Here is a 144,179-nt window from a genome sequence, read left to right on the forward strand (position 1 = left end):
TTGAGGCCCTCTCTGTCAACTATTTCAGGTTGTGCGAAAAAACGCAAAGAAAAAGATATGGATTGTGTGTCAGGTGTCACTTATAAGATACCTTTTTTGTGTTGCCTTTGTTATATCGGACAAAGTAAGCATTGTATAAATCAACGGTTCACGGAACATAAGCGCTGTATAAAGAACAGACCCGTACCCAGACGTTTAAAAATATTGCGCTATGGTTGGTGGAACTGACCGTCGACTGCACAAACGCTTCAGAGAACACTGCAGACTCGTCACACTAGAAAGAGCGAGCCAACTCAAACATGACCTCTCCAGTGTCTCCACACGCATATTTAATCACGCTCCTCCACGAATCGTTCTGAACGAAACGTATGAGTATGCGTCGTCAAATCAGGCTTCCATACATCCACCTCACGGAAAAAAAAAAAAAAAACAGATTAATTTTTAACCTAAAGACGGAATTTTTTTTTGGTTTAAACAAAAAACATTTTTTCGGCTATTAGGCATTCCCCTTTTCTTGCACTCTCTCTCCACTTTTTTTTTTCTTCAATAATTTGTTTGGTCACGCAGGGGCAATAAACTTCCCCCCCACCCGCATTCCTCAACTTGTTGACTTCAAACCTCTTGCACCTTACTTGACGACTTTTCCTCCTAAATCTGACTCCACAATGTCACATCCGTCACGTGTTACCTCTGCCTTTTGTATATATGGTATATACATATATATATTCTGATCTGTCATCTCCCCTTTTAGTGTACCTAAAGAAGACCGTTTGGTTGAAACGTCGTTCCCTTCCTTTCCTTTGGGCACTTCTTTCCCTTCATACCCCTAATAATACACTAACAGTGCCCAGCAGAACCCCCCACCTTAGGAAACATAACACATGACCTTCTGAACGCCATTTTGAGCCGTGCCCGAGAGGTTTTCCACCACCACAATTTGTCAGTCCTTGTCGGATTTTCATCAATGCTAGTACTGCTTTCCGATCTCTTCACCGCCTTTCCCATATATTCACCGCCTACACTGCGCAACTTTTCTTCAAAAAAATGCCTCCAGTAAAGCCTGCAACGCTGAAGGCCTTTGGGAAGCAGAGATGATACACAAAACTGAGGGGCCTACGCAGCAATGCGCTTTAGCCTTCGCCCGAGTTTTCGCACACTTCGGACCCACCTCGCATGATCAATGCGGTTCCTCCGACTTCTGAAGCTATTACCTCAAGATCGGAAAGCTCGAGTGTTCCAATGGCGGACAACGGGGGTAACCTTACCGCCTTCGAACAGAAGGCCGCACTGTTTCAACAGTGTGACGACGTAGCAGACGCATGCAGAAGTGGGCCATCCAACGCCCGCGATGAGCAACAACTGTTGAGTGGCTACAGTTTCGTAAATGTGACTGCCGTCGAAGCATTGATAGCTCCACTTCTGTGCACTATGTGCAACGAACAATCGCTGACTTTGAAGAAAACGGGGACCGGCACAAGCCTTCAATTTGTTGTCGCATGCGGTGGCTGTGGAGACATCGTAAGACCAACGGATTCACCCGTCTTCGGAAGTGGTCGCTAGACCGAACTGCCCGTGCACCTCGCTGTTGCAGGACAAAGTTGTGGAAACAACTTCACAAAACTGACCAATTTCTTCGGTCAGTTTCAAAGAAGTTGGGGCCTCCCAGTCCCAACTTCTTCATTGAAGAGGGGCCCTCCCAGGCCCCTCTACGCCTTCAGTCAAGAAGGCGTAGAGGGAAGAATGCTGCTGACGTGAAAAAGATGCAGGAAGCAGTAAAGGCCTGGTGCCATTACAACAGGCACCTGGCCTTGCTCGACGCTGGCAAGCCCTCAGTAGCTCAAGCCCACTGCCCAGCATTTAGCAGGGAGATTGCTAAGGAGCTGGTACCTCTCTACAACACACTGGCTGACGCAGACCTCCTTGCGCGTTGTTCAAGTATGCTAACGCAGAATGCCAACAAGTCTTTCAATGGGTTGGTGTGGAAAAGGTGCCCGAAGACAGTGTTTGCCTCTTTGAAGATGGTGGAAACTGCAGCTGCCCTGGCTGCTCTCGAATTTAATGCCAGCCCTCAGGGTATTGAGTGTGTGTTTGAAAAGCTCAGTATAGCCTGTGGCACAAACAACACCAAGAACATGGAGCAGGCCACAAAAGATTGTATCACGGGCATGTGCAAGATCACTTGACAGTGCAAAAGCGGCTAAGTAAGACAACTGGAAGCTGTTGCTGCTGAGCAATAGAATTGAAGAAGGGCCCATGTATGCTCCTGGGGGCTATTTTTGAGTGAATGTGCCTCCAAAATAAAATACAGCATTCTTTACACTTCAAGCTCATTTTTCCCCAGTTTCTATTTTTCATCAGACCGTCGCGTTAGGAAAACTATCGTTTTTCTATTACACAATAGAGAATTAATCTGAGGTGTTTTTTTTTAAATAAAATTTTGTGACGAACGAGCCTGGCAGGTTAGTTTTTCTACTTAGCATTCTTTTATGCTAAAAGAACAACATTTGTAAAAATGCGCAGAAATGAAAAAAAAAAAATTTGTTATCTTTTTATGGAGTTCTACTTATGAAAAACAATGAAATACAGCAAAATAATTATCGGGGTATGTGCTAAGAGTGTTCCTGACTATATTACACATAAAATAAAAAATTTTTATTTTATTTTAATACGATAGTTTTTCCAATCAAACACACTGACTTCCATATTGTAACATGTTTCTGAATTGACATAGGAAAATAAAATTTGGCAGAGATGGTACTGCCACTCGTATAAACTTCCACCGCAAATTTTATTGAAATAAAGCAAGCGGTTTCTGGGTACTGTCCCACCTTAACATGCAGCGCGGGCTAACGAGTCGAAGCAGGATTTACCTGCGAAGTCTGCAATACAACGAAAGCTGGACCTCCTCAATGTCACTGTAGAGGATGAAGAGACAGATTCCGGCACGCAGTTCGTGATCGTGGATTTGAAGGTGTTGAACATGTTCTTCGCGACCATGAATTGTGGGCAGTGCGGACTGGCTGCGCCTACGCTCGAGAAAGCCAAGGAGAAGTATGGGCTCGCTGTGAAGTTGGTGCTAGCGTGCCCGTCGTGCGACTTCTGCGAGAGGCATTTTTCGCCACCCAGAACTCAAGAGAAGGCATGAATAATGCCTTTTCAGCTCAACATGAAAGCTGCAAAGGGAATCCAGTTTATTGGAAAAGGGTCCACTGCACTCTCCCGACACCTGCGCAGCCTTAAACCTTTCTCACAGAGGCCTTCACCATAAGACTTTCCAGCACTACTTGCCGACAGTGATGCAAGTCTGTGAGCTGTCAGCAGCAGCTTGTGAAGCAGAAAGTGTTGAAGCTGTGAAGGCCCTCTAGGCAGACTTTCTCAACCTTCCCGATAGCACGGACGTCATGTATGATTGCACCTGGAAGAAGCGGGGTCCCACGTCTCACATTGGTGTGGGCTGCATTGTGAAGCTGTTCAGTGACCTGGTGATCAACCACATCGTCCTGTGCAACCTCTGCTTGGGATGTTCACTTGGCCCAAAGCCTGAAGAGGAAAACTACAGTGCGTGGTTTGCTGAGCATAAGCCAGACTGCAAAAAGAACATTGACTGCAAGTCTGGGCCAATGGAGCAGGAGGCAGCACTCATTATGTTCAGGACGTCATTCGAGAAGCACGGTCTGCGCTATACGACGGTCCTCTCGTCACGAAGACAGCAGGATGCATCATGCTCTGACAGATGAAGCTGTCTGCGGGTTCGTGGATACTGAAAAGGACTCCCTCAACCACGTCCAAAAGCGGATGGGATCAGCCTTGCAGACGCTTGTTGACAATAAGAAGGCTCAAGGCGAAGTGCTCGGAAGGAAGGGCAGGCTGACACAAGAAAGGATAAAGGAGATAAACTACTATGGCTATGCCCTTTGGAGCCACAACCACGACGTTCCTGCGATGCAGAAAGCTGGGCAAGCCACCCTTCACCATATGTCATCCACAGACGAGTCTCCCGACCACGGAGGCTGCCGGGAATGTATGTAAACGCACTCCACGAGCTAGCTTTATCCGTATAAAAAGGTTTGAAGTAAATAACTAAAATAATAATTCAACAAACACACAAGCAAAGTGGAATTTGTTTTAAACTTTTGCTTTAAACAAAACCGTACAAAAGACGAGGACAGAGTAAGAAAACATGTACAACGGACAAGCGCTCAGGAGGGTAATGTCTCAAACTAAGCTCAGTTTAGGACTTTACCCTCCTGCGTCTTTTTTTTTTCTAAATTAAAAGTTTCCCCATTTTCCTTACCGCACACAGCCTCAGGTTCTCAAATTATAAAATATTGCCTGTTCTTGGTAAGGTGAACCCATTTCTTCATACTTTTCCTGAAAATATTTCCAAATTTTGTTAAAGAAACCGTTTATGCGGATGCTTCGAAAGACCGTCGTGTCATCAGATTAACGCGGGAGTAAAAAAATAAAAAACCACCATTTAATTTAAACATTTTGGGACCCAACATTTTGTTGGGCAATTTGAGATGAAATAATTGCTCAGGATTTTGCAATAACTTTTTTTCTGCACACAAAAGTTCCTGTTGTGCAATCTGACGCTATGGACCCAGAACATGACGGAGCGCCACATGGGGAAAGCTATATTTGAAAAATACTTCGAGTGCCTTGAAGAGTTCAAGATGAAAGAGAAGAATGTACAGTCAGTAACAGACTCAGCCTCAAACATGCACGTAGCAGTAGCATCGAAGGGCAGTGAGCACCACCTGTGCATGGGGCACGCCCTTCACATTTTGGTGACGGTAGATGGATTCTGCAGAGACGCATGCGCCCACGAGCTTTTAGTGCAGTGACAGCAGTCCATTACAAAGCTCAACAACTGGAAATGATCATTGATCAGGAATGCAAAACATCAGATCTCTCTATGATTCCAGTAGGTGAAGCACTCAAGACCAACGAGGCCGACCCGATTGAAGTAACACAGACCGAAGACCACGAGTATTGCATGACCTCAACGCTGCGGCGTCCTCCAACAGTAAAGGGCGACGTCCCAACTCGCCGGCATGGTATATTGACCATGTTCAACAGCCTGCTGGAAAACCACAGAGCTCTTGGTAAGTTAGCTTCACACTTCACCGAGGCGATGCTGGTAGCGGCCTCAGTGGGACGAGGTGCAGGAGCTTGCAGATTTCCTTAAGGGCTTCCGCATCACTGTGGAAATCCTTTCTAAGAAAAAGACGTGACTGCCTTTGCTCCTCGTGCTTCCTAGTGAGGTAAAGGAGTGTCTCAATGTGAGCATTAAGGACAGCCCAATGCTGAGGTGCATGGAGGAAAGAATGCACAACAAATTTGAGCACTGTCCCCCAGTAAATGAGCACAGCGTAACTGCTGCCCTCCTGGACCCACGGTTCCAGACCTTGACCATGGTGGAGGCCTACCTTAAGAAGAACAGAATGACGAGTGTTGAGTTCTTGACAGGCCAAGCTGAAAGGCACGTCATGAGCAGGGGGCATTGAACCGGCGCGGCAATGGCAATTCCACTCGCCCGCTTGCTACTCTTTACACAGTTGTGTCCTTGTGCAAGGCTTACTGGATATGTTTTGCCGGTTCCCCTCAAACTCTTTACAACTGTGTTAAGCCGCATTTGATTGGGAGGCCCCGTGTGCATGGGCGTTTTTTGTTTCTGTCACAACGGCTTTCGTTTTTTGTTTTTCTTGATGGGCAACATGCGGTTAAGGACCAGCTTGATAATATAAAAACCAACCAAACGCAAAGCGTTGCTCTTGCAGATGTCAAGCAACGGCTCTACTTGTCGGGAACATAGGTTCCATGGCTTACAAACTTAGAATCAGCAGCTACCGCGCGTAAAAAAAGCTGCAACAACCTGCAGCGTATCACGCAGTCGCTCATGTCAAAATCGACAATCTTGAAAATCTTAGCAGGCAATGCAACCTCGTGGTTTATGATATAAAGGATGCGCACGCTGATGCGCAAGGCCCCCGGAGACATCCTAGCCGCTCCATACCGACCGGCACAGGTGATCGCCCTAGAGCATCGTCGCCAGGTGGCTACGGTCAGCTGCGCCCGGAGACAGAGCGAGGCGCCTTCAAGTCGCCAGCGCACCTTGGATTGCGATGACGACGTGACCTTCTCCGAAGGATCATCGGGTTGACCCACGCCAGTGTCATCTGGGCCGTCTTTGCCTTCCGGGCCCTCTCCTTCCTGCTTCGATCTGGCCTCGACGCGCGGCGCCTCGGCAGCCGTGGGACGCCCTCGACAAAGGAGGGGGCTTTGCGTCCTCTCCCAGCTTCGAGCTGCGATGGGATTATCCCCTCTACGCACGGAGGCCAAGACGCCTGCAATTAGGGATCTTTGCCCCGTCCAGACCGCGATGGCGCCGGTGACCAACGAGATGGACAGGCGACACCGTGACCAGGGTCGTCTGCCCTTCGGTGTGCGCGACGCGTGCGGAAGTGTGGGGGAGAGGGAAATGGCGTGCCTGGCCGTTAGGCACAATGAATTCTGGGGATTCCCTACTAGGGATCTGGGGAAAAGTGACATTATAAAAGTAGCAGCCAGTGGCTGCTGCTGTGTGTTCTCTTCCGTTTTGGACAGTGTTCTCAAGTGCTGTTGAGATGATGTAATCTGTCCATATGTATATATAAAGAGTTATATTATATAAGAGACACCCCTCCTGCTCCCTGGTCCTTCTCGAGTCCGGCCTCCACATGAGCTCTTGCCCTGGCTCGGCTCCCTGCCGTACTCCAAGTTCTCGGACCACCACACGTTCCCAACAACGCACATGAATCGTGGTCTGTCTGAAAAACTTGTTCAAGAAATATGTGAAACAATACTTGAAGTACAACCTACAATAATTGAGAGAGCGCACAGGATCGGAAAATTTCGGGCAGATAAAAACCGGCCTTTAATTGTGAACTCTGCGTCTTTCGAAGAAAAACAGACGATTCTGGGCAATGCAGAAAAATTAGAAGAATCTAGTATGTTTATCGGAAGACTTTTTGCGGTTGTACAAAGGAAAAAAAAATCTCTGTGGCAGTTTGTGAAGAATCACAACAATGAAGACACACATGCTAGCCTCAGGCATGATGCACTGTATCTCAGTGATGTTAAATAAGTTTTTGACGATGACGTCAACCAAGTAGTAAAGTTTAGATGACAGAGCTCTGGCTCACCCATTACTGTCTCCTTTACTGTGCTTAACTCCCGGAGCATCAAAAATCTTTACTGTGCTTAACTGCCGGAGCATTAAAAATAAGATTGAAGATTTCAATAGCTTAATACATACTGTTAAACCGACAGTTGTTATCTGTACAGAATCATGGCTAGACGAAGACATAGCAGATAGCGAGGTATTTCCCAATTACTTTGCACGTTACAGAAAAGACAGGAATAGCCAAGAAGAGGCTGTATTTATCTTGGTCGATCAAGGAATTCCTTCAAAAATAATTTTAGTTGATAACTTGTGCGAAGCAGTATGGTGCCAACTGAGATTTTGTAATGAAAAGACCTTGTCGTATGTTCCTTTTACTGTCCACCTGCCTCGTCGGCATGTAAGACCGTTTCTCCTTCTGCAGGCCTACGTGGGCTCTGCGCCTCTATTTTAATTTGTGGGGTTTTCCATTACTAATTACAACATTTTGTAAAACAAGTTAAAATTTTTTTTTTTTTTGGGGGGGGGGGGATTTGTAACTTGCTGCTGTTTAGGCCTGCTAGGCTTTGCAGCAGGTGCTGCTTTGTTTTTGTCTTGGAAACGCCAATTTTCAAGCACGCAGTTAGTGTGCCGGATTGAGCCCTGGCAGCTTCTTCGTTTTAGTCAATGCATTTTTTCCTCGTAAGTATGCGTTTCGCTAGATTGGGCCTTGACAGACGCCGTATTATCGTCCATATTTCTGAGTTTTTTTTTTCCATTTTTCGTCTGTGGTGTTGCGCCGTTTATCATGTACGGACGCATTGTGGCGGAACCGTAGAGTCTGTCAGAGTTAAGTCAGCCGGTTGGAAAGCTTTAACGCGAAATAAGTCGTACCAATCTCTTCGAGTTACCCCGTGGTCTACGACCGTTCCGGATGTCTGGTCCCTTGGCAGGACAGTCTCTTTGTTCTGTAACTGTGACCCACCCCAGCTCTTTCCTGCCTTTTCTTTTTCAAGACATTTGAACTCAACTTTTGCAGGCGTCCTAGTGTTCTATAGGGCCCCAAAAATAAACCTTCTGGACAGCAGGTATGGGCAAATGTATAACGTAGTGAGCCGTAAGAGATAGTGGCAACAGTTGGTGACTTGATTGCTAGTAATTCAAAGAGACACATTATGCTATCTTCTTCACACATCTGCTGTCGCGTTTTTATCAGGTTGACCGGTTTTCTTATAAGTACTGTATTTTCTTTTTAATTACTCATGTCGTCTACAGGTTGCGCCTCGCAAGATGTCTTTCTGTCCCTGTGCATTTTTCTATGTTGAAATACATTGTTTTACTGTCGGATAATTTACTGCGAAATCCTGCATCGTTGAATATGTTTTGGTGAAGCAGCTTTTTTTTATGTTATGTGCACAGGCATGAACTTGTATCTGCCATGGCATGGTGGTATGTATACCACATTCATGACTACAACGTTATGCTTGCTTTAAGGTATGGCGAGTTTTATATTTGTTTATGCTAGTAAGCTCTATTATATGTATGCGTAGTATTGGCGTTTTTTTTTCTTCTGCTTCTGTATGAGTCTGACCTACTATACTATGCATAAATAAGTGTATCAGTGTGTCCATGCGCTTTTTCCCTTTTTATTTTTACTGATATAAATATATCAATAAATGAAGAAGTAAAGAGAATGAACAAGGCACCGGAATATCTGATTTTGATGGACAAACTCTTCACAGCGGAGGCGATGTAGCTCTCCAGAAAAAAAGCGTGCCCCCTTCCACGCTTTTTTTGCATTTGGTTTTCTAAATTCGAATGACTCCTTTTTCTCTCCCCCTCGCTCTCTAATTTTCACCCCACCCCCCTCATCCATGCCACGCTGCCGCCGATCCAATGACCCCCGTGCCATTCACACGCCGCCACAGAAGGTGCAATGACTGGATGATGTCACTTCCAATAGTAAATAAGAGAACCACTTAAGGACCACTTTATGCCGTGGAAACCACTTAACGGTGTGGGAAATTACTTGAGGCTATTAATATCCCTATCTGCTGATCGTTATCTGTTCAATTTTGGTTACCTATATACTACTAAGCTACACCTTGAATTGGTTGCCACGCTGCATGGGAAGTACGAAATTCGCGGTAGCCCGCAGTTGTATTTCGAGGTCAGCTCCCACAGCATGATGTAATATAACCAAGTTGTAGTGTCAATCAGCTTTCAGCCGGTCCTCTCTCAGCCATAAAGCGTTCATACTAATGGCTTGCGGGCGACGTGATTCTGCAGAGCTGATAATGGTACAAGCTTGGTGACATAAAATTACTTGAGCAAAGGCAACTTTCGTGGCAGCTATAGCACCTGCACGGCTGACTAAATGAAGTCAGTGATCTGCTATATATACTCAAAGAATATTTAATTTCCCGAATTGTTTTCATGTTTTTTTGTTTTTTTTATTTCAAGAAACTACTGTACGCTTTTTTCGGTGAACTCACAGAGGTACAGTGCTAATCACACTTGTCTATAACGCGCGAGCGTGCGGCTTTCTCCGGAGAGCGCTAGACTGGTGGCATTCACGGAAACTAAGCTAGTCACGTGGCGCAGCATGGAACAGCCCGCTCGAGGGGTGTCCTGCCTACTCTATCAGCTGGCGGCGAACGCGGAAGGCTTCTCGCACACTTTTTACAAACATCATTGCTCGAACAATAAACAAACTGAAGCACGAAGGCGTATCTACGATGTCATCATCAAAAATTGAAAAAATTGGAATTGGAAAAAGAAAAGACCGCACCCGGAAAAAAGAACACTGTTAACATGCTCACAACAGCGCGCAAGCGATAAACGGTCAGATAAGCGGTCAGAAAAGAGCGTGAAGCGTGCTGCAAGCAGCCTTCCGCGTTCGCCGCCAGCAGATAGAGTGGGCAGGACACCCCTCGAGCGGGCTGTTCCATATTGCGCCACGTGACTAGCTTAGTTTCCGCGAATGCCACTAGTCTAGCGCTCCCCGGAGAAAGTTGCACGCTCAAGCGTTATAGACAAGTGTGATTAGCACTGTACAGTCATAAGATCTGTAAAGATCTGTAAGAGGGAACACCCAAGTGTGTGCCACTCTGTACAGGCAGAGAAGTCTAGCAAGTGCTGATAGCAGTTATCATGCATGCGGCTGCAATGCCCCCTTTGGTATTGTTATCAACACTCACTAGACAGCGCTGCTTGTACCGAGCGGCACGCGACTATGTGGTCATAACAGAAATGTTATGACTACATAGTGCATATGTCTCAAAGGTGCATCCATCTCACCATCCAGGTGCAGCTGCAACCACTGCGTCGTGATAGATAATGGCACAGAGGCAGAGTGCATATGCTGCCATGACATGGGTTTGGTACTGACCCGCGTTCAGCCAGCTGGATGCATCACAGAGCACCCAGAGTTCAGCATGCTGTGCCCGAGTAATCCAGTGCTCCGCCTGCTTTACTTCGAGCTCAGGGACATCCTTTGCATGAGGGCAACCACAGGTGAGAAGGGTGTTATGGTTTTCCTTTGACATTGAACTATTCAAGCAATTGCAGGAAAGGTGTGAACCTCAAATTTGAGGAGTGTGTTGTATTAGGTGTGTCTATGCACCTAATAAATCATTGATCATGGGTAATGCTGAAATGGAATTTGGTGCTGGTGCTAAGCTACATGCTATGGTAATGTCTCGCATTTACACCACTGCAAGAATGTTTGGAACTTGTTTTTCGGCCTATTCGTCTTCAGTGGCAAATGCTCTGTAACTGCATCTCAAAAAAAAATTATATGTTTTTTTTTTTTTTTTTAAATCTTAGCTTAAAGCTTAGATGTGAGAGCTTCACGATCGGCAGCGGCAGTCCCAGACACTGCAGGAGTCGAACAACCCAGTTGAAGTCTCACTAAAACCACAGTGAGGCCCCGACAGTGCCTTCTGCAGCCGTGGTGCAAGTGGTTGAGCATGAGGAAGCATACCTCCACAAAAATCAGTCGAGACTGATTATGTATGTACATACTAGGGATGTCGCGAACCACCCTAGGTTCGATTTCGAAAGGTTTCGATATTTGCGAAGCGAACTAAGGTTCGATTTCGAAAAATTTCGATATTTTCGTACCGACCGAGGCTCGATTTCGAAAAATTCGCAACTTTTGTCCACAGCGGAGCTTCGAAATCGAAAATTTCGAAGCTTTCACGGTTTCTAAAATTTCGAATTCGAATATTTCGAATATTTTTTTACTTCAGGTTCGATAAATTCGAAGATTTCGAAATTCTTTGTAAAAAAAATTCGAAAACTTCGAACGCTTCGAATTTTTATAGACATGAAGTTCGAACAATTCGAAGATTTCGAATTTCTTTTGGCTTAAAGTTCGAAAAGTTCGAAAGTTTCGATTCTCTTTTAACGCTACATTCAAAAAAAAAAAAAAAAAAACTTCGAAGATTTTGAATTTTTTTCTAATCCAAGTTTTCAAAGTTTGAAGTCCGATTTTCAAGTTTTTCTACAGTTTCAGTTTCAAATAACGTTTTCACGACTCACTTGTTTTCACAAAATCAAGTTTAGAAAAGTTAGGGTGTGATATCTAGATTCTGCGAAGTTGGTAAGGCAATTAAATGAGACGACGAGTGTCCCGGACGTGCTAGAATATTTGCCAGTGCAGAATTGTGACCGCCAGCCCCCCGGGGGGGAAGGGGGGGGGGGGGGTCTTTATCACGCAGTAGTGATTGCACGAACACACTGTTTTACGAGACTCATCCAGTTCGAAACGGCCAGGGGCGAGCAGGAGGTTGAGGCTCAGAAAAACCTTGAAGCGACCTGGCAAACTAGCTCGCCACCCCTTGCACGCTGGTAGTAATCCGATCCGGTGAAGTTTATAATTGTCCTGGAGGTTTATTTTCTGGGACGGAGGAATCGCCTCGCAAAAAGCACAAAAGCCGACACAACTCGAGGTCGAGGAGCGTTCTACCATACAAGTGGCGTCGGAAGAGGAAAAACGGAAGGAAAGAGGATAGCGGCGGGGGGGGGGGGGGGGGGGGGGGGGGGGGCTTCAGCCTTTTTCTTCCCTTTGCAGGTATTTCGGACTGTTAAAGAAAACAATACGGGGAAAGGGGGCGTGGTCGAGCTTATTTTAATCTGAAATTATTTATGCATATGTATAGCTACTGTCGCTCTTCACTGCATAAAAGGTTGCGTAGATGGTCACTGTTAGAAACTCGTTGTCAGAAGGCACTGCTCGTCACATGCTTAGTGGTTCGGAAGTTCAAAGCTGTCTTTTCGACCTAAACACCTGTGCCGATAGTAACAAAAGAAAAAAAAAAAAAAAGAATAAATGCGGAAATAAAAAGCAGGAGAAAAAAAAAAAAAAAAACTATCAAGAATTCGTCGGAAGTGTTCTATTCGTGCATATTCAGAGGTTCAGAACTTCGAAACAAGTTTCTTTTACCAAAATGTGTACAGGCTAAAAGAAACACGTCCCAGAAACGTGAAGCGAAAAAAAAAAAAAAAAAAGTTTTCTTTTAATGACGTGCTGAACTTGAACACTACTAGAAATCTTCTGCAATGAGTTAATTTATTCCTTAACGTGAAAAAACAATAAATATATTATTTTGTATTCTGCAGATGGCAATGATATGTACTGTCTGTGGTGCTAATTTAAATGCGATACCTCAAACAACTTAGACGAAAATAAATATCAAGTTTAGGTCATAATTGCATGCAGATACATGTTTGGACATTTCTTCGAAACTCACGTTGAATAACAATAATCACATCTTAAGACGGCACTTACCTAGGCTATACATAGATCATTCTTAAAAAAGTATAACATATCTACCATAAATAGCTCCGGCTGCAGCGTGCTTCAAATCTGGCACAAACGATAATCGTCAAAAACCTGTCGTCCGTCCTCGCCCCTTCGGGGATTTCTTTCTTTAAACCTAAGCATGCCAGAACATTGAAATAAATGACATTGTCTTTCGTAAGGAACGCAGCACCGCGTGTAAAAGTTCGAGAAAAAAAAATTACGAATGTACCCCACTCCTTGAAATCAAATGAAACCGGCCGCCGGTCTTTCGAAGTTCGACGAACGTCGAACTTTTACCCTAAAAGTTCCAAATTCGTCGAACTTCTGACTTTTCAGAATTCGAGAGTTCGAAACTTTTCGAATTTTCTTGATAAATAAGTTCGAAAGTTCGAAATTTATCGAATTTTTTGGTCAGTCAAGTTCGAAAGTTCGACAAGCATCGAACCTTGCAGCGCAATAAATTCGAAAGTTCGAAAAAGATCGAATTTTTAGCGTAATAAGTTCGACGGTTCGAAAAGCGTCGAACTTCTTAGCTTAACAAGTTCGAAAATTCGACCTCCGTCGAATTTTACGATATAGACAATTCGAAAAATCGAAATCTTTCGAACCTTTCGAACCGCTTGATTCAATCATCGAAACTTCGATTCGAAAAAAGTTCGCGGCATCCCTAGTACATACCGTAATATCCCGAGTCATCGCCCACCCCCCTACCGCCTGAAATTCGTTAAAAAAGTGGGGTGGGCCATGTCTCGGTGGGTGAGCACAAACACTTGAAAAAAAGCGGAAAAAACCGCCTATTTTTCTCTGCGTATCTAGCGCTGATGCACAAGAGATACATCAAACTCAAAACTCGATTTAGTTTCATTGTTTTATAGAAAAAAATGCTCACGAAAGAATATTTTACTATAGCGAAGTCCGTTGCTTGCATACGCGCTAGAAACACCGCCGATCTGCATATAGCGCGAACGTTTGTTCTGTGAAAGAATGTCACCACTATGTTCTCCTATTTAGTAAAAAAGAAAAAGAAAGAAAAGTCTACAAGAAAATAGAAAAACCGACCAGGCGCAACGAGCGAGCTAGCGAGCGAGCGGACCAAAGAAGCGACCAAGAGCAATGCTGGGAAAGCGGGAAAGCCGGCGGTCGCGTTGGCAAATACTTTGGCGTCGGGCCAAGTCGGGCGCCTTGTCAATTGCAAGCTCTTGCGCAACTTTCTTGTTTGGTGCGCACATACGTGCGTCCGTGCACGGCGGGCTATCAATGCACGGTTGGGGCGCTCTGCAAACGTCTGTGTAGGACGTTCCAGCAAAGCTTTATTTACGCTTTGGCTTTGCCTAAAATATTGCACAACCGCAGTAGCCACGGGCGGGAAGAAGGAGCGGGTTCGCGGTGACCTTCGGCGGAGACAGGCTTTGACCTAACACTCCGCGGTTACATTAACAAACTCTTATTTTGTTATCTCCATTGTTTTCTTTTCGCACGGATACACAACCACTTTGGGGTCGCTCACGGAGGAAATGCGTAAACAAAAAGAAGTGTCTTTCCCTCCATCGTTTTACTTTGTCACGGACGTCCTCGAACTGTAAGGTCCGCGGCCGCGTCATTCGGGTAGGATGAGTGTTCGCGGATCGCAGAGTCCGCGCTGGGGTATTTGAAGGGGTGGGCGATGACTCTGTGTTTTTTCGGAAATCGATATTGGCCCAAAAAATGGGGTGGGCGATGGCTCGGGGATGGGCGATGACTCGGGATATTACGGTATGTATGCGGAGAAAGATGAGCAGTCTTCTGACAAAGTCCCAAACGTTACAGCACTCGGGAACAAAATCAATGAAACAAATTTACACGGCAGTGACGCAGTTACATACCAGGCGAAAATTAAGAAACAAACATCATGAATAAGGTAACGTTCAAAGATTTTAAAGAGACAAACTTTGGCATGATGCAATTTTGCAAATGACTCCAGATCGTCACAAAATCCTGAGGACCAGGTGGTGCATTGTTCTTTGGAAGAATAATGACGCATGGAAAGAAAGAACCAAACAGTTCTGTTAAGCATGGTAGCCGTAGTGTCGGTATGCCAGCACAATCAATGTAAAGTAAGATGCAACAGAAAGTGCCGCAATAACTAAATTAAGTTAGCTTAGTGGACGGCTGATTACGTGACTGTTAGTATAAGAATGGAGACTTACGAGGCTGGATTACAAGAATTGTATGAACGTATGTGCAACAACGATGGATGCCAAGGAGCTGGGGAAGAAATGGCGAGAGTTTTGCTGCAACAATGTACCAGTGAAAGCAAAAATGCTGACCTTCAAACCGGTCATTTGCTTTCTGGGTATTTTGCAGTTCAAGATCCCACAACTGCAAGAGCTACTCAAAGCTGGATTCAGGAGACATCAATCTGATTGATTGATTGTGATTGATAGATTGAATGGGGGTTTATGGCACATCAGCATCTAAGGCTGTGTGTGCCAAGCTTACACTATTGCAATACGGGGTTAGGAAGAGGAAAGAGCTATAGAAGCAAAATATCTGATAAAACCATAGACAAGTATAAAAAATATGACCATCTGTTCAGGACAAAAAGTAAAACCAGTCTGCGTAGAAGGCTGATATCTGTGAGGAAGTTAAAAACAGCTACCTGAAATGAGCGGCTCATTACCTAGTACAGTGATGGAAGTGCCATTTGACCTTTTGGAGCAGGCTTTGTAGCAGACAAAATGTTGTATTGGAGCAGGTGGTGGCCCTATTGGAGCAGGGTCCGGCATATGTTGGCATATTACTTGAAAATGAAATAATGCTCCATTGCTATATAAAGCCCACCTCTATTATTGGAACACAGCGCCTGTCGCCTTTCTAAGACAGGATATATAAAATTGAACAAAGTAAACACACAAAAAAACTGTTTTTAAATAAAGTTTATCTGCTTGTCAGATAAAAAAATACAATTAAATATGTCACACTGAGTTTTGATGGTACAGGATATTTAGTTTCATCAGCCTGCACTTCTTTTAAGATATCTGCAGCAGCCTCTAACGACCCTCACTGTTGTGGAATGTTTTAGTTCAGATTAGAGTTGTCTTTCGGGCAGCAGCTTCAAATATTGCGGTATCTGATATTCGCTTCAAAAATTCCGATTCATTTTCGATGTGCTGGCGAAGTCACGATCGGATCACGGCGAGTTAACCCGTTGAGTGCGCTCCTTGGCATGCACCAACGTGCTGCAGAGACGGGACACCCGCGGAGCAGACACCGCAGTCGCGCGAGTCGCGCAGTGCTTTGTGCTCCGAAAAGCACGGTGAGGCTTTACCAGCACTACATCCAGAGTTTGGTGCAACTCAACTATACTTCGTTTCAGCTTCGGTGCGAGCGCAGCCAAAGCTACAAGCGCGCGCAAGGAGCCCGTAACGGTGCCTACACTGCACGAGCCCACGCGCGAGTCAGGAATGCACAGAGCATTGGGCTCACGCTAGCTTTGACTTCGCTGGTAGCTAGCACACGGGAACAGGGCGGGCCAACATTAAGAATATCCACAAGCTCTGCCTTTTTTTTTAAATAGGCTGCTCAGTGGGATGGTTCTTCGCTTAGCCTCTGCGGCTTTGGTCTCAGATGTTGCTAACGTTGTTCCTCTCAATGATGATAATGATAATATGCCCTCGCAGTTTCGGTTTGCGTAACAGTTGCGACGCGGAAAATACCGCGGTACCACCACGTGCTCTGATAAGACTTCAATTTCTATTTTTTGTTGCTACATCTCATCTCGGCGCAGGCTCGGCGCAATTCTTCGGTAAAATGACAGTTCGGCGCTACATGTAGCAGGATTGCGTCCTTGGCGCAATTTGGCGCAATTGGCGCAGCACTTCCATTACTGCTAGTAGTAAGGCAAGGTGTAGTGGAACGTATTCTTTATAAAGCAGTGAGAAGTGTTTGTAATGGCACTGATCATACATAGGGCATTCAATGAGTTTCTGCATAATACAGATGGACAACTCTATCCTGCAACACAATTTCCTTGTGTTGCTGGGGACCCTGTCACATTGCGGCAACAGCAGCAGTTGGGGAAACATGTTGCCGTCGCCCGGAAACGACGTTGGGCGACTTGTTGTCTGACAGTCAGACAAAAAACTGTCACACTGAGTAAGCATGTTGGGAGGCTGCCTCCTCTCCTGCCCTCTATCGCGCACTGTTCACCCGACGCCTTGGACGCCTGCACGCTTGATGTCGTCATGCTCGTAGTCTCTCCTCAGTCACCATCGTTGTTTACGTCGTTCTCGGCTGCGCTTTGGTACTGCCAGCTGCTCAACTGTTGCACGATGGCCCATCAGCGAGCGCAGGCGACAGAAACCGCTGCCACTGCTGCTTTGGCCCTTCTCTGTGCCATCGACTCGGACGATGGAGCACCGCTACGCAAGCCGCGTTGAAATTGGATGAGTACATAACTGCAAAGAGTGCACCAGCAATGTGCCTACGAGAACCTCATGCGAGTTGACTCTGGAAGATACAAAAGCCTACCGACAATGGATCCAGATGGACACCGGATCCTGCAAAGAGCTGCTCGCAAGGGTGCAACGCATGATTGAAAAGGAAGACACCAATTTTCGACTGCGTGTCCCAGTTGAAGAGCGACTGGCAATCACCTTGCGGTACCTTGCCACGGGTAAGTTTTGGCCCTTCATATACCTTTGCTCAGTTGCTACATCGCATCCACAGTCTGCAACACTTTACATGCGAGAGTAGCAGAAGCACAAGAGCAAGCTCCGGTGTTTTTGCAGCTCATCCCTCCAGTCAATCATCCTTTTCAGCAGCTTGGGATAGATACCTTGGGTCCTTTCAGGCAAAGCAAGAGTGGGAATCTATATTGGTAATGACAGACTACCACTCAAAAGGGGTTGAGGCTGCTGCTTCACCCATGGCCATTGCCGGTGTCGCGGTAAAGGACTTTGTCGAAAGTGTTGTATTATGCCACAGAGCTCCTGAGACTTTGATCACCGACAGGGGGAAGCAATTCATTGCCAGCCCGAAAAAAGAGATGTTAAGGCTCTTTGGGGCAAACCATCGCCAGAACAGCATACCACCCACAAAGAGGAGGACTATGCGAGCGATTAATTCGCACTTTGGCCAACATGATTGGTATGTCCGTATCGTCTAATCACAGGGACTGGGATGAATTTCTACTTTTCGCATACAATTCCTTGCTGCAAGAGACCACAGGGTATACTCCGATTTTTCTGTTACATGGTTGTGACCCCCTCCTACCGGTGGACGTCGCTATGAATTTTCAACGTGTTAAGGACGCCCGACTTGATGCATTCATTGTTCAGCGTTGCTTGAAACTAGCCCGCGAGCTTGTCGAGGCGCGGGAGCTGGCAGCTCAGGCCAAGAACAGAACCCGCTACGACAGGAGGCGATACGAGCAGACCTTCCACCCAGGCAACTTAGTCTACGCCGGGTCCCCAACAGCAGTGAAGAATCAAAAAACCAAACTTTTGCATTAATATCACGGGCCTTATCAGCTTGTTCGACAGACCGCTGAAAACAACTGGAAAATTCAGGACCGAAGGAGAAAGAAAACCGATACCGTAAACGTTAAGCGGTTAAAGCCCTTTCACGCTCGACATGACTATGAAGCAACACAGACAGCCATAACGACGACAGTGACGAAGAGCCCGCTCGTGACCGCTGGGCTGATCGACGGGCAGCTCCAATTGACCCCACAAGAAGTGCGTCAGAAACGGCACCTGAGGGCTACGACAGTGACACGGAGGTGTATACAGTGCAGATGAAAACAGTGACTAAAATGTGCAAGCCGGTCATGGCAAGAACACACACTCACTGCAACAGCACTATGAACTAATTAATCCTTCTGAACTCAAGTGAAAAATGAAAAGCCTATGTGTGATGAGGCTGAATGACCACGACCTGCATGTCTCTCCGTAGCCCCATTGTATTAACCATGTTTTATTAAATGTATCCTATTAGCGCCACTGATTTTGTTTCGACTTTGGTAGAAACCCCAGAAACCTGGCACACATGGGCGAAAGGAACCAAAGAGAAAATTTATTTTACTTTCTGCCTTGTATTTGTACTTACTACATTGCACCTTGTATTTGTGTATTCCAGTGACTACTGGGTTCACAGTGAGCGAGGCTGGGCAGGTGGAAAAGAACAGATGAAATACTGAACTGTGTAACCTGTTTTGTGTTTTATTTTGCATTTGTTGTAATGGTCAAGTTGAAATTTGATGTGTTATAACTCTTGTGTAAGTTGTAGCCAGAATGGACCTTCGTGTGAGTGACAAACTAACACATATCTACTTTTTTTAGAAACTGTAGCCAATTTCTTTAGTAATGAGTTTATTCCAGGACCTTACAGCGTGTTTCAAGAGTGGGGTCACTGTTTTTCTCGCACAGGGGAGGCGTCGCGAGTCTATGCCTTCGCGGCGTTGGGTCTATATCTTTATTTTACGGACCCCTTCTCGAGACCGCGAGTGTCTTTCGCCGACGGCAGGTCGCTGCCACTAGGTGGCCGAGGGATCCCCAATTCGAGCAGGCATAGTTTCCGAGAAAATCCCTGTTCCGACTCTGGGTGTTACACTACGTGCCGCGGTCGTGAACCGGCCAGTGGTACGCCGTGTCTTTGCTTTGTGTTTTCCTTCTTTAGGAGAGGTAGCGATTTTTGTAGACAAGGTCAGTGACACAGTGTGTATGTATTGGGGAGAGTTGCAGACGAGTTCTGCAAACTATCGGCAGCCAGGGAATGTCAAAAGATTTCTGCTGTCTGGTGTCTTGCGATGACTGGCTAAATCACACATGTGCTGTCGGGTAAGACGCCCTGTTGGAGAATGTCGGCAACTTGGAGGCGGCATGGTGATTTTGTTTCTTTTTCGGGTTGGAGCTGTGTGTTTTACTTGTTTTCGACGCGCGTTTCCCTGAGGGTTTTGTTCTTCCTGCATTTTATTCTCCTTCGTGTATTTCGTCCTATTCTATATGTGTTTTGTCGGGGGTCAGTGCATGTAGTGTACATGTTTGCTTGTGCTGGGACGTCTCCAATTGGTCCTGAAGAAACCCCTCTTGATTGGTCCTTCTAAAACTTTCCGATTGGTGGACTGGAGGACCCCAGAATGCTGCTAAACTCAATATAAGCGGCCACCGAAGGGCGGTAAGGGGCTCCTGGGCCTTGAACATCACCATGCCTCTGGTGAGCAACCTGCACGTCCGACCCCCCTTCGGCCGTGGAGTCTTCCGCCCGCCGATTCTAAAACTTGGCCCCCCCTTACGGCTGTGGAGGAGCTTGGCTCGCCCACCCTTTGTGTGGATCTTGGTTTGTGGAGTTTGGCTGTGGTGGGGGCTCCCGCTGAGGGTGTGTTCGAGGAGGGCTGCAGGGGAAGTTGCTAGAGGTCTAATATTATTCTACCAAAGTTACAGTTGTTCTAGTGCACTTTAACAATTATAGTCAAGTCAGTTAGAAAATAAATTGTTATTTGGACATAACATTCGAAATCATCAATGTCGTGAAAGGCCCCCCCCCCCCCCCACTTTATGACACTATGATGTATTAATAGCCAAAGCTATGGGCTGTCAGGACCAATTACGAGCCAATGAAATTCCTTGTGGCATATTGTTGAGATACGCACGTCAGACCAATACACCACATGATTTTTAACTGGCTCGTGATTTGTTCTGGAAGCCCACAGCTTCAACTCCTAGCACGTCATTGGGTGAAATGAAGCATAGTGGCACAATGTGGCTGGTGGAACACAACTATTATAGACTTTAAAGCGTATTAGAAAGAAAACTAAGCGCTTGATCGTTCACTCATGTCTACATGGCTAAGATTCTTCTAAGCATAAAAAAACTTGTGATAGGTTGGAAATACACAATTTCAAAGCCGACATACTGGGGAATTTTTCTGTACCCTGGTTCGGACAAAGGTCGTCGATTTAACCTGGGTGTAGCTCCCAGTTTTTTGCAATCCACATAAATTAAGGCCGTCACATTTAGACGTATATCATTGACCTGTTCATCACATCTTCTATCTATTTTCAGAGGAATGCCAGATGTCACTGCAGTTCCAATTCCACAGGGCACATAACACCGTCTCGACGATTGTAGCAGATGTCTGCCCGGCAATCTACAGCGCCCTCAAGGATGACTTCTTGAAGGTATGCAAAAAAAGGTATGCAGATCATGCTCTACACTTTTACGTAAAGGTGATTTTATTAAAAATTGCATTTTATCATTTTAGTACTGTAGATATTTTGGTGTACAAATTTACCTTGTATCCATGTGAACCATTCAAAGGCTGATCTAAATGGAAATGTGGTGTAGCTCAGCTGAACACTCACATTGCACATGCTAATATCAATGCACGGTGTGCTAATTTTAATTTGTACATGCCCGCTCTACCCAATGATATATGAACTTCTTGAGTGCCTACACTGCACTAAATGCTGTCCCATAAAGCAAGCTTTAGTCCAAAGTCACCACCAGTCCAACGACCAGAAAACATATGTAACCAGCTAAGGGAGTGATGCTGGAACTACTTGTGAAAAGTGTGGTGGGAAAGGAAGCCCTCTATTGCTGTTCCTCTCATCCTGTGTGCCAGCTATCTGGCCTCTGGGCAAGGCATCAAACATGTTGCTATGCCATGCCGCAAGGCATCCAAGCTGCTTGGCAAAGCATTCACGTAACTTGTCTGGCATTCAGGGCACGGCTCAAAGACCAACCCCACGCATCACGCTGTAACATTGGGAGATGCTCCCTCGCAGAATGAATCGCACGAGCAAATATTAAAATATACCCCTCCGTCTGATGGACGAGTTTTTTTTTTGTTTTTTTTTTAGATCATGGTCCTCATTGGTGCTTGCTCCCCTCCCTCCCTCCTCTCCCCCCTCCCTCCCTCCCTTCCCTCCACTCCCCTCCCCTCCCCTCCCCTCCCCCCAAGTGCCGGGCTGGGATCCAGAACAACAGACGACAGACAACACGAACGGTGGCCAGAACGTTCAAAAACTTACTCTTACCCCTGTGTAAGATAATAATAATAAATAATAATAATAAATTGTTTATTTTCCATCACATACAATGACGGATGGAGACCGAGGAAAAAAGCTGCATCAAGCAGCTTGACTAGCCCTCGGCCCCCACACAATTTGGCACACAGCGGCGATGTGGTAAATTAATTAGTTACAAAAAACATACACACATAAACACACACAAAAGTAACATTTGAATAGTTGAAGAATCTAAAAACAATACATATGGCACGACTGTGCTCAAAGTGACTACGAAAAGCAAAAATAGATTCACGTGATCCACAGGAACAACTTGTAAACTAACTATCAACACAACATAATCAAAACAATTAATTACAAATCTTTATAATTTACACATCGGAATTCGAAAAAAACAATCGAAGACCTTTATTTGAAGTCGTCGATAGCTGCACATTTGCTACGGAAAGATAGTTAAGTAGGCTAGGAAGGGTATAAGATATCATTTGTTGGCCATACGTTGTCCTATAAGTTGGAACTCTCCAATTTTCTACGCTGCGAGTTAGGTACGTCGTCACTTTAGGTGTTAGAGAAGCTAATTGAATAAGATTTGCAACATTTGTCTGCTCATGAGACTTATAAGTTCTACATAGACGGTACTTATAAAAACTACTTACTTGCATCAGATTCAAATTTTCAAAAAGAGGTTTGCTAGGGTGATCATATGGAACGTTACAGATGTTTCGAATAATTTTTTTCTGGAGCATAAAAATTTTGTGTATGTTTGTTTGCGTAGTATTTCCCCATACTAAGTGACAGTAATTTATGTGAGCAAGAAATAACGAATGGTAAAGCATTAATTTAACGTTCGTCGGAAAAATAGAGCGATGACGGTAGAGTAAGCCAACAACCCGTGCCAGTTTTGATAAAATGTAATGAACATGTTCATCCCATGACATACTTTCTGAGAAGATAACACCCAGTGTTTTAAAGCTACTTAAAATATCGACCTTAGTTGAATTTAAAATAATATCACATGTAATATTAATGCTCTTATTTCTGGAGTGAAATAGAATGGCCTTGGTTTTGCTAACATTAATTTTTAGAGCATTATCTTGGCTCCAGCTGACTAGATCTTTTAAAGTTTTATTAGCACTGATTGCAAGGTCGTGAAAGCAATATCCTGTAAAAAAAAGGCTGGTATCATCAGCGTAAATGACATATTTAATGTTTTTATTTATGTTAACAATATCATTAACGTACAAGTTGAACAGAAAGGGACCTAGAATGCTGCCCTGTGGAACGCCAGATGCGATTGGTTTAATGTCAGAGGAGTACCCGTTAATATATACGTATTGTTGACGATGCGCAAGATAAGACTCAATGAGCGCTGCGACTTTTCCGCGGAATCCGTATTTCATTAGTTTTTTTATTAACAAATCATGATTTAAATGATCAAAAGCTTTTGTAAAGTCCACAAAAACACCAAGAGCAATTTTTTTATCCTCAAATGTTTGAAAAATGTAATCTTTTTGTTCTAGCAACGCGAGCTCTGTAGACAGCTGTTTACGGAATCCAAACTGCGATGGTGTGATCAAACTATATTTATCAGAAAAATGCACCATTCGATTTAGCAAAAGTTTTTCGAAACCCTTTGAAAATACAGATAAAATTGAAATGGGCCTATAATTTCCCAAGTCATTCCTGTCACCTTTTTTATAAAGAACAGTGACCTTTGCGATCTGCATTTTTTTAGGAAACTTACCACACAGAAAACATAAATTGAAAATGTGCGTCAAACAAGGAGATTATATCAACTACATATTTAATCGGACTTATTTGAAAATCGTCGGCATCACAGCTGCTACTATTTTTTAGCGACAAAAAGGTCTGCGTCACCTCCGTATCTACGACAGGGTGAAGAAAAAGAGAGCTACTGTTATCGTGTTCAATAAACACACAAGCATTTTCGTCGGGATTATCTCGTGCCAAGCTCACAAAAAAATCGTTAAAAGCATCTGCCAGCCGTCTTTTTGTTAGTTCTACGTTACCTAAGCAGATTCTTTCAATTGGTTTTGATTCAGGTGACAAGTTTAGAACGTTATTCAGTTTTTTCCAAGTGATATCTGCTCGGTGTGATGTTGATAAAAAGTAATTTCGGAAGTATCTTGATCTAGCATTTCTGAGTTCCTTTGTAAGCCTGTTGCGAAAGGATTTGAACGCTCTAAGGCTTTCTGAATCTTTTGTTTTTACAAATTTTTTGAACAAGTAATTTTTTTTATTAATCTTGTTTATAAGTTCTGAAGTGACCCAAGGCTTACGATTTTTCTTAGAGAATCGAACAGATTTATAAGGAAAACAGAGTTTATACAACTGCTGAAAATGTTCTAAAAACAAATTATAAGCGCCATCTACATCCTCTTTTTGAGTGACTTCACTCCAGTCAAAGGCTGCAAGTTTGTGTCTAAACTCGGAAAGGCTGCTTGTGGTAATATTCTGAAAAGGAACACTTTCTTGAATTTTCTTATTCTTGATTACTTTTGTCACGCACATGAACACACCCAGATGGTCACTAATATCAGTACATATCACTCCTGATTTTGTATGTGCCGAGTCATAGTTTGTTATAAGTAAATCAAGCAAAGTTGATGATTCTGATGTTATTCTCGTCGGTGACGTGATGAGATTTGTGCAACCATTGTTGCTAATTACCAAGTTCATTTGTCTGCTGGTTGGGGTATCCGCGAGCATATTAATATTAAAATCACCCCCCGCAATAATGCTATACCTATTGTCATTAGCAAAACTAAAGTAGGAATCAAGGAAAGCAAAAAAGGCCGCAAGATTTCCACCTGGTGGTCTGTAAAAGACTGACACAATGTTACTGTCCCCTAAATGGATACGAGACCTCGCAACTTACACCCCTGTCCCCGATCCTGACCTCCTCATTCTGGAGGAGAGGCTCGTCTCCGGGGAATAGGAACGCTCGGACTCGGCCAGTTTTGGATGTGTTGTTGTTGTTGTTTGCGGGTTTTATGGCGCAAGAGCTACGATGGCCATACTGCGCCAAACTAAAGTTTCAGATGTGTCCAATTCGAGTTTGATGCTTCTGACCGCATCTGTGAGGGACATTTCAAGGTGAAGAAATACATTGTTATAAACATACTTTTGTACGAGGATTTCTTTCGGGCCGTTCGGGCTTGCAGAGTCCATGAAAACAATTCCCTGGCCAAGGTCTTGCCCCCTTTCCACACACCTCCGAATGCCCTCCGTGGTTGTTCGCCGTTTCCTGCCGCTTTTTCTTAGGTTGGCTGGGCAACACGTATGAGGGGCTCACGACGGGGGCCCTTAGGAATGACCTTGCGCAGCTCAAGCTTAGGAAGGGGGCTTTCTGTCTGCCATAGGACTCTGCAGCGTTCGAACCAGAGAATCAACATATTGCTCGTCTTTCTAGTCTTGCTATCCCCGAGAATCCCTACAGAAATGTTGATGAGAAGACAGTTTTCTATCTATTTAATGCTCCACACCCACTGAAATGCTTACGGAACAGATTCTCCAAGTAGAACTTCCAGCCTCATGACCACGCATTGAAAAGCTCGCACCTAAAAAAAACCTACAAAAAAAAAAAAAAAAAAAAATCTTGAAATCTGGTTTATGCCAAACTTGGTGAAGAGCATTGGAATTTGTACTGTTCCCCCAAGATGCCAACAAGCTAGTAGTACAAATATTTAACAACCACTATGCTAGTGCAACGTTTTCCATGCTGAAGTTTCAGCAACCACAAATTGAAGCTACCCACATGGCCCAGTCTACTACTAAAAGAATGGATCAACAACAAAACTTCTTTGTTTTAGTTATCCATCACTACATGATCGCCAGAAAAGACTGATGGCAAGCCTTCGCAGAACTTCAAGGGATTTGTGAAGGGTCTATACCTACTATGTTCGGACCATGTGGTAAAACTTTTTGTGCGATTGCAGGTACTGTCAAGACTACAACACAGTGATCAGCTTCAGACTGCTATTACAAGCATTGTCTCTTCCTTCCTGCATGCATGGCTGGGCGAGGCAGTCATGTTCCCATGCAGGAGCACTGCACCGACACCCTATGCAAGTGGAATGCTTCTACAGCACAGAATGTGGTCTCCACTCCCTTGGAAGTTATTTATGGACACAAGTCAAGCAAGGCAGGGTGCCACCAATCCGACAGCCAAAGAGCACTTCAAGAACATTTCGAGAGGTAAATAGTTAAGTCTAAGGGATCCATCTTAGTGTCTGTCATGCAAGCCAGACATAAGATTCCACATCAAGCTACGAGTTACTGGCAAACAATTTCATGGGTGCACGGGGAATTATACAATAACTATCTCGGAACATCTCAGGCAAGACACGCAGAAAGATTAAATGACACTTGCACTGCTGTCACAAATTTCAGATTTTGTTTGTTTTTATTTTTTGTGTGCATTTGTTTTTCCCCTAAAACAGGGCCACACTTGGGTGACTGTTTTGCTTGTGTAATAAGCTTTTACAGTAAAATTCAGTGCAGGAAACAAGGAACATGTTTATTTACATGCTTAAGTGGTTTGTTCGTGCTTTTAAATCAATAGGCCCTCACACATTTTTCCTCATATCATCACCATTTATTATTCCTTGAAGGCCCAGGGGGTATATGAAAGATCTCGAAGGACTCAATCCTCGATCGTTTGTTTATTGGCACCAATGATCCCCAGTTCCCGGCTGCATTTGTGCAGCGAGCAGCACATTTTTTGACTGTGGTATTGAGTTTTGTTTGTTTCTTTGTGGCCACACTGTCTGAAGGTTTCTTCGGTATGCACTGTGGTGAAAGCTTGTTAGCGTTTTGATGCTAGCTTTTTGCATTGTCGCCGTGTGTGGCTTTTTGTCACTTAAATATATTTCCAGTTTTATTTTAAACTTTGCATTCCGTCATCTCTCTTTTGACTTCACACCGTGCGTCGACCCATCACTTGTCACCGGTCTAAATCTAGCATTTCTTTTCTTTTATAATCTTGAATTTTATTATCTTGTATATTATGAAATACCCGGACTTCTAAATGACCCCCTTGATCTCATGGCTATTATTCAGGGAGGTATGTCGGTGCAAGCTTTAAAGAAAAACATAAATGAGTATCTATTGTCACTTCAAAAGTGTGTCGTTTTTGTTTTTTTCACGCGTGGGTGTGGTGTTTTGTGTGCTTATTTGCAGGCTTAGGTTTGTTTTTATGATGTAGAGATGATTGATTGACTTAAATCATGCTGCAGTCATTTTTCTCTGCTGCTGTTGCATGGCTGCATTGTTTTTAATCCTGCACTTGCCGTACAGGGGAATCTGGATTTATTTCCTTAGTTTTGTCTTTGTATGCAGCATTTTCATTTTACTGTTTATGGGGTTTTATGTTTGATTTCTCCTGATCAAGCAGTATTTCATACTCAGTCAGACATTCATTCTATCTGGACATACTAGATGATCTGGCTGTTAAAGGGGAACGTTGGGGGAGAGGGCTGTCGCCTTTCAGGCATCTCTATGCCTTTCCTCACGGCCCCCCGAACAACTGTATTTTGCGACAGTTGTTTGAACTTTGAACTTTCAAGAAGTGTATTGTTTTTCAGAGGTTAGTATTTTATTGTTATTCATTTTCCCTTACTCCGTGACAACTACTGATGCCATAGCAACAACTGCGGTGTGGGTGTGTCGCTCTTGCTATGTACACTGTATGACCAGCACTAACCCTATGCCATGCTAGGCCCTAAGCCATGAGAGCTCTCATAGATCCACATATCATTTCTCTTTTTTTTCCAGTACATCTAATCAAATTTCGCATCTTTGGGCACATCCTACTTTAGATACAAGTACACGAGGAACCTACTGTTCATTCGAAGGTGCAAAAGGAAGATTTTCCGAACAATGAGTTGGTGCGAACGTAAGGAACTTGAAAAAAGTGCTGGGGAAAGAGGCAACTGGATCAGCTCACAGAGAATGTGCAGCAACTCTAACGAAGGACAACCGAGAATGGCATTTTAGAAGAGAAAGTATGTGGCATAAGTAGTAACGCTTAGGCTATGCATGTTTTTATTCTTTTATTTTTTGTGCGAACCTTATCATAAATTGCAGGCGAGCTGCATGTAATTACGGTGTACAGGGATCAGACAACGTGAGCATGCTAAGGATTGCTTGCTCTCTGGCGTGTATTCAGGCATTGTCCTTAGGATGCCTCGTAAGTCCTTGACGACGGGTCGGAAAAACCCGGTCCTGTCGATCAGTAACAACGGCTTCAAAGAAATTTTTTTTTTTTATCAATCAATATGCTGCAATATTAAAATAAATACCCCCCCCCCCCCCCCCCAGGACAATTCTTTGAGCTCGGTGAATTTGTGATTTTCCGTACGCAATATTAAAGAAACAATGGATTGCACAAGAATCGCTTTCCCCGTAAGCATCCATTTCCACGGGACCTGCATCAGGCCTGAGCAAACCCACCAGACATTGTGGAATGTTGGCTTGTTCTTCCACCTGCCGAGTCTATTTTTATTTCCTTGACATCTTTTGCTTTTTATTTTAGGAAGGTACTCACATAGCTGAATATTCACTTTTATTTGTGTATTATTCTAGCTCGCTTGTTGCCATGCCCGCCATTAATTTCAAGCGGTTGTACCAGATAACAGGTGCCGGAGAAGAGGCTGTCATAGCATGGTGCCAGGGTAAGAGTCTGTTGCCCTGACACATGCCATGTGACGAGTGTGGACAGAACTGTAGGCTCACTTTTCCAAGTGAGGGCAGGCTAGTTTGGAGATGCCAGCAATGCGGCCACGACTGGAAGCAGAGCGTCACAACAGGTACCTTTTTCGAGGGTTTTCGCCTCTCGCGCGGACCGATCCTCGAAGTGCTGTTCGTCATTACTGACGGGGGAGCCACTATGTCTTCCGTCAAAAAAGTTGCCCCTCAGGTCAGCGACACCCTCTTTAGCAACACCATTGTGGCCTGGATGTGGTATTTCAGGGACACCTGCTTCAGCTGGATTGATGAAGTATAAACAACATCAAGACCGCGTATCGGTGGTGCCGGCAAGGTTGTTGAGGTTGCAAGGCTTGGGTTGGCAAGCACAAGTATCACTGGGGACGACTGGCTCCTGGCCAACGAATCCTTGGGATGGTATAATTGCAGACGCGGCCTGCGGGAGACCGTTGCCGTGGTGGGCCTGTGTGCTTGGAGACATCCCTAACAACCGTTGCAATGCTGCAACTCTTATCCCACTGACCCAGAGGCACGTGGTGCCTGGCACCACCATTATGAGTGACCAGTGGGAAGTGTACAACAGCCTTCCTGCTCATCAGTGTAATCACCTAACAGTGAATCACTCATTGTACTTCGTGGATCGTGGCGAACACTCAGACCATAGAGTCCCAGTGGTGAGCATTTAAGTGCCACCCCTCTCAAGGAGGAGGGAACCTGCACAAAGCACTTGGAATGCACCTCTGCGAGTTCATGCGGCAGAGGGAAATGAACTTGAGAGGGAAGGACCCATTCATGGGGTTCTTGGAGATTGCTGCAGCTGTTTAACCCACAGGACCTGCCAGATTGGACAGTTGCAGCCGACATCACAGGGCAGCAGTGCACTCCGGAGGACTGCTGCGTCAATAAAAGCGTCTGAACCAGCCAGGTATACCATGAAACCACTTTTTCCAGGCCACTGCAGCCCAGCCCACAGCAGCCCCGCCCACCACGCTCTAACATCAAACTGCCACAGCCCAGCCCATGGCAGCCCTGCCAACCCCGCTGCTACCTCAAGCCCTCAGAGCCCAGCCAGTAGCAGCCCCACCCACACCGCTACCTCAAGGCCCCAGAGCCCAGCCCATGGCAGCCCCACCCATCTTGCTATCTCAAGCCCCCAGAGCCCAGCCCACAGCAGCCCCGCCCACCCCACTACATCAAGCCGCCAGAGCCCAACCCACAGCAGCCCAGGCCACACCAATACAACCTGAAGCTCCCAGGGCCCAACCCATGGCAGCCCAGCTCACTGGAGTCCAGCCCACCCTGCTACAGCCTCAAGTCCTCCCAACCCTGGGTGATATATGCCAGATATTTTCATTCCAGCAGGCCAACACTGTGTACCAGGTACCTATTGGGGCATGAAGCCTCCTTGTGCTTGCTATGGGCGCACCAGCTATGGGGGCATGCAGCCTTCCTGTGCCTGCTGTAAACTTCCCTCCAAACCAAGTTACAGGAATGCACTGGCCCATCACCACTCCGTCCCAACAAGCTGCAATGTCGTCACATGGAGCCCAGACAACAGCTTTCCAGCAGCCTGTTCTCATTCAGAACAGTGCATCGTGGCATCCAGTGCCTGGGATCCAACTTGTGCCACAGCAGCCAGCTGGACCACAATTTACAGTGGTGACATCCCTGCCCTGGACGTGATGTAGCTGACACCAGAGAAACTTCGGCAAAGACCGTTACCCTGTAGAACTCTATTTCTGTGAGTTTTTATGCCTCTACAGTGCTTACGGAACTTTCAGAGGACAAATGCAGAGGCTACACTTTGATTTTTTTTTTTTTTTTATGTGCCCATGCATATTTTGCTGCAAGTGCCACAACGTTTTTTTGTGCCCCATTATGCCATACTATACCTTCAGTTAATTACCGCAAATATATTCTCAGATTTTCACCTGCATTCCTTAGAGTATGATATTTGTTGGTATTTCCAGCAAATATCAAATCATGACCAAATATTGTCTGTTCTTGGTAAGGTGAAGCCATTTCACAATACTTTTTCTTAAAATATTTCCACCTGTTGTATTTCTTGGGGTTGAATTAGACACTCATTTAAAATTCCACAGGCATATTAACTCCTTAACTAGAAAAGCAGCATTCGGCATAAGAGCATTAATCAAAGTATGCGCCTTTTTCCACATCGATACGCTCATTTCCCTCTACTACGCATTTATACATAGTCATCTTAACTACTCCATATCTTCGTGGGGAAATACTTATCGCACACATTTGTCTCCATTGCAGCACGTCCAAAATCAAGCATTTTGTATCATCACCTTTAGTCACTTTTCATCTGATATTTCTTGGTTTTTCCGCGCTTTTAATATTTTATTTGTTAGCAATTTAAATAAACATACCCTCGGGTTACTTGTGTATAATTTCGTGAACGGCAAACTCGCTCTAACACTTCTTAACGATAATCAGTTTCCACAGCATAAGATAACTCGATTCGCATTTCATCATAACTGGTTATTGCCTAAGCCTAGGACTAACTATGGTAAATTTACCACCAACTTCTCAGCCACGGCTGTGTGGAATTCATTACCTTTAGTCATCAAGCAATCACCATCAATTCACGTGTTTAAGCAGAAACTTCGCATATTTCTTCAGTCCTTTTAGTCATACATTGCTGTCATGACGTCATTGTGTATCTCTCTTTTTGATAATTGCCATTTTGTCTCTCATATTATTGTAATTAGTACTGCATTTCACTTATTCTCAAAATTGATTTGCAATTCCAACTGTTATAACCTTGCTCTGTTTATTCAGTGTTATTTTATTTATAAGTTTATAATTATTATGAGTGTTTAACTTACTGTTATTTTGTTCATTTTATATCACTGCAATTAGTTCTGTGTTTCACTTATTCATGTCATAATTTATTTTCTATTCTGACTGCTGTAAATTTGTTTTATTATTATTGCTACCATTAACAGGAGGTCCCTTTCCAGTCTCTGACTCTGGGACCTCCTTCTGTAATATTTCTAATGTATTTACCTTTGATCTACGCACAATAAAACCTGAAACCTGAAACCTTTTGTTGAAGAAACCATTTATGTGGCTGCTTCAAAAGAGCGTCGCGTCATCAAAATCACATGGTAGTAAAAAAAAAAAACCCAGTTAATTTAAACATTTTTAGACCCAACTTTTTGTTGGGCAATTTGAGATGAAGTAATTGCTCACAGTTTTGCAATAACATTTGTTGCACTCTATTCTTTTTTTTTTTCACATAGAAGTTCCTGTTGTGCAATCTGACGCTATGGACCTAGAACATGATGGCACGCCACACGGGGAAAGCTATATTTGAAAAATGCTCAAAGTGCCGCGAACAGTTCGATGACAGAGAAGAATTTACAGTCAGTAACGGACGCAGCCTCAAACTTGCGCGTAGTGGTGGTGTCGGCGGGCAGTGAGCACCACCTGTGCATGGGGCACGCCCTTCAAAACTTGCTGACGGTAGATGGGTTCTGTGGAGACACATGCCTCCATGAGCTTTTAGTGCAGTGTCGGGTGCTAGTGAGAGCAGTCCATTACAAAGCTCAACAACTGGAAATGATAATTGATCAGGAATGCAAAACGTCAGTTCTCTCCGATTCAAGTATGTGAAGCGCACAAGACCGATGAGGCCAACCCGACTGAAGTAACACAGACTGAAGACCACGAATATTGCATGACCTCAACGCTGTGACGTCCTCCGTCAGTAACGGGCGACATCACAACTCGCTGGCATAGTATATTGGCCATGTTCGAAAGCCTGCTGCAAAACCGCAGAGCTCTTGGTAAGTTAGCTTCACACTTCACCGACGCTATGTTGGTAGCAGCCCAGTGGGACGAGGTGCAGGAGCTAGCAGATTTTCTTAAGGGCTTCCGCATCACTGTGGAAATCCTTTCTAAAGAAAAATATGTGACTGCCTTTGCTCCTCGGGCTTCCTAGTGAGATAAAGGAGTGTCTCACTGCGAGCACCGAGGACAGCCAAATGCTGAGGTGCATGAAGGAAAGAATGCGCAACACATTTGAGCACAGTTTCCCAGTAAATGAGCACAGTGTAACTGCTGGCCTCCTGGACCCACGATTCCAGAGCTTTACCGCGGTGGAGGACTACTTTAAGAGGAACAAAATGACAAGTGTTGAGTTCTTGACAGGTCAAGTTGAAAGACACGTCAAGAGCAAAGACGTTCAGTATCAAAGCGCCGCGCGTGACAACACCGGGAACACGCTTGCAATTCTTGCAAACCGACATTCGTCATCCAATTCGGAATGGGATAGCCAGCTGGCGTTGGACTGCCATATCCTCTTTGGACCGAAGTGCTCAGAATCGTCAGACATCTCGGGGTATTGGCTTGCGATGTAAACGCAACTGCTGCACCTTGCCTGCCTAGCGAAAAAAGGCATTCTGTGTGCTTGCAACAAGCACACCGAGCGAGTGGGTGTTTTCAATTGCGGGACTAATCGTGCGGGCGAAAAGGGCAAGCCTTCATTCAACCACCATCGACAAGCTCGTTTTTATTCACAAAAACAATGATGCCTGCAAGGGTTGTGTTTAACAGCCCCACCACCGTCGGCATTAAACTCAACCCTTGCAGACGTCGCAGTGTTCTGCAGAGCCGCAAAAACGAACCTTCCGGCCAGGAGGTATGGGCGAATGTATAAGAGTGAGCCGTTAGAGATCGTGGCTACAGTTGGTGACTTCATTGCTAGTAATTTAGGGGTATGCATTATGATATTTTCTTCACATGATTGCTGTCGCGTTATATCAGGGCGATCGGTTTAAGTACTGTATTTATTCTTTAATTACCCATGTTGTCTACAGGTTGTGCCTCATAAGATGTCTTCCCGCCCCTGTGCATTTTTCTATGTTGAAAAATCTTTTACTGGCGGGTACTTTATGACAAATCCTGCATCGCTGAATGTGTTTTCATGATGCCGCTTTTTGAATGTGTGTGCACAATGTGTGCTGTTTTATCTGCTATGGCATGGCGGTGTGTATTCATGAGACTACAACGTTATGCTTGCTTTAAGGCATGGCGAGTTTTATATTTGTTTATGCTAGTAAGTTGTATTTTATGCATGCGTAGTGTTGGCGTTTTATTTTCTTCAGCTTCTGAGTGTTTGACCTATTATACTATGCATAAGTAAATAAATATAACAGTGTGTCTGTATGCTTCTTTCACTTTTACTCATGTAAATATATCAATATAAATGTAGAAGAGAATGAACGAGGCGCCGGTGTATCTCATTCTTCCAACGGACAAACTCTTCACAGCAGAGGTGATGTAAGCGTGCATCCTCCCACGGCTTTGACATTTGGTTTTCTAAATTCAAACGAATCCTTTCCTCCCCCAATCTCTAATTTACCCCCCCCCACCCCGGCGCACAGGTCTAGTAGTGAGTGTGGTCCGTCGCGTTTGTGCTTATGACGATGCACGTGCCATTGCAAACTTCATCAAATCTATCGCTGCGTTTGCGTCACGACCACTTCACCAACTCCGGAATCAAGACATCATGGCAAGCAGAGGACAGATTGCGCTACCGCAAGTAACTTTCCAGTGCATCATATATAAAAAAAAAAAAAAGGAACTCAGGCCACCTGAAGACCTTAATCCCAACCAACCGACAACCGACTGTGCCGTTGTCACGGAAGAAGAGGTAGATGGCGGAACTGAGCCGGCTGATACTGGAGATGCTGAAGGGACATCCACTGGGGATGCCAAAGAGGTTTTGCTGAATCGGAATGCAAGGAAGTCGTTGATGCAAGGGAAGAGGACGCCGGAGCGCTCGCAGCGCTTCTGCCAGCTACCGCCTCGGCCACGCGCTCCCAGTGGGTCTTTCATATTGCAGCGCATTGTATATGCTAGCTGAATTAACAGCTACATATGGTTAGTGTACCTATATAGTGTGCTTATATATAGCGTAACTATTTGAAACAATGTAGTCTTCTTTCTTGTTTGCAGACTCTAAGAGAAGAGCTCTTCTCCAAGAAGAGGCGACAATTCTTGGACGAGAAAAAGAAGATAACTGTTGTCAGGAGTGGGCAGGCAGCCCCCATCATTAATGAGAAATTTTATATTTTGAGGCCCTCACATTCCTGGAGCAGAAGTGTCCACCGCCACCGCCGCTCGAGAATATTAATGCAACAAGAGCGGTTCGAGCGTTGCTGCCTTTTGCGACGGCGGCAGTCAAGCTCCCACAAAGCACATGCCACATGTTCAATGCAGGTTTCTGAGATGTCGGGGCAACAGCGATGTCAAGGTTTTTCGCGGGGCTGAGCGCTCAAACCCCCGACTAGAATTTTTTTTTCTTTCTTTTTTTTTAGATGGGAGAAGGGACGGGGGGGGGTCGTGGTAGGCCACCGTCCTTGGTGCCGCTGGCTCTAGTGACGCCACGGACATGCAATAGACCCCTTTCGGAATTTCGGCAACACTAAAAAAATTTAGCCGGAATAGTAAAACATCTAGCAACATTGAGTGATCGCCGCCATTACGCAGGGTTCGACTCGTTCGACCGGTCAACGTGCAGCATAGCCGCCGTAGCGTTTTGAGCTATGGCTGGTGCGGGTGTTTTCCCGATCACCTGTTGGTCTAATGATCTATCGATACTGCCACATATAAGTGACAGAGAGGTGGAGCAGTTCTACAGGAGCCGGTCAGGCACAAAGAAGCTACAACTTCTTCGTCGAAGCATACGCGGTCCCCACATCGATAAGGGCTGACTACTCACGGAACAGGTAAGTTCTTTCTTGTTTTGTGGTGATTTTTTCAGTAACATTCCATAATTTTAATACAGTTAATCATAGCAATCGAGCTTTTAGCGTGGCCACTCCGAAGGACCCGGTATGCTGCTCCCGCCGTGAGCTTGTCGTTCGGTGACAGCCGAGAACTCGCTCGTTTCGTTTTTCGTACCCCTCCAATAAACTTAAGACCGCGTACCAGTAACTGCGAAATGTGCCTCACAAGTCACAACCTTGAGTGTTCAAGAAATCGCAATCGCAACTCGTACAGAACAGCAGAAGAGGTTGTACGGGTGGGTGGCAGGGAGCATTTTAAATTCCTTCCTCGGTAAACTTTTAAAGACTAAGAAGTTAAGCGGTTTATGGCATTGCGCACAAAGCTACAGAGTAGACTTTTCAGAACCACTGATGTATTGGGTTTATTTCACGGCGTTTGTAAACCTACGCTTGTTTAAACCCACTCAAAATGCGACATTGCAAAAAAAAAAAAAAAAGTGTGCTGGAACTGATTTTTATTTGCAAAGAAAATATGCACAGCTGTTTGAGTGTAAACCCAGTGTATATATATATATTTTTTTTTTTATCCCATTCAGTGCAGGAAGTTTCTTCATCAAGGGTTCCTGCTACCGAAGCAAGAGGAAGACCCAAGAACAACAAACAATGTGTTCAGGAATAAAAACCGTTGAACAGAATAGCAATTGTTGAACATGCTCTAAACACCAACTCTTTGGCTGCATTCTCACAAATTTCCAAACTGATTAGTAGCGTAACGTCCCTAAACGTCTAGCGGTACGGCCTTGGCACTCTGTTTAGGCCACCACTCCAAACGTTCCCACGATCGCAAGGCGGGTTCGAGTGATCTTCAGATTCAGTGTACACTGCATTTAGTCTGTACACCCCTCCACCCGACGTCTGTTTTCTGGAAAACTCTTTACCGGCGTGAATAAAGGAAATGAACTTGCGGAAGAAGTAATCATGCATCTACACGCCGAAAAAGTACCTAAAATGGCCTCAGTTGTAGTGAAGAAGCACTAGGCGGTAAGATGCAGGCGGTTCTGGACCCCTGCGTGATGGCGGCGGACCTAGTTGCAGTTGCGTGCAATAGGTGGCGCTCTACTCCGAAACGACGGCGGCAGTCAAGCTCCCACAAAGCACATGCCACATGTTCAATGCAGGTTTCTCGGATGTCGGGGCAACAGCGATGTCAAGGTTTTTCGCGGGGCTGAGCGCTCAAACCCCCGACTAGAATTTTTTTTTTGTGGCGGGCCACCGTCCCGGGTGCTGCTGGCTCTAGTGACGCCACCAAGGAGGTTAGAAGTACTAGGAGGGGGCACGTTGCAATATTGGTGAAGCCTAGTCATAAAAAGTTTAAACGATTTTGTGCCCAGCGTGACCGCAGATCTGTCTGGCGATTGGTGCGCGTGACATGTCACGTGTTGATTGTAGGAGGACTCCTTGCAGGTTGCGCGCGCTCCGTCCGGTAGGTTTTATCAGATCGAAGGCTAGGCTGTGGTGTATTCTAGTACACCATAGCTAGACGAAGGCTAGCTACGGTCACGTGATATGGTCACGCCGGCGTGGTAAGTGAGGAGAGTAAGGAGGAACATGAGAAAGAGGCGAGGCGTCAAGGGAGCATGGCTTGTGGAGGCTACGCCGCCGACGTCATGCCCTCTCCTACCCTTCTATTCTCCATGGACGCCACCGACATGCAATCATCAGGGACTGCGGCGCTATGCAAGTACAACCGCGGGAAGATGGCACAAAAGCTACCTTGAGATGGGACGACCAGCGGACACAATGAAGACTTGCTTGCTCTGTCCGAAACCACGTCACACCGCCCCTACAGCCCTGCCCGCACTGTCGGAAAGCATGGAAGAGACTCTACTTTCAGCAAGTTATTGCAGAAGACCAAAATGGACTCGAAATTAGTTACAAGTAGAACAAACTAACTTACCAGAGCGGACGTCCCGCCAACATGGACCCGATGGACCCTCTATTTTTTTTCTTTCTCTTCCTCGGATGGATAGGTGAATACTAGTCTGAGTAGGTTTTCGTAGCGGGCGGTAGCTTACGCCACGTAGCATGGGAATGGGGAAGCCGTTCACCCAGCAGAGCCGTTTATTGGGTGACAGAGCCAATAAACGGCTCTGTCACCCAGCAATCTAGATCGCCATCTCTCGGCGACTAGCGGCGAACACCCGGAGGTTTCAACTCCGGTCAGAAATGCATGGGGAACGATCGTTGTTTCTTCAATATTGTTGAAGTATACGGAGCGATAATAGTTTTTGACATACATTTCAGAATAATTTGCGCCGAATTGTGTGCCAAGGAAGGACGTGATAATTGCATGACTGGCATTATGCAACAGACGACGCGGCGACGTCACAGCGTTCACGTGACCCGCTCCGGCCAACCCACTGGGCCAACCCACTGGGCCAACCCAAAAAGCCCATCTCCGCTATCGCGACTCCAGCGACCTATAGGGGGCGCCACCACCAAACAAACATGGCGGCTGAGTCCAGGTCGCGTCGGCTCGGCCGGGCCGCCTGAACAGGTGGCGCGTTCAATTTAACAGATTTTCTTTTGTTTAATGCCCAATTTTATAGGTATTTGAACTGAGACGGTTAAGTGTAGCCGGTGCACATAAACTTGCAGAGCATTGTTTTGTTTTCCAAGTGTGTTTTTTGTTCTTTTCGTGTCAAACTTTCGTTTCGGAGATTTCGTTCGAAACCGAAACTACGGGCTCTGGAGAGACGGTACAAAACTAATCAGTTTTGATCATCTAAGGAAAGCGGCAATGACTGCAGAATTCTCCCACCAACAGTAACTTTCAGCCAACTCGCATGCCTCGACCATGCGACTTATCTGTCCGCGAAATCGAGCTTTTGTGCGTATCCGCGTTTAAGAAACAGCTTCAGTCGTCTGCTCGGTCGACAACACAGGCTGAAGGAAAATTAAGAGAATTAGCAAGCGCTTCTTGAGCCAAGGAGCATGTTAACCCGCCGGCACCCCCACTAAGCAGCTGATACTCGTGTTTCAACCCAGGTTTTAGTAGCATTCGAGAAGTCATTTTGACGAGCGGGTTATGTATTATATTACGTACTATGTCCCACTAAAGCGGTATTAGTATATTCTTCGGGTTGAAATATGAGCTTAGTTGACTAGCTATTAGGTGAACTGCTGAATAAAAGTATATTTGACAGACAGAAAGCTACTTCTTAAATTTAGCCAAATGGTTCTAGCTGGTAGCACGGAGACGAATGCGGACAAACTGAAGAGAGTCTTCATTGGAGATTCACGCAGAACCTCCCTGGGCATTGAACTTGACTTCGAATCATGAACGGAAAAAAAAAATGAGTATTTTTGTGGCCTGTCAACTCGAGCAATGTAGACGTATATTGCTGCTGGCTTAATTCGACGGGGGTATAATATAAATATTGGAGGCGCGATAGATCATAATGCCGTGACAGCTTCTAACGTTGCGAGACTCGTCCTCTACCTTTTGAAAACAGACGATTTCCCTCATTCATCATTTGCACCGAGCAGGTTTTCCTGAATCAAGTAATTGCGAAATCAGCCCAACTCCTTCAGTGTGGTCCAGAGGCTTTTTCGGCGAAAAGCAGCCAAGATGAATAGCCATCGCACCGACCGGCGTGGGTGGCTCAAACTTGAAGCTAATCGAACACAACCAAAATCAAGAGAAGCAGCTATCGAACCTTCCCATTCACTTGACTGCAGCATTGGTGTTCTCTCCAGTGAAATGCCTCGTCCGTCGTCCTCCCACTGTTCTACATCCTTATAAAGAAACCCCTTATCAGTTACCCAGTACTCGTCACTTTGGATGCGATTCGAGACAGACAAGAAATCGAAACGTTTTTCCGCGAATCCTCCCCATCCAAGAAATCGAAAACACGTGATGGAAGGAAACAATCTACTGAGGCTTCACCACACTAATGAACACTCGGGCAAACTTAAGAAATTTTCGGACCTTCGTGAAATTACACGGTTCGCCACCGCGCCGACAACAGGTGTCCGCGAAAGCCACCAGAGACGCGGAGGGGCGCGGAGCGACCTGGACCGGCGGGTTCCCGGTTTTCCCGCTTGGTGGCGTCCGTTTTGCTGGAGTCGCGAATACTTCAGTCCGAGCGCAGTGGACACCACGAGCCATCCCAGCCGATCCAGCGCCGGGAGAAAGTCGCGTGACCTGCCGGTGGGGCGGGGCGATACAGGGAGCTCAAGGTCGCATGACACTCCCTCAACGCCGCATTGGCTGGGATGGCTCCTAGCGTCCGCTGTGCTCGGACGGAAGGTGAAACGTGCGGCGCGACGCCAACTGCCGCCAACGAACGAGCGCAACGAACGCCGAGAGCCGGCGTCTTTAGCAGACAACAAACTGCAGTTCCTTGTTGTTAGCGCGCCTGTTTTTGTTTCTGCGACTATCGCCGCCTGCGGAGCTCGCGCCGCTTTTGTGTCGAAAAGATCATCTGCTAAAGACGCCAACTCTCAGGGCCGTATGCTGGTTCGTTGGCGTAAAGCCCCTCGATACGTTGGCGGCGTTCGTTGCGCCATCTCTTGTCTCCCGTGCGAAACGGCGGCGTGTTTTTTGAAGACCGGTGGCGTCGCTGCATTTCCATAAAAGCTAAGCCTTTTTCTTTCTTTACTTTTTCCTCAGGTAAGTTCGCTCTTTGCAAATTTTACAAAAAAACAAAAAAAAAAAACACCATCTGTGGGCAACGCTGCACAAAGTCGTAGCGCGATCATGGAGAATAGAAGGGTAGGAGAGGGCATGACGTCAGCCGCGTAGCCTCCGCAAGCCATGCTCCCTTGGCGCCTCGCCTCTTTCTCATTTTCCTCCTTACTCTCACCACACCACGTGACCGTAGCTAGCCTTCGTCTAGCTATGGTGTACTAGAATACACCAAAACCTAGCCTTCGATCTGATAAAAACTACCGGACGGAGCGCGCGCAAGCCTGCAAGGATCCTCCTACAATCAACCATCCATCTCGCACGTGACATGTCACACGCACCAATCGCCAGACAGATCTGCGGTCACGCTGGGCACAAAATCGTCTAAACTTTTTATGACTAGGCTTCACCAATAATGCAACGTGCCCCCTCCTAGTACTTCTAACCTCCTTGAGCGCGATAGGCAACGTTACTAAAACACTCAGTTGGGAAACTCCCATAGAGACAGCTTTGAAAAAGTGGCCCCAATCTGTCTCCGAGCACCGAGCTAATGACGGACACAACGCCACCATTTCTCCCGCAGCGACCACTCGAAGAACTGCACGTGACTTCTACTTTGGCTCTAAGAACAGTCACAGCGGAAGAGATTACAGAGGTGCCACCCCAGTCACCCCGGCGGACGCGCCGCGTCGAACAACCGAAGTTAAAATGCACCTAGGTCTGGACGCGCTACCTGAAAGCCCCGCTGAGGCATGGTTGTATAAAAACAACATTAATTGTGCCGCAAAACTCTGGAAACTAAAGATTTTAAAAACATACCGCGCCCCTCTTTTTGTACTAAACTCCAATAAATTTCATACAAAAAGAGTCTTTTCCGTTTGTTTTTACGCAAAAACAGGCTTTCTAAAAGCTCAAGGCGACCAGAGTACAGACAAACGATAAAGAATGGCGCTGTTGTCGCATTTAGCTCGGTCTCGGTGGATGCCAGCGGCCCAGGTTTCGACGGCGAGTTTCCCAACTGAGTGTTTTAGTAACGTTGGCGATAGGTTAAGAAACCGAATTTTGCGGTCGATTTAACCCACTGGCCTGGCCTCTCCTTGAATCACCTTGTACTTACTTGCAAGCAAAAATCGAGCCTTAAAGGGATGCTGAACCGATATTTGAAATCTAATAATTATTGCCCGAGCGGGCTTCACGGGATGGTACTGTACCTAAAAACGATATTCAATCAGACGGATGGGGCCCGAATTATTGTATTTCTTTGAATTAAGAGCGAATCCTCGGCCGGAAGCCGCCGGCGCGAGCGAGTCCTTCTGGGAGCAGGCGTAGCGGAACTGACGTGCTTATTCTCGACGCCCCCAGCGGACCTAGTGCCTCCGGGCATTCTCCTCGTTCGTTGGTGCTCGCCTTGATTCTTCGCTCGGCGGCTGTTCTCAAAGCGGCTGGTACTAGTACCACGCGGACAGAGCCCGCGTGATACTAACAATAACAAACGCCACCCGGCTTAGCGCCTGGCTTGGCTTGGCTCCGTCTGTCTTTTGAGGGGAATGAGAATGCGCACGTCACGAAGCGAGCTTTCCACGACGCTCACCAGGGGTCGCGTAAAATTGTATTTTTAGTGTTTATTTAATTTATACGCTTTTTCGCTCAAAACAACGCCATTTAGAAGTAAAGGACATGCAATGCATGCCATTGCGACCAAGAATTTTCACCCAAAATTTCGGTTCAGCATCCCTTTAAGCGCGATCCAAACCAACGCTTCTTTTTGCGCCTGTAGGTCGTGCGGCTGCGGATGTGACGCATTTCGTGGCAAATTTACTGTTTCCGGGCGCGCTTTCTGAGCCAGAACCGTGCGCTTTGGTTTGGACGGGCAAAACTTCGGGCGAGCGCGCACGCAAGTGCAACTGCGACAGACTGGCCAGCCAGACGGCGAGAGAAAGAGAGAGAGAGAGAGATCGCGTTGTCATGTTGGAAGAGAATAGAAGGGGGGGGGGGGGGGGAGGAGAGGGCAGCCAGACGGCGAGAAACGCGGAGCCGGAACTAGCTTGCCCTCCACCGATTGGCCGGGACACAGGAGCGCCCTACTACGTCACCGCGCGTTTTTGTGCGCTTTGAGAAGAGGTTGAAATCAACCAACTTTTTTATGCGCGCCCGGAAGGAGCGAAGAACCGGCGCGACGTCACGAAAATACGTCACATCCGCAGCCGCACGAGCTACAGGCGCAAAAAGAAGCGTTGGTTTGGATCGCGCTTTACGGGGTCAATTCAAGATATTTCAAAATAATGTGTCCGTTTCTGCATAACTCTAGGAAGAATTAAAAACTGCTAATAATTTGGAAGTTAAAATTGTTGGGGCGAAAACATTTTTTTATACTCTAGTTGTTGAAAGTGCCACCTTTTCAGAAGAGCGAACGATGGAGAGGAGGCCGCCTCCTCTCCAGCGTTTGCTCTGCCAGAGATCAATGGTGGAGGATCTTCCAGTAAAACATATAGACTAGAGCCATTAAATAGACTAAATAAGCTGCGCCTCTGAGCTGCGCTTAGAGCATAGAGTTATTACAATAAACGGCTTAGAGTATCGGCACTCCGTTCCCGTCGGGGAACGGAGTGCCGATACTCTAAGCCGTTTATTGTAGGTTATAAGTACTAGGAGGGGGCACGCTGCAGTATTGGTGAAGCCTAGTCATAAAAAGTTTAAACGATTTTGTGCCCAGCGTGACCGCAGATCTGTCTGGCGATTGGTGCGCGTGACATGTCACGTGTGAGATGGATGGTTGATTGTAGGAGGACTCCTTGCAGGCTTGCGCGCGCTCCGTCCGGTAGGTTTTATCAGATCGAAGGCTAGACTGTGGTGTATTCTAGTACCCCATAGCAAGACGAAGGCTAGCTACGGTCACGTGATGTGGTCACGTTGGCACGGTAATGAGGAGAGTGAGGAGGAAAACGAGAAAGAGGCGAGGCGTCAAGGGAGCACGGCTTGTGGAGGCTACGCGGCCGACGTCATGCCCTCTCCTACCCTTCTATCCTCCTTGTCCCCGACATTGTTGTGGGCGCCGCCATTTTGGCTCGTATGCAGAACAGACGCAAGTGCCGATCGTCATGATTCAAAAGCGCGACATCCTCAGCATTCGATTCGGTGTTAGGAAGCTCATGTAATATTTCTTTGCTCTGTCGCGAACGGTTTAAACATTTGTGGAGGGCGGAAAAACATTTCCTGTGATTTCAGATAAAGCTTCAGATAACTGGCAACCATGATTTTAAGACACAATATGGACAAGTGTCGTTACTCTGAAGCGTAGCTTGCGACCTATAGGGGGCGCCACCACCAAACAAACATGGCGGCTGAGTCCAAGTCGCGTCGGATAGCGTCGGCTCGGCCGGGCCGCCTGAATGGGTGGCGCATTCAATTTAACAAATTTTCTTTTGTTGAATGCCCAATTTTATGGGTATTTGAACTGAGACAGTTAAGTGTAGCCGGTGCGCATAAACTTGCCGAGCATAGTTTTGTTTTGCCGGTGTTTTTTGTTCTTTTCATGTCAAACTTTCGTTTCGGAGACTTCGATCAAAACCGAAACTATGGGCCCCGGAGAAACGGTTATGGACTCTAATTCGTTTTGATCATCTAAGGAAAGCGGCGAGGACTACAAAATTGTTCCACCGAGAGTAATTTTTAGCTAACTCGCATGCCTCGACCATGCGACTTATCTGTCCGCGAAATTGAGCTTTTGTGCCTGTCCGCGTTTCAAGAAACAGCTCCAGTCGTGTGCTCGGTCAAGAAGGTACAGGCTGCAGGAAAATTACAAAAATTAAGCAAGCGCTTCTTGAGCCAAGGAGCATGTCAACCCGCTGGCGCTTCACTAAGCAGCTGATACTCGTATTTCAATTCAGGTTTTAGTAGCAATCGAGAAGTCATTTTGATGAATATGCGGATTATGTATTATATTACGTACTATGTCCCACTAAAGCGATATTTGTATATTCTTCTGGTTGAAATATGAACTTAGTTAACTAACTATTAGGTGAACTGCTGAATAAAAGTATATTTGACAGAAAGAGAGATACTACTTAAGCTTAGCCAAATGGTTCTAGCCGGTAGAACGGAGACATGTGCGGACAAACTGAAGAGAGTTTTCATTGGAGATTCACGCAGAACCTCTTTGCATTGAACTTGACTTCGAATTCTGAACGGATAAAATGAGTATTTTTTTGTGGCCGGTCAACCTGAGCAATGTAGATCTATATTGCTGCTGGCTTCGACAGGGGTTATAATATAAATATTGGAGGCGCGATAGATCCTAATGACGTGACAGCTTCTAACTTTGCTAGACGCGTCCCCCGCCTTTTGAAAGCAGGTAATTTCCCTCATTAATCATATGCAGCGAGCAGGTTTTCTGAATCGGGTAATTGCGAAATTAGCCCAACTCCTTCAATGTGGTCTTTTTCGGCGAAAAGCCGCCAAGATGAATAGCCAACGCACCGGCCGGCGTTAGTGTCTAAATTAACTTGAAGCTAATTGAGCACAACCAAACTCAAGGAAAGCAGCTATCGAACGTTCCCATTCACTTGACTGCAACATTGGTGTTCCCTCCAGTGAAACACTTCGTCTGTCGACCTCAGTCCACTGTTCTACATCCTTATAAAGAAACCACTTATCAGTTACCAAGTAGTCGTCACTTTGAATGTGAGTAGAGACAGACGAGAAATCAAAACGTTTTTCCTTGATTCCTCCTCATCCAAAAAATTGAAAGCACGCGACCGTGTGTTGCGACCGTGTGTTTCCATCACAAACACGTGATGGAAAGAAACAAACTACTGAGGGCTTCACCACACTAATGAACACTCAGGCAAACTTAAGAAATTTTCGGACCTTCGTCAAATTACATTGCTCGCCCCCGCGCCGACAGCACGTGTCCGCGAAAGCCATCAGAGACGCGGCGGGGCGCGGAGCGACCTGGACCGACTGGTTCCCGATTTTCCCGCTTGGCGGCGTCCGTTTTGCTGGAGTCGCGATATTAAAAAATAGCGCAACAGAAAGACAAGGACAAGTTGTGGCGCAACCGACCACCCACTGCAAATAAGATGGCCTGAAGATGGCTATTATCGATGGTCTATCCATTTACGTATCCCATTCATCCACCCACTCATCTTTTCGAGCGAAATGATTCAGTAGATGGCGCAAGTTACCTTAAAAATTCGGAAGAGAGGTGACCAGCGTCAGACTGGCGTAGTATATGTCCACGTAAAACTAAGGGGACGCGGGCTTCCCTGGCGCCTGGCGGCCTGGCCTTAGCTGTGGCTCTCCGGCTTGCTCTGTTTCTGTACCTCTCTTGTGCTCTTGTGTTGTGTGCCGCTGTGCGTGTTTGTGTGGGTGCTTGTGCGCGCTCTTCGTTGCCGTGTTCCTTGTTGCGCGGGGCAGTACATTTTGAAAAGATGTGCGCTACGAGCCGAAACGGACCAAGTGTGGCGGGCAGGAGGTAACCCATCCTTGCGTCCATGCGGAGATGGAACAGGAATTTGAAGAGATCGACTCTAAAAACTCGTGGAATTCCGTGTACCAGGTACGAATTGGTGTTCCCCTTTCAATCGTCCAAAAGTCGCCGCCGCGTTGCGCAAGTTTTCTTCCATTCACAGCCTGGTCTCTGCCGACTGAATTAAAAAAAGAAAAACGAGAAGAGGTGCCAATATGTAGCCATTTGGTGTCACCGTCGTAACAATCGGCCTACGTCGAGCGATCGCCGCCGTAGCGTCGGAGTGGTAGAGGGCTTTTAGGCTTAGGAGCAATTAACAATGCCTACTCGTAACGCGTGACAGAATGTTGTTGTTACTCTGGACTTCCTGTGGGCCTTGTACCGGAGGTTCGTGTGCTACGCACCCGATCCGATAAGACAAGAGCCTCGGTAGATGCTGCCCATGTGCTAGGCATATACACTACCCATGCTTTTGGGTCGTTCGCGTAGCGATGTTCGCCTCGGATAAGTAGACTTTTCTATCGCATTTTATTGAGCACGACGTACAGAAGTTCCGGGTCCTCGTGGATAACTTCCTAAAGGCTGAAAAAATTTTCCCAAACCGAACCTGAGAGGGCCGGGCATCTATTTTCTTGTGCATGGGCAGCCAGCGTGTTCAAAGTCGCCCGTTTGGAGCCGGTGCACACTTCCTCCGTTCTAATAAAAGAAGAAAAAAAATTTTTTTTTTTTTTTTTTCACGAAAAGAAGGAACGTTTATAACGAAAGTTTCGGATGGCTGCGCACTTGACAGTTTTAAGGACGCTTGTTGCGTTTTATTTGCGTGGCAATAAGCAATTAAATTCGCCGCTGCTATGGGAAGTCCCCGGAAAGCGTCGAGAACAGCTCTAAAGGCCTTGGAAATAAATGAATTGCGCCCCCAGAAACACACATTTCAGTAGTGCTAGTAGCCAAGTAGTACAATAATTCTTTTTTTTTTTTTTTTTTTTTTTTTTACATTTAGTTTTGAACACGAATAGGGACTTTTATACTCTGTTGCAGTTCAAGAACAGCAGGACAAGGTCCTCCCACAGAGCCCTCCGCTTTTTCCACGTAAGCAGAGTGAATGCTAAAGAGGGTGTTACTCCACCGGCCTCCTCTCCAGCCTTTTCTCTACTAAGGTGGAAAGAGTGGAAGGCTATGCAGGAGAAGCAAGGTGAACCCCGTGAACTTGCGGTATTCTGTAGAAGTGTAGCCGTTGCTGCGCGTGTGCGGAGCGCTTCGTCTTAGCCGTCGAACTTGGTGCTGGCTCCGATCTGCAACGCGCAGAGTGGAATGTTGTCATTACCGCAGAAGCACTGCTTGCACTGCTCCAGGTGAATCCACGTCAACGTTCGTGCCAACCAACACGGTACAAAGACGGGAGAAGGATGTGGCAAAGTCCTGAGTGCCGACATCCGTGTTCCCTAGAGAAAGAATGAGAAATAAGCGACCGAAGAGCAGGGGAGGAAAGCTGACGAAAGCTTGGGCGCGCTCGTTTTGGTGCGACGAGTTGAAGTTGTCCGAGCGCTCGTCAACATAATTTATTTTCGTCTAGGGCACCATTCCGGTGTTTTCCTGCAAATTAGGCAGAAAAGAACTAGGTACAGACCTCACAGGTGATGTTTTGATGCTTCTTTGTGTACATGAAGGCGCCGCCAGCGATACGGGCCCATCGAAACCGCCACTGGGGCCACCAATGTCTGCATCTATGCCCTGCCGTTTCGAAGTGGCCCAAATGCGTGGGACCTTCCCTTTAGAATATTTATTAACTCTATGGTGCCAACTGACACAACTCTATGCGGGGACCCGAACTAAAGTCTCCTTGATAACGCAGCCGTACTGCTGGATTTTCTCTGTCTACAAGAAGCCAGCATGGGGAACAGATTCAGCATTTGGCTGCAACTCGCTGGCCAAATACGAGTCATGGCCGAACAGCTACACAGTAGTGGTACTCGGTGCCCAGCACTGGCGTCCCCTAGGTGACATAGGAAATCCAGCATCGCAGTCTTGGTAGGCTAGGAGCTGTTGCCCGAACTTTGCTTACGACACAATGCAGCGACAGTCTTTTCAGTCTTTTTGGGTGCTACGTTGGACGACAGCCTGTCTACGGCGAATAAGCATCGCGTGGTGGCGAGCGACTCTGTCCGCTATCAAATGCACATTCTCTACAACGCCTGTGCGGCATGCGAAAGCTGAGAAGAGAGTGTTGAGAGAGTACAGAACTGATGTGTGCGAGCAGAGGCTAGTTTGAGGAAAATGTCGCCAGAAAGGCTCTGGAGAAATATTTTTTTTAAGAAGCTTGCTTTTTCCCCATTTCGGTTGGTGCACAAGTTTGGAAAATTGTTTCATGCAGTGTTACATTTGACTTTGCTGGTAGAAGCTAGGGCACAGACAGACTGTTGAGAACATCATCTGGGCACCTCAAAGGCTCGAAAGCAGAGCTGGAAAGGGTACTCTATGAATGTAATTTAGTTACAGTTACTCATGTTCAAACGAAATTAAGTAACGGAGGGGATTATGAATCTCCAAATGTATGTTATTGCAATTAACTGTTAATGACTAATATTTCGCGACGACTAAATTTTTGCGGATACGAGACCGGCAGGATAATCACGCAACTACCTGGTGTTTATCCAGGGCAGATGTTGGGTATTGCGAAAAACACTAATTAGCAAAGAAATTTCCTTAAATTTACTAATTAACTTTGAGGGAAAATGAACACATGGTTCCAATTAGAAACTTGCTGAAAGTCGTCGAAGACCCCCTAAATCGGTTAATTTTAGGACGGCTTGAAACACAGGGTTGCACTTAAGTTACTGCTCGTGCAGCAGGCACAAGGCAGATGATTTTAAAATGCCAATGATAAGAAAATCGTTTGGGGTTTCCCGTGTCTGCCTTAGCGCCTGCTGCTCGAATGTTAACTTTAGCTTACCCCCTCCACTTCTCAAGTCTTTCAAACTGGCCTAAAACTTTCTAAACTAGGGGTTTTCGGTCAAACTCAGAAAGTTTCTCATTGGAACTGTATGTTTATTTTCATGAATTAAAGAACTTATTAGTAAACCTTAAGTTATTATTTTGCTAATTACGGGAGTCTGTCTTTGCAATCCCCGACACGCGTCATGGCTGGCAATTTGTTGGCGAAACAAGTTTTTTTTTTTTTTTTTTTTTCGAACCATTTTAGTTTTAGGATTTTTTGAAGGTCTTTGAAGATACACCGAATATATTCAGCACCACAAAATTTTCCAATTGGAAAATGTGTAGAAAAAGACAGTGCTCTGGCAAGATTGCAAAATATAAAGTCAGCAAATATGACATACTATCCAGTGCTCAAAAAAATGCATAGCAAATTGCTCTGCAATTGTGTTGCTACGCAAAGCGTTCTTGGCTTAGCGTTAGAGTCTATTGGCATTTCTTCTCGAGCTGTGCCTCAAGGTTTCTCCACTCCACCCTATCGACTGCACCCCAGTGACTAGACTTTCCCTGTCTGGTCGGTCCTTGACCACAGAGTTTGGGGAATGATGAATAGCGGGTAAACTGAACTTGCATATGGTCACATGACATAAAGTCAAGTGCCGTTCACATATATGCTACCGAGTAAGACCGAGAGAGACCAGACCGGTTTTTAAGCCTCTTGCCACGTCTTAGGACCGGATGCGCTGCAGCGGAGCTGGTCCTAAGACATCACAAGAGGCTTAAAAACCGGTCTGGTCTCTCTCGGTCGCAAGAGTGTGAACGGGCCTTCATGTGACGTCATTTTCTCTAATAAATTTAGCAGGGAAACTGAATTTGTGTAGAGGTCACTTGACACAAAGCCATGTGACGTCGTTTTCCCCGCTAAATTTAGCAGGGAAATTCCCGGTTATGCTTTCTGGGGCTTCGCGTCACCTGAAAACCTTGCCTGTAGACGTTTTACGTTAAGAGTAGCTAAGGCACATGGCAGTTACTTGGCCCTCTGCATAAAAGAAAAATGCACTACCAGCTGGGTTGTTTGTAGCACTATGTCAAATAACAGTAGTTCCTGGGATAGCATCTCAGAAGTAAAACTTCTATTAGGGTGTTAACTCTTGCAGGATATGCACAAACATCTATGCCAGAAATTTTTTGTATGGCCCTTATGTTAACACCTATCTGGATAAGTCTCAATGCATCGTGGCACCTCACATTATCTTTCTCGCATACTAAATAATCATCAAAAAATTAATGAGTTTTCTGCACAAACTAACTGGATGAAATGCCTTTTTTTTTTTCTAAAAATTCACAATCTTTTGATAAATCCATGTTGTGAGTGTGCCATTGACCTTTGACTTTGTTATTTGCTTTTTTCCTGGGCTGTATTTGTTGTGCTATGTAATATCTCGTGTCTCCCCTGCTGTGATGCTTACCTAGTGATGTGGGTATCGAAGTAAATAAAACAAATGGATTACTCTTTTGTGCTAGGTGATCTGGAACAGTTTTGGATAGACAGTAAATTAGGCAGTGGTCAGCAAACTACCTTATGCTTGACCTGATGCCATTTAGAACATTGTTTGTATACATTAGAAAAAAATGTGCAAATTCCTGCACCCTTCCAAACAGCTGAGGTTACTTTTGCAATGCATTATTTATATTCCACCATCGTTCGAATTTCCAGTATAAAGTTTTTCACTGTGAAGTCGAGTGGGCGTGGCATGAGCAAGTGCGAGCATTTTTTCAAGCAACAAAGCAAGATTCTGTTGGCTCCATTGACCTCTGTGACTTAAATCAAGCTCCCGAAATGTCGCTTTTGCATCCATTGTGGCTTGTCTTTTGCCACCAAGCATGCGCAAAGCTGCGTTGCACGGAACAGCGTTCCTGGAAAGTGCTCCTTTTAGAAGGAACTAAGGAAGACCACCATTCCGCCTTTCATTGGGTAAAGCTGGAATGGGAACTAGTTTTCGTTTTCGAAGAAATGGCAGGAGGAACGATGTTCCTTTTTTTCTTGTCTATTTATTATCAATTTTATCGGAATTCAGTAGGCATTGGGGCTTTTTATTATGGACTATTTCAACGCCCGACTTCGAAGGATGAGGAAGTGTCTGAGAGATAGTCGGAAACAAGGGACTGGAACAAATGTGGTCGTGGCAATTTGACGCATAGATCAGTGTGGATATTTTCGCTTGCTTGCCTTATCTTTTCTATGGTTTATACAGCAAAGTATTTTATTTAAATATTGCCGCGCGTGCAACTGGCTAAGTAGGCAGCGCGCGCGTGGCCTAACGGTTATCGTGTTTGCTTTCCACGCTGAAAGCCAGGGTTCGATTCCTAGCCGCGGAGGCACATTTTTGTTGACACTGTAATGTGATGTTCTGGTGAATTCGAGAACCGTCTAGCTGATTCGAGGTTAGAATGTTCTACGCGTCGAACCTTCTACATCGAATGCTCCCGCCTGGCAAGCAGGAGTCAGTCTCGCCCCAGCGCTCGATCCTGCGTTTTCGCCGACTTCGACGCCCGCGACGCTCTGTTAGTATTCTTTGTACCCTTTTATTTTTTTTTTTGGCACAAGTTCGCCACATTAAACGTTTATTTCTTCCTGTTAATTTCTTGTTTATTAGTCACCACCCGTGACAATATGCAAATGTAACATTAATGTGACAACACCTTTCAGTCTTGGAAATATAACGGGAATGCACTCTTTTCGAACCACTGGAACTTGTAACGGTGACTCATTCCATTTTGAGAAGGAATGAGGAGCGAGCTTTGAGAAGGAATGAGGAGGAAGAAGAAGATTGAGAAGGAATGAGGGGCAAGCTTTTATTCCTGTTTTGTAGGAACGTGTACAACACTGGTGCAAGGTAGCTTCACCCATCCCATTCCTAATGGGGCCCTTTATTTCGTCAAGTTTACTACCAAGGATTACTTGAATCAAGCCTCCAAAAAAGGAGAGGGGGGAGGGGGGGGCGGGCACCAGTTCTTCCAAAAGTGGTAAATGGTTAGCTAATGAGAACAATTGGAATTTGAGGAACAGTAACAGACTGCACCAAGTACTGAAAGTTTAAGCCCCTTGTCCCATGGTGTTCGTCTTTTAATTAATAGCTAAAAGAACTCTAGTAAAATATACTCAAATGTAGCTTTGCTGACAAATTCCCTATGTCCTTGAGGATCCTAGGGCAAGCTGTTAGTCGCAGGCTAATTAGTTAATTAGATTTAACAAGCACATATTGCCTCATTCTTCTTTTCAATATGAATGCTTAGAAGGTGACGAGAGATTTTTCCTGAATTTTTGCTGTTAAAGTGATTTTAAATCACAAGTTTTGTGGTAGAGAATATTTTTTAAACATAATTTGGGACAATTTTTAGGAAAGCTCTTGGTGGGTCCACTCTGTAAAAATATTGAGTATGCGGTGTAAAAGTTTTATTCTCCTACAGGGGCATTTGAGGTTTTTATTTGCCATGCCAAGGTTTTTATTTTTATATGACATATGAGAGCCCAACTACCCAGAAAACAAATTGTGGCTTCAAATTCGTTTTCTTTCCGCCCGAAAACCGCCGATCAGGAACATGCCGCTTTGAGTCGCACTCACTCTCTTCTTTGTGGTCACATGCCATTTTCTATGGTTTAGACACAACCACCAGATATAATCTAAGTCATGGGTCATCGAAGGCACACACACAATAATAAAAATAGAAAAATATGATACCCATTTTTTGTTGCTTCTAAGAAGCAGCAAATACATTGATGGGGAAAAAAAATTTGCACAGCCACGTGACTTTTGCCAACTCTCTCCTCCTCTATATTTCTTCTTTCTCCCCAGTCTTCGAGCAATTGTTTTTTACTTTTTTAAAAATGTTTGTGACGCTGTAGCACAATATTGATTGGGTAGTCTTCTGACACCATAATGAATTGCCTGGCAAAAAATTAAAAAATAAATTTTGGGGGGTGTCAGTGCTCCTTTAACATTAAAGGGAAGCTACGGAGCTTCTTGGAAAAAATGAGTTAGAAGTGAATTCTAGTGTACTTTTACCCCGTGAACCCGAATACCCAAACCATTTGCTGCGTAAGTTTTGTTAAACGCGAGAAAAACGCGCAAGACAGTCGCTGTACGTGATGTCATCGACGGATCTTTTGGCTGCCCAAGGCTAGGGAGACGTGGCTTAAGCCCTATTTTGAAATTGCTCTTATGGCTCTCCGGCGCGTCACATTAAAATATAATTTTGATATCTGTTATTCTAAAGGCCAAATGAACGCAATTCAAGCGTTTTTTCTCAAATGTAGAAGTGCCCCATCTTCCCTTTAAAGGGGCCAGGAAACGAATTTGGGTTGGGATAAATGAATTTAGATTAGGGTTTTACTAATATTATATCGTTTAGTGGGCCAAAAGAAAGAAGGTAGAAAGTCAAGTCTGATTTTCGGTACAAAACTTTGAAAACGCTGCAGACTATTTCATACCTTTTTTCCTTCGAAAACTATCTGCCTTTTCACTGCGATACATCCGCGGTACCCAAAGCTCATCACTCGGCCCAAATGTGCGTCACATGACATTGGACCTCACTTATTCCCTTCACCCCTAAGCTGACAGCAGTGTTGTTCACGTTCCTCAAAAAGAGGAACGAAAGCTCGTTCCTTGTTACTTCTGATTTTTGGAACGTGTTCCCGTTACAAGTTCCATCCGTGAGGAAGGAACTCGTTCCCGTTACTCTTTAAAAAAGGAATGTATCGTTACATATACGTTACTTTTCTATTGAGCTAATTACTATGTATAGTTAGATCAAATGAAAGCATTTTTTTATCTATCTATTCTATCAAATGGCAACATATGAATTCCAATGCCGTGATGGAAGGGCAGGAGAAGAAAACAAGCGGAAGCAAGGTTTTATTGATTGTTGTATTCCGCTTTAAAAAAATCAGTTTAACCATACTCAGGTTTGTGGTGGCCGATTCAGACGAGCCAAATGTACTGTTCCCCCACATTGCACGCATGTTTTACAACAACCTCCCACGTTTCAATCTAACAAAGTTCCTTGTTCGAACCTAACAACAGTTGGTTCTCGATGTTGCTGTCCGCAAGACGAGCAAGTGGAGAAGAGGCCAGAGCTTGTGAAAAGTCAGTCTTGATAACTACCAGCCCTTCGTAAAATGTGGGATTTGTTGTTCGGATTGAAAGGAGGAGGGGGAGAAGGGAAGATGAAATTAAGGTTAATTTTTGATGAAATAAAGGTTAATGTTCTTTTGTTGTAACTGTAGGTGTTTTTTTTTGTTTTTTTGTGGAAGTTCAGTGATAGCTGTAGTCTGCCTTAGATTTCCGGGTAAATGAGGATTCGTGGAAGCAAAGAAAGTAGCTGAGTTTGAGACGTCCCTCTTTCTGTGTCTTTTCCTTCTACTAAAAATTTTGCTTTTTATACCAGTCTCGGACACTGAAAAAAGGATCAATGTGCATTAGCTCTCCTGCACCCGACTGTTACCAAGCGAAGATCCCACAAAATAATCCCCGAGATAAATCACAGCAAAGTTATTAAGATCCTGCTCTTCGTAAAGATATTGTTTTTATACTTTTCAGAATTTCCGTCTTAGAAATAAAATAAAAATAACCCCATTGGGCTAAAAAAAAAACGCTGTTCCTGTTTTCGTTCCCGTAAAAATGCAACGAGTTCCCGTTTCAGTTCCAGCTATGCAAAATGGAACGGTGGCGTTCCTTCGTTACTCCTATAGGGACGCCGTTCCGTAGAACACTGGCTGATAGTGCGGTGGAAACTATGCGCTTGCCGGACCAATCAGCTGCCTTCCTTTCCTCACCTGACCTCATTCTCTGTGTGTGGGTATGCATGAGAGAGCGTGATCACGTGGCAAAAGCGTGGCTGGCCCAATGAGCACATAGCTTGCACAGCACTGTCAGCTTAGGAAGAAACGGGGTGGGGACAACACCTTTTGTCAGAGTTTTGAGCGACGGGCTAATCTTCTAGGGGGAGAATGGCGGTGTCCGGGTACACAAACGAGGGTTTGAGCAAGGGGTGAGGTGTCCCTCCTTTCCGTCTTGAGCTAGCTGAGGAGGAAATCTAAGAAGAAAAAACTTAAACAATTGTTTTATGGCCCCTTTAATATTTAAGGAGAAAAGTGAGAAGCGTGTGGCAATATTTACTCTTTCATTATCCAATTAAATAATTAACCTATGACTATGATAGCTTGCTGTAGAGTCCCGTAGAACTCGGGGAATTCGTTAGCAAAGTTATTTTTGAGAAGGTATTTTTCAATTTGTTTTAATAAATTAAAAGCCGCTTTGTACCCATTCAAGATGGACACCATATGTGCTTCGTAAGGTTAGGAATATGACATTGCTCTGTAATTGTTACTATATAGGTTAGGAGCTGTAAATGCTTCTTCATTCTTGCATTTTAGAGGAGGGACAAATGTTATATTTAGGCATAAATTTATCTTTAGACGCATATAATCTCATGTTTAATGAGTCAAAAATAAGGAATAGAGTTAATGCCACTGTTTGTGTTAGAGCTACTTATATTTCTTTGATAATTGAATGCAGGTGATTAGTTATCATTTTTATATGCAGACAGTTTTTTCTCTCGATTTTTCCAAATCTATCGGATCATAGCTTCTTGAGCGGTATTTAGAAATTAGAGTGAGATATGAACTGGACCCTTTGAGGGTGTCCTCAACGATAGAAGAATTGTGTTGTGTGTTTGTTAAGAGGGCGGAAAGTCAGTCGGCCACCGTGGACGTCTGGTGTCTCCGTTGTAGACGAAAATTTTTTTTAATCCAGTGCCAGCAACTGTTAGCCTGGGCTCTTTCAGCTTGCATCACGCGGTAGTGATACACGACTGCGCGCCGGTACGATGCTCATCCAGATTGAAGGGGCAAGGGTGATAGGGATTGAACCCAGGATCTCTTGGTTCAGCAGCGCGAGCTTTCGCTCAACGTGCTCCAGCCATTGATCCTCCTGAAGGATATGAGGTGTTAAGATTAACTGGCAGGCATTGATTGCTTGAGTCTCTTACTTTCTCATTCCAGGAGATGATAAACACTGTCACTAGTGACATGACTATAGACAATGGAAGTGGAAGGCATACTTGTTGAGGTTTTTAACTTTGAAGATTCATAAATGGTTGGTGAAACTTTGGTGATATGGGCCCTATCAAGATAGCTTTAGATAAGAAGGGAGTACAGCAGGAGATAAAAAAAAAAATTGTGCAAGTTCGATCTTTCCAACAAAGACCGGGGAGAACACAATCTGTGGAGTGGAAACACCAACTCGCTGAAATTGAATCCACGTGACTTGACGTAATGTATTGTGGTCACATCACATTAGTTTTCCCACTGTGGTCACGTGACATCACATGACGTAATTACATGACACGGTCACATAACGTTGGTTTCTTCACTAGATTTAGTTGGGAAATTGACAACGCGTGACAGTAGTTTCTCTGCTAAATTTAGCGGAGAAATTGACGTGACGCTTCTTCGTGACCATTTCTTTTTCTTGCAGAATTCAACTGATAAAACACATTCAACATTAAAATTTTATGCTCTCCGGAATAAACGCAGTAGGAAAGACAACAGAAAGACGGGTAGAAGGCAGACGCAGTAGTGGCATTGTGTCTCGTTTGTCTTCTGCTTGACCTTAGACTTTTTCACATTTATTTTGGAGAGCTTGATTTAGGCAAGGCCAGAGCATTTAACTGCGCAGTGGAAGGTTTTTGTATCTCCAAGTGTTTTGACTGTCTTATTGAATAGCAGCTGGTTCCTGCCAGATTTAATACAGACATCTGGGGCACAATTGCTGCCGAGATAGTTAAGCTTATTTCGGAAGAGATTCCAGTTTTATTCAACAGATGTGGAAGTAATACTTCTGCTGATGTCTGTACAAAGTTCAGAGTTCACTTCTGATAAGGCACGGTTGTTTCAGGGGAGGTGTGGATCTTAAAAGAGCAATAGGATGAAGAAAATGTGATTTCAGGTTTTAGGGTGCTTCATTATCTTTGAATCTTTACATTTTATGTATGAAATAGTAAGGACTGGGTGTCATTGCAAAATCAGTTAAATACACAATTGAAGAAGTTCCGGCGACCCAGAAAGGCATGTGAATGGCATCCGAAACAAAAAAAAGAAAAAGAAGCTATAATAAATCTAACAGAAGATTGATAAAAAGGAGATCAAGCTCTATAAACTGTGAAAATTTTATTCAGTTAGTGTAAATTGTTTTAAAAAATGTTTTCCCCGGGCGCATGTCCTTTAAAAGGGTACTTCGGCGCCTTCTTGATAGTCCCCGATTTGCCTGAAAATTTGCTAAACACACCATCGCTAAAAGAGTAACTCTAATATTGGGTGAAAATATTTTTTTTACAAGTTACTGAATTTACAGTTTTGGTCCTCACCATGTTTTTTAACCTCTTAAGTGCCTTGGACGAGCTGAGCTCGTCAGCCATTTTTTGGCTAAAAATGCCATGGACGAGCTCAGCTTGTCCAGTGGTTTTTTCGGTAGCCTTCAATTCCACGGACGAGCTAGGCTCGTCCTTGTAGTTTTGCGGCGCTGATCATAGATGGCAGCACTCGTTTTAGTTGGCAAATATTTTTTTCGCCTCGGCTGATTTTTGCGTAATAAACTTTTCAAATTTTATGCGTAATACTAGAGGAATAAAAATTCAAAATAAAAAAAAAATGGCACTTTTAGGTTCCTAGAAAAAAAAATGTGGCACTTAAGGGGTTAAAGGGAAACCCTTTACTGGCAACAATGAAAAAGTGACGTCAGGGGGGTCAGGGGTTGTCTCTTTGGACTGTAGACTTTGTTCCCAACTGATTACAAACAGTTTCATGGTGTCAAATTAATGTTTTGAAAGCTCCCTGCGGCACCCACCCAGCAGCATGAACCAAATGCTCTGCATATGGTGAATTTGGGTGGTCAGTCGACAGCAACTTATGGCGAATTCGGGTGGTCAGTTGCCGGCGAGAACGAGCCGGCGGAACCGGCAACCAGAAACGCGGCGGCGGCACACCACGTGACCCTCACCACCCGAACACGAAACGCCAGACGGTGGCAATTTACTTCGCCTCTTGCCCGCGCGACACCGCTAGCGAGAGCCTGTCGCCGCCGTCACTCATGTCCCAGCGACTTGGATTGACTTCCGTAGCGGCTGCTAAAGTTACTTCAGATCAGTTTCGTTCTTTCGTTCATTTTTTTTCTCACTGACCTTCTCTCTCATTTCGGAAGTGACGACACCGGATACAGTCTGGCGCCCACTCGCCCGGCCGTTCGGAGCTCGGGCGGAAAAAGCGCCGGAAAGTTGCCGGTGCTTGCCGGAGAACCACCACCCGAACGGTGCGCGCCGGCCGGAAACTGACCACGCAAACACTATTGCCGGTTTTCCGGCAAAATAAGTTGCCGACGATTGACCACGCGAATTCGCCATTACTTTGCCGGAAAACCGGCAATAGTGTTCGCGTGGTCAGTTTCTGGCTGGCGCGCACCGTTCGGTTGTTGGTTTTCCGGGAAGCACCGGCAACTTTCTGGTGCTTTTTCCGCCGGAACTCCAAACGGTTGGGCGAGCAGGCGCCAAACTGTATCCGGTGTCATCACTTCCAAAATGGGAGAGAAGGTCAGTGAGAAAAAAAAATCCGGACTTCGCAGGGACCGAAAAAACGTCCAAATAATGAAGCAGTCCAAAAAATCAGCAGGTTAAAAAACTTGCCTTTATTATTTCCAAGTGGGCTTAAAAAAGCCGTAAATAGTGCCTTGCTTCAGATTACGCCTGTGTGCCTTGTTTTAGGTTATGCCTCCATTTGGGTTCGGCAGCTTTGTGTTAGCTTGAGAATCGCTGCCTTCTTTTCTAGTGTTATGGTCGAATACTTCCTGTGCTTCTTAACTACACATCGTGGCGGCAGAAGAACAGATGGGGCCATGACATCCAAGCCAGCGTTTTCCGAACGAGATGAGAGGTGCGAATCGAGGAGCGCAGAATGGCGACTGGCGACGCAAAAGTGGGGCGGAGGCACGAAGGGATGGAAGGAAACAAAGCAAAATTATAATAATAATAATGATGATGACATGCAGCTAAATGGAAGAAAAGGGCTAGCATAGCGTCACCTAGCGGAAAGGGGAGGAAGTGGTTAAATGGGCTAACGTCTCAGCTCAGAGCGTGGAGCGAAAGCTTGCGCTAGGAACCTTCTGGGTTCGATCCCCACTGCCCCCACCCCATTTGATCTGGATGAGTTTCGTACCGGCACGGGTTCGTGTAATCACTACTGCGTGATGCATGTTAAAAACCCCATGTTTGCGGTTTTACTGCACTGGCAAAATTTCTCATCTAGAGTTAAGAGACCGATCACCCGTTGAGGCGACCACCATCAAGGATGTATAAACATACAAAGCAAGCCAATTTCTTTTTTCACCTAGCGGAAGGACTCGGTAGTACTCAAGTTGCGCTGCCAAACTAAGCCAGTTCATTTGCAGCCAACATGGAATTCAAAATGGCAACTTCTCGGTAGTGTTTCCCGCTGATCGCTCACAACGATTTTGTCCGAATAATCAAACTTTCGGACTTCAAGCTGTCCGAAATACTGGTCGTGAATATGCTCTGTTTCTATGGGGTAAGTCACGGTTCCTCCTTTAGGTCTGATATATCTAACAAGTCTGAATTGTTTGAGTCCGCAAAAACGGTCGGCGACTGTATTGCAATACTAAATAGCATACTGGAATGGGTAAAAGCTAGTTATTCCAAAAATATTACTTGGGGTAAATCAAAATATTGCCGGAGTATCCCCTAACCCCGTAAGTGCCAAGTTCCTTTTTCCAAAAGTAACCTAAAAGTGCCATATCTTTTTTTTTATTTTTAAATTGTTATTCCTCTATACTCCGCGACAACTTTTCTTGGCAATGCAGTGGAAGGTACAGGCCCGCGTCCCCTCTCCTATTTTGAGTGTATGCCGGCTCTCCTTCCCCATTTCTGGGGAGAGGAGGAGAGCCTGCATACACTCAAAATAGGAGAGGGGACGCGGGCCTGTACCTTCCACTGCATTGCCAAGAAAAGTTGTCGCGGAGTATAGTATTACACATAAAATTTGAAAAGTTGATTACGCAAAAATCAGCGGAGGCGTAAAAAATATTTGCCAACTAAAACGAGTGCTGCCATCTATGATCAGCGCCGCAAAACTACTCGGACGAGCCTAGCTCGTCCGTGGAATTAAGGGCTACCGAAAAAACCACTGGACGAGCTGAGCTCGTCCACGGCATTTTTAGCCAGGAAGTAGCCGACGAGCTCAGCTTGTCCAAGGCACTTACGGGGTTAAAGGGGCCCTGCAATCATATTTAAGTGTCTACCTTTTTTGCGGTTTCCCCGTCTCTTGGGGTTCGGGCAAGCCAGCGGGCACGGAGAGAGTAACTAAATATCAGTGCGTCATATTTTAACTGGACGACACGGAAACGTCCTCCACCTACGGGGGCAACCCGCGGTACCGAAAGCACGCGAAATGTGATGTCTTAAGGCCCGTTCACATATATGGGACCGAGTAAGACCGAGAGAGACCAGACCGGTTTTTAAGCCTCTTGCAATGTCTTAGGACCGGATGCGCTGCAGCAGAGCTGGTCCTAAGACATCGCAAGAGGCTTAAAAACTGGTCTGGTCTCTCTCGGTCTTACTCGGTCGCAAGAGTGTGAACGGGCCTTTAAAGGGCAACTCCGCTCAATTCCAAAAAATTTAGGCTTACATGTGATTCCATTTCACAAAGCACTACTAAACAGCTCTACGTCTTCGGATTCGCGAAATGTGGAATAATATTTGTGTAATCTTAATTTAAACATCAGCTGATACCGAAACCGAAACTTCGGTTGTGTCAGGCAACATTGGTCTCGAGTTGTCAGAGTCATGGCCACATCACGTCGAACCACGTGGTCTTGTGACGTTCATGGAGGCGCGGTACAGGACACGCGACGCGGGATGGCCCGGGGGAGAGGGGAAAGGGGAGAAGACGAAAGAGGAGAGGGGGAGCGGAGAAACAGACCGATAAGCGCGCAGGGCAGCGCAAACTAGCGCATCCGCGTTGCGGTGATCACGTGGACGATGTTGAGTCAACAGCCGGAGGAGAAACTCATGACGTCATCGTTCAATTTTGCTCTGAGAAGTAAAAACAAACAAAACGGGAGAATGACATAGTCATGCCTCTGATGTAGTGGTTCAACGTTGGCCGCTCCAACTCCGTCGCATTGACTGCGCTGACGATTGCGCCTCACGTCGCACGCTAGAGTTGGCAGATTTCGGCGACTTGGCTCATTTGAAAGTTTGCTGGCCAGTGTATTAAATATACAGACAGAATTAGATCGTAATATTTGACATGGAGTCTTCCTATATGATACTGAAGAGGGCTGCATAGTTTTCTAAATATCAAAAATGAAGCGGAGTTGCCCTTTAAGTCCTGGCCTTACTACTGGTCAGAGCCGCTAAAAGCTTTTTTTTAGGCGAAATACAAAATATAAGTGTCGTGAACCGTTTCAATTATTTATTAAAGTAGTTTTTGTTCAGTATTTTAGACCAGAAAAGAAACAAATGCAGTTTATAAAGTACGGAAACACGAAATAACTCGTCGACATACCCGCCACCAAGCGGCGGAAAAAACGGCGCATACTAGAAAGGAATAGTGGGATAAGGCACCCGCGAGTGTAGAAAGGTCCCGGATGTACGCGGCGGCGCTGTGGTCGTATACCGGCTCAAGGATCCCACTGGTTCCGAGCGTTCCGAAGGCCTTTGGCGCGGGTTCGGCTGGCGATTTGGCGATTTGACCATTTGGCGGTATGGCAGTGCGAAGTGGCTCCCGTTCTGAACTGATCTTTACCCCGTGTTTGCGGTCGTTTGTGGCCAATGAAGTGTTATGCCGAATTAGTCTTTAATCGCGCAGCAAATGCAATGCGAGCCGCCGTGGCCACTCACTTCATACAGCCTATCCAACACATGCTCAAGTGGCGCCCTCCCGAGCCGTCGACACGGGGTGCGGCAGCCGTGAGTGCTCGATGAGCTCAGTGCCTCTCCTCTAGCTCACAGCCACTCAAGCCGAGACCAAGGAGGTCGTGAAGGAGGTTATTTTTTGCTTGTTCTTGTAATTTTAATTTGCCTGTAACTTTTAAAATAATGCGAAATTCGAGAAAAGAAAAGTTTCATTAAGGTACTACGTTCAGTGCACTCAGGTTAGGTGCAAATTAAAAACCAGTCAAAAAGTTGTTGCACGGCCCCTTTAAGAATGAAACATTGTCTGCAAATCGTAAAGATGCTATAAAAAAGTATTTGCATAATACGATAAATTTCTAGCGACACTTTTTCGCAGGAGGAGAAATAACTTTTTGTTATCTATTTTTTGCTACAGAAGAATCGAAATGAGAGGAGACGGCTAGGCCTACTCCTCAAGCTAACTGTGATGGTGGGCAATGTCAGAAGAACCATGCACAGAAAAATGGCTCAAATTTATGCCGTTCTGGGCTGCCGGGAGTTCTTCAAATGTGTATTAGACTAACTTCGCGATCATGACTGGCATTTATTATTTTTATTAATAAAAAATGAAGTTTCAGGGATCATAAAACGCCATAAAACTCAAAATCTCATTCTTTTACTTTTTTTACTTTCATCTTTCCAAAATATTTTCCTATTACAATGAAATTTAGCATTCATATGTTTTAGGATATATAGAATACAACTGTTAAGGTTTGCTTAGAATGTATATTTTTATATTTATAAAATCTTCATGAAACTTTAGCTATATCAAAACTAACACCAGATGAAAAATGAGCGAAAAATTCAATCGGCCGTTGTAAATAATAATAAAAAAGTATTATTTCCCCTTGGTGCATGTCCCCTAAGTGGGAAGTGGTACTGCCAAGTTTTTGATATGAGGGTTTCCTTTCCTTGATGAATGAGGGCCACCGGTGTTCAGGAACAGTTGATAAGAGAGGGAAGAAACTTTTTCGTGCACTTTTGTCAGTTTCGTTTCTGACTGAAGAAAGGCTAGTTTACATCTGAAAAATTAAAATTTCCAAATCAATACGACTGCCCTACTATGAGTTCTTTTAAGCTTGCCAAGTGTTTGGGAACAAAGATATTGTAGCTCTTAGAGGCTTCAAGCAAACCGTGAATATTACTTGGGTAAATTGGGACCTGAGGCAAACCAGGCATCTGTCTTGACGGATGTAAAAAAAAGTAATTTTTTCATAGCAATCTGGATTGGAGGTTTTCTTCTGAGTGTCGATCACAATACATCAGTGTGAGGGGGACACATTGCATACACACTTTAAGTTAGCCGTGAACTGACAACCGAACAAGGCCGTCATTTTGTCTTATTTAGGCACGACACGTCGGTGAAGTGAGCGGGAAGTTGTAGCGGTTTATCAGGCTCATTCTTTAATGCTGATGCGGCATTAATTTTATGGGAATACTTTTTAGTTGCTGGTTTTGAAGGGAAAGTTTGAGTAATGACCCTAGATACTGCTTCAATCGCCTACTAATAGAGCTTGTCGAGCCGCATTTCAACCCTTTCCTTACCACGTCAATAGTCCAACAATCATGCTTGATTACCGATTCGCGTTCGGCGCTAAAATTCATATTTGAGACGTGGGAACAGGTTGCGCCATCTCGTGGATGGCTGGAAAACTATGTTTTTGGTATCGATTTATTTTTAGGCTTTCTCTCAAGGTAGTGAGCTATCGGAAACAAATATTTGCACTGTGCCAGTGTCGCGTACTATTACAAAGACGACTACTACCACTACAAAGATGCATCATCTCCGAGGCTCGCAACATAGAGAGAGGCTCGTCGGCGAGCGTCGTTCTAGCTTTCCGTGTTGCCCCGAGGCGGGGCACTCTTTTGATGCACGCTGCAACACATAAAAACCTTACAAGGGGAGAAGCTACATGCAGGGCTACGACGAGGCAAGTGCAAAATAAGCCTGTTCTGCGGGATCACTGCCTGCAACCGCACCTCCGGATGGCACTGGTGCCACGAAAGCTAACTCGTTGACAGACGGAAGAAAGGCAGTATTGGATAGAGTGCTCCAACTTACAGAAGTGATAGTGGTGGGTAGGGGGGGCAGACTTTGTGATCTTTACTCCGTTCCGCCTTACGTCCAGCTGCATATGATGCCACAAGTTGTCGGAGCCAATCCAAAGCCGTACGAGGCTCCTGTGACATTGAAAAGAAAGTGCCTTGATTGGCTGCAAAAAAGTGTACCCACATGCTACGTTTACAGAGCTGGAGTGGCTGGGATGGCTCGTAGCGTCCGCTGCGGTCGGACGTAAGGTGGAACGGAATAAGGTAAAGTACGGTCATTGATGGGCTAGTTGGTGGATGTATAGGTGCAACCAAAAAAATACAAATGGGACAAGGACAAGAGGGTAGACAGTAGTGATGGACCGAATCTACCGAACTTTAGATTTGGCAAAGTTTGGACATGTCAAACTCTGCGCACGTGTGAGGACGCAACGAGGCCATGGATTACAAATGGACGCCGTGCACTTGCCATCCTGTGGTGTAATACTACCAGTGGTTACGGTGAGGTGCGGATTAGGCAACATGGTAACTGTGTATTTGCCAGCCTTTCTGAGTGTAGTTCTCTTCAGTATTTTCTGCCTTAGGAACAGAAGATACACCAGGAATTTACACAGTCCACTGCCCAAGTGACAAACGATGCGGTACATTCTGTATAACGTGATTTTCATTTGATGTTTCCAGTGATACAACGAGGTAGTTAAAACTTTGACTTACAAGTACTTTAAACCACACCTCTCAAGTATAGCAATCCTGTTTTTGGCTAACAAGTAGTTTGTGCTAAAAAAAATAATATTACTTTTTAATTGGTGTTTTTTCACAGTTTCCATCTATCCGCATAAATCTACAACATAGAACCATCATGCACGACATTGCACATCCGACATTCCCAACTCTTCCCATCTTCCCTAACGTTTGCATGTGTCATAACATCAGAAGAAGTTAAAAACGAGACGTTGCGAATATGGGATGCACACTTTCATGCAAAGCTGGCATCAAGTGACTCAAATTGAAAAACATGCATATTTACGAAAATACTGTTACTTCTTCTTGTGAAGGCTCAGCAGCTGTTGCATTCATTTGTGTTGCGCACAAAACGGTGACATGCAGAGAAAGTAAGAACACAGTGTTAGCTCCTTTATATTAACGATGTACACACTTGAAGGCTTGCAATGATGAGGCCTCAAAATCAAAACGCGTATCGTTACCGCTCCCACTACTACCCAATCTCGTTGCCACACCACTTCTGTAAAAAGTCACTGTAAAATTGCCAGTAAATGCACAAAAATGACACCGATACAATTATCTTGTAGAATATTACCTTATTTAGTAAAAGCGAAAAATGCAGTCTGAGTTGTGACCTTGAGAAATGCAAGTGTGACGTTTTGCATTGCTAAATGTTACAACTCAGACTGCGGTTTTTGGTCTAAACACGTTTCAGCATCGTCATTCGCTGAGCTGCCTCCGTAAGTTGCGGTGATTGGCTCTGTGAGTGTTGTGCGGGAAGGTAGACACACGGGCTTTTTTTAGAGTGTTGGATTCGCTGTTCAGTTTGAAGGTGGGGGACAAAAAATAAAGATTAATTTTTTTGTATCTTTTAAGTGACCAATATTCAGGATACAAAGGTGCGTTCGATGTCAGGTAACCTATTCTTCTGTTGTAACTGTAGGTGTCTTTGTGCGTGGAAGTTAGTGATGGCTGTAGTCGCCCTTAGATTTCTGGGTGTATATAAAGATTTGTGGAAGCAACAAAAGTAGCTGAGTTTCAAACGTCCCTCTTTCTGTGTCTTTTCCTTTGACTAAAAGTTTTGCTTTTCATAGAGCAGTCTCGGGCAGTAAAAGAAAGAATCAGTGTCCACTAGCCCTCCTGCACCCGAGTGTTACAAAGCGAGGACCACACAAAATAAACCCTAAGATAAGCATCCAAAAAGTTTCCGAGGTCCTGCTCTTCGAAACAACGAAAAAAAGGAATGCTATTCCTTTTTCCGTTTTAGTAAAAATGTAACGAGCTCCCGTTCAAGTTCCACCGATTAAAAATGGAATTGCGGCGTTCCTTTGTTCCTCCTAAAAGGAACGCGTTCCAGGAATGCCGTTCCTTGGAACGCCGTTCCGTACAGCACTGACCTCATAACGAATGCTATCGCAATTCATCGACAACCAACAATAATAGTTTCTGCAGCCAATCTGTTTCTGAAGAAGGTAAACTTGGCTAAGATTGGTTTCTGTGGTTGTACCCCAGACGGTGCTGCAATAACTTAGAAGTAAAAAAATAATGCATCATAAATAATTACTGTAAGCGACTTATTTTTTGCGGGCTCAATATTTCCCGATTTTGGGGCAAAGCTCCAGTTCTCGAATAATTTGCGGGTTCTAAGCTTCGCGATGGGGTAGGATCTCAATATAGATTCTAATCTGTTTACATTTTTCCGGAATTGTTTGCGGGACCTATTTTTCGCGTATTGTAGGCGATTCGAGAAATTCGCGAAAATTAGGTCCTCGCGAAAATTAAGTCGTTTACAGTATTTTAAAAGCAATTGGAAGAGTTGAGACATTCGTTCCAGGAAACCGTAGCCCTAAACACGCTTTGTGTAGGAGTGATTGACTGTGCGTCGACAGCTCGGAGTGCAGGGAGCGAAAGCTTGCGCTGTAGAACCTCCTGGGTTCATCCCCGTCCCTGCCCGTCTCAATCTGGATGAGCATTGTATATTGGCATTCAGTCATGTACCGCTACTGCAGTGCAGTACCACTCCTACCGAGGCAGGAGTAGTACTGCACTGGCTAAATTTCTCATCCAAAGCATAAGCCAGTGAGTGTTGCTGCACCTCAAAGGTTTAGCGTCTATATTTTTTTTGGTGCCAATGTTTATTTTGTTTGGCATTGTTGGATGGCAAGGATTTAAATAGTTTGTTGCCGGGCGATGCTTCACCCCAATTCGTTGGAGTGTATTGCGTTCTGTGGCTGACCCGTTGATGGTGATGATGGTGCTGATGATTTTTTCTTTTCCCGTACAGAAAATCAGGCACAAGTCCAGCAACTATGACTACGCGTTTAAAGACGCACGTCGACCGGACAACCGGAACCTAAATCGCTACAGGGATGTCAACCCATGTAAGTTGGGGGGCCATGTGGGAGGAAATATGACCTGTATCCTACATATGGATGTGAAGTTTGTTGAGACGTCTTGCATATGCTTATTTTGATCGAGCTCGATTCCGGCTTCACACCTACCATATTTCCTGGCTCCTGGTGTATAGACTACTCCACTTGGCTGAGAAGTTTGAAGAAAATGGAGCCGTGATGTTTGTGCAGTCCCGGCGCTACAGTCCACCAGAGCTGGCCAAATGATGAGAGTGGCCAGTCTATCGTGTGCTATTGGGATTGGGCGCGTGCCCTTTCCCTCCTTTGCCCTGCCGAATCCATAGAAATGCCCGTATGTATGTAGGCGGCGCTACAGCCGAACTAAGTGGTGCCTTTAGTGGAATGGTCTGTAAATCTGTATTAGGAAATTACACTTTAAAAAAAAAGGAAAGTTTTTGCTTGGATAGCTTGTACACAGTGCATAATCTGCACCTCGTGCCTATTTGTACATAAAAAAAAAAATTCATACACAGCACACCTTGACAAATGTTTGCTTTATACCTCACAAAGATGTTTGTACTAGACATAAATCAACATTAGCATACTCTGTGACTTACAAACTTCAACACGTCTCCTGACAATGAGCAGTTGCAAGAAAAAAAAAAAATCCTGGTATAGCTTGCACCTGTAGATAGCCTGCAACGTGTAAAATTTCAACTTTGAGACGTGCATAGTCTGCGGACTATGGTCAGGAAAATAGGTTAATTGAGAATCCGGTGCCTTAACCCGTTTGTCTTCAGCTAATACTTTTATTTCTTCCAGGTGCTAGAGCAGGCTATACATGCAGTAAGTACTGAAGAAGTACCTTAAAAATAGTGTTGACCGTGAAAAACATAGTACAGATTTATGGATATACTTTTCATGCAAAACGTATTGGGTTTTTTTTTTCTTGGAAAACTCGAAATAAGCCAGAATAGAACTCGATTGCTTTCCCCTTTCCTACGGTGACAGGTGAAGCTAAATGCCCCTTCCTGCAATCTGCGAAAAACATTGTGTTTGAAATTGTTCAGCCTTCATTAAAACATACCACTGCATATTTGTCAGAATGCTTCTTTTGTTTGTGAGCAATAAGGGCAGAGACAGAAGGAGCAACCTTCTGATATGAATGAAGTTTCAAAAGTTTTTTTTAATAACATGATGTTAATGCAAAGGTGCAGGCGAGCTGGAGATTCGTGTTGTCCTGTCCATCTATTTCCCCACTCTCCAGGGTTAAAAAATCTAATTGTAATCACAGTTACGAAGTATATTGTTAAAGTTTCTGAAAACCCAGGTCTTGGCTTTTCTCTCTGCCTGTTTGACTGATATCATTGCACTTGCTTTGAATGTCTTATTACTCTGTTTTTAAATAATTTATAATCTTAAGCGCAGGAAAATAAATTTTTCAATAGACGTCAGTAATATGTATGGAAATACGACGGTGGTATTGCAAATCAAGTACCTTCTTCTGAAGCACTTTGTGGGTTTAGAAGAAAGTTCGCTGGTGCTCCCGTTTAAGAGCTGTTCTGCCTTTCTTAAATTCCAGGGTTGCCTATCTTGCTGTTAGATTTTAATAAACTTTGCTAAAATTTAACGAGTCTTCGAATTACTGCTTGGTGCCGAATATCATTTAGGTGTATCAAAAAACAGGGAAGAGCAGAAAGCCTTTGAAGTTACACGTGCCTCTCAGGGAAGTTGCAGGGTTTTGAGCCTAGCAGACGACACAGATGATGAAGCAACCTGCATCACATCATCTGCTACAGCTGGTTCCTTAGACCTTTCTGGAAAATCTTAGGAGACCTCGCAGTGAGGGAAATTGTGGGGCTGTCCCGATGTACTCTCATGCTGATTCAAACGCTTCAAATATCCTGGAAGCAAACAATTCATTTTCTTATCATTAGGAGCTCAGAACGCAGAAAAAATAAAGCAAACACAAAAAGGGGTCGTCACATACTGTAAAACTCTTAAAGTTTGCGAGCCCCTAATTTGCGCAAATTTCACGACTGATAAAATTTGCTAACTTCAGTGGACGCGAATATTTTTATATTGTCTGTTGAGGCGAATTTTGGCCTTTGGATTCGCAAAATTGAGTGGTCACAAATATGACCGTTCTGCCCAATTCGCAAACGAAGGGTTTTGCAGTATACTCTCTTGATTTTCTTTTGCCTTCCCTGCATTCTCAAATCACAAAATGTTCGACCAACGTCAACTTCGTCTTCGATTCCTGGATAATCTCATGTGCCAGTATATCGGAACGTTGCAATGCATCATACAGACAATGGGGCCGCCACATATTTCTGGAAAGGTCTATTCAGGATGTTCCCAGCAATCTTTTCGGCAGCTGTGGAGGGCGCTGCACGTTTTGCAAAAGATCTATCGAGCGGCCGATGAAATCTCTCGAGTGCGGCGACAGCCTCTAATTCGGAAGAAGCTTTCGGCGAAACCCTATTGGGCAGACAACTGAACGTCGGGTCCGGTGCTGCCCTGGGAGTGAAAATGGGGGCCTTGTGCGTTTCAGACGACCACAGCCGGGTGGTCCTGCGGAGGGGTGACAAGGACTACATCAACGCCAGCCTGGTGGAGGTGAAGGCGGCCAAGCGCAGCTACATCCTCACCCAGGTGGGGACTTCCTTCCATGCTGCCCTCTGGATGAGTGGGAGGGGGGGCACCCTGCCCAGAACCAGCTCTATTGTGACAAATGACAGGTGACAAGGCAGGAATTACTGGGGAAATGAAAGGCTTCATGCAGCACACTCGTGCCAAAACAAAAGTATGGTAATGAGCGTCGCGAGTGTCAGTGTCATTGAGACAGAATGATTGCATGTTGACGTCAGACTGACCCGATGAAGAGCGCTGTGTCTGTTTTTGTACTTGCTCTACGGTCTGTTGCAGGTTAAGAATGCAGGTCAGGCTCCTTCTGCAAAGCCCTCCACTCTTTTTCCACTTTAGTGGAGCGAACGCTGGAGAGGAGGCGGAGGGATTAGCCTCCTTTCCAGTGTTTGCTTTATTGGATCGCAACTGTAGTCCGTTGCAACCTAAGAATGAAGGGTAAGGGTAAGACGGGCCGGGGAGGAGGAAGCAGACAAAACGCTAAAGAGAGAAGGAGATTTCCCCCTCTCCAGCGTTCCGTCTGCTTCCTCCTCCCCGACCCGTCTTACCCTCGCCCTTCGTTCTTAGGTTGCAACGGACTATAGAGTGGAAGGCCACTATGCTTGAGAACTGCAGGACATACGTCAAGGGACGTTAAAGTTGCTGAGGTTTCCCCAGTTCTTTCTACATCTGCAGTGTGGTGACGAGGGAAACGGTGTCCCACACCAAATGCAGGAATTCCTTTTCTGTACTGCTTTGTAATGGACAGAAAGGGAAAACTGACGTCAATGCCAGCAATTTGTCGCGTGACCACAGTGATCTGAAGGGTGCCATCTGCCGCAGGGTCCCCTCCAGTCAACGACCAGCCACTTCTGGCTTATGGTCTGGGAGCAGAAGACCAAGGCCATCCTCATGCTGAACCGCATCATTGAGAAGAACACGGTGAGCATGGGTGCACAATGGTTTTGCCCCGTTTTCTCGGGGTGTCCAGACTATGGTTGCCGACAGAGTGAGAAGGGCAGGGCGTGTCTTTCGAACCCTCAGCCTCCAGTACACGCTCGATGCCTCCCATTGTGCTTTTGCTGCGTGTGCGCACTCGAGGCGCAAGAGACGTTGAAGGGTTGTTTGAGGTAGGAAGCTCGCGCTGAAGGCGGGACATCTGAAGCCCCTCCCTGCCATTTTAATCCTGTCAATGACTGGTCTGACCCACTGTTCCCCAGCAGGGAAATCCTGGGAATTAGGCCGGAAAAGTCGGGCAATTGTCATAAAATTTTGTCAAAGCGTAGCAAGAAAGATTGCAAAAAAACGGCTTAGCAGCAATAGCGAGTGCACATTATTACTTCTGTACAGCTTAGTGTCTTTACGAAGTAATTCTACCTGAATGCAAAGAAAGAGGAGATGGTTATGCGTCGTGGTTTTAGTGCTGCATCTAGGCCAACCGAAGTAATGGAGGGTGTACGTCCGTTTTATACGTTTTTTTGTGGGCAGCGCCGTGTTGAATACCGTAGTGCGTCTGGTTCTAAAGCCTCTTCAAAATGCAACTTTTTTTTTTTTTTGCGTTAGTTTGGTAAAAGATGAAGTCATCTACAATTTGTATGCTGGGAGTATTCACTTGTGCACTGTAATTATCACAATAATAAATGTGCTGCTGCTGCTGATTTTATGAAGCTTGGTAAAGTCCAGGACATGTACAAAAACAAATGGGTGCAGGACTGCCCCTGATTTTTTTAAAGATGCCACAATTGGGATAGAGAACTAGTAAGTTTATCTCAAGGGACGAAACTGGGACAACAATTGTGCCAGTAATTGTTCTCCAAGGAAGTGGGACAAGGAATTTTTCTGAGATGGTCCATTAAAGTCTGAAAAAAAGGTGTAAATTTAAAACATTAGTAAGTTAAGAATGAGCGCCTTCACCGTGCTTTGCCCAGGAGTATGGCAGTGCTTCACCCCATCCTGGGGTGAAGCGCTGCCTGACTCAGAATTCGATAGCCTGTGGCAAATGCAAAAACATATTTAAAAAAAAGAAAAAAGTTACTAGCAAGACAATGAGGCTGAGCCAAAGCCCATTCAGCTCCGATAAGCGGCGTCGGGAGGGTCCTCGCTTTGGGTTGGTCCGGGCTTCCGCCAGATGGCGTCACTGAAACTTCTCGCCGTGAATAGACTCCCGAGCTGATTACTTTGCGGAAGGAAATGTTTCCCTGGTGTTGTTGCCTGTCGATTCCCTATGGCTGTGGAATCATAGAGTGGTGTAATGAAAAGTTGCAGGCCGTAGATCGTGGTTTCAGGGGTAACAAGTTGATTTCTCATTAGGCCATCTTTGCTGCATGTTTCCCCAAGCAAAAGCCAAAGCAGGGGAAGGCTAACCGATCGGGCCTCGTGTTTGTGTCGCTGCAGCCAGGCCAAACTGACCCTACTTATTTTATACTCCTGACCGCCTTGTCTGAGGAAGGAGTGGTACGGCGACCAGACAATGTATGTACATCTGGCAGAACAGCGCAAGGATCAAAGTTCTTTACTTGGTACAAAACCAAGAAGACACTGCTATCCATCGCCCCTAACATGTACACTCTGCGACACAGTTAGTGCAAACTTAGGCACTTTTTTGCATTTTACCATGAAAGGGTACTGCCGGCCACCAAGCTTTACCACTTAGGTTACCAGGTTTATTCGGATATAAGTTGAGCACGAATGTACCTCAAGAGACGGCGGAAGCGCCTACTTTGTACAAGCACCCACTATTAACATTTCTCATACGGTAGGCTCGCGATAATTCAAACTCGGATATTTCGTACTTCCGGTTAATTCAAACATATCTGAAAATTTTGGTTGTCCCGCTATGTTTTTAGTGTATTTATAAGCCGCTTAATTCGAACGGCGTTTTCGCTTAATTCATACTTTTTTGTTCTCGTTGCCCCGTTGAGGGCGCTTCTTTCCGAGCACCGGTGCACCGCAGAGAAGCAACACCGGGAACAATAAAAAAAACGGATGAACACAACAAAATCTCAAGATTTTGTTGTGTTCGTCCGTTTTTGTATTGTTCCCGGTGTTGCTTCTCCGCAGTGCACCGGTGCTCAGAAAGAAGCGCACTCAGCGGGGCTGAAGCAGGCACACATTAGTGGAAAACGGCCTTCACATTATGTGCTTCAAGACTAGCAATGATGACCAAGACGACATCGAGGATGAGGAACAGCTCACTGGCATCATGCTTTCTGGCCTTGAAGCACATAATGTGAACGCCGAGCTGGCGAATTATGCTAGTCTTGACGACGATGTGTGTGTTTGTCGTGATGACTCATTAGAGGACATAAGGAAGTAATGCCAGCACAGTGCAGCAGTGAAAGTGAAGATGATGATGAAGAAAGAGATGGTTCACTACCAACTGTCACAGCCGCAAAGGCCTTTGAGCACATCGCTCAGCTCCGGAAGTTTCTGTCTGCAAAGGAAGGGTCCCGTAAAGAGCTACTTGCGTTGGCTGGTATTGAAAATTTTGTTTTGAGATCTCATGTACTAACTAAACAGTACACAATCGACAACTTTTTTGCCGGATGAATGAACTTAACGTCACAGTTCTTTCACCAATGTGTTATGCCTGTACTTGCTTATAATTAGGCCTATGTAGAGGAAACTGGCAAAAATCTGCTTTGTATGTGTAGCTATCCATGTAACAAATCATAATGTTGTCTAATATCATATTTAGATGAATTTCTGATAATTCAAACTTCTCGTAATTCAAACTAAAATCTGTGACTTCCTGGAGTTTGAATTAATGAGAGTCTACTGTACTTTGGAATTCTGCAAATTTTACATTAGGCACCCGCTCCCTCCAAAGTGCCGGCATCGGCCAAATATATTTTAACCCTTGTGGCGGCCACAAATCCGCCAGCAGCGGTGACGGTGATATTGCGTGAAAGTAAATGGGCTTTCTCCGATTCCATTCACCCCGCCTTCAAAGCTCTATGTTGGCCGCCATCTCGGTTCTTGGTGAATTGACCCAGTGAGCGCTCGTGTCCAGATTAACCCAGCTTTCAGCGGAAATGGGGTGGGCGTTTCCCCAGTGTTTTACGGTAAGTCGACCCCCCCCTCCCCCCATATGTCAAACTTTCCAAGAACGAAGAGAAAATATTTGAATATAGGTCCACCTAAATTTTGAAGAGAAAAATTGAGGAAACTTACCAAGAGACACGCCTTTTTTGGACCGCTCAATTAATTAGATCTTTTTTTTTTTTTTGCAATCCCCGTCGAGACCGAAGGACTCGTCGGTGACCGTATCTACCATAATTTGTGCGCTGACCGTTCTGCACGGCCATCTTGTTTTGTCTTCGAGCTCGTCCGGAAATCTCAATGGAACAGCGGGAGCATACGGTTGTCGCACACTGCTCCTGCATCGTACGAAATGCTAGGTGTTTGCCGCAGACACGACGACAGAATGCTCCTTGGACACGCCTCGAGCGTTTTCGAAGCACGTTTGCTCGACACACGTGTACGCTTCGAACGCAACTTCAGACTGTTTTATTATGGTCGACGTTGCAGAACCGTCGCACGAGGACGCTCCTCAGACAGCGTCTGCAGAATGGTCTCTAGCAGGAAGTGTTGGCAGCACGGCCGCGGCTTTACGGTGCGTGCGGTGCGTCTGCGCAGGTAAAGTGCCACCAGTACTGGCCGGTCGGAGACGAGGAGCTGGTGCTGCCCTCCGTGGGCCTCAAGGTCACTTTCCTCTCAGAGAAGCCCGCCACCAACTACACGGTCCGAGAGCTGCTCCTCACGGACCTCCAGGTACGTCGGAGTCGTCGAACGCGTGCACAAACGCATCCGGTGCTGTTGGCAAAGTTCACAACCGAAAGCGTTGCCGTGGTCGGCATTTCACGACCGGTCAGATGCGCACCACGATGCCTTTGGTTGGATCCATTTTGCTTTCGTCGACGGACGCAAGGGTGACGTCGGTGTTAGCTCGAAGGGGAGCTTCGGGGAAATTTTGATAATTGTAGATTTGGCCCAAAACTGGGTCGACTCGTCAATGGACACGTCTGAACTGAAAGCCGAAATTGGAAGTCGTAATAATGTTTTCCGCAAAGTTATTGAAGCTTCAAATTCGGTCCGAGAGGCCAAGAGGCTGTAGTAGCGACGCTGAAAACGTGAGGTCAGGTGTTGTAATACGGAGCAATATGGTGGCATTGCCGCTAGTTCCCGACGAGTTACGGGAAGTTGGACGGTGCGAATTGAATGCCGGTTAGGCTTGTGCCAGCGAAACGAAAACGCGTGCACAAACGACTGTGTTTGTGATTCTGCCCTCTTGACTCGTGAGTTTTACGACGTCCAACGTTACTCCATTGGAGAGAGCGTAAAAATTTTATTTTATTTTTGAAAATATTAGGTCGCATTTGATTGTTTGTCATGACGCTCACCCACCTTGCTCGTGGTCGCTATGCAAGAAAACAACAAGAACAGAAAAACTGAAAATACTGCATATTTATTTTATTGATTTTTTTTTAGTTCTTTCAGTTGCTTTTTATTGGGCATCGACCGATGTGACAGACGCTTGCATTGGACTGTGGCTCGTGTATTATGAAATGCTGGAACACCGCTTTCATGGTCGCACCTTGCGAGCATTGAAGACGATTTTAGATTGGGGCGGAATAGCAGATGGACGAAGGCGATAACGGACGCCAACGCACCACTTTCATGGCTGTTCCTTGTAGGCATTGCAGACGACTATTGGGCATTGGGCAGGAGATCGAACTATAGATGCCGTATTATCGAGCTTGTTTCCCACGCATCCCGGTGTTTACTAACATAGCATAACAAAGGATGTGAACCTCGCCTAGCAGGGTCTGGGCACGAGTGCTTCGCTCTGACCAGTGCTTTAGTCGCACGAGGAGCGGCCTTCGAATCGTCACCTTCGATTTCTCAGATCAAAAACAAACAAGAGAAGATGGTTTGTTGTCCCCACAGCTGAAGAGCACCGCCCGAGGCGTGTCTGTTCGATTTCCTTCCCAATAGGTGGTGGTAGAATAGAAGACGATGCCGGAGGCTGCCACACGTCTGTTTGCATGGCTGGCAGAGAGTGTCAGATGCCAGACAACGTTATTAGATTAGCTCACCACGGCTTGCCTCCTGCCGTTCGATGCGCCGGACGGTTGCTATGGTAACTGCAGTGTGTTCGATAGAATACATATGTTGCGAAGCAAAGTGTCTAGGCGCGTTCGACCATAATCTATATGGCGCTTTAAATGACGGGAGGCGGACTGAAGTCAGTGAGGGGGTCTGCAGGAATTTTAGAGCTGAGGTAATCTATAGTCGGTTAAAGGTTAAGGAAAGGTTTTGGAGGGAAAGGAAGGCTGAGGAAGAGGAAGCAGACGGAACGCTGGAGAGACGAGGTTTCCTTCTGTCTTCTCCAGCATTCCTTTTGTTTCCTCTCCAGCCCTCCTTTCCCTCGAATACTCTTCTTATGGTGTAACTGACCATAGTAACGCTAGACTAGACAGACCAGACGTTGCAATGGGAAAACTCTGGGCGAGCATTTTCGGCCGATCAGCCAAGCCAACCTAGTTGCTATAGGTGGAGCCATTGATCTGTGGGCAAGTCTTAGAGCAGGCCGTGACTTCCACCTAAATTAAGTCTAACAACATAAATATTGTAAAAAAAAAAAAAAAAAAAAAAAAATTTACTTTTGTTTTGTGAAAAAATTTTAAGGAAGAAATATATCTTACCAAAATTCTTTAAAAATATTTTTTTTTTTTCCTTTTAAGAGAAATTGAGTGGGTGACTCCTGAAGCGTGTTTGGAACTTGCCTAAAGGAGTCTGGGGTCCCGTGTTGCAGGGCGGGGAATCGCGGGTGGTGCAGCAGCTGCACTACACGACGTGGCCGGACTTTGGGGTGCCGGAGTCCCCCGCCTCGTTCCTGGCGTTCCTGCGGGATGTGCGTGCCACGGGGGCCCTGGACGGGGCCGGACCCCCCGTGGTGCACTGCAGTGCGGGCATCGGCCGCTCGGGCACCTTCTGCCTCGTCGACTCCTGCCTCGTGCTGGTGGGTGCCCCCCGGCCTCTTCGCACAATGCCACCTAGAAGATGAGGCCTTTCCCCCCCAAACGCCATCACTATGGCCCGTTGCAACTCAAGAAAGTAGGGGGAGGGAAAGGAAGACGGGGGAGGAAGAAGCAGATGGAACGCTGGAGAGAGCAGGAGGTTTCCCACTCTCCTCTTCCGCGTTCCGTCTGCTTTTTCCTCCCCTGCCCTCCTTTCCCTTGCACTACCTTCTTGAGCTGTAAAACTTATTATAGCAGGTCCTCGCAGTGTCGCCTAGCCTGCGTCGACTTGGCTGCCACAGCGTCTTGCAGCCTTTCGCGACGAGCGCGACGCCAAGACGCATGCGCCTGCTGCTTCGCGGCGCTCTCCCGTCAAGCTTCGTTTCTGCTGCTCGGGCGATAGTACCTAGAAGCTCGAACTGGGAAGCTGTCGGATGTGCCGGCGTTTTCTTGCGAAAACTGCTCTTTAAACGCGTCCTTCTGGGAGTCGGTTAGGGAACTAGGACGAAATGGTCCGGGAATCCGAAGATGTCATTTGTGCCCGTGCGCAGATCGAGGCCGCGGGGGGCCGCTTGGACGCGGTGGACGTGCCCTCGGTGCTGCTGGAGATGCGGCGCTTCCGCATGGGGCTCATCCAGACCCCGGACCAGCTGCGCTTCTCCTACCTGGCCATCCTGGAGGGGGCCAGGGCGCTCGCACGCTCGGTGAGTACCCGGTTGTAGACGGTTCTAACCAAACGATGCTGACAAATGCCCGAGAAGGCTGGCAAAGGTTAGACGTAACACAATGCCGACGACTGCAAGAAGGTAAAAAACGAAAGCTACCGGGGTATGTGTCTGTCTTTGCTCTTACCTGCACTCTTGGGGTTGCGTTACGTCCGATGAACATTCGTTGGTGCCAAAAACACGAAATGGGTTAAAACTGATGAACACAGTTTTCTGAAAATTTTTTCTAGAATTGTTGAAACGCTCCTCTCTTTTATTCAAATTCCTAGTTATTTTATGAGAGTTTTGCACTGTTGGTCGCTGTTTTTAGCATTAGCCTGAAATATATAGCTGAAGTACACCAAGATATGAAAGATAAACGCCCCCCCCAAAAAAAGAGGACCGATTTTCTCAAATAAACACCAGGAAATTTGAGGCCTACTCGCGACTGTTTACGATAAGATAACGCGCTGGTGGCATCTTTCGGGTAGCTGTGGCCGACTTCCAGTTTGTGCACATTTCCCAATTTTCCGAGCATAATTTTTTCGCCTTGGGCTCTAAAAAACTGGCAATGTTAAAAGTAGGGTTCCATATTTTCAGGTAAGTCTGAAAAAGTCCGAAAGACACCCGCCGGTAATGTTTTGGTTAATTTAGATTTATCCAATAAACTAAATTTTGACATGCCAACTGCCCCTCTCCCCCCCAAAAAAAAAAGACAAAAAAAAAAAAAAGACGGTATTTTACAATTAAGTTTGATCAGCGCAGTATCTTTTAAATCTTGGACCATAGTCAAAAGAGGTCTACCGCTTATCTCGTCGAGGTTCATTCAGGACAACAACAAAAGCCAATGTATTGGTTTCCTGTTTGGGCCATACAATGTTTGCTTTAGAGGAAGGAGAGGTTATGTTTTTGTCACAGTGATAGCTATGGACCACAGAGTTTGCATAAAATAGGGAAGAGAGACGGTTGAGACTTCTCTATTACATCCTTTACCACTCCACCTCCTTGCGCGGCCGGGGGATAGGTTGATGGAATAGCATGGGACGAATGTGAGCGTCCCAGCGGCTATCTCCGAGAGTTTATTGATTTTAAGGTATCGACATTTGTCGAAACAACACTCGTCTGTAACTTCTGTCATGGGACAAATTAGTATTGCCAATGGCAATGGCACCAATACCAAATCCAGCTAAGGAAATATGAATGAATACAAGCACATTTAATTTTTTTATAGCATATGTTTACACCTGGATATTATTTGTTTATTTATATCTATTTTTAATTGGAAACACTGCAAAATTAAATTCCAAATTTCGGAGAATTGGGAATCAAAATAAACTTCGATAAACTCAGAATTTCGGCAAAATGTAAACTCCGAAAAACATTCTTCGCATTTGACAAAAATTAAAACTTAGAAAACACGGAATCCTAATTAAAGGCAACAATTTCTCTGAGGTAGCGTGCAGTTTGGTTTTGCAACTACTGCAAAACGCACAGTCTGATTCGGAACCGGAAATGTTCAAATGCTATTTGCACGTCGGCGGCACCTTGTTTCAACACTGCGCCACCTTCTCGTGATACTCAAAGAATCGCGGTGCAGTCGGTAGCAGTCGACCACGCGAGCATGTGAACTTGGAATTTCCTTTAAATATTGGGTTGAATATTACCGCGTCGTTAATCCTAGAGGACGGATTCGCTATTGACTTTGTCTCCAATTTGAAAGTGGCAGCTTGCGCAAAAAGGGGGTTGCCGGAGGCTCGCGGACTTCCAAGACGTCAAGCAGGTATTTGGGAGGGGCGGGGGTGGCAACGTCGGGTGGCTGACGCGAAGCAGATTTGCTTTTGAGCTTTTTTTTTTTTATCACTATATGAGATGCCGGAACCCGGAGGGGGGGAGTGTAGTGTGGTGTGGTGTGCCAGAGCCGCATCCGAAGTATTCTTACGATGGGCTCAGCCCCCTATAGGAAGGCTCGGAAGGCAGACGTCAGGTGGTGGTCAAGCCATGCGCTCGTCACACGACGTAGTGAAAGGAAAAGAGGTTGCAAGGGTAGTAAACTAAAGTCGGATTGTAATGTCTGCAAACATCTTTGTCTTTGTTTTCTTTGTTTTTAAAATCTTTGTTTTTACAGAAACTAATAAAAAAAAAAACGACAAAAAGGAACTTAGTTTTTGCCCCCCACCCAACGTATACTTCCGACGTCACTGTCGCCTTACTTCATTTCACTTTAGTCCGACCGCTGCCACCACTGTGATCTGACAAAGCCTATCGAGCAGTGAAAAGTTTGTCGTTACGGCTCCCGTTGCCCGACTAAACCGACTGGGCACTGTCGGTGCGCCGCGATCCTGCTCTTTTTTCTCGGTGCGATGGTTTTAGCCGATAGCGGCACACCCACAAAGACGACGAGCCCCACGATGACGCACTTTGGGTGCCGCCTACGATGGAAGGGAGCGTATTTGTTTGAATCTAGGCCGGCCCCGATTTTAAGCCGACCCTAAAAAGTCAGAAGCCAGGAAAAAAAAAAAAAAAAATCTTGCCTCGAATGTAGGTTGCACGAAAAGGAGAGGACAGCGTTCACAAAAAGAAGACATTTATTGAATATGAAGATGCCGTGCTCATTCTGAGTCATCATCGCTGCTAGCTGCGTCCGAACAAAGTCGGCCAATGCCATCTCCATTTTGTGGTGATGGCCTTTTCGTGGTCCGGTGAATGGCATCCTTGTTGCGGCGCACGCAAATATCCCCTCCCGTTGCCTCCGCCGACGGACATTTCTTTCATCCACGCTGAAGTCCCGCTCGGCTTCAACGTTCGCCGACAACTTCGCGGCTAAAACTTTTCTTTTAAAAACAGAACTATAATGGCACCGCCTGTTTGGTGCCATTGGGCTGTTGATAAAAAGAAAACGCCACGCCACATGCAGGCCACTATCAACGCAGGTCAAAATGACGGCACCACCCGTGTACTTAAGTGGCTACTGAATCGGGTAAAAATGGCTACAATACTTTCTTTTCTAGGTGGCGCTAGCTGCGCGCCACTTTCTTCAATTTTACTTGGAAATTGGCGCGTGTTTCAAAATCCTCGAATCTAGGCTGACCCTAGAGTTTCGTGTATCGGTATTTAAAAAAATCTGTCGGCCTAGATTCGAATAAATACGGTAGATTGCTGTCGTTGCCCGGCACGAGGGATCAGTCTGACGCGATCCGATCCATGAGCCGTCTTCCCGCACGTCGCAGGACCGCCCAGAGGCGGGGGCTCGCCCGGCCGCCCCCAGACTGGCGGAGCAGAACGGACTTGGAGAGGACGCGAGCTCCACGTCGGAGGCGTCAGACTCCTCGGACGACGAGGACGAGGGGGACGAGGACAGGGACCCCCCTGAGGTCCCCCCGGCCCCGCCGCTGCCGCCCCGCCTCCTCAAGCGCCCCTCCGTGGAGACACCCCCCTGCAAGAGGTACCGCCAATCTTCCGTTGTCTGGGCACGGCGTAGAGAGCCCTGGTTTGAGGGCGGGAGCAGCTAGAACCACGGAGAGTGTTTCCTTAAATGGTCGCTAAAGTGGCTTTCGAGATCATCTTCTTACCATCTGAACTCCAATCCATGTGCTCCGAGCGTCTGAAAGAATGCGAGATTACGACCCTTTGCAAGCGATAAAAACGCGATTGAACACCTCGACTCACCCTTTTGAAACGTGTGTTTTGGAAAATGGCGTGTTGCTACGTTTGCTCTTGTTTTTAACAAAGAAGGCCGGACATAATTGTATATTTGGGTCTTCCGTGACGCTTTAAGCACGTGGATCAAGTTTAGGATTTGAAAACACCGACTCAAAATCCACTTTAATGCCTCTAACTGCGGGGGAACACCTCTCGCACTGATCTATCGCACGTGATGCATTGTCGCGTGGCGAAAAGGGAAGCCGGCTGAGATCCTCGCGGACGATCGAAGCTTTCGTCGCCTCCTCGCAGCTCGTATTGCAAATGTGGTCGAGCGTTTGGAAACACCGTAATCTTTGCGCAGTAGCATGGCGCATAGATCGCATCTTCAACCGGTGCGTTTGGCGTTTCGTATCACCCGTGCGCCGAAAGTAGTCCCAGCACGGCCACAAATTGCGTCGCGGGAGCCCACATGCTCGGTTATAGGTAGGGTTCGGAGTTTTCGGTTTAAACCGATAAAAGTACGCCCAATCCATTTTCGGTTTTTTCGGTTTTAACCAAAAAAAGTCAGTTTGTAGGTTTGGTGTTTTCGGTTTAAACCGATAAAAGTATGTCTAATCCGTTTTCTAAAATTCGGTTTAAACGAAAAAGGTCAGATTCTGAGGGCCGCGTCGAGGTGGGTGGGGGAGGGGGGGGAGGGGGTGGGGGGGAGAGAGAGAGAGAGAGGGCTTTGGCAAGGTTCGACATAGTGTGACGTCTTCGTGATTGCCCTCTTCCGAGGTTCAACACGCAACAAAAGAGGTCTCGGATTGGCCTTCGCGGGACATTTGTGTCCTTTTTTGTAGTTGGGCTTAGTGTGTCAAGTTCCCGGTCCTAAAAAAAAAAAAATTTCGGATGTGAGCTAGTATAAAGTTTTTCGTTTCAAGCACTTCAGAGGTCATCGAGGAAAGCCGTTAATACCTTTTGTAACACGTTTTCTCAAACTTCCTTGTGGTTAAAAACATAAATACAATGAATTTTTTTTTTGCCATTCCGCTGGTCACTGTACGGTCATGACCTCAGACGGTCACGTCGTCAGGAAAAAGAAGCGCGCTGAAGTTTATGCCCGCGAACTCCGCGATTTTGAGGTGTGTCCTGACAGAAGTTGTAGCGAAGACGACGCATGTATATGTGTTGTTATTCTCCGAGTGATCACAAATATCACAGCTACAGAGATCATCTGATCCGGTGTCCAATTGTGTTTCTTTCATATTGACCGAAAAAAACCGGTAGACTTTTTGGGGAATAAATATACACCGAAAAAAACCGAAAATTTAATTTTAAAATAAACACCGAAAAAAGTATGCCGAACTTTGAAAAAATAAAAACCGAGAACGCGGAACCCTAGTTATAGGTATCCCGGCGAAACGCACGAGCGAACGTCGGCGTTGCCATCATGGCTGCGTCCAACTCCTGACCGCTCGAGCTTCCGCATTCCCGTCGGGCCGGAAGGCAACCCGCAGCAGAACAAGCGCATGTCAAGGGACCGCGTTTGGAGGCGCCTTGAAGGTGCCGGTTGAAGGTGCACTTCGGGCACTGTGGTACAGGCCACCCGCGTGCTATGAACGTCCCCCAGTACGTATAGGGTGTGGGGCGTACTCGTGCGACTTCCTGGATCACGACGTCCGACGGCACGACGTGCCGGCCCCCACTACGCCGTTGGTCGTCACTTTTGGAACTGCTTTTGGCGCGTGGGCAGCACAGGTTGCCAAGCGTGCCGCTCGTTGACTTGTTGCGGTCCTCGTGGCGGTGACGTTGTACCCGGTTGAGTGACGGGTGCAACGTGCGGCCGAAGCTCAACCAACAGAAGGCAGTGGGAGCGTGCCGAAGTTGACTCCTTGGTGTCTTCATCCCGTGAGCGACTGTAGCGATGAGGGGATCGGTGGATTGCTGCACTGCCGTACCGCAACTCGAAGCGTGTGGTGCAAAGGCTTGTTTTGTGAAACTTGAGGAGTCCGGGGTCCAACTTGGTTCAAGGTGAGAGCGTCATCGGCTGTTGGTTGGACGTGGCGCAACAGCTTGGGGACTTGTTTGCGAGCTCGAAATCGGGCAAACTTGTGGTGTCCGACGTCTCGCCAACTCCCAAATGGCGAGAAAGGTCTCGCGGCCTTCGATTGCTCGTCCTTGGCACTCTTCCGTCCGCCGGTCAATGTCGGCTCGCATACAGCAGCGGAACAACTTGAGATTTGAGATTGAAGTACAGGTTGTCGGCGGCTTCCGACGTGAAATGGCGGGTGATCGCAATGTCAGCCTGCATCCTATCTTTTAGCCAAAAAAAATAGTGTCGGAGGCGAGCGCTACCGCATGGCGTTTGGCTACAATACAATGGCAGACTGGCTGCAGTGTGGGAGAGTGAGCCACCTGACATGCATCTTAGTACAGGAAGCGTTGCGCCAGCGCGCCGATAAAACCAACCGCCACAACCCCATGCCACTACGGGCCCCGTGCCGGTTAAAACGGACACGTTGCGCGCGCTCGGAGGCTTCTGCTCGTCTCGCCGCCAGTGAACATGCTGTTGCCTCCATCATCCACATCGTCGGCGGTGCTTCTACTCGTTTCGCCGACGACGAACATGGCGCTGCTTCTGGCATCCAGATCGTTGCCGGTGCTTCTGACACAACTCAAAAACATTACTCGTGCCACAAAACTTCTCGGATCACTTTGTGGTGTTCCATTGGACATTCATGCTTTTGCATTCACAACTCATAAGAAGTGCTTAGGTGCCTTCTGACTTTTTAGCCAGAAAAACGGGATAGGTGATCTCTCGGGGGAGGGTGCCCTTACGGGATCTTACGGTAGTCGTCTAGTCTTTGCAGCACTATGACACACAAATCAAATTAACTTGGTGCAAACCAGTGCAATGCTGGGCATCGTAAATTTGCCGGCATGACATTTTTAACCCTAGAGAGTGGGGAAAAAGAGGGACAGGGCAAGATGAATTTTTGGAAATTCATGTTGTCCTGTCTTTCTGTTTACCCCCTCCCAAGGGTTAAAATGTCAGTCCTTAACCAGATCGCCTGCATTTCCGCATTAATTGCCCGCATGTTTTTTTGTATTTATTAATTTTACGTCCTAGAGGCACGTGGACATCAGATGAGGGTGTAACATAGTACACTCTTAAAAAACAAGAGGTGTAGTCTTACACCCCTTGTCCTATATAATACACCCCAAAACTTAAGTTCGACATACAAGCGCGAGACACATGCGCGAAAAATCCATCTGATCCGACGTCCGATCCGGCAATACGACTGCCTGATCCAAAAAATTTGGTCGCATCAGACGTCAGATCGGCGATCCGACGTGCGTCCAACGCGCCAGATAGTTTTGCACGGCGGACGGATTGTCGGATGCGTCCAGCCAATCAGAGCGCAGCTAGCGCGAACGTCATGATGACGTACTGGGTCTGGCGGGATGAATAAGGAAACGGGACGGGCGACAAGAAGCCGGACGCGTGAATCCCGCTGACCCATTCGAAATAGAAGGCCCCGGCAGAGAATGCACGTGCTAGCGAGAACGGGCTCCCAACTTCGCTTGTGCAAGCTAAATTGTCAATCTGGGACCAGAGATCTATGAACGCGAACCTCCGCTGGAGTGCTTGGATCTTTTGGGCGGAGCCGAACGGATCGTCATGTCGCATGCAAGGTCGGAAGCGTGTGTCTCAAACTGTTGCGTGTGGCAATTCGGAGCGGCGTTCGGACTGTCGGATCGGACGTCGGATCGGACGATTCTGCCGTCCATGTGTCTCGCGCTTCAGTGCATTGACGTCGAACCAAGGGTACCCACTTTAACGAGCGGTTTGATAGCCGAGTGGTAAAACTTATTAAAATAGCTTGAGTATGTGTAGCCAACTACAACAACAATAATAGTTTTTTTTTAAAACCCTATTGCACAACTTTCGTTTTTTTCTGTAGTCATTGATACATACTTTAGCTGTTTGATAAGCCTCTCGTAACAGTTGGGGCCATCACTTCGACGTCAGTGCGCTTTTGGGGTGTATTATATGGGACAAAGTGTCCTCTTATAAGTACCTCGGTGTTCAGATTTCAAATGATCTGTCCTGGAATATCACTCTAACCCTACTGACTGCCAAGCGCTATTTTCTGAACCGTTTTTTATACCATCGTGCACCGATCATCAACTGAAAGTTGGGTTCCCCCATTCCAGCACATCCACCTTTAATGCTTCTTTTTTTGCCTCAAACCTCAATTGACTGTGGCCGCCTTCCTGCAGGCATTACCAAAATCGCTGCCTTTGATAATTTTAAAATTGCCATTACCAACCTCTTAAATGATGTTTCGTAGTAATTTTATGTCTTTTTTTTTGCCTTTTTATTGTTATTTGATTTATTTCTGTGTACTGTTCCCCACTCCTCTCTGTAATGCCTTCAAGCACTGACAGGTATAATAAATAAAATGAAATTAAAGGGTATAAGACTACCGTATTTACTCGAAAATAGGTCGACCACGAAAATAGGTCCACCACGAAAATAGGTCCACCCCTATTTATTGAACCCACCAAGAACGAAAAAAAAATTTGAATATAGGTCGACCTTTTTTTTTCTTGGAACAGGGGAAAGTTTGGGCAAAAGAAAAAAAAAAAACCTTTATTTACAGCACTTTAAGCTACATCACAGGGCGATGCAAAGAACTTAATCATCTGTCAGAACTTCCGTCCAAAGCTTCTTCAGCTTGGTAGGCATCCTCGCAGATTCCCAATACCTCACTCACACCCTTGTAAAATGACCACAAGAAGAAACGAAAGAAGGTGGATACGGGCAAAGCGACGAAAGAACAAGTAAAAAGACGCGAGTCTGAGTCATGTGAGCAACATGCAAGTGGAGTCGCTGTGAGCAGGACCCGAGTGAGCCGCCGCAAGCAACAAGCAAAAGTAACCTACAAGAAAAAGTAACCTCCATATTATTTTTTTTGCACATTTGCGAGGGGAGGAGAGGGATGGAGGGCAAGGTCCATGGCGTACCACGTCTTTCTCCCTCCCCTTCCCCCTTGCCCAGCAAGGGGAACGCTACAGGCGCGATTTCAAAACCCGACACAAGGTATGTGCTCGACAGGGGAGGCCATGGCAGGCAGGCCCTCAGCTGCTGCTGCAGTTTCGGTTGCTTTTATGCACCAAAAGCTTTTTGAAACAAGAAGTGGCGGCTTTACGGCGACCCCGGCTCGGTGACTGGATAAGTCCATGCCCTCGGTAGGGTCGCAAATGTAGATCAAAATTCTTTGATCACGATTATAGGTCGACCCTTAATTTTGACATCATCTCCGAAAAAGAAGGTTGACTTATATTCGAATAAATACAATATGCGCTTTTTTCCGACAGTGTAGATAAATTTTTCAGGAGGCCACGGAAAAAAAAAACACAACTTATAATGTCGGAAAACATAACAATTGATAGCACTTGTGACAAAACACTGATGACACACATAATTTGTCTCAAATAAACTTTCATGGCTGTGGAGTTTTTCTTTTCTGCAGAACTGTTCTTTAAAATTAGTGTTCAACCTATAGTGGTTACCAGGGCCGTACCCAGAAAAAAATTTCGGGGGGGGTTTTCGGGGACAACGGCGGCCATTTTGAAAGTGTCTATTGTCTTATTTTCGCCTATGAATCATGTGTATCGGTGGCATATAATGGAGAGTTACAGCAAACCGGAGATCCGGTCCCGGTTTGGCACCCGGTAGCCGACCGGCGCCACTGCGCGTGCGCAGAGGTGGAGATTAAAATCGGCTGGCTGCCAGTGCACCGACCAGGGCCGTACACAGAAAAAAAATTTCGGGGGGGTCAGAACCCCCTATCCCCCCCCTGGTTACGGCCCTGGTGGTTACCAAAGTATGTCAACCTATGATACCCATGTTACATAGGCAACCTTATCTCCAGTTTACAGTAATGGAAGTGCTGCACCATTTCCACATAATTGTGCCATGAACAACAGTCATCTTGCACCCAAATGGCAAGTTTGCTAAGAATTGTGCCACATCTGCACCAGAATAGGCTTAAGCAAGGTGAAGAAGAAAAAAAGATTGTTGGTCGATCTAATATTCAGAGAATTAGAAGGAAAGGAAAATGGTATGAATATACATTTCTGTATTTCACAGCGTTTCTACTCAGCGTTTAGTTCAGGTGTTGGCGATCGGCGGCCTGCGAGGTAGTCGATGCTGCTCCCGGCACGACGCCAGAAAAGCACCCCCTTTTGCCTCTTCCTCATACAGACTCAAGGTTCATAGGGTCGTCTTGACCTCAAATGGGTTTAGGCATTGTCCGGCCTCCTACTAGGCAGAGAACGTCTTCACTTCCTTTTTGCCCTTTCTTTGCCTTCCCGCCCGACCCTCCTCCCCTCCAGCCCTCCACGCACATTGCGACTCGTCGTCTGGCCTCATCTGTGTCGGCTTCGTGATGACTCTGCCCACCGCTGTAAAAGGTTGCCGACCCCTGGTAGAGTTTGTTTTACCTTAGCTGGGAGCACAATCTAAAGCTGGAACGCATACAACCTCCAGTGCACACACTAAAAGCACAAGTCCCTGCGCTTGGTGAGGTTAGCGGAGGAAAGGACACATTCAGAAAGATGACGAACGCCATCCTGTCACACTTTTGACACTTTTTGGTTGGTCCCATTGACTTGCAGCGTCATCTGTGCCTCGACTTGAGATGAAACAAAGTATAGAGATCGGGAGAGATCGTCAACGGTGCTAACCCCGTCATCGTTTGAATTTTCTGACGATACGCTGGCAATGTGAGGAGCTAAAATTCGCGAGAAAAATTTGCAACGTACTGGGATGGCGGCTGCTGCGATAAGGCAGATCCAGGGCCTTCTATCCCTGATGAGATCACTCGATTATCATGTCTGTTGCACGCCTTCATGCCGTGGCTATACCGTATTTACTCGCATAATGAACACTTTTCCCCAAAAAATTGACATGGAGGAGGAGGAGGAGGAGGAGGAGGAGGAGGAGGAGGAGGAGGAGGAGGAGGAGGGAGAGAGAGGGAGGGAGGGAGGGAGGTAGGGAGGGAGGGGGAGGGGGGAGGGAGGGGAGGGGAGGGGGGGCGTTCATTACACCAGGTAAAATTTTTTGCGTTTACACACTTCATGCAAATGTCATATTAGGTGCCAATATGACACGGCAAGGTACTCTGGCACGTCTCCAGCATGCATGGGTCAATTACTTCCAAAATGTAATTTAATTACCATTACAATTCCTTTGCTTCAAAAGTAGTTTAATTACAATTACTACTATGTGAAAAGTAATTAATTACAATTACAAATTACTTTTAAAAGGTAATGCAATTACTTTACAATTACTTATTTCTCAGAGCAACCCGACTTATGGTGAATTCCACTCGTAGATCTAGGAGCACTTTCCAGAATCCGCGAGGGAGGCAAAATTCCGCTCCGTGGGACCCGCTCCGAATCGACGAGGGGAAGATAAACTTGCATTTTCGGAGCGACCTCCCCCACACCCCTCCCCACCCCTTCTCCCTCCGCCGTACAAAATGGCCGCTGCTTGAATTTGACCAGCCCACCAACGCCTCAGCCGGCTGATCTTTCCAACGACCAGTGACGGCTGTCACTGCTTAGCTGCAGAAGAAACACGCGACACAGGCCGGGCGAAATTATACGTACCGCGGCGCCCATGTCACAAATAACGAAGACGTCCGCATTCGGCAACGTCACATACCTTTCGGCCGCCTCGAAGCGGCGGGGCACGGACAGCGATTGCCAGCGTGGAGTTCAGATTTGTAGTACGACTTTAATAGACACAGAGGTAACAAACCATCACTTGCGCGGTCGTTGCCTAACCACTTCTTGCTTTATTTCACGGGAAAACGCCGACGGAATGCAGTGTAAAGAGGTAAACAATCACTGGCTGCAGAATGAATAGGCCTAACCTTGCGTCTGCCTCCGGCTTTTCTGTCGTTCTTTTTCTCGTTCTTCCTCTCACGATCACAGACGTCAGCGCTTACGATTTGCCACGTTCCACATTCCCGACTTTTTATCCCTGATCTACGCGAGGTAGAAGCGTTCGAGCCGTCATAATCCAGAGTAAACAACCGATGCACCCGAACAGATCCAACTCCACGACCCGATCGGCCCGCCGACCTCTCCAACCTCGCCGTGCGTGCGCACCGCCGATTTAGACGGAAGTCACGTGGGCCGCTTTGTCAGCTTCCAGAGAGATCCGTGAAATCCCGCAGAGCAAGTTCGGCGGAGTTTGGGACGCTCCGTGGAGCGGGCGCTGCCAGAGATCTACGAGCGGAAGATGATCAACTTGAGCCAGATCTGCGAGCGAAATATGCGCGCTCCAAATGGAGCGCTTTTGGAGCGCTCGAGATCTGCGAGCGGAATTCACCATTAGGCAATAGAACTTTAACCCTTTAACCACCAAGTAATCTTTAAAAAAAAATTTACAGACTTTCCCAAATTTTTTTATTTGCACATATTTTTTCTTATGTGCTTCTGATTTTGCAATTACATTACTTGATTGGTTTCTGATAGGTATTAACAGAAAAATTTTAAAAGAAAATGTTGATTTTTAGGGAAGCTTTTCCTCAGTGCATGTAAGAGTGAGAATAACACATGCTGAAATGCGCAGTATTTATTTGAAAATACGCACCATAACAAAAGATAAGTGCCTAGACGCTTCTCCGTAGTAGCGCTAACAAAGTTCCGTAAGTAATGATTCCTTGCAGAATTATTAGTGCAAGGAACACCATCATCTCTTCGCGGTCCACCGGTTTCCATGAAGAACCCCGCGCTGGGAAATGCGGAACCGCATAGCGATTTGTCTCTGTCACAATGAAGTTGGGAAGGCCCCAATCCAAAAAATCAAAAAACCTTGAACCATCCGAGAATGTCTTTTTCGTCAGTGGGTTGCCGCAGAATCCCAGGCACTGCACAAAACGGAAATCTCGGAGGCGCGGCTGGCAAGTTTTCAGTGTTTACGCATTGCCACACTCGAACACTACCCAGTGCGTCGTCTAATTCGTCACTGAGGTCATCGTCATGTTCGACTCACTTTCAGAGACAAATTCAATGTCTTCATAGTCGCTACTCTTCGAACTGCCATAAGAGAGAGCCCGTTTCCGAGGGCCGTCACCGGCATCACTCAAGCGCGCTGCCATCTCTGATCGCTGTTGCAAGGCCAGATACGTACCAAAGGCCAAAACACGTTATATTTGCGCGACCTCTCCTGCCCTCCAGTGTTGAAAATTGAAACTAAAGCCGATGGACGAACCTGTCTCGTGTTTGGCAGTGAAAGCAAACCATCATTTTGGCTGGACGAGTGTGACTCGTCATCGGCAATATTGGTACAACCTTCCCTGACGAGTACAGCTCGGGTTGAGTGGTTAAAGGGTTAAACGAGCTGTATAAACTGCTACGTACTTGTTAATTCCTTGCCCCAATGTTTGAGGAGGCTTAAAGGGCAACTCCGATCCATACTTTCGGTTTTGGGATTATGACAATTCTTAGTGCAGTCAGCGTCCCTGAATTGCAAGGTGTAAATTTTTTCTCGTTATAGTGTGTAGTTTTGAAGATAATGACGCCTGAAAGTTTTGTTTGGGGCGTGGCCAACAAAGCCGAAACTAGCCGCTCGAGGCCCCGGCAACACTGGAAATCAGCCGCTATGTGAACGTAACGTCAGGATTGTTCTCGTTTAACGAGTACGCAGGCCGAGTGGCACCTACCTCCGTTGCGCTAGCCGTCTAAAGATAGGAGGTAAGCTGATTTTGTTTTAATATTGTGTACGTGGTAGTTATCCTGCATATGTAGCAATTTAGTGTGTATACCCAAAAGTTAGCGACTGGAAAACCCGCGAACTCGTTCAGTACGGTACTTGGCGGCCGCTGCCGTGCGTGTGCTATGCCGTACTCGTCGCTTGTATATTCAAAAGCTAGCAACTGGAAAACGAGTGAACTCGTTCGGTGCCATGCTCGGCGGCTGTTGCCGTGCGTATGGTCTTCCGTATTCATCGCTAGTCCTAAATTGTCATCGGGGCTCCGTGGATTGAGCGGCGTTGCTCTGCGCCGCGCTGCCAGTGATGTACAGTACTAGAAGCCCTCTCGCTTTCGCGCTGCGGGTCAGTCGCAGGACACAAAGCTTTTAGGCTCTCCGGCATGAGCCATGGCGCCCGAACACACGTGTGCTGGGCTGTACATGTCTGTTTTTTCGTTCTTTTTTTTCTCGGGCGCGTAAAAGCCGAAGTTCAAAGTCCACTCGTCGAACAGCGTTCACCCACACCTTCTCCAATTTCCGATCCGTTGGAAACTTGTAAATAAGCACCTCCGGGTTGCACAGCGGGTTGTTTGAGCAGCCCATAGCGCTACAAGTTGTACTCGGCATCTTTCGAGGAACAGTCGGGCAGTCTTGGGCGCACCGAGTCGCTCGCTAAAACGAGTCTTGGAGTCCTCACAAGCAAATAAACAAAAGGCTATACCGAAGCTACACGAGCTACAGATGAAAGCAACGGTTAAACACGCCAATCACAAGCCGAAGCAGCGGTGGTAGCGGCTCAAAGAAGCGCACTCCGTGCAACGCCCGGACCAGAGGGAAAAAAAGAATGATACTGACGTCACGGCCCAATGTTGCTTTAGCGATCGGCAACCCGCTGGCCGCCCGCTAAAGAGCAGCGGCTCGCGGCGGGTCGCATTTTTATTATCGGCATTAGTTGAGAATGTGGCGTCTCCTGGACGTAATAGTTTGGCTAAGGTCGTATTTTGTGTCACTACAGTGATACCAGTAATTTATTTCATTTTGAGTTTTGGTTGGAGTTGCCCTTTAAGCATCACTACATTAATGTCACATATTGTACTTTTCTTTTATGAATTTTGTAAAATTCTTGATAGAACTTCACAGTTTGGGGCAATGAAGTACTATGTTATTATATTTTTAATAAACAATAATGAATTAATGAAAGAAGTTTACACTGGCTTAACACAACACAACAACTACGAATACCTGAAAAACAATATGGTGCCCAGGAGCTTGCACTGTAGGGCACTCAACGACACCCCTCATGGCCGCAAACTCGCACATGATTTCAGCCGTAACTGCTTGAAAGCCCGGATTCTGGACAACAGGCAACAGATCCATCAGGGAAGATGTCAGGCATCAGCTGCGGAGGCGTGCCTCCGTACGAAGCTACAGCCCAACGACTTTCGTGACGTCATCAGGGCACGGATTCAAGCGGAGGACTTGGAACGGAAATTACCAATGCTAGAAAGTAATTAAATTACAATTCCTTTTAGCCGAAAGTAATTAATTAGAGTTACAAATTCTAATTTGCGATCCGTAAGATTCTAATTCTAATTTGTAACTAGAATTACAAATTCTAATGCGACCCGTAAGAGGTTCACGGGACTGCGCAGGGGCTGGCACCCCACACTTGAAAACAAGGTGCGAGATTTTTTTCCGCAACGAAAGGTGCAGCGGCTTCGCTGTCACAGCTGACACCACCAAGGGAAAGCCAAGAAGATTACATTGTAAATGCAGAGCCCACACGGCATTCTGTGCAAGCCGAGGATGGGTCGAGCGCACGGTAAAGATTAGTAATTTCTCACTGAGACGTCGTGCAAAAATATGCCAGAAGTTGCCTTCGAAGAGAAAGTCGTCAGTTTCGAGCCTCACGTAAAGGAACTGTGCAGAGTCCAGCTATGAATAGGGTTCTGTGTTTTCAGTATATACTGATGAACATAGAAAATTAGCCCCGAGGAAGTTTTTTTCTGAATAGGTGAAAACCGAAAAACCCCAAACTTCAGCTCTTCTTAAAAAAAAAAATAAATAAATAAATAAAAATAAAAAACCGCCAGTTTCACAGGAAGATATTTTCTAGCCTACTTTATTTTTTCTCGTTGACCCAGAACACACCCGCACTGAACTGTCCTTGGGGTTGTACCTTTCTATCGAAACGACATTCCTTGTCCTTATATTTAGCAGCATTACTGGAGAAACTATTATAAGTGAGAACTTACAAATTATAATGTTTTCTTCAGTAATTATAGAGGCACTTTACAATGCAATTTCAATAAACACAGATTTCTGTCCGGCATTGAAATTAGACACAGAAAAACAGATTCCAAGGGGAAAAGGTAAACACAGATCAATGACTTCCAAATTTGAAGAAAAATTAATATTGTAAACACGAAACTTTAGCTATGAACTAGGTCAGATTGGCAATGCCGACGAGGCGCCCATTTACGTCGACTTGTTGAGGACGTCGACAGTAAACAAAGGAGGTGTGCTTGAAGTCGGGGTGCGGACTGCTGGCGATGAAAAGAAACATGCGACAGCAATGTTGCGCATGACAGCCGACGGCTGAAAGCTGCCCCCCACATTATCCTCAAAAGAAAGAAAAAAAAACATGCCCAAGAACGAAACCCTATCGGGTGGCATCGTCGTTGGAGTGCAGGGAAAGGGCAGGACGACCCGAGAGCGGGTGCTTGACCGGATACGTGTGGTGTAACAGATGCTAGATCGCCGCATGACCCCACTTTTAAGGCCCGGCCCAGCGAGAAGCTGGACTCGTCTTTTAAAGTCAAAGCTGATCTGGAAGGGTGTTGGCGCATTTGATTTGTTTAGCCACATTTGCGCGAAGTCGACGCCGGTGCTCGACGCTTTCCGCGGTCACCCGGTGAAGGAGGAACTCGAGCGGAACGACTGCAACTCTGTGGTGGTGCCCAGCGGAATGACGTCGGTGCTGCGACCCCTCGATGTGTCCGTTGACGAGCCGTTAAAAAGAAGACTTGCGGCGGAATACAAGGAGCGGATTAGCTATCTCGACTGGAAGAAGATGACAATGGAGAGAGTGCAGAAAGCCTCTCCATCAACTGTCGCGACTTGGGTTTTTTAACGCGTGGAACCAGATCAGTGCTGATGTTGTGGCAAAATCGTTCAAATGGGCACTGACACCTCAAAGGTCATATTTTCTTTTTGTTGTCTAAGACGATGCAAGTTGTAGTGATAGACTGGAAATAAGATACCACGATGCAAAAAAAGAATGTTTCCATGCAGGCGTGCGCCTTTTTTTGCTTTCTCTCCCTCTTTTTATTTCCTCGCTTCTTTATATCTGACATAATCGATTATGAAATTTATCGGCTTGGTGAGCGACAATTTTATCATATTTAATAATGGCATTTGTAAAACATATTTTATTGTAAGCAGTGAGAGAGCGCAGGCGAGTTGGTAATTAATTGACATCTTGTAAACCCTGAGATGGGGAACGATCGTTCGTTTTTTTATCGTTCCCCATCTCAGGGTTTACAAGATGTCCATATTTTATAACGTAATTGCGAACGCATTTCTTTTTTGAAATATAGGAGGCACTACTTCTTTTGAAATACCATATTTACATGAATGTAGGTTGACCCATTTTTAAATTTCTGAAAATCTAAATTGGGGGGTTCGACTTATAATCGAACCAAAACATCCCACCGCCGACAAAAACAAAACAATTGCGATATCAAGAACACCTTGGCCTGTTGCGAGTTCAGCCAACTGTACCTGTAGCATGGCGCTTATCCGTGCGCCCATTTTACAAATTCTTTTCCTTTACTTTTGCTATTTTTGCACGATTCACTGTCACGGGTCATTTGATTGAGTGTCGAAATCATGCTGCAGTGCTGTGTTTTTTTCTATTGACATGCGTGATCCGGGCAGTTTAGGTTTTCGGTGCTTGTTTATGGCCATTCTTCATCAAAAGCAACAAACAATTGTGATGTTGGATGCAAGTTCGACCGGTCGGAGCAGGTGATGTTCCAGCGGAGTCTGCAATGGCGCGGGATCTTAAACTATGACGGCAAACAAAGAGGCTTCCGCAGGCCAAAGTCTGCATAGGTGGGGATTCCTCTTGGAGTTGGAGATGAGGCTTTCAACGTACGCTGCAACAGTGCACAATTGGTCCCTACCCGTGCCAAGGAACGCGATCACCGAGCAAGTGTGGAAGATGAGGTTGATGCTGTCATTTGCGAAGTGCGAGATGTTATTGGACAATGCCGACGACGTGCTTTGAGGACGTAGCAGTGATGACGACAGGATTGACATCACCAGTGCTGACGAGTCATAGTCTAGTCGCGAACAGGGTGAGAAAAATGGGGAGCGGCTTCAATGCACAGCCAAAGCATGCCAGAAGGCATCGATCGCGTGTTGGAGGCTTTGCTTTCGAAACAGATACTTTGCCGTTCTCACGTGTTCGCAATGAAATGCGCATTTAAAGTGTTTTTTTTTGCTGATGTTTAATGTGGAGGACTCGACTTACAATCGAGTCGACTTACAGTCGAGTCGACTTACGGTCGTGTCAATACTATAAAACATGAGTCCGGAAGTAATGTTGCGTCCTGGCTTTTTTATCCTTCCTCGGAAAACATGGTGGCACTCGGCACCTGTCGCAGTAAAAATCGAGGAGTTGGGTAATGGGACCAAGTTCTTCATGTTTGGTAGACTTACCTTTGGCCTTGGACCCGCTGCGGGAAGTTTGTCAGAAAGACGCCATGCCTCAACCGAGGTACCATTTGATCCCAACACTGCAGGCGCTTAGGCTGACCTCATAATCCTCGTCGACAAGGTGTCGAGAACAAATGAAGGACTTCGGTCCGTAACTTTGGAGTAGTCTTCCAGGAATTGCAACTAGCCAGGCCGCCTTCTCTGATGCATTCTTCAAGAACCTGTGCAGCACACTTTCGGTTGCGACTCCGCTGCAGGGCAGCCTTTCGCCAAAAGTCAACTGTTGAAACGGCCTTAAAAGAACTTTAAACTTAAAAGTAAAGCGTCGTCTGCTCGCAGTGATAGGCAGCATGCACGGAGAAGCGCACTCGATCACGTTATGCGGGTGAACACGACACTTCCGGTTGAGGCGTTTCAGAGGCAGGAGAAGAACTCAAGTTACAGGACGACTTTGTCTTTGATGTCACAGTACTGGGACGGATTAGCGCAGGAACGTAAAATTCGGCTTTTGGAAATTGTTTTTTTTTTTTTTACTTCGCTAATATTGAGTTTCCAAGCTTCGAATTTTGAAGGTAATGACCAGGCATCGTTTTCAGTCTTTTCAGATAATAATAAAAAAAAGATTTTGACCCGTCAGTTCCCCTTTTAAGAAGTGCTGCATCGCAAACTGCAATAACGGCTCTGAAGAAGATGTGTCATGGAACACACAGAACAGCGCGGGCAGCAATTCAAGTGGCGGCACGGAAGGTTTGTTGTCATCGTCAAGTGGTCACCATAGTGAGTGACCGCAGGAGAAAAGTGGACTGTCTGAACTGATGCGGCAAATAATTTGTAAATCTGTCCATTATTTTCTATATCTTTTGGTTATTTACTTTGTGTTTCGTTAAAATAGTTTCATTCCTTACAAAAGACTTCTACCATTTTACAATCTTCGAATGTAAGAGGATATAGCAGTAGAACTTCATCTCCGATAGGAACTTTTTCAAAATCCAGATGGCACTGGGGGGGAAGCCTTTTCACTCAACTGCTTACGCAATATAGTTTTACTTCCAAATAAAAATAAAGAAAAAGCCCGACTTTTTGTTCCGGTTATCAGCAATTGGCTTGACCCTGAAAGCCCATCCCACCGCCCTGCAGAGGGCTCTGCGATGGTTTTGTTTTTTATTCGTTCAAAAAGAGGATAGCAAGGAGTGTTGTGGGCCTCCGAGGCCATCGCGAAGGGGCCCTTTGTCCCATTCTTACTGGATTAGGAAGAAAAAAACGCGGTTAGAGAACGCCTCATTTAGCTGCCTGATACTTTGGATTCATTTGGATCAGTTCTTTGCGTTCCGAGGTTTTTCGTACAGTACGATTTCCAAATAGCGTGTGGACTGTTGATATCGTCATTACAAAAACTAAATATGCCATATCGTGATTACAAAACGAAATATGCCATGTGTCGTGTCATAATGTTGCGAAATAATCTACTACAAGTCAGAATGGTTTTGCGTCCTAAATAACGGCCCCTCAGAGCCTACTTTTCATTCCCGTGGAGCAGTGCTTTGAAAAATAAAGCTACTCGCTCTAAAAAGTGTGATCTCCTTATGTGAGTTCTTGATACCATAAGCAGCCATTAGAGTCCCAACTTATTTTTCTAGAGCACCAGATTTCAGCGGTCACCCCGATTCCTAAATCGGTGTGCGTTTTCTAAATGGCACGAAATCAGAACTATCTGTTGTACTGCCGAAATGCCAAAAAATTAATAACCCCAGTTTAGTTAGTGTTGCATCTTATACACATACTGATCAAAGCATAGTTTTAATGTGACAAAGTGCATAGTTTTATTGTGACAAAGCTATGCTTCAAACAAGTTATTAAAACAAAAACTTCCATAATTACGTGTTCCGATTAATCGCTTCTCAATACTGAATTGCCACTAAGGCCCTAGCATATTTTACCGACCACCGGATTTGTTGTTGTTTTGTTCGCCCGGACGAGACGCTGCCACCGCAAATCACTCAAATAAGTAAATGCTGTTGCACATAGTAAAAGAGTAAAAGTGTTCTGGTTGATTTGTGGGCTATGTGATTATATTTCTTACAAAATCACAAGTAGAATTTTTTTTTCTTTTTTTTTTTTTTTTGAATTGAGTTAATTATATGTCGAGCGAAACTGAGATAAAGTCGAATGTTTGCGTATCAGTGAGCCATGTACTGTGGCCACCTCCGCAGTGGTCTTCGTCGCATACTATGACCGATTCAAGTTTGAAAGCATGAGATCGGTGCACCGACGAGTATAGTCCTTATTTCAGCAGAGAATACCTTATTTCAGTTTCTAGATTTATCTATTTAAAGAAAAAAAGGAAAAAAGGTTTTTCTGAGTAGTGTTTTAGAGCCGTCTTGGAAGCGATTTAGTATTGGCTGATAATATATTCCATGATAATTTTTGCCTTATTCTTGCAAGGCAAGAATTATCGTGCCTACAGTGCCACAGGGCCTATATTTTTGTTCGCACGATCCTAATCTCCTGGGGACAAAAACCGCTGCTCTGCCCGTGACGCCACGGCGAGGATAGAGCAACCAATCATTACACTGATTGCAAGCTCGTTCTTGCGGCTAATAATAAACTTTGGGTGATTTTCACTCTGTCAACTTGGCGGACGGCCACCATCTTGGTCTTGTTTTGAAGCGGAGATTTTTTTTTTCTTCTTTTTGCCGCCCTTTAAGTTGGTGCTTGCAGCAGCATAGTTTTGGCGTGACCTCCGTTTTCCCTCCTTGCGATTGCGAAGTAGTGATTGGCCCAAGTGCCTGCCCAAGGGAGCGTGCTACTACTACTATCGGCTGCGACGTTTGTTCTCCGTCCGTTGCCAAAGCACGTCTCGCCGCCTCGCATCGTCTGTTTGTTCCTGCGCTTTGTCAACTCCTCTTCGCTTTTTGCCATCTTTACAATCGTTTGCAGTTCTTTATTTTAGTAGTTTTGCATACTTTGCCCGTGTGTTTCATGGCCGCAAGAGGTGCGGGGAATGAATTAGGAGATGGTGCACGCATTTGACGCTCAGAGGCAGTCCACGCAAGCTTCTTTGCATGGCGACCATCGGAAGCTACATCAGCGGCTCGCCTCTGTGCGGCGGGACACTGATGCTCATCGTGTCACTACTTCAGATTGATTCTTCCATCTGTGCCACTGGCCGTCAAATTTAACTAAAAACAACAGCGGAACAAAAATAAGGTACGCAAGGACATTTCCAGCTACTCCGCGGCTGCGATTTTTGTAATTGTCGGTTGTAACGTTGCTCGCTCGACAGAAAACAAATGAATATAAGCCATGGACAGTGGCTTACGTGCATGCATACTGTGTCCAGAAGTTCTTTGCCGCACAGTAATGAAAATTGGAAGCAGAATCACGCCACGTAAAATGGGCTAGATGCTGAAAATGTGTGTGCAACTTTCAACTTCCATTTTCTCAAAGTGAATTTTTCCGCTGGCATTGACGCTTACCCCACCAATATTTCGGGAACTGTCTAATGAATTTACCTGCAGCTTTTTTAATTCTGTTTCTAAATAATTGTGTGAGGGCATGACAAGCTTCCTTTTTTAGAAAAGTGTGTTTAAAAGTTTATTATACTCAAATTAAATTTGATGGATGAGGATATGACCAACAACATAAAATTCAATACTGTGCAGCAATTTTTGAAAATAAATTAATAAAAATAGTTTTGTCATGCCCTGGGGTGCCTATCCAGGAATGCTTATATTAAATCTCACATTCCCACTATGTTTTGCGATTTCTTCAGGCCTGGGATAAAGGAAGCAAATGAACCATACTGAACATTTTTTGTAAATTAGGTACCCATGGGCACATGAAACTTGGCAGTTACTCTTATATATGTGCTATAAATGTACCTTAAAAATATCTTACAAAAAAACTAAAAAAGAAAAATAGGTTTTAAGTTTGCTTCCCGCCTTAAAGGGGCACTAAACCACTTTCTGCAACAGTCTACTTATGACCGGCGGACTAGGGGAAGCCCTTCATGTCCGACGGCGCCTTCTGGTGTTTGCAATAGTTCCGAGGTAATCAATCTCTGATACCAGTTTGAGTAAAGAAATCGGCCATGCACGAATGTAATGTTTGGTTTTTCTGGACGCTTAGAGCCGACAGATGGGGTTACGACCGTAAATAGACTAACGCACAAAGTGGTTTAGCGCCCCTTTAAGTGGCGTTGGCGGGAGGCTCTCGAGCGCCGACGACGACCGTTGCTTCGGCCGCTGACTGGCGTCTTGTGTCGTGCGCAGCGAGGACTGGGAGCTGCGCCAGCGCCAGCGCCGGGAGCGGCTGAAACGCACGGCGCAGACGGTGCAGCGCATGCGGCAGAAGCAACGCTCGTCGGAGGCCTGGCAGCAGCGGCGCCGCCTGCTCCAGCGCCTCTCCCTGGGCGCCGCCCTGGTGCTCGGGGTCGGACTGCTCGCCTACAAGAGCCTCTCGTCGTCGCAGCCCCCGTCCTAGCAGCGGTGCGCGAAAGACGAACTGCTGCGGACCTCCAAGGCGTCCACAAGTGCCGTCCGTGCCTCTCTTGCGTTTCTTCGTTGTTTCTCTTCTAAATAACGCCATTTATGGAAAAAAAAAAAGAAAAGAAAGATGCTTTTAGTCTTGCCACAGTCTTTGTTTGTGATATTTAATAATGGAGATGGGTTGAGAATGCAGAAGCTCTGCCTCCGGCACGTGCTCGTTGCCCTTTGCCGTGCTTCGGCTGCGCGTGCGCCAAAGTGTTACCGGCTGTCCCCGACTATTGGGGAAGAGATCCAACAACCGTGCCCCAATAGTTGCTCACGAAGTGAGAATGGGAGAACGCATATTTAGAACGCCTGGCTTCCAGCATGCGCTCCGTGCCTTCTGCTGTGCTTTTGCTGCGCGCTGCAGGTGAACGAGGCGCCCAAGGGTCGTAGAAGGTAGGAAGGTTGTACCTCAGGCAGGACAAACACAGTTCCTTCTTGCTGTTCTCACCTTGGCTGTGACTGTAGCAGCCAACTTGAGAGCTAAGCCCGTGGGGACAACAATGACACGGATTATTTGCTCGTGTTTCTCACGATGCATTCGAATGATGCATCCAAATGCTGCGTCTGCTTACGGCTGGGGTTGGTGTTGAGTGAACGAAGCACCAATTGAATGCTTGTCTACCTCGTGCCCTTTGTTCGATCTAGGAAGATGACGTAAGGAATCTAGCTGGCAGGCCTTGTGTTGGGCAAACACTGAGCTCTCTGGAAAACAACCTGGACATAGCATTCCTTATAGCAGCGGTTCTCAAGCATTGATGTGTCTGGGAGCCCACGGGGAACTGCCAGAGTGATGGGGGACCCTATGCCAGCAAGGGAAGGGGAAGGGGGTTATAAAATAAAGGCTTATTCGCACGACGCATCTTTGCAACGTGCATTGGTTTAGCGAAACTGAAATATCGCGAAATTTGAACGTTCACACGTAAGATTTGACGCGTGAAGCCTGCGAGATATTGAGCCACGAGAATTTCGCCACACCTTGTTTGGGCACTGGGAATATCGAGTGTTTTGCATAAAAATAATACGAAGTATGCGCAATGCGAAGATACAGTCTGCTTTATTAATACCACTTGATAAACTTCATAGGGTTCAGCTTACTCAGTTTACTAGGCCTGCCAATCCGGGGAAACATTGCAAACGTCAAAGGACCGGTGGATGATCTTGAAGTATTTCCGACATTTTTGCACTGCTAAAAGACCAGTTATAGCCATCATCACATTTATGTGTAGTGCTTGCACTTGTCACAACCGGAGGAATCTGCACCACGCCACCAACTGCACAGTGACTGCACCAGCCTGTACTGCCTGTACGCACCGCGTCTCCGCCTGCCGCTCGCCGCCATGTTTGTTTTCTCTTTTCGGCCTTTGGATTGGATATGGGATCGGCTTAAAGTCAGGCTCCTCCAAAAGATTGCAGCGTCTCGAAGGTCAGTCGTCGTTGCGATGTCGAGCGGTCATCGGCGGCGTCTGCGTTTCTCCTTTGGGGGATTGACAGGCCTCGAGAAGGTTTCAGATAAATATTGCTCCAGAAGTGAGGAGCGCGCGTAACCTTTTAGAGCGCAGCTTTTAAGGGCCCGTTTCCGGCTTGAGCGGCGTCCCAAAATCATATGACGCCCCCCCCCCCCCCCCCCCCCCCCCCCCGAAGTCACGTGACCCCTCCCGAGAAGGACAGGAGTAGGAGAGAGGTGGAGGAGAAGGGAGGAGGAGGAGACGAGGGGAGGAAGTTGAAGGAGGAGGAGGTGAAGGAGAAGGAGGGGTGGAGGAAGAGGAGTAGGGGAGAAGGACGAGGGAGGAGGGGAGAAGTAGCAGGCAGGATCACGAGGGGAGGAGGGAGGGGTATACTCTCCCATCAGTACCCTTCCCTCCTCCCCCTCAAGAGCTACGCTCTAATTCAGCGTTAAAGGCAGTTGTAAACGATTTTCATTTTTTTTTGGAGGCACGCCACTTCTTTGGTCGCGTTCAGACGGGACATCTGTTTCCCAAAACATAGTTTCACGACACAAGATTCGCGAACAAGATGCGTCGTGTGAATAGACCTTAAAATAACTGATTGCAGTGTTAAAAGGGCATCCTTTACTGTTATAGATGGGAGAAGTAAGAATGGGTCAAGAAATAAGATGGATAGATGGTAACTAGAGTCATGTATAAAAAAAAAGTTACACCATCTTCCCGAGGGGAACCATGAGGTGATGCGGAGCATCGCGGATCGTTATTAACGGTGTTAGTAACGTTGAACTTCACGGTCCCGAACCTCAGGTTCTGCTGCTCGACGTTCACGAACCAACGCGGCTTCCCGTTCTCGAAGGTCGGGTTCCGCCGCTCGCTTCGTACGTTTACGTTGAACTTCACGGTCCCGAACCTCAGCTTCTGCTGCTCGACGTTCTCGAACCGCCGCTCGCTTCGTACGTTTACGTTGAACTTCACGGTCCCGAACCTCAGCTTCTGCTGCTCGACGTTCTCGAACCGCCGCTGCTTCACGTTGTAGTTCAGCATCCGCCGCTCGACGTTGACGAATGGTCGCCGCTTCTCGTTGCCGTAGTTCAGGGTCTGCCGCTCGCTTCAAGCGTTTGCGCTCAGCGTCGCGTGCCCTTCGCTGCGCAGCTTTGTCTTCAGTGGACGTAGCGTTGCTGTTTGTGGGGTGGTGCTGACGCTTGCTTGCGCCAACCCACTCACTGACGGGACTGTTGCTTCCATCACACTTCATCGGAAGAACGGAGTGAAGTGGAGTCAACAGCGGTGAACTGAACGCGCGCAGCGCGCTACCGCTGCTTATATTCACACATGAAGGAGAGAAGACTAGAGGAGAGTTGCGCATGCGCGCGCGGTGTGAGTAGAAGCGAACGCACGTGAAGTGCACGCAGCTGGTAGAGAGAGAGCGAAGAGAGTAACGCGCAGCTGTTGGAGAGAGGGAGGAGAGTTGCGCATGCGTAGTGTGAGTGCGGACTACGACGCCGCGGGACATAGACCCGAGCAAGAGATGCTCCGCATCTAAAAAATTGGGTTGTGTGTATGCTTATACAGCCTAGAACTTGGTCTGCCTCACAGGGGCGACGAGTCTCCCAGCTGGAGATGAGAAATTTAGCCAGTGCGGTACAAACGCTAGCCTGGGGTTTTGAACGTGCATCACGCGGTAGTGATACACGACCGCACGCCGGTACGATGCTCATCCAGATCGAAACGGGCAGGGGTGGGGCTTGAACCCAGGATCCCTGGGTTCTGCAGCGCGAGCTTTCGCTCCATGGGCTCCGAGCTGGTGTGCGCTAGACCACTCGGCCACCGATCCCTCCCAGAGTCATGTATAGAGAGAGTTTGGTCTGTGGGACGCACGGGCAGAACCAGGGCGTGCACCAGATGCAGAAAGGGGGCTTTACATGCTCTCTAGGCCAACGAGAAGCCGAAAAGAATCCCCTCGCGGTGCTAGCGACAAACAGTTTTAATCATAGGTATATGTAGGGGTGGAACGGCTGCGCCATTTTGCGCCAGACGCATTTGCCTGTACCATCCTGCGCTTTTTGCGGAAACTGCCACAGCCAAACCTCGCGCCATTATGCACCAAATCACAAAACGTGCTCCAAAACAATTGTATTTGTCATGGTTTTGGTGTCTATCGACTCAATTGGCAACAATGGGCGCGTTAGCTTGGTCAGCCTTGCAATCCTTTGTTCTCCTTATTCTCCCTGTATATCCCGAGTCGGAAGCGCGCGAAAAAACTCGAGGGTCTGATTCCAAGCGCTACATCACCTGCGACTGGATTGTTATTTCTCAACCATAAACGGTTAAACAAGTCGGCTGAGGTGAGGTCGAGTCATTAAGCGTCAGATTGCCTGAGGCTCTGTGGCCCAAGATCCGGACGTCAGCCACTTGAAAACACGTGAGCAAAAGGTTCCTTTTAGTACTTCATCGTTAAGAGTTGGAACCGCATTCCCGCGAGATAAATCGTGATTTCGTAGAACTGAAACACGGTCCGATCTGAAACCTTGCCGGCCAGCAGCTCTCACGAAAGCGGTAGATCTGCTCGGCGTATTTAACCTTGCCGGGAAATCGGTGGCCGAGTGGGCTAAAGCGCACACCCAGCTCGACGCGCGTGGAGCGAAAGCTCGCCCTGCAGAACCCAGAGATTCTGGGTTCGAGCTCCACCCCTGCCTGTTTTGATCTGGATGAGCATCGTACCGGCGTGCGGTCGTGTATCACTATTGCGTGAGCACGTTAAAGACCTTAGGTTAACAGTCGTACTGCACTGGCAGAATTGCTCATCTACAGTGTAAACCAGTGTCGCATCAACCTGGCAGACCGACCTTACGCTGTATAAATCACTAAACGTCCAGTTTGACTTGATTTAACCTTGCTCTTGCTTGTCCCTTAGAATACGATAACTCCGTTAATCGTAGACTGCTGCTTCGATATTGAGTTGCACAATAGGATAAACTGAAATTTTTTGTCCTGTTCCTCCCTGCGACGCGCGTCGCGTGGTTCGCACTTGTAATTACCATTGCGAGCACGTCTGGGTTGTGCGATAAGCAGTGCTGGTTTACATTTTGAGCAGCTGACAACCACTCGGAAAATATCAAGGACACCATCTTCAGAAACACATGATACTTGCTTTTTGGTTCTCATTAAGGCTCACAAAGTTTCCATCTGTTACACTGTTATCCCATCTATCTAGGTTCCTAACCTCACAAGTTCATGTGTGCTGCTAAGCACAGTTGAAATTGCTCCCGTGCTTGTCTAAGACACAAGTTGAAGTGCAATGAAAGCTGGTTTGAACTGCTCCTAGACTGCTCCAGAATGTAGTTTTAGCTGCTCCCAACCTGCTTCAAAACAGCTGTTTCAGCTGCTCCCGTGGCTGCTCCCTAGTACATTTCGTGAGTTCCACCCCTGTGTATGGTTTGAAAAGGCGCGTAAGAGTTAAATGTAGTAACCCTGCGTGGTTGAAAATAGGGTGCACGTGATGTTTCGATTGTGATCATTTGGAGTGTGACCGCTCGGACGGCAGATTCCCGGCCCTCGCCGCACGGATCATGTCGATCCTTCCGCTAGTCGCACTCTTCCACCACGATTTTGGATGACCGCGATTGAAGCACCACGTGCACCATATTTTCAATCACCGAGAGTTACTCCGACGCACTTATTAAGTTTGTTTCTCGCGACCACCGCAAGGGTATTATTTCTGGCTTCTGGTTGGCCACATTCGAATTTGTGAACACGCCCAGCCTGCTTTCGGCCAATGGCGCCTCCTGATTTGTCTCCTATAGTTTCCACTGAACGGCCAAACTCTCTACATATAGTGCTCTGATGGTAACGACTTCACCCTTTATAACGAGCGGTAGCTACCACAACTTAACCAAATCATAAACTAAAAAAAAAAAAAAAAAAAAGCAAGGGGTTCTGAGGTGCGAGGCGTGGGCTTCACGGACTCCTAAAATGACTTCGCGGACCCCAGCGGCTCCGCGATTGAACTATAAACCACTGGTTTCTAGTTCAATCTCCTCGCCCATTAGTATCGTGTTTGAGCGGGTTATATCCACATCCGGTGAGGCAGCCTCCTAACACGACTTGCATCGACGTCACATCAGTTTTCATAATGCTGACGGAAGTGTCTAAAGCTGGCACATCTTCCGGTTGAACGCCTTGACGAAAGCTTGACACACATTGAGTCACCACTTACCACACGCAAGGCTGTATCTGGGAAGTCTCAGTTGCTTGGTTTTGTCTAATCAGACAATTTATTTTAAAAGGGGTTTTAACGGAATGTGACTTTTAGTTTGCCTCGCTTTTTGTTTACTTTTGACTGTCCGAATATTCAGTTGCCTGCGGACACCAGTCTCCATGGAAACAGCTCTGGGGCACTACGTTGAGCTCGACTCACTGGCACATAACATGAAAAGTTCCTCACCCAGATGTGCGAAGCAACTCTGGCCGAGCCTGTTGGTATTCTTCGTCACAGCAGCGCTGTAATCGGACAAGACTGATCGAGGCACATCCATGTTGTGTTGCGTCGCAGAGCGAAAGAGATAATTTCATCATGTATTTTTACGTCGACCATCGTAAGGTGACTCAACCAAATCTGTGAATGTTGGATATTGATAAAACTAGACGGCGAGCAACTTTTGAGTGTAAAAAGCTGGAGAGGGGGATGAAGTGGAAGCTGCAGCACCAGGTCTACCAGTTGTAGATCTCGCCTCACGGTTTTTAGCGGCCGTTAAAGGGGTTCGCTGCCTCATGCTGAAGAGAACGAGTTGTCCTTGGCAGGAGGGGATTGCCTCCATCAGAATGGCAGGCTGCCATAAACACCAAGACAAAAAAAACAAAACAAAAAAAAAAAAAACAGCGAAAGAAAAAATTTTTTTTTTCAATTGTACTTTTTATTTAGGGGAAATAAATATAAGGTTCCAATTAGAAACTTGCTAAGCATCATCAAAAACCCTTAAATTGCTCAATTTCAGGACCACCTGAAGTGCCTAGGGGAATGCCGGACACCACAAAACGCAAATGATAAAATAATTTCCGTGTTCGCAGTGCATTCTTTTTTTTTTGCCGCAAAAACGAACTAAGCATCTCCGAATGCTCTATTTCTGCCTAAATGTAGCGCTTACGGTTTGAACTGAACGCCAAAGTTTTCAGAATTGTTATTTTTGAAAATATCAATCGGAAGATCCTTGTAGTTTGCACCATTCAACCCCCATGTCCTCGTGGACTCCGTCAGCTGGCATTTTCCTATTGAAAATTTCAGACGCCTATAACATGTAAATGAGATGAACGATTTCACCGAAACTTTGGCATCTGGTCCTGGCTGCCAGTGGTACAGATTTGGGCAGCTCGTTGGGAGGCACGACTTGCAGTGGGGTACACCAGTGTTTTTTTTTTTTCGTGGTCTCTGCTTTGTCTCGGAATTGTCTAAACACACCAACAAACATTGCTGATCTCGTAACCCAAATATTAAGTAAAAAAATATTTTTTCATGAAGTTGCAGTTTTTATTTTGGTGCTCACTCGTTTTTGTAAACAGTCTTTATTGGCAACAGTGAAAAAGTGATGCAGGTGACAGGCTGGGTTTTACTCTTTGGGCAGTAGAATTTGTTCCCAACTGATAAGAATTTTGATGGTGTCAAAAAGATACTTTGGAAGTGGAAGCTTGTTCCAGCACTCGCGCAGCAGCACGAAACAGATGCGCGTTATACTGTTTTCTAGTAGATTGCCTGCTCAACCTGCAAGCCCGCAAGAGGCCAGTGACGTCGCGGCACTGAAGAACGTGGGTACATTTAAATGCTGCTTTTGGCACTGGTTTCATTTGCCGATTGCACAATAACTGGTCTCGGCTTAGAGATTCTAAATAGCATGCCGGAAGGAGTAAAGGCCAGTTATTCCGCAAATACCCCGGATTGGACTGAAAACGAATCCTGTTTTCCGGACCGCAAAAATAAACTAGGCATGGCAGAAAACTGAAACTCCGTCGGAATGCGATACAGAAGTTTGAGGACACGACATTACCTGGATCAAAAGGTGCAAAAGAAAAAAATTTTCTGAGCCGACGTCCATCTAAGCCTAATATTCATCAAACCAAGATTTTGAGATTGTAGGTGCCTGTAGAATTTATTACAAAAAAAAAAAAAAGTGCTTTCCTGCTGACAATTTTTTTTTTTACTGGAATAATAGAGGCACCCACAATCCCAAATTTTAATTCAATCGCGTACAGAAAAAAGTGCAGGATTAAGGTGCCTGCTTGTTTAACTCCATCGGATAATAGCGTCTGCGAACTTTTGTCGAACCTCGAGTTTCGACTGGCTCGGCGGCAACCTTTCAAACTTTTAACGAAGTTCGACTTGTGGGCAGTGTAGCCCGGCCTTTACCACAGAACTCTAAAATGTTGGGAAACAAAGTTTACACAGTAGTTTATTTCATATTTTATAATATAATTACCAATGTTAATGCACTGTAAAGGCAAGGAAGGAAATGTATACCGGGAGTTTCCGAAAAAAAAAAAAAAACGGGATCGGCCCAGGTAAATAAACTATGTGTCGCAGAAAGGTCAACTTCCGTGAGAATGTTATGCTGGTGACTGGGGTAGAATTCGAAAGTTTGGAAACGGTACGTTACCTAAATCAAAAGATATAATCGAGGAAAAACTAAATTTCGCTACGAGCCGACGTTCACCTAAGCCTAGTGTCGCCAAAACAAGAATAGACTTTGGGTGCCTGCAGCATCTATTTCATTAAAACACACTTGTAAGCAAGAAAGAAGGGAGTATGCGCTTTCTTGTTTACTAGTGATTGTGATGTTAAAATCCCGAGACTGGGAAGGCAAATTGAAAGAAGTTAAGAAGAGACAGAAATAAGAGGACAGACAAACGTGCCTGCACCTTGACAATGGACCTTTTCCGAGAAGCGTTCTGCGCACGCGCGAGCGCCCGATGCCAAGCGGCGGAAGTCGGAACGAAAAATCGTGGAAATTCGGAATGAGCCTGTGGATAAGCGAATAGAACAGGTAATTGCAGCATATATATAATTGGGTTACACAAAAAAAAAAAAAAAAGAACGTGGACGGAAGGAAAAACAACGATTGGGTGGACGCCACGGATGCCCATCTTTAAGTTCGCGTTGGGCACGCGCCGCAGCTCGGAGAGCGAAGAAACTGGTAGCGTAGCTCCCGGTATCGATTTGTAGCGCAGGTAGGTCACTTCCTCGATTTTTAGTTCGTGCAGCCACCGCTTGGTACCGTCGGTATGTGGAAAAGGTCCATTTTTTTGTTTTTGAGTGTTTTTCACCGATACAGATCCCACAAGCGTCCACAACATCAGCTCCTCTTTTGACGATATTAAGCTTATTTGGATGTCGGCTCATAGAGCATTTTTGTTTTTCTCAATTATCTTTTGATCTATGCAACGTCGTTCTCAAACTTTCACGTTCTATCCCAACTTCTAGCTTCACATTTTCACGGAGTTCGAGCTTTCTGCGATACATGGTTTATCTATTCAAGCCGAAATACACGGTTCTCTTTTCTCAGGAGCTCCCTGCACTAGTAATGCTTTAGTTAATTAATGTGAAACAATAAATGAATATACCCAGCAAATAATGCACTTCTCCGCATGTGATGTCAGCTCATTTTAAAATTTTCGCGCATGCACGTACACCCCAAAATTCAGTCGAGCTTCGCAGTACAAACTTGAGAGCCAAACCTGGGCAGGTTCTTGATATCCTCAAACACCTTGTACTGGCTAAATTTCTCATCTACAGCTAAGAGACAAGTCACCGATTGAGGCATGCTAGTACCAAGGCTGTCTAAACATACAAGCAACACAATTTTTATTTTCCCCTCAAGCGCCACATGCGAAGTCCTGTAGGCTGTGCGCTCCGTCTTACTCCCGCATCACACTGAAGAGAAGGAGAGGAAACGCAGGTGCTCCTTCGCACGCTCGCAGTCGCTTTCAAGGTTGACCCTTTCGTCTGCTATAACCGGTTGTACCTCAAGTTCCCGGCATTCCTTTCGGTATCGCGGACGGCACTGCGGTTTTATTGCGAAAGTAGAATAGCATTAATGGCCGAGCCAGGTTTTCGTCTTCCTTGCTTTTCCTTTCGCCGACAACTCGCTAGCAGAGAAGGGGCCGCATGTGCCAAATTCGACTACAGCACTGAACACATGAGCGACAGAAATGGGCGTTGCGTGGCGGTTTCTATAGCAGCTGTCGCGGACGCTGTGACGTGGGCCTATGCCATGCCGCACATCGTGGTGTACGCGGCAGTTGCTATGGAAACCGCCGCGCAGTGCCCGTTTTCGTCGCTCATCTGTTTGGGGCTTCGAGTGCTCGCGGGGAAGTGACATGGTGGAACGCCGTGTTTGAGGCGGGACAATTTTTTCGCTCTGGTGTTGCGAAATTCAATCATACACCAAAGTCTGTCGAGCAGGAATCTTTTTGAACCCTCAAACGTTGTGTGTGCCAAGACCCCTTTCGAAAGTATGTGCTATCGCCTGTCCGCCATTGCTCGATCACATACCGTACTCTGAGCACGTATTAGACACGTAGGCTGCGGCAGCGTTCAGCGTGAACTCGGCTCAGCTCGAACAGACCCTTTCCGACATTGTGAAATGACCCATAGGTTAGTATGCCCAGCCGCCATCAGTTGGTCTCATTGCTTCTGGCGTGAAGCCCGTGATTCCGTGATTGGTTCCGAGTTCGCGCCGAGCACTGACGCAGCGCTTGCGTGAAAGGACGCATAGGTTATGCCCAGCCGCCATCAATTGGTCTCATTGCTTCTGGCGTGAAGCCCGTGATTCCGTGATTGGTTCCGAGTTCGCGCCGAGCACTGACGCAGCGCTTGTGTGAAAGGACGCATAGGTTATGCCCAGCCGCCATCAATTGGTCTCATTGCTTCTGGCGTGAAGCCCGTGATTCCGTGATTGGTTCCGAGTTCGCGCCGAGCACTGACGCAGCGCTTGCGTGAAAGGACGCATAGGTTATGCCCAGCCGCCATCAATTGGTCTCATTGCTTCTGGCGTGAAGCCCGTGATTCCGTGATTGGTTCCGAGTTCGCGCCGAGCATTGACGCAGCGCTTGCGTGAAAGGACGCATAGGTTATGCCCAGCCGCCATCAATTGGTCTCATTGCTTCTGGCGTGAAGCCCGTGATTCCGTGATTGGTTCCGAGTTCGCGCCGAGCACTGACGCAGCGCTTGCGTGAAAGGACGCATAGGTTATGCCCAGCCGCCATCAATTGGTCTCATTGCTTCTGGCGTGAAGCCCGTGATTCCGTGATTGGTTCCGAGTTCGCGCCGAGCACTGACGCAGCGCTTGCGTGAAAGGACGCATAGGTTATGCCCAGCCGCCATCAATTGGTCTCATTGCTTCTGGCGTGAAGCCCGTGATTCCGTGATTGGTTCCGAGTTCGCGCCGAGCACTGACGCAGCGCTTGCGTGAAAGGACGCATAGGTTATGCCCAGCCGCCATCAATTGGTCTCATTGCTTCTGGCGTGAAGCCCGTGATTCCGTGATTGGTTCCGAGTTCGCGCCGAGCACTGACGCAGCGCTTGCGTGAAAGGACGCATAGGTTATGCCCAGCCGCCATCAATTGGTCTCATTGCTTCTGGCGTGAAGCCCGTGATTCCGTGATTGGTTCCGAGTTCGCGCCGAGCACTGACGCAGCGCTTGCGTGAAATGACGCATAGGTTATGCCCAGCCGCCATCAATTGGTCTCATTGCTTCTGGCGTGAAGCCCGTGATTCCGTGATTGGTTCCGAGTTCGCGCCGAGCACTGACGCAGCGCTTGCGTGAGAGGACGCATAGGTTATGCCCAGCCGCCATCAATTGGTCTCATTGCTTCTGGCGTGAAGCCCGTGATTCCGTGATTGGTTCCGAGTTCGCGCCGAGCACTGACGCAGCGCTTGCGTGAAATGACGCATAGGTTATGCCCAGCCGCCATCAATTGGTCTCATTGCTTCTGGCGTGAAGCCCGTGATTCCGTGATTGGTTCCGAGTTCGCGCCGAGCACTGACGCAGCGTTTGTGTGAAAGGACGCATAGGTTATGCCCAGCCGCCATCAATTGGTCTCATTGCTTCTGGCGTGAAGCCCGTGATTCCGTGATTGGTTCCGAGTTCGCGCCGAGCACTGACGCAGCGCTTGCGTGAAAGGACGCATAGGCTATGCCCAGCCGCCATCAATTGGTCTCATTGCTTCTGGCGTGAAGCCCGTGATTCCGTGATTGGTTCCGAGTTCGCGCCGAGCATTGACGCAGCGCTTGCGTGAAAGGACGCATAGGTTATGCCCAGCCGCCATCAATTGGTCTCATTGCTTCTGGCGTGAAGCCCGTGATTCCGTGATTGGTTCCGAGTTCGCGCCGAGCACTGACGCAGCGCTTGCGTGAAAGGACGCATAGGTTATGCCCAGCCGCCATCAATTGGTCTCATTGCTTCTGGCGTGAAGCCCGTGATTCCGTGATTGGTTCCGAGTTCGCGCCGAGCACTGACGCAGCGCTTGCGTGAAAGGACGCATAGGTTATGCCCAGCCGCCATCAATTGGTCTCATTGCTTCTGGCGTGAAGCCCGTGATTCCGTGATTGGTTCCGAGTTCGCGCCGAGCACTGACGCAGCGCTTGCGTGAAAGGACGCATAGGTTATGCCCAGCCGCCATCAATTGGTCTCATTGCTTCTGGCGTGAAGCCCGTGATTCCGTGATTGGTTCCGAGTTCGCGCCGAGCACTGACGCAGCGCTTGCGTGAAAGGACGCATAGGTTATGCCCAGCCGCCATCAATTGGTCTCATTGCTTCTGGCGTGAAGCCCGTGATTACGTGATTGGTTCCGAGTTCGCGCCGAGCACTGACGCAGCGCTTGCGTGAAATGACGCATAGGTTATGCCCAGCCGCCATCAATTGGTCTCATTGCTTCTGGCGTGAAGCCCGTGATTCCGTGATTGGTTCCGAGTTCGCGCCGAGCACTGACGCAGCGCTTGCGTGAGAGGACGCATAGGTTATGCCCAGCCGCCATCAATTGGTCTCATTGCTTCTGGCGTGAAGCCCGTGATTCCGTGATTGGTTCCGAGTTCGCGCCGAGCACTGACGCAGCGCTTGCGTGAAATGACGCATAGGTTATGCCCAGCCGCCATCAATTGGTCTCATTGCTTCTGGCGTGAAGCCCGTGATTCCGTGATTGGTTCCGAGTTCGCGCCGAGCACTGACGCAGCGCTTGCGTGAAAGGACGCATAGGTTATGCCCAGCCGCCATCAATTGGTCTCATTGCTTCTGGCGTGAAGCCCGTGATTCCGTGATTGGTTCCGAGTTCGCGCCGAGCATTGACGCAGCGCTTGCGTGAAAGGACGCATAGGTTATGCCCAGCCGCCATCAATTGGTCTCATTGCTTCTGGCGTGAAGCCCGTGATTCCGTGATTGGTTCCGAGTTCGCGCCGAGCACTGACGCAGCGCTTGCGTGAAAGGACGCATAGGTTATGCCCAGCCGCCATCAATTGGTCTCATTGCTTCTGGCGTGAAGCCCGTGATTCCGTGATTGGTTCCGAGTTCGCGCCGAGCACTGACGCAGCGCTTGTGTGAAAGGACGCATAGGTTATGCCCAGCCGCCATCAATTGGTCTCATTGCTTCTGGCGTGAAGCCCGTGATTCCGTGATTGGTTCCGAGTTCGCGCCGAGCACTGACGCAGCGCTTGCGTGAAATGACGCATAGGTAATGCCCAGCCGCCATCAATTGGTCTCATTGCTTCTGGCGTGAAGCCCGTGATTCCGTGATTGGTTCCAAGTTCGCGCCGAGTACTGACGCAGCGCTTGCGTGGAATGCATTTCGATCCCAGTACACTCCAATGCCGCCTAAACGCTTGTGTCCAACGCATGCTCTCGGTGCATGACCGACTAATGGTGGCTGATGCATCATTTCAAAATTTCGAAAAAGGGTCTTTTGAAGACGTTTCGTGTCCAAGCAATGGCGACCACCAATGGTGCGTGATGGACTATCGAAAGGGTGTATTGCGTTTAACGCACTGTTTACAAAGCAAGCCCGTGTTTGCCCGCACCGGGTGTGGGCGCTACGTGCACGCATAATCAGGATTCGCGTAAGGTGAACCGTTCTGCGCGTGCGCCGTGGCGATAGCAGCGCCACCGCAGCAACGTGACGTCAGAGCCGCTTGTTGGTCTATGATGTGACGTCTAATCTCGCAATAGTGCGGAGTTCTCATAGACTGTTTTCCCAGCTCCGTTACACTTTCCAGAACGAAGACACCACTATTGCGCATGCGCAGCGCTAGCCTTGCTTGCGGAGTCCCGGAGCTCGTAGCAGTTTGCGGAGAACTTTGAGGGACAGCGGAAACCATCTACGAAAATTCCCTAATGATGCCACAAAAGCAGATTCTTGTACGAGTCATCCCCGGATCGGTGCGAGGAAATCTGAGAATGCGATCGATCACTATGCCTCTTGGTTTCGTGGTCTTGAATTTTGGTTTTGAACACTATTAAGCTTTATACATATAAACGTCTTGAGCCTTCGCGCGCCGGTGCACCGGCGCGCGAAGGCTCAAGGCGTTTTAATTTAGTGGTGCTTCTCAAACATGTTTGAGAAGCACCACTACCGCTGAAACTTTCGAAAGTTCCTGTAATGCCTGGACAGAAACAACTTCCAAGAAGCGAGCCGGCTCGGCTGAAGGGCCGTCCACACAGGACACGCTTTCCACCGTGGACAGCATTTGCTCGGTGGAAGTGCAGGTCTTTGCTCCGGTTCCGGTCCGCTTTGGGACACTTGTTTTTTGCCGGTGGAAAGTCACTCCGCTAGCATATTTGGACAAAGCCTTGGAGCCTGCTCATGACGTACGACAGGTCGTAGCCACTGACACACTCTGCTGGCTGTCATCAAGGCCTCCGCTGTTGTCAGCCCCCGATCTCCCGAAAACTAGGAGGTTGGAGACGAAGGCGAGGAGGAAAGCCGCGCTGTCCTTGTATGCACCAAAACGTTCACTCTTTTTTTCTTTTGTCATGCACATCGGAAAGCGTGTCCTGTTTGGACAGCCCTTTCTGCTAGCAACTGATGGGGATAGAAGCAGGGTGGAAAATAAGCATAGTTATAAAGGGGAAAAAAAAGAAGAAAACAGCAAAGGAAAAGATACGACACAGTTTGAGACGCCATTGTGTTATCTCTTCTTTTTCTTTCTTTTGTTCCTCCTTGTCTCGGTGTTTTACAGCTATGACCACTCACCAACTAGCCGGCACAATTACCCTTATTCCTAAAAAAAAAGTCAGATTTGTTTGATTTAAATAAGGTTTGTTTGATTTAAATCAGATTTATTTGATTCAAATTGGATTTACTTGATTTAAATCAGACTAATTTGATTTAAATCACTGTAGCTAGAAAAGAGTAATCATTTATCACTAGATGTATTTTTAAACATGGCAGATACATTGACCATATGTCATATTATGGAAAACAATGCGGACAAAAGAATTACTGCGCATTTAAAGTGCACGTTAACAACTTTTAATCAGCATAGTTCCTGTCATACCAGCACCTAGATTTTTTTTTTATAGCAAAAAAACAAACAAAAAAAAAACAAAAAAACGAATAGGTTGTTTTGATTTGCTTTGACATTACTCTCATTGTTTTCATTTCTTTCGCATTATGATTTGATTGCGATAAAACACCATGTAACTGGCAAAGTGGAAAGTAGAAAGAAAGCCCGACGTTCTGATATGCCCAAAAGAGCACTGCTTTTTGCTCATGTTCAGCCCGCTTGCTTGATGAATTTTTTTATTTAGGCACAGGACAAGTGCACATAGAAAGCATCAAATGCAGTAGAAAGTAGTAAGTAAAAAATATGTTGGGAATTGTTTCTGAGTGAAAGCTTTGACTGAAGTCATCCCAGTAAAACTGATGTGACTTAAGTCACAGTTCAAGTCGTCGTCTTGATTTTCATTCTCTACCCTCCTTTGTTTGTGTGAGGGCTGTTTTTTGCCTCCTCAACCGTCACATTTAGAGCCACCGAAGAAGCTGCACTTCAAAGTAATGACGATTCAGCCTCCTTGCCGCTTCAAATTATAATGAAAAAATCCCTGGAGAAGGGGAACAAGAGGGACAAAGGACAAACACAAATCTCCAAACACAGCTAGGTGACTGGTGCGCAACCGAAAAAATCCGCCTGGTCCGGGTATCGAACCCGGGACCTCTCCATTACAGGTGGAGCGCTCTACCAACTGAGCTAACCAGGGGTTAGACATCAGTAGAGCAAACGGGTTTTATCAGCTGCCACCAGTCTATCAGCTGCCACCAGTGTTAGACTGGTGGCAGCTGATAAAACCCGTTTGCTCTACTGATGTCTAACCCCTGGTTAGCTCAACCTGTAATGGAGAGGTCCCGGGTTCGATACCCGGACCAGGCGGATTTTTTCGGTCGCGCACCAGTCACCTAGCTCTGTTTGGAGATTTTTGTTTGTCCTTTGTCCCTCTTGTTCCCCTTCTCCAGGGATTATTTTCATCATTCTTGTCCAGCTCGCTTGCACCTTTGCATTTAATTGCATTCTAATTATAATCAAATTATAGTTGCCAATCTAATCGTTCGAAGTGTTATGAGATTGCGGGAAACGGTTCTGCGTCCTCCAGCAGTGTTAGAAACAATCCGCTGCAGTGCAAAGCAATATCCCCTCAGTTGTGCTGACATCATGTCAAATGCCGAGGAACTCGCACTTTCTAATTGCCCCCCCCCCCCCCCCACACACACACACAGACACACACACTAAGCAACAAAATGGCGGCGCCTACAAGAGATCCGGGGAACGGGGTGCTGATACTCCCAGTATAATAGCTCTAAGTACATGTTGCAGCTTTCTACCTGGGTATACCGCACCCTGTTGCAGAGAAAGCTCCTCCCGAAAAGCCCTCCACTCTTTCCACTTTATCGAGCGAACACTGGAGAGGACGCGAGTCCCCACTGGCCTCCTCTCTATCATTCTCTCTCTAAGGTGGGGAGATTGGAGTGCTTTGCAGGAGGATCTTGTCCTGATTTTCTTAACCTTCAACACTGTACAGTACCGTGGTCGAACCACTTCGAGATTGTAGGGAGTTTTAGTAGACCGTGTTTCCCCCTCCGCTAACCCTCTGCTACGAAGAAACTGCCACTGTGCCTGCGTGCCGATGGCCTTGGCTGTAGAGTTCCGGGTAGCCGAGGGGCTTAGTGGAGGGGGGGAAACACGGTCTATTAAAACTCGCTAGTGTTCTACAGGGTGTTAGCTCCCTGTAGAACAGATCTTAGGCGCCTGTTTCCGGGTTGAGTGGTGTAGCCGTCGGTGTCGGTGTAACTGCTAGTTGACGTCACGTGACCTCATCACCAAATCAATTCCCCGCTACGTGGCCACACTAATTCGATTTTCCGCTAAATTTAGCAGGTAAATTTGGTTTCTCCGCCAGATTTAGCGGACAAATTCAGTTTCATTGTTCATAGGTGACATTACACCAAGCCATGTGAGGTCATTTTCCCCGCTAAATTTAGCGGGGAAGCTGAATTAGAGAGTAGGAGATGGAGGGATAAAAGGAGTAGGAGGGGAGGAGGGGCGTACCTTCCCCTCCTCCTCCTCAAAAGCTGGGCTCTAATTCGGCATTAGAGAAAATTGCAAACGTCTTTCATTTTTTTTTAATCGTCACGGATGAAGGCGACGAGAGGATGAACAGTGAACTGAAAAAGGGTCACTCGGCGAACCTTTGCCAAAAAATAAAAATGGAGCGTCGAGACAGCAGGAAAGCGGGCCGCGGTTTGGCGGCGTAACAGTAAGGGAGAGCGAGACTGACTCGAGAAATGTCCCGCGCAGCTCCTTATCTAGTGTGCGTCACCATCTCGAAAATTGCGTTCAGAAGGTACGGGCGTCGCGCGTTCGGGGTGAGAATGAACTTTCGAGAACAAGAAAGCAGGACGAGATGATAAAAGTTAATGTCCCGTGTAAGAATAAACGCGTATCTTCTAGAAGCCCGTGACCGAGCGACGTTGCTTGCGGGGCCCTGTGCACGGCCACATTTGCTTTTTAAAAGAGCCATGAAAGCTACAGTAATGCGGTCTGTGCAGGTAGTTATTCGGCCGAGGGTAGATAATACAGGGGGATAATCGTCACAATAACCCGGATAACTAAGATTTGGTCAATTTCTTTTTAATTAGTGCGACTTAACGTATGGTTTCAATTAGAAGCTTGCAGAGCATCATCGAAAACCACTAAATGAGTAAATTTGAGAAAGACTTGGAGCGCGTGGGAAGCGCGCGGTAGTGCACTGAAGTTACCACTCGTGCAACAGGCGCAAGGCTAGCGGTACATGAGCGCGGATGATATGAAACGGAGAAACCGCACGAGCGCGTTTTGAGGGTGTCAACGTTGCGCCTGTTGCAAGAGTGCTAAATTCAGGGCACCACCGCGCTTTCTACGCGCTCCAAGTGTTTCTAAAATTTACTGATATGGTGGTTTCCAGTGACGTTCAACAAGTTTCTGACTGAAACCATTTTTATCTTTACTAATTAAACAGCTAATTAACACATTTTATTTAACTACCCAACTTATTCTGCATTATGTCCTCCTAGCTGAACAGCTCATCTTCACAGACCACCATAAGTAGCTTTCACGCCGTTGAAAATTGGGCGAGTTGGTTATGCATAGTTACGAAGAGGGAAACAGCGCCAAAAGTACGGAGGACAGAGAACGAGGAACGCACAGACCGAGCGCTGACCGACAACTGGTTTATTTCTGGAAAACCACCTATCGGCATAAAAACACACATACTAACATACATCGTTTGTATGTGCTTTTATGCCGGTAGGTGGTTTTCCAGACATAATCCAGTTGTCAGTCAGCGCTCGGTCTGTGCATTCCTCGTTCTTTGCCATCCGTACTTTTGGCGCTGTTTCCCTCTTCGTAACTAGCTTTCACAACATGTTTAAAAAATTTGCAAAGAAAAACAAATTGTAGTTTTAAAAATAGTTTTTGTCAATAAGTTTGGATTTACAATTTGATCTTTTTGTTTCAGGTTACGCGCTGTTACGTGCTGGAGACCGGCCAAGAAGAAGGCAAGGAATCGTCACTGACCCGCTCATTATTCAATAAAAGGCGATCAGTGGGACCCAAGCCAGGCTGTATCTCACATCGTCGACGCCGTGCCGAAAAAAGCACGCTGGTGAAAGTTGGACATTATTGAACCCGTGACAGAGGACCGAAAAAAAGGCGGGGGGGGGGGGGGGGGTCGTACTACCCACACGTCTTAAGGTTTTTTTGTCTTTTCAGCTGTGTCAGCAAGGCTCCTAAAGTAAAATTTCGCCCTCGCTAATCCATGAGCGGAACAGAACATAGTTCGGACAAGGAACTTATCTTTTTTTTTTTTTTAAATTCATAAGCACGCCATAATTTCAGATAGGGCACGTATAATTTATACAGTAGACCATACATAATGTTTTCATTGAAGGAGTGGCACTAAGAGGCCTATAAATAGGGTTCCGTGTTTTCAACGTTTATTTTTCTTCAAACTCAAACTTTTTTTTCTCTAGTTTTTTGTGTGTAGAGTTTTGGTGTTTTGTGGTATCACTTTTCGGTGTCAAGCAAAACTTTGGGTTCATTGGGGCTTAAGTTGAAGAAAATATGAGACTGGCACACTGACCTCTAGCGAACTAACATTTGATCCGAACACTTGGAAAATGTCCAGGTCTCCTGAATCTATAGTACAAAAACACGAGATAAAGGGTGTGGTTCCGAAGAAAGCAGCAGCTTCGCGGTCAGTTCATTGGGGTGCTGTATTCTAGGTCAACAAAAAATGAAATTGCAGACAAAGATTTTCTCCCTGTGAAGCTTTGTTTTTTCTTATTCGGGGAGTGGGGGGCATATCGATATTTACCGGAAACACGGAACCCTACCTACAATATGCTCCAATCATTGGGTGACGCAGCAGTTTATATGCAACCTGATGCCTCCTCAGTGATGGAGTTCGTTTCCGACTACGTTGCTACAAATGTCATTATTGAATCTAATTTTATTATTGGTGGTGACTTAATGTAGACTGGAACATAATCTCGGAAGTCGGTCACGCTAATGTTAAACATACTCATTCTAGTTGACAGTATTTAATTTTTACATGACACAAGTTGTAATATACCTTTCAAGAAAAAAAGAGTGCTGGCTCCCTTTTTGTATAGCGTTAGATTTTCATTTGGTTACGATTTTTTTGTGGCTGTTTACGAAGGTCTTTCGGACCACCATCTTGTTTCATTATCTTGCAATATCGCTTCATCATGCCTGTGTTCATTTTACCGCTCCGACGATGTCAATGTACTGGACCGCTTAGAATTGTCTTACACTGGTTTTGATGGCGCGGGTAACATAAACAATGGCATTTTCTTTAAAGAAATATCCGCTCACATAAACAATATCACTTGATAACATGCAAAATTATTAATCCGAGGTGTAGAATAAAACCGGAATGCAAAACAAAAAGTCAAGCAAAATACACGTGCCCCACTTTCAACCGAAATAAAGGAAGAATGAAGGATCTCGGAAGCAATATTTCGACGAGACCCTATCCCAGTTTATAAACACAGCACCGCTAGATACCTCGCGCCATCAAAACAGAGCACCGTGTACATTGCTAAGAAAAGAATTGTCATTTTGCATTTTACTGCCATGTCCCAGAAGTACAAAGAGTATCTTATTGATTTCAACAATAGTTCTGTGGATCAGGTACAACTTGACGACATACCTATGACGACGCCAGAATTTTGTCATTTCAGAGATCGGCTTATTAGTTTTGTTAAAAATGAATGCGAAAAAAATGTGCTGGACCCATCTCCGATAAATTTGTTAAGCGATGCGCTTACGCGGAACGCAAGTTTGTCTGCTTTGCGCAGGGGTTGCGGTGACATCACAACGCCGTGCTCTGATTGGCTCCGACCGGAAGGATAGTGGCTATACACCCAAATGCAGCTAGCATTGAGGCCTACCCACTATCCTTCCGACAAGAACCAATCAGAGCTCGGCGTTCTGACGTCAGTGCAACCCCTGCGCAATAAGCAGACGAACTTGCATTCGGCATAGTCACTGACGGCTTAAGAAACGCAGGGTGTGGTGAGTCCCGAGAATCCTATAATCGCTGGGCAGCCAATGAGATTGCAGCATTATCCGATACAGACGGCAATAGACCAATCAGGAAGCAAGAAGCGGGAACATATATTAAGCCACTCCCAATGCGTATTTCGAGCGGTCCCCGACTTAGAGTTGGTGTCCGAGCATTTAACTATTAATCTAACGTCATTTAGGCAACTCGGCGTTCCCTCAGACTGACTGTGTGCGAATGTTCCCCTCCGCGAATATGGTGACAAACCCCATGTAACCGATTCTCGCCTAATTTTTGAATTAGGGCTGGGCAAATGATCAATTAACCTACCGATTAATCGATTAATGCTTTAATCGCGATTAAATTTTTTAACTGGTTAATCGGTAAAATTTAGACGAACCAAAAAAAACTCGAGATTAAACACTTCCATAACGCAGACGTGGACGAATACGCCTGTACGAAGGGTAACCTTTAGGTCAAATTTTAGAACAAGGTAAACTGTACAGGGGCGATATTTTTATAGCATCCGATTAAGTACAGAGGTTACGCATGTCCCCGGCCATTTGAACGTAGTTCGAGTGTCTGTTTAGCGCAGTAGAGATTATTGTGAACAATGAAAGGAAGCCGCTCTTCCTAGAGAATATCAACGAACATCTTTGCCTCACGCGGCAAAAGTAATATTTAGCGAAAGGTCTCTGATACTCTTCTTAACTACATATCGAGATTAATTCATAATCTAAGTTGTACATTGCACCGTTTATCACAGATTCAGCAAAAAAAAAGACTTTTTTTTATATTTTGCAATGAAATAAACGAGACCGATTAATCCATTAATTAATCGATTAAAGGGTGGCGATTAATCGGGTTAAAACTTTTAATCGACACCCAGCCCTATTTTGAATACATGATTTACAAAAGGCCTGGATTCTTTTTTGCTGAAAAACGTTTCTGTAGAATTCAGCTCTGATTACGCCATGTTGGGAATTGACTATTGTTTTTTTTTTAAATGAGCCAAAAACAGGGGAAACAATGCTGAGATGAACAGGAACCTGTGCTTATCGGACTAGCTTTGAGAACTGTACCGCGGTCACCTTTGCGTTGGGTTTTCTCACATAATATGACCGATTTCACAATTGTACATATTGGAAACGATGGACCCCAGATATATTCCGAATTTCAGCCGAAATGGGCTTAGTTTTAATCTCTAAATTTAAATCATAAAAAAAAGCTTATTTTTCTTTGGTGAAAGAACAAGGAGTGTGCGGATGAGCTGGTAATAATAATCATAATGTAACAACTCAGACTGTTATGTTGCATTATCTTTTGTTTTCGTCAAGCAGAAAAATGCAGATTGTTGCGAGTTGAGACTTTTTTCTTATGGCCCTTGAATACTATACAAAATATAATTGTGCACGGTGTTAATAAGGATTTAATTGAATGGTTTCGAACATACTTGATAACTGCGGGCACGATTTTGTCCATAATAGGAGCAGTATGGACTATTTTGTGGGGTTGTATTTTGCATACAAGTTTATTTTTTATGCTGCACTAGGCCATAGAGTTTGCGGTTTGAACTGAAACACAGATAAACATCCATCTTTGTCAAAAATAGAAAATCGATTAACAAAGAAACAACAACAACACCGATTTGTGGAAATATTTTGCAACAGCTAGCACTTTGTCGAAACCTTCTCCTCTTAGATTTTACCTTAGTTGTTCACGACAGTTCTTCACCGATAGTCACCGTTTCTGGCGTCCGTCCGAAAAGATCACCGAAATACACTGATATTTAAAAAATAACAGCCGAAAAACATTTGCCGATTGGCCTCATAGATAAATACCGGAAAATTATATGGCCCATACTTATAATCGATACCATTTATGTAGATAGTTCTGAAATCACAGTAAGGATATTTGCAGGTTTTTTGCAACCAGAAAAGCGGGAGTTTGTCAGGCAACAGAGTAAAGAGATGGTGTGAAAGATTAAAAATGAAAATGATCACGATAAGACTGCACCCTCAGATTGGCGAAGAGAGAAAACAAACACTTTCCTGTGCATACAGAGGTTTGGGAACAATCCCGTGATATCAGTTGATCGCACGCCCTCCGAGGTTGAAACATCGGCATAGAAATGTCACATAAACAATTTGGGTACTATGGCTAAAACAACAGCTCAACCAGATTAATGAAATAATAATAATAATAAAAAAGGAAGATTCAAAGGCCGCTTGCTTTTTTCTGCTCAGATATAGCCAGAAAAAGGTTATATTTCTTGATGACTGTAGAGAAAGGAAACCGCGGTTCATGCTTAGAGGCTGAAAATATTAACCCACTGCTGACACAACTTGTTTCGTATATAAGTGCGCACCACCAGAGGCTTCAAGGGGGGTGCCCAATAAGACCTTTAAATGTTTGCGATGTAATTTATAGACCCTTCTGACCCGCCATACTTTGGCCATTCACTGTGAGCACGCAATGAACGACAGGAGTGCTACGTAAGTGTGGGGCGCGTGTTTGGGTTCAAAATTTTTCGACACGCGCGCTGCGTCAGTGGTCGTCGTGAACCAGGACCGATACGCACGCTTCGCGCAAGAAACGATGCCTAACAAATGGCGACCACCAGTGTTGCTTGATCACTTTTGGAACGGGTTTTTGTGTCACCTATCAGTGCTTCTCTTTGTCAGAACGATCGAAGTTTGGAACCAGCTTTCTGAACATTCTGTACCCGTGACGCGTTTTCTCCACCTGAAAGATGTCTAATGAAATTTATACCAATTTGTGGTCTCGGCGATCTTTTTTTGCAGCGAAATGTTTTGTATTTATTTCCCACTTGTTTCTTTTTGTTTCGCATCATGTAAACCAGTGAGGTTTTGTGGCTATTTTTTAATGTAGATAAACAGGTTATGTGACTTATGTAATGTTCCACTCGTGTAATGCGGCCCAGTAGGGTGCGCAATTTTTATAAATAATAAAGAAAAAATCATGAGCCATTCCACTCTGTGAAGGTGGATGACAAGCGAAACTGTTTAGCACACGACACAGACGTGACACAGAATTTTGGACAAAGATACGAACACATTTATTGTCATCATCGGTGGTCATCGCGACGAAAGGTACGCACACATTTGTCGAGGAACATCGCCGTCCCGAGGAGCCGGAGGAAACTAGACACGCGCTACGGGACCACCACCCGGCGGAAAGTAGACACGTGCGATGGGGGAAGGAAAGGAAACTAGGCACGCAAGCGCTTGGGACAACGACGAAGAGGGCGGTGCGAGCGTAGACATGGCCTGAGGTTTTTTGACGCACACCAAAAATGAACGAAACCCTAGCCATAAACAGCTTCGCTGTGATAAAATGAGCGATGCCGTTTTGTAGAAGGGTTGCCAGAACTGGCTCTTTCCGGTCACGTGGTCTTGTTATTACTTCCCTTGCCGGCGCCTTCGATTAGGACAAGGGAGATGAGAGCGCATGGGGACTTCAAAGCGTCGAGCTCTGACTGGAAGGATTAGTGGGTAGATGCAAAGGCTAGCTGCCTTTGTCTCACTCTTCAAACACGTTCGAACTGTTGAGTCCCGGTTCGGGGGACGTGGTTAATGCGTTATCCACAGGAGGGAGAAATTCGACACTTCGCTCCGCGGAGTGCCCGTCACGTGATGCTGACGTCACGCCTTTCTGAGGCGGCACGGTGACGTCGAGATTCGCTGGCTCCGTATCGGAGGCGCGGAGGAAATGCTCAGACGATGCAAACACTCCTCGCGGAGCTGCGGTGGGAGACGCTTCACCGGCTATTCCGGGGATTTCGCCTTCATGTGAACACCACACAAAGAATGACCATTGACCTTGTAAGTGGTGTCCATAATGTCGAACTGGTTCTATTCCGGTTCGGTTCGGCTTTAGTAGCACTGAGTTTTGTTCCGGTTGGGTTCCGGTTCAGTAACGCGTGTTCAATAACGGTTCGGTTACCAGTTCCACCAAGCGTAAGCCAGTTTGAACTAATTAAAAAAACAACAAAAAAAAAAACGTTTAGTTAAAAAAAATGCTTAGTGTCATCCGCGTTAAAAAAAAAATTACGTCATCATCATCAGAATAGTTGTGCTGCGGAAACGAGGACAGCAAAACAAATAATGCTTAATTTCGTTTTCTGAACTTGAATTTTTAACGCGAACACCGTTCAATGAAAATTACGGGCGCTTGGAAACAGTACCAAAGTGCAGTACTCGCATGTGAAGTCAATCAGCCGGCACGCACAGTGACAGCGTGGCAGTAGCACGCGCCCGTACTCGCAAACTACCCACACACACACAAAAAAATAGTTTTTGAGTAGTTTAGACAAAAACAATTTAGTCTGTAAGGGTATGGTGACATTGTTACCCACTGTAGATGACAAATGCATCCAGTGCAGTACGACTGCTAGCCTTGAGTTTTTAACAGATATCGCGCAGTACTGATACACGACTGCACGCATGGTACGATGCTCATCCAGATCGAAACGGCAAACTACCCACACCGCACGCTCGAACGACTTGCTCTAACGGCTGAGTCGAAGAGGAGAAAGACAGCGAGGGCCAATCGAAAGGTGATTAAAGATAGCGAAGGGAAGTAGAGAAATCCAGATGGGTTAGCCGTTCCTTCCTCTGCTCCTGACATTTTTGTTGATTTCAGCCCTATCTCTATTTGCAAGTAAGTGAAATCTGAGTAATCAGTCGTGACCACGAACAACCGACTGCAGCTGATCGCAGTACGAGTTACTTCAAGTAACCCAAAACACGTCATATGACCTCCCAACCGATTACACCCGTACTGGCACAAGAGACCGGACCTTTGTGCTCCCAGCAGACTCCTGCTGACAAGGACCACACATATCATGCCAACCAAGAAACCCAGCTTGGATGCCTCAATCTAGGGAAGCGACACAGCGACGGGGACAATTCTACAGAAACATCGTAGACACCGACGCAACTGCACGCGCCTCAGAACAAAGAAATGGATCAAGATTTGACAGAAGGCGACCTGGAAGGTTTCGTTCTCGTTGAACATCGTCGGCAAAGAGCGACAGGTATTCCTGGGTTTCTCGCGCCCGCTAATGAGGACCAATGGTTTTGGAAACAAAACCCGATAAACCTAAGCACCGAAGTAAACGAGGCAGCAGCCGCTGCCATTTTACGACATCGCTTTACCAGCAAAGGCGGCCTCCTGGTAGAAGTTGCTCAAGCCGCCATGGTCGACCGACTCCTCAAACTTTGCTTTCTCAGTGGACGTTACGGTACCCAGGACCTATCTTCAAAACTGCGGATTGATCAAGGGGTTCCCCTGTGGCACACTGATGCCGAATTGACATCGTTTTTACAACAAGACGAAGTAATTGCAGCCCGCCGTCTATACCGACGTCGAGGAAAGCCCGGTGAAGCTGCGCAACCAACAGAGCGGGTGGTCCTCTCATTTCGCCCAAATTCTGAGCGTCCATCAAGAGTAAATCCTGGATTTACCAAGCATGAAGTAAAATAATTTATTGAGGCACCGACCAGATGCTTCAAATGTTAAGCACTTTGCCATGTTGCCAAATATTGTAAAGGGGAAACTTAATGTAATAAATGTTGTCAACCACATCTTACCAAAGACTGCAAGGGAGATTCGCCAGCCAAGTGCGCAAACTGCGGTGGAAACCACCCTGCAAGCTGCGCCAATTGCGCAGTTCGCCTAACAGCTCTTGCGAAAACAAAGATTTGTCCACGGCCCAAAGCGTACGCCACCATCGACTGAGGACAAGACTGCTCAAGACCCTTTACCTGCTGATACAAGCACCACTCCTGACCTTCAACAAGAAGAAGAATCGGCATCTCCAGCCCCGAAGACTCGAGAAGCACGTCGTAAAAACAAAAATAAGACATATGCTGCCGTGGCAACTACAAAGAGAGACAACCATAATTCCACTTACGAACTCATACCCTCTTCAGCGGGCTCCGGCACGTGAGATTTAATTCCACGAGTAGGTATCAAGCGCACATACGGCAACGCCACCAGTGGTGCCACGCCTCGCCAGCAGCCGAGGCCTCCCATCTTCGGCTCGATGACAATCAGCGACGTCGTAAGCCTTATTTTCTCTATCCTACGAGGTCTCACTGCCCAGCTGCCATCATGCGCCTTGAAAGACAGCTTGCAGGGGATCTTGATATTTTAATCTATAGTTCTAACGATGACAGGATGGACACATCAGAGTAATGGCCGATGCCCCTTCAATCGAAGATAGAGTTAAAAATGCGATTGTTTTTCAATGGAACGCGAGAGGGCTTTCGACTTTCAGAGTTTCGACAATTCACGTTCAAACATCAGTTTCTAATTTTGACGATTGGCGAATCGCGAAAAGCGCCAGATTTTCGACTATCGGGTTGTGAAGTATTCCATTCAGCTCGCACTTCTGACGTCAGCCGAGTCCTCGCATTACAAAAGGACTTAGACTATATTTCGCATAATATCTAATCTCATCATAACAATGAGTACGTCTGTGTTACTGTACTGAAGGGCACGCTCACGTTCACTTAATGGCAGCCTATATACCCCCCGCTTGTGATCTTGATACTAAACGGCTGGATGATGTCACCCGAGAACGTAAATCACCAGCTCTTGTTGGCGACTTCAATGCCCATAATATCTCTTGGGGTAGTGTAAGAACCACACGTCGCGGAAGGGAACTACTTGAACTGGTGGATTCTTATGACCTCTGTCTTTTGAATGACGGTTCGCCCACATTCTTTTGGGTTAATCACGGTAGCAGCTGCTTATGGTATATTCGGCTAGTCGCTTTTGAGCCTCTTGGAGCGCTCTGAAAAGCCGGCGTGCATTCGTCAGGTCGATGCGAGGCGCTCCAAGTATATTCGGCTGGTTCTTTCGGAGGGCTCTCGAAGCTCCGACTCTCGCCGTCCTCCGAATCGGAGCGGCTTGAGGCGCTCTGGCTTGGAAGTGGGAGCGCGCGAGAGATCTGGCTGCCGACCGGTCACGTGACTTCAGCCATTCCGCCATTTCGCTTTTGTGTCGGAAGCGGACGGCGACAACGCAGCTACTCCACTGAAAGAGGGCTGCGAAAGACAGCCGCCAGTCTCGACGCCGTCACCGTTCTGTTGTGCTCCTCGAATTGAGGTGAAATATCGTTGAAACGAAGACGTTTAATATTAAAGGTGGCACCGTCAGTGCTGCTGGCGAAGCTAGCAGCACTGACGGTGCTGCTAGCTTCGCCAACAGCTAACTAGCAGACAGCGACAACACCAGCAGCTTGGACGACGACGCCGACGAGGGCCGTGTTTACGAAGCGAAGTTTGCCGAGTTGTTTGACGCTAGAGGGCGGCTTTCGCCGTCCTCTAGTGGCGCAGGGAACTCTATCCACTCGGCTTGCCGCTCTGAAAAGTTGAGGAGCGTTCGCCTGGGCGTGCCGATTCTCTTGCTCCGATGCCGAGGCGCTCTGGGATCTGGTAGCTCCGACTCGGATGATTGGAGCGCTCGAAAGTGACCGCCGAATATACCATTAGAAGTTGCATTCATGTCACGTGAACTCGTATCTCAGAATTACTGGTGTGTGGACATGAAAGCCATGACAGTGACCAGTTTCCAACTTGCATTACGGTTCGCGGCTTCAAAGCCAGCAGTGCCAGACATGATATGGCCTTGTACATCGACTGGATATGTTTTCGGGAAAATGTAGAACTGCGCATACAGTCTGCAAATACTTACCAAGAGTTTGTTTCAGTCGTACATATTGCCGCGCGCGCTCGCCAAGTAGGCAGCGCGCGCGTGGCCTAATGGTTATCGCGTCTGCCTCCCACGCGAAAAGCTAGGGTTCGAATCCTGGAGCGACATGTCTTTTGTTTATTCCTCTAATTTAGTGTTCTGGAGAATTCGAGAATCATGTTGCTTGTTCCAGGCCCGAATGTTCCACGCGTCGAAGTTCCTTCGCCGATTATTCCAGAAGACCACGCATGTACATAAGGGGCTCCGCGTGGCGAGCCGCAGTCAGTTTCGCCCCAGCGTTCGACTGTGCTGCTACGCCGACTTCGACGCCCGCGACGCTCTGTTATTATCTTTGTACCGTTTTAGTTTTTGGCACAAGTTCGCCACATTAAACGTTTCTTTCTTTCTGTTTATTTAGTGTTCCTTTGGTCACCACCCGTGACATTTTGGTGGAGGTGCGGGGTACCCGCATGCCCGTGCAGCGCTCCCCTCCGAGTTCTCGGAGTGCAAGTCCGAACACAAGCCCCCAAGAACCCAACGAGGACCAGACCGAGATCCGATTAAGTCGCCGGAACCTTGGCCTACCCCCGGAGTTAGGACCCTTGCCACCCAGGACCAGGCAAACAAGGAGGACGACGATGGCCAACCAGTCGGAGACCCCGGCAGCTCCAGCCGTCGTTTATCTGCCCGTCGTACCGCGGACGGCTGCTCCATTCCACGGCGAGCAATACGAAGACGTCGAAGACTGGATTGACCAGTATGAACGCGTTGCCCGCCACAATTGCTGGACCGACGAGCAGCGCCTGAACAACGTCTATTTTTCGCTTGAGGGTACCGCCAAGCACTGGTACGAGAATCATGAGTCCTCTTTGACGTCGTGGGACATGTTCAAGACCGATCTCAAGGCTACGTTCAGCAACCACCACCGCCGAGAGAGAGCCGAGGACCTACTGCGAACCAGAACCCAGGGCCCCAACGAGAGCGTCACCGGCTTCGTCGAGGATGTTCTACGCCTGAGCGCCCGCGCCGATCCTCAGGCTACAGAGGAGAAGAAGCTGCGACACCTGATGAGGGGTGTGAAAAGCGAGATATTCGGAGGTCTCATTCGCAATCCCCCGACAACTGTGGACGGGTTCGTCACGGAGGCGACGAATATGGAACGTGCCCTACTAGCACGCGCCAGGCACTACGAGCGACACCCTGGCGTGACTACTCTGGCGACATCCGGATACAACCTTGGTACCGACCTCCCAGGCATCCGTGACATCATCCGTGAAGTCGTCCGGGAAGAAATCCGCAAGATGCTCCCCGCTACGGATCGCCCGTCCTCCCTGTCGCTCGCCGAGGTCGTGCGAGATGAAGTTCATCGGGCCTTCCAACCTGAGGTTCCGATCAACATGACGACGCCAGAGGAGCCGACTTTGAGCTACGCCGCCATGGCCCGACGACCGCCGCAAGCAAACCGCCAGGCCACGGCGCCACCCCGACGAGACCCTCCGATGCCACAGTATCCTCGACGCCAGGAAGGGCAAGTCCAGGACGTCCGCCCGGAGCAACCCTCGTCGAGGAAGACCGACGTGTGGCGAACGGCCGACCGACGCCCGCTCTGCTACCACTGCGGGGAACCCGACCATGTGTACCGCCGATGCCCATACCGACGACTCGGGCTGCGCGGGTTCCACCCAAACGACCCGCGCCCCCGGTATGGTGAACGCCCTCGGGAGATCGACGAGTACCTGCGACGACCCCAGTCCCCCGAGCCTGCGTCCCGCCGAGAGTTCCGGTCGCCATCGCCGCGACGTCCAGCTTCGCCGATGCACCGACCCCGACGTGAAAGCCTGTCACCCCACGCTCCTCGCCGGGGAAACTAGGCGCGGCAACCCCTGGAGGTGGAGTTGCCGAAGACGACCGACGTAAAGAGCCTCCAAGAACGACGGAGCGCTCCCACTCCCCCGACGCCACGCATCGCTACGACGCCCCTGCAACGGTGTCCAACAACCTAAACGTCGTCATTGACGGCCACGACGCATCGGCACTCGTGGACACCGGAGCAGACTACTCAGTCCTGAGTGGGAGGCTCTCCCGCCGCCTTCGAAAAGTCATGACGCCGTGGGAAGGACCCCAATACGAACCGCCGGAGGACATCTCATTACACCAGTCGGGAGATGCACTGCTCGCGTCGAGATCCACGGTGAAACGTGCCCTGTCAGGTTCGTCATTCTACAAGACTGTTCGAGGGACGTTATCCTCGGAATGGACTTTCTCTGCGAGTATGGCGCTGTCATCGACCTCGGAACAAACCGGCTGACGCTACGAAAACCTGCTCCACCATCGGAGGAACCCCAAGCGACGTCACCCACGGTCCGAGTCCTCGCAAACCACGTAAACCTACCACCGCGGTCGAGTGTTTTCGTACTTGTCGGGATCGATGAAGCTTCCTATGGTGAAGTTCTTCTCGAGGGAAACCTCCAATTGCTCCTGGGAAGAGGCATAGGCGTCGCAAGGGGAGTAGCTGAACTTCAGGATGGGCGGACTGTGGCCCTCGTGACGAACTTCCGAAACGAAACGCAACACCTCACGAAAGGTGCAGCTGTGGGCCACGTCGAGGAACTTCGAAACCCCGCCGAAATCACCGCGATTACTGACGAATTCTCGCCGTCCCAGCAAGACAGTACGTCGCCAGCGCAGCTCGACATTGACCCTAAGCTTCCGGACCCTAAACGACGTCAGCTGGTTAACCTCCTCGCCGAATACCGCGACTGCTTTGCGACGTCGTCGAAGGTGCGCCAGACCGCGGTTACCAAGCACCGCATCGTTACCGAGGACGACGCGCGACCTGTGCATCGATCACCGTACAGAGTCTCCGCGAAGGAAAGGGAGGTGATCCAGCAGCAAGTTCAAGAGATGCTGAATGACGACATAATACAACCTTCAAGCAGTCCATGGGCCTCTCCAGTCGTGCTGGTTAAGAAGAAGGACGGAACTCTTCGGTTCTGCGTGGACTACCGGCAGCTCAACACGGTTACGAAGAAAGACGTCTACCCACTGCCCCGCATCGACGACACTCTAGACCGGCTGCGCCACTCTCGATACTTTTCATCGATGGACCTGAAGAGCGGCTACTGGCAAATCGAGGTCGACGAACGGGACCGAGAGAAGACAGCCTTCGTCACGCCGGATGGACTCTACGAGTTCAAGGTGATGCCCTTCGGACTATGCACGGCGCCAGCAACTTTCCAGCGTGTCATGGACACCGTACTGGCAGGGCTGAAGTGGCAGAGCTGTCTCGTCTACCTGGACGACGTCGTAGTATTTTCAGCTGACTTCGACGAGCACTTGCGACGACTCCGCACGGTTCTCCATGCCATACAGACCGCCGGGCTCACTCTCAAGCCGTCAAAGTGCCGGTTCGCCTATGACGAACTGAAGTTCTTAGGTCACGTGGTTCGTAACGAAGGCATTCGTCCAGACCCAGAGAAGACTCGCGCGGTCGCAGCATTTCCAGTGCCAAGAGACAAGAAGGCCGTGCGAAGGTTCCTTGGGCTATGTGCCTACTATCGGCGCTTCGTTCGAGATTTCGCAAGGATTTCCGCACCGCTCACAGACCTCACGAAGGACGCCGAGAAGTTCGAATGGGCCGAGGAGCAGCAGCAGGCATTCGACGAGCTGAAGCGACGACTGCAGACGCCTCCTGTTCTTGGACATTTCGACCAGGATGCGGAAACCGAGATTCACACGGACGCAAGTAACGCAGGACTTGGCGCGGTACTGGTTCAAGTTCAAGAAGGCACCGAGCGAGTCATCGCCTACGCAAGTCGGACATTGTCCAAGGCGGAGCGAAATTACTCCACGACTGAAAAAGAATGCCTTGCGGTCGTCTGGGCAATCACGAAGTTCCGCCCGTACTTGTACGGGAGCCCGTTCCGTGTAGTCACGGACCACCATTCGCTCTGCTGGCTTGCTAACCTGAAGGACCCGTCAGGACGTCTTGCTCGATGGAGCCTCCGACTACAAGAGTTTAACATGACAGTGGTCTACAAGTCCGGCCGGAAGCACAGCGACGCCGACTGCTTGTCCAGAGCCCCCGTCGAAACCCCTTCCGGCTGCAGCGACGACAATGACGACGAGAGCTTCCTAGGAGCTGTAAACGCCGACGACATGGCACGACGTCAACGGGACGATCCTGAGCTGCGCGCATTAATCGAGCACCTGGAAGGGGGTGGGGGTACCGTGCCACGTGTCTTCTCACGAGTATTGCCGACCTTCGCCATTCGACAAGGTGTACTCTACAAAGAGAACTTCGGCGACAACTGCACACCGTGGTTGCTGGTAATCCCGACCGACCTTCGGGAGGAGATCTTTCAAGCATGTCACGACGACCCGACGTCGGGACACCTCGGTTACAGCCGAACACTGGCCCGTATTCGTGAAAAGTATTACTGGCCAAAGCTCCCCAAAGCCGTCCACCTCTACACCCGATCGTGCCACGAGTGCCAGCGACGTAAGAAACCGCCAACGAATCCGGCCGGTCTCCTGCAGCCGATTGCTCCCCCGACCGCACCGTTCCAGCAGATCGGAATGGACCTACTTGGCCCCTTTCCGCCGTCAACATCGGGAAACCGCTGGATAATCGTCGCCACAGATTATCTCACGCGGTACGCCGAAACGAAAGCCCTCCCTTCAGGGACTGCTGTGGAAGTCGCCAAGTTTTTCATCGAGTCCATCGTCCTCCGGCATGGCGCCCCCGAAGTCCTGATCACAGACCGAGGGTCATCGTTCATGGCACAGCTGACCCAAGAAATCCTGCGTCTCAGCCACACCAGCCATCGTCGCACCACGGCGTACCACCCGCAGACCAACGGGCTCACGGAAAGGCTCAACAAGACCATCGCCGACATGATTTCCATGTACGTCGACGTGGAGCACAAGACATGGGACGAGGTGCTGCCGTACGTCACCTTTGCCTACAACACGGCCGTACAAGAGACCACCGGAGTGACACCCTTTCAACTGGTGCATGGGCGCAGGGTAACGACAATGCTGGACGCGATGTTACCCCACGAACCGGCTCTCGACGGAAGCGACGACGCCCAGGTGGTTGCCCAATGGGCAGAAGAAGTCCGCCAGCTCGCCAGACACCGTATTCAAGCCCAACAACGTGTCGACGCTGGCCGCTACAACCTTCGTCGTCGGGACGTCCACTTCCAGCCCGGAGACAGGGTGTGGGTGTGGACACCGATCCGCCGCCGTGGTCTCAGTGAGAAACTCCTAAAGCGCTACTTCGGACCCTACAAAGTACTTCGTCGACTCGGTGATCTGAACTACGAGGTGATGCCCGATGGAACACGGACTTCATCACGCCGCCCTCCACGACCAGAAGTCGTCCACGTCGTGCGCATGAAGCCGTACTACGCTCGATAGGACAGTGGACCTTACGTATTCCAAATGACTCTTTAGTTTACCGTTCTTTTTGTTTGCTTTTTGTTTTGTGCTGCATCGGTGCGATGCACTTTTTAAAGGGGGGAGTAATGCCGCGCGCGCTCGCCAAGTAGGCAGCGCGCGCGTGGCCTAATGGTTATCGCGTCTGCCTCCCACGCGAAAAGCTAGGGTTCGAATCCTGGAGCGACATGTCTTATGTTTATTCCTCTAATTTAGTGTTCTGGAGAATTCGAGAATCATGTTGCTTGTTCCAGGCCCGAATGTTCCACGCGTCGAAGTTCCTTCGCCGATTATTCCAGAAGACCACGCATGTACATAAGGGGCTCCGCGTGGCGAGCCGCAGTCAGTTTCGCCCCAGCGTTCGACTGTGCTTCTACGCCGACTTCGACGCCCGCGACGCTCTGTTATTATCTTTGTACCCTTTTAGTTTTTGGCACAAGTTCGCCACATTAAACGTTTCTTTCTTTCTGTTTATTTAGTGTTCCTTTGGTCACCACCCGTGACAATATTTCAGCTGCACATGCTGCCATAAGTGTCCGACTGTCGTTCTCACGAACTTTTGTAGACGCAGAGTACGAAAAATTTCGAGCTATTCATCGACGAGCAGAACGTCGAGCCAGGAGAACCAAATTGTCCGCTGACATTCGTGAAGACAAGCGAACTCAAAAACATATTCGCCGTCACTTAAATAAACTCGCTAAAAAAAAAAAAAAAGAAAAAAAAATGCAGACGAAAATGTGCCTCATTCAACCCACGTGATCCGCTTACAAAATTATATCGTATTGCCCGCGGACTAAGATCGCCACCGCAACACAAAATGTCCTTTGATGCGTTGTCACTTTTCTGATAATACTCAACGGCGACTCACAGAGTCGCCGTTGAGTATTACTGTGTCCTTACTCTGGTACGTGTGTCTTCTCTTCCGCTATATTCGAGAGAGTGAGACAAGGTAGACGATCATTGGCACCGACGGAGGTAATTTATCGAATCGACCCGCGGTAATGTAGCCCTAAACGTCGTCTACATTACCGCGGAGATGTGGGGACCGCGGGCTACTAGGTTTGACGTCTCCTTTGCGATATCGCCGCTGTTGAGACAACCCTTTGGTTACTCTATCGGTACCTGTGTTGGTAGCAAAATCCCACAAGTATTACTGAAGAATCTTGTGCATCACTTTTTCTGTCAGCCATAAACGATGGTGGTCCACCTTTAAGCACTGAAACTTCAACTGACACAATCTTTTCATCCTTCATGGATGCTGTATTCAAAGCCCCAGAATCGGATCAAGCTCTGGCTTCTCTCGATCATTCTTCATCGCCAGGTCCAGATAAGGTAACCTATGGCACACTTGCTCATCGTGTGGGCAGACTTTTGCGTAACGCGTTAAAAGTAATGGATTATTTGTAACCCATAACTTGTAACGCGTAATGGATTACTTGTAATCGATTGCATTTAACTAATTTTGTAACGCTTCAATTACTTTCTGTAAGGAGTAACGATCATTGTAAGTGAATTACTTTTTTGTTCGATTACAAAATTACCCATTAAAAGTTTTCTAAACTTTCTCTTTCTTTTTTTTTGTCGGGGGGGGGGGGGGGGGGAAGGGGGCGGGGGGGGGGGGGGGGCTGGTGGGGCTAGATGTGCTGGAGTCACTCAGCTCTGAGCAACGGTCAATTTTCTTTTTCTTTTTCGAAACAACTATGCACGGGACCTCGAGTGTTAGTAGGCCACTTCACTATGGCTTCGTTTCATCGGTACATTTTTTTTTGTACACCGGAGACTACGTCCGGGTATGAAAAGTGACCTTATCCAGCCTCTTGTGAGTAATGTATTTGAACAGCGCTCTTTTTATTTTTTTTTTTTCACGAGAAGGATTGGGTGTTTTGGCGTCACTCACTCAGCTCTAAGCAAAAACGGTCAAGGCTTTCTTTTTTCTTTTTTTTTTTTTGCGGAACCATTGAGGCGCGAGATCCCAAAAGTTATGCTACCGCAATAATAAAAAAAAAAAAACAAACTTAAATGAAAAGTAACGTGGGAAGTAATCGATTACTTTAGAATAAGTTTGTATTACTTTTTTGAGGCTGTAATTGTTATTGTAGTCGGTTACTTTTTACAGTGAAGTAATTGTAATCCGTTACTGTTTACAGTGAAGTAATTGTAATCGGTTACTTTTTTCAGTAACATGTACAAGTCCGCTTGTGGGTCGCTCTTTTACACTGCCGCCCAATAAATCCCTGCCTGGTCCGCCCTCCCAAGAACTCACACGTTCAAGGAGATGTGTGAAAACGTTTTACTGTTCCTTGCACTTCTTGACTGAGTCCTGGCCGTAGATCCCGTGGATCGCCCAGTCGTCAGGGCGTTGCTGCGTTGCCGGCCGTTCCCGCTCGCGCCTTGTCTCGAACTGAACGTGCAGCCATCTTCAGCGCCGGTCTGCCGGCCACAGCATCTGCCCCCGCGCGCCGTCTTCCTCCTCGGCTTCCCACGCTTACTCCCCCCTCCCACCCGCCCCTTGAAGGCTCGGTCTTCAGGGGGCCACGGGTGCTCAGGGGTTCACTTGTCTGGCCGAGGAGTTCTTCTACTTCGGCCTTGATGGCGTCGTCGGAAGTCAAGGGGGACGGGGAGCAGGTGAACGACACTGGCCCCACGGCTTGGGCCGGAAGAGGTGGTAGCCGCGGCCGATATGGCAGGGGCCGTCGTGGAGGCAGGTTCGACGTCGGCGGCTGCGGCAGCTGGTACGGCGGCACGGTTATCGGGAGGCCGGGCTGGCTGGACGGAGGCCAAGGCAGCGAAAGCCAGAAGGTCTGGGCGGCTTGCCCTCAGGGTCTGGACCGCTGCCGCCACGTTGTCCGGGAGGGGCTGTGCCTTCAGCAGGTCGAGGTCAAGTCGACCTGCCTCGTGGGTCTCCAGATGTATGATTGGGACCCCGCAAAGCCAGCAGGTGTCCGGCGCTCCCAAGATCCGTGGCGCCGACGGCTGCGTGTGGCCACGGAACGGGTGTGGGACTTCGTGGTCGGGCTGGCTGGGTGTTGGTCTCGGTTGGTGCTTCCAACGCCGGTGAGAGATGAAATGAACAGCCCCTCCTTCCTCCCACGCCGTCCACGTGGCCACGGTGTGGCAGGGGGGCGGACTCCAGGCAGGTCCCCCCATCGCAGACGGACCCGCTCCTTTGTGCGGTGGTGCCATCGCGGTCGGCCCTGCCTCGTGCCGCGATGTTGCTGCGGACGGCCCTGCCCCGTGCCACGATGTTGTTGCGGACGGGGTTGTCCCGTGCCACGCAGGCGTCCCTGCTGCGGCGCTCGCGGTGCCTGCGGAGCCCAGGCGGCGTTGGCCAGCTCCGCCGTTCGGCCACCCTCGGTGTTGACGCCTCCTTGGGCAGCCGCCCCGAGGGTTTGGTCGACCGGACCAGCGGGGTACAGCCGCCCCGGGCCTGGCCCGTCCGGTGGGCCTCCTGGGTAGGGCCTTCTGGGACAGGTTCTCCAAGGTGGCATCCTGTGTAGAAAGAACACTGTTAGAGCACCGGAAAATCATTACTTTCTGCGGCCGAATGTGGCGGCGGCGGTAGTTTTCATTAACTCTCTTCCCCGTCGCGACGGTAATACCCCTTCAAGTCCGCGATGTGAACTGGATCCGACCCCTCATTTGTACCACACCGAGCGAGTTTATAAGTAAGCCGCGACATTCGCGTCTTTACCTCATAGGACCCTTCCCATCTATGAGCAAGCGATGCGGCGAAACCGCTAGCTGCGTTACTCTGAGGGTGGGTTCTCAGGACCAAGTCACCAACTTTGAATTCCAAGTGCCTGTGACTCTTGTCATATTGCGTCGCTTGCTCGATCCTTGCGGCATCGAGGTTCTCTCTAGCATCGTGCAGCGCCCCAGACAAGCGGTTCGTTAGCTGTTCCGCGTATCCACGGGCCCAACGTTGGGCGCCAGTAGTGTGGGTCGCGGTTTTACACTAGTGCCGCCCAATCGGCCCCTGCCTGGTGCGCCCTCCCAAGAAGTCACACGTTCAAGGAGATGTGTGAAAACGTTTTAATGTTCCTTGCACTTCTTGACCGTGTCATGGCCGTGGATCCCGTGTATCGCCTTGTCGTCAGGGCATTGCTGCGTTGCCGGCCGTGGATCCCGTGGATCGCCCAGTCGTCAGGGCGTTGCGGCTTTGCCGTTCGTGGATCCCGTGGATCACCCAGTCGTCAGGGCGTTGCTGCGTTGCCGGCCGTTCCCGCTCGCCTTGTCTCGAACTGAACGTGCACCCGACTCGAGCGCCGGCCTGCCGGCCACAGCATCTGCCCCCCGCGCGCCGTCTTCCTCCTCGGCTTCCCACAATCTAGGGCCAGAGGCTCGCCAACATTTACTAGACGTATTCAATACTTCGTAGACAAGCGGCTGTGTCTCTCAGGACTGGAAAACGGCCTGCGTTATACCCATTCTTGAACCGGACAAGTCCCCACTGGACATGAGATCTTACCGACCCATTGCTCTAACAAGTTGTTATGGCAAATGATAGAGGGGTTAATTCTCTCACGCCTTGAATTGTGTTTAGAATCTCAGTCAGTGTATTCAGCAACCATGACGGGATTCAGACAAGGCCACAGCTCAGTTGACAATGTCGTGGACTTTATAACTCACATTTACGACCAGAAATTTCGCGGAAAGTTTACAACAGTGGTCTTCCTTGATGTTAAAGGAGCTTTTGATAACATCAAACAATCAGCGGTTTTAGAAGGGCTCAAAGCTGTCAGTGTTGGCAGTCAGTTTTATGCATGGATTGCTGATTACTTTCACAATCGAACAATCTACATGAACACAAGAGAAGGTGGAACTTCTCGTCACACTGTGACAAGAGGCGTGTCTCAAGGGGGCGTTCTAACTCTTGTCCTTTTTATCATTCCCCCGATCGGTCTGCCAGAAATTCTTCCAAGCGCTGTACACCTTACACTCTATGCAGACGACGTTTGCCTCTGGACGTCTGCAAGCTCACTGAAGCTCATAATGCGCGCTTACAAGACTCCTTTTCCAGAATTTCTCAGTACCTTAAAATTTGCGGGCTTGAGATTGCGCCAGCAAAGTGAGCCGCTGTGGCTTTTACAATAATAAAGATGGACCGTTACCCTCTATCCACCAATGGAGACAAAATCCCATATGCTCCAAATAACACCATTTTGGAGTCTCTATTGGCAAAGGATTAACCTGAAACTCCTCAAGACTAAATTGTCCACGTTTATTAGTTTAGGACGCTTTATAAGCGGTACTACTTGGCGAACGTTTACATCTACTCTTCTCCGTTTATATAACAGCCTATTCGTCGGCGTCTTTCGCTACAGTTTACCTGTGATGCATGGCTTAAGTCCAACAAACATGAAATTGCTCCAATTACCACAAGTCCAGGCCCTTAGAGTCTGTCTTCGGGCCGATAAACGTAAACCATAGACACGATATCAGGATCTCATTGTCTTCCTATCAAAGCTATTCGCACCGAAAAAACTCGACGGATACATATACGACATTTAACACGACATCAGTCATAATGTGGCCAACATTCAGCCGAGACGCTTCTATAGCCACATCTCTTAGGTTATTATCGGACATAAAAAGATCCAGCGACATTTCAAAATCCCATGTTACTAATTACGCCACCTTGGTTACTGCCCCCCCCCCCCCCCACCCTCCTTGAAGTCTTCGACACCATCCCGGGTATCTGTACGGATACATATACGACGTCTAACACGACATCACCTTCATCATTTAGCCAACATTCCGGAGACACGCTTCTGTAGTCACATCTCAGGTTATTATTGATCATAAAGAGGTCCTTCCAGCGACATTTCAATATCCCATGTTACTTAAGTGACTACACCCCCTTAGTTACTGACTTCCCCCCTCCCCCCCCCCCCAATTGAAGTCTACAACAGCATCCCTGGTATAACCAAAAAATCTGCGCTATCTGCAGTCGTCCTTCAGCAACAAAACATTCTTATTGTAATATATATGGGCGGTTCCATTTGGATTCAGGCAAAGAGGTGAAGTCGTAATTTTTTATTTTCCTTCAAAATTTTATATTACGTAGCGCATGTCCCAAGAAGAACAATCCTTTTTATTTTAATGTCCTCACATGTTTAGTTTCTGAGAAAAAAAAATCTCAAAGAAGCGGGAAAGAACGACGATGTTTTCACGATAGTCGTGTGGCGTTTTTGAATCACTCTCAGACTCAAAGTATTAAAAAGAAAGCATCTATGTTTTTTTTATTGTTATATATGCAAGTAGGTAAAACGACGTTATAACTACTATTCATTATTCGTCGCTCTAGTTGTTGTAAAAAAACCCAAACATGCCTCCGCGAAATACTGTGACCTAAACTGCGGATTTTTTTTTTTAGCCGACAATGTTTACTATCGCTTTTCAAATAATACCACCATGTAGAACCTTTCATTGCCTTCCAAATTGAGCAAATTTTGTGTCTTTATCACGTACGAGTACTGGGAAATCATTTATGAAACAGAGAAGGTTTTCACTTTTTGTTCAATTTCAGCAAACTGTATAAAAAATCTTATTTTTTTATTTCTCGCGTCGCGTTCTCTTCACACCCTTGTTTTAGCCAGAATACATTCTGTTAGAGGTATATGCAGTGGTTTTGAATTTTAAGCCTCTAAATATGCTAAAAAGGAGCAAATGTCGATAGTTGGTTAATAGGTTAAATTGACGATTGTCGTGTGTGGTTTTTTGAATAACTCTTTTTTTATTTCTGAAAATTTTAGGGAAACGTTATTTTTGCTTTTTTTATATCCAGTGTAAGTTTGTTCCTATATTTTTATAGTCACTTAGTAAATGCTTATCCTTAGTTTTGATAAACTTGGAAAACATTTTATCGCGCGCTACTATTCATTTGTAGATCTAACGTGTAACCCAAGGTTTCCTTGACTTTTTGTATTTTCTTACTTCAAGTAATGGAAAGGCTTTATCGTAATAGTCTTGAATCGTAGGCTTTCCCTGATTAGGAATCGTAGGAAAAAGAATCGTAGGCTTTCCCTGATTAATATTTAGGTCACCTATTAATGCTATTTGCATATTTGTTGAGGTTACGTAACATATTCTATTAACTCCTCCAAAAGTTTAGAAAAAAAAACACTAGATGGCGGTCATTAAATCGGAGCAATTATGACACTTCCACACCTCGTAATGAAATCAACAGTTACACAAGTAATTTCGGGGTGTAAGCGGTACGTCATTTTACTCTAAAAATACAAGAAATTACCGCCCCGCGACGCGAGTCGCGGCAAATCGCTGCACATTTGTAACCATCAAATTGAACAATATCTTTTTCACCAGAATACCATGTTTCTGGGAAAGCTAGGATATCAAAAGTACAAAAGCGTTTCCAGATATAGAACAGACATCGTAAGATTTATTACGCAGACTGCGTGCATTTAGGTGAAATGGTTTAAACATGTTACAATTTGTCAAGTTCTTATCTATACAGCATCGGAAAGACGTCACGTCATAGTAAGCATCCTTCATGCCCTAAAGCGCCCTGGCTAATTCTATATTCCAAACACTTTAGACGAGCATAACACCTTAAATGGATTTTGGTGAGATCGCTTTCGTTTCTGATGCTGATAAGTCGGTCACCTGACTGTTTCTGAACAAAAACCTTACCACCCTTTTGCCATGTAAACTGATGATGCATTTCGGTGGCCTTGGTTTTTGTAAGTCAGGGCAGTGTTATGGTTTGAGCAGTCAGATTTGCTACCAACCAAACATCAGATTTGTTCCGCTTGAGTAACGTCCCATTTTCGAACCAGCGGTCTCAAGTCATTCTGGATGCGAAACATATGAGAACTGGGGGAACCTTATCTAATTTCCCGGGGAGTCATTGGATGGCCTCAATGTCTCCCTCTGCGAGCTCAGCAAAGTCTAGCAGCTTTTCTACCTCTTTTAACCTGTCCAGCAGGTTTTCATTTGATAGGCGTGGGATACCATGCACTTCGAGGTTCTGCCTCCGATTGTACTACTGTAGCTCGTTTACTCGCTGCCTCAGTTCTTCCACTTCCCTTTGTGTCCCACTGTTTTTTATCTTTTCTACGCGTTCCTTCAGCTCTCTGATATCTTGATTTTGTTCTTTTCATTTCTGCAAGCACTTCATCGTACTTGTCAGACGTGTGGTGCACGGACTCCTCGACCCTGTCTACGGTTGCCTTCATAGCCAGAAGGGTGTCCAGTTTTATTATCATCTGTGTCATTTGTGTCTCGGACTTTTCCGCTTCGTCAGGCTTTTTCTGAACTAGGCAGTGCTTTTTGTTTTTTGCAGTTTGACTCGTTGGACACTGCCAAGTTTCTCTCGTTCCTTCAGTAATTTGTTTCAGTGCAGTTTTGCATATCCTGAGTGTTTCACCAGGTGATAACCGAAGCGGCATCCTGAGCAAATCATTCACGTTTCACCCGATAAGGACTCTTTACAAGGCAAGCACACATCATCCTCATCCGATATCGTTTGCCGTTTGATCAACCCCTCTTTTGCACGAGCGAAGATATTAAAAGTTCGGAAACAATAGCAGCAGTGCAAGCACAGGCAGCAGCGATAGAAAACGTGCAAAAAGTGTACGAAAAAAAATAGTTCCACCAACCTGAAGGATGTAAAGCAGCAGAGATTTAGCTGCGTGCAGACCCCTCGCTACCGCTGCTGCCGCCGAGTGCGTGTGAAGCTGTCTTGGGGCATCGCGGCTGTACAACACTTAATTTGCTGTGGCGATCAAAGGTAACGACATGGCAGAGGCAAACGGGTTGCTGGTGCTTTTCTTGTAGGAAAGTTTGCGATCAGATCGGCGACAAGACGTTATTAGTGAGTCTTAGTATTGCGCATACGAGCAAACGCCAGACACTCTGCGTTCGCGTTTGCGTTGCGTGTTCCTCACTCAGTTTGGGCTCCGCGCACGCGCGGTGCGGAACATGTAACGCGAACGCCAACGCACAACCCTTGCTTTTATACGCAATACTAAAACTCTTTTTATAAAAAAATCGATTCATAAAAACCGGGCACAAAATATATTGCTAAATTATTTAGGACTTTACCTCCGAAGAAAAGCAATTTAAGTCCATAAACTGTTTTTGATTGCCAAGTAACCAATCAGTGCTATCCCAAAACGCACTCCTTTTTGGCCCTGCCCTCTTGGCTCGGCAACGAATTAAGCTGTCAACAAAAGACGACGTTTATGTCCTTCGAAATATGCGAAAAATCAGCACCTCTACCGCCAATACAACTACAGCAGCTCCGCAACATATGCAATAAACCCGGAGAAATTGTGTGGCGTCGTAGCGTGCCGGGGAGACCTCTATATCCCCCAAGCGGGAACATTCCCAACTGCTCAATTTTTCCAAGCGCTCCATGGATACCAGTCTCGAATATTCTCGCCACCAGTTGACCATAACTGTCTCTCAGCGGGAAGTCTTTTCGCACTGGGGTGCTCCCGTACTCCGTGTAGATTGTGTCCTTACTAGGAATCACCTCGTTGCCAAACTTTGATCGGTGGCATCCGCTCCAGTCAAACGAGACGAGCACGTGACTCCCTCTGCCAACCTTATCTGTGCAGCCCTCGTCGGTGTCGCTTTGGGTAGAGTTCTTGTCGGGCGATCGTTGCCGAGCGGCCGCCATGGCATTGATGATGCCCTGCTTGTCATCCGATCGCAGCAGAAGATGTTCGGAGAAGCTACCCCTTTTCACGCAGGGTAGCACTTTCCCAGATAAGAGCTTGGGGTAGAGCTTGTCTATAGTGTCGTCGGCGTCCCAGCCGTATCTGGAGCTCAAGCTGGACGTCAGCACGCTCTGGAAGTAAGCGGCGAGTGAGAATCCGCCGACCATCCAGCAGAAGAGCACGATGCGTCCAGCCAGAACGTGTTCAAACCGTTGCGGTACGGGATACGAGAAGAGCATTACCGTTGCGACAAAAACCAACACCACGTCTTGGATGCTATTGAGGAGCTTCCTTCCCGAGCGGTAGTTGATGAGACAGAGGATGAATGCGCAGGCCACCATCGAGAGGAACAAAAGGGCGAAGAAGGTTGTCGGTGCTTCTCGCAGGAACTCATCTGCGACGCGTGAAGGCTTACGGACAGTGTAGAAGACGATTCTTCCGTAATAGAAGATGCCGGGAAAGTGGACCAGTCGCCAGCGCTCTACGGTGCAGGCAATACGGTCGACCATAATGTCTATCCTTCACTCTCTGACTTCTGAAATCCAGTTCTCGCTGGTCACCATCACTGTTCTGCAATCGACACCAAGCCACTCCAAAATGTCTAATATGATGTTTACGTCCCTGTCAGCACACAGAGGCTTCAAGCAACCAAGTATGAAACTTTGATTTTTAAGCAAATGCCAGGTTTGGGCAGCAGAGAAGCTTTGCTTCTGCATGGCTGAAGTGTTATTCAGGTTTATGTAACTGCTGGTGGTGCAGTTCCACGCTAAGCTCTGTAAGATGCCGTGGCTTTCTACATTCCTGGGTTGATTGTAAAGATATTGGCTTGGGTGCCCACGAGCCCGAACGCACGACAAACATTTTGTCTTAGAGAGAAAAAGCCAACTGGAAAAGTCGTGGGAAGAGAGTAACCGTGAAAGGCTGCCGTCCCATAAGGACTCAGGAATGACAACCACCGCCTTTCTGCTATATCCAATGCTGTCACGGAGGTGCTTCAGGTAAATTGACCAAGAGCCGCACCAGTAGCTCGCTGTGAAAATGGTTCCGATTCTCCGCAGAATGAAAAAGCTATCCATGTCCCCACTTGCGCAGAGAATGTCGACGTC

The 144,179-nt window shown here is 46.9% G+C and overlaps 1 protein-coding gene across 2 annotated transcripts; it reads left to right on the top strand.

Moving 5' to 3' along the window:
* The first annotated feature begins 45,352 nt into the window (after positions 1-45,352).
* LOC8039346 (tyrosine-protein phosphatase non-receptor type 2) lies at positions 45,353-118,249 on the top strand. Of its 2 annotated transcripts, none has more exons than XM_029981831.4 (9): positions 45,353-45,697; positions 66,618-66,714; positions 69,239-69,339; positions 70,153-70,251; positions 73,948-74,082; positions 76,127-76,333; positions 76,883-77,035; positions 80,263-80,477; positions 99,427-99,789. In XM_029981831.4, the coding sequence occupies exons 1-9, from the start codon at positions 45,641-45,643 to the stop codon at positions 99,635-99,637; spliced, it is 1,275 nt and encodes a 424-aa protein (XP_029837691.2). In that variant the 5' UTR covers positions 45,353-45,640; the 3' UTR covers positions 99,638-99,789. The 2 variants fall into 2 exon arrangements, with proteins under 2 accessions (XP_029837691.2, XP_029837695.2); XM_029981835.4 differs by lacking the exon at positions 99,427-99,789 and adding an exon at positions 118,157-118,249 and having other exon boundaries at positions 45,396-45,697.
* Positions 118,250-144,179: the final 25,930 nt, after the last annotated feature.

The sequence above is a fragment of the Ixodes scapularis genome, unplaced genomic scaffold, assembly GCF_016920785.2.
Source record: "Ixodes scapularis isolate PalLabHiFi unplaced genomic scaffold, ASM1692078v2 PGA_scaffold10__122_contigs__length_95168666, whole genome shotgun sequence".
NCBI classification, from domain to species: Eukaryota; Metazoa; Arthropoda; class Arachnida; order Ixodida; family Ixodidae; genus Ixodes; species Ixodes scapularis.

Excerpts from the sequence above, each read along its gene's own strand:
- LOC8039346 (XM_029981831.4), top strand. The coding sequence starts at position 45,641 with ATGGAACAGGAATTTGAAGAGATCGACTCTAAAAACTCGTGGAATTCC. Across the intron at positions 70,252-73,947 it reads GCATCATTGAGAAGAACACG|GTAAAGTGCCACCAGTACTG; the intron begins GTGAGCATGGGT and ends GCGTCTGCGCAG. Across the intron at positions 76,334-76,882 it reads TCGACTCCTGCCTCGTGCTG|ATCGAGGCCGCGGGGGGCCG; the intron begins GTGGGTGCCCCC and ends GCCCGTGCGCAG.